The following is a 132,494-nucleotide window of genomic DNA, read 5'->3' as shown; positions in this document are numbered from 1 at the left end:
TTTAAGTGTTTGTTCTGGTAGCCTTTCTATAGTGTGACTGATTGCTTTTTCTTTTTCACTACCACAAACAAAGGATTTGTGGCTCAAATGCCTTTCTTTTGGAGAATTCTTTCTGTCTACGTTGAAGGAAAAAAATACTGTGCGTAAGGATATCCTGAAGATTTGGACATAAACATCTAACAGTAAGTTGTTGTCTTTTTTTTTACTTTAGTTATGTTATTTTGGACTGAATCTGATGACATGTAATTATTTCAAATGTGTTTGTCATTTGAGTTGAAGGTGTGAAGCCTATAATCAAGCATGAAAGCTTCTGAATTCAGGTGTATTTTAGTGAAATTATATGCATAAAGAGGGGAGGAAAAAAGCTTCTTATTTTCCTTCTTGTCATACAGTGAAAATCTGTATTGTTCTTTCATGTACTTTCTGTTCTAATTGCATAACGTTCTTAGAATAATTGAAAGTCAGTATCAGTAGATATTATATGAAAAACTCATGTGTTTAGTAAGTGGTAGCTAGAATTATTGTCTTGTAAGTGAGGTAAAAGCTTTAAGCTGTGGTACTTGGGAAGACTGAGCCTGAGAAATAAAAACTGATGTTGTTGTGTTGGAGAAGTGGTTTCTTATAAATCAGGAGGTAGTGCGAGTAGAACTATCTCACTTGTGTGGGAAGGGACCCAAGACTGGTTTTTTTGTGTGTAGTTACTTAACACTCAGTCTGCAACTCTTTTGTGTTTCACAAGCTTGTAAAGTAAATAGAGCATTTCAACAGCAGATTTACCAGCATGAGGGAGACAAGTGGTTAAAAATAGCAGTATGTTGAGGTATCTTTAAGGAGTTGTGAACTGTGGAGGTGGATGATAAAGAGTTAGCTTTAGTGAAGTAAAAGGGAGTATTGGCCTAGGCACCTAGCTTCTTTGCTTGAGAAAACAGTGGGGCTACTTTCTTCCTCCTGGATTCTTGTTTTGTATAGGGCTGGGGGGGATGAACAAGGGTTATCTTGAAGGTAGTTTCCTTTCTGTAGACAGAGTCCCTCTGAAACAATTCACTTCTACATTATCTTAAAGATAGAAATCCTATTTCTCCATAATTAGAAGAACAAAGCAAAGTGAACAATGTATATCATGAGTTAGAATTTATCCTTCACTCTTCAAGTACTTGTAAAAATCACGCCGTAAGCTCTTGAAGACCATTCTTCTGATTTATCTGGGGATGATTGCTACATCTACTGTACTGTACCCTCGTGCATGTCTGCTAGATATAACTATCCTTCCTAATAAAAAGTAACGTTCTGCTGGAAGCTTGATAGGTATCAGCAGAGCTGGCTCATCAGGGTTTGCTCATATGGAATTGAGATAAGGAAAAAGTAGGGAGGCAATCAGGTATTAGTCTTTTCTGATTAGAAAGATGGGATCTGCATCATGTGGCAAGTAAGTGATCTACAGAAAGCAGGCTGCTTTACATGCAACATACCATCTCCTTTTCAATTAGTGTCTTCTCCAAATTGGTCCTTTGTCATTGTGTTTCATGCTGTCAATTCTACTTTTCCAAACCACACCTTTCTAAAGGAGCCCCCTCTTTGAAAGTGACTATGTTGAAATAAAAACTAAACCATTAAAATGCAGTATTTTAAAGGGCTTAATTATTTTATAGTTCAAGCAAGGAGAAGTTTAGGAGGAACAAGGTATTAATTTAATATGGGTTACTCTGTGAAATTGTTAGCAATATATTTCATTTTAGTGCAATTAAAGCCTTTTGTTAAACTATTTACTTAACGTAATTATTGAAGGAAACTTACTGAATAAAAAGAACACACAAATCTATAGCTGGTGTGGGGGGAGAGGGGGAGAAATTTGCAGCATTTTCAAAGTTCCAGGAGAGTTCTCTGGAGTACTGTCTTCAAGCACCTACTCTAATGTAGAGGGCACCTTGATACCTGTTAGTAGATATTCTGAAGAGTGCTCCAGATTCTGCATTTCTGAGGCAAGGGCTTTGGATTAGCTGATGCTCTTCTTCGAAAGTCTTCTGGCACTGATAGAAGTACAACACAGTGCACAAGCAAGCCTGAAACTCTGTGTCTTAACAACACGGCCTTGTTTAGCATTCGCTTTTCTACTTCTTTTGTATTTCTGTCCACAGCAATGTGGTAAACAAGATGAAGCCTAATAATTTTGCAGACCATTCTTTGCATTTAATGTATTCTGCTGTTGTTGCAGCTTAGTGGGAATTGTATTATGGAGAACCCCTCAGAGCTGTTGATGCCCTGTAGGGAACTAAAGGACTCAGTGATTGATGGCCTGGAGTACAGGGTCACTGTTCTCTCCCTAATTGCAGACACTGAGGACAGTTATCCTTGTCCTACATAAATCAGCTCAGGCTTTTTCTTTCCAGGAAGCTTTATTTGCAGTATATAATCCCAGGTTGACACAAGCTGCTTTTTGAGCAGCTGATAGATAAAGCTAGAGAATAGAGAATAAATGTAGAATGCAGCAAATGACAAGTCCTTTGAAATACCAGGAAGAACAGTATGTTGCATGTTTGTCCAGGCACATCCTTAGAGAAACTCAATCCCAAGGCTGGAATTTACAGCTGTATGTGTGATTACATGGGCTACACTAATGATTTTTGCAGCCCCTGTCCCAGGAGGTTTGCTCAGAGCAGAGGTATGGATTGTGTGATGCAAGAATCACTGCCGAGTATGCTGCATTGTGCAGAAGAGGGTGTTGTCTGGAGAAAATCCGTAAGAGAAGGGCTGCTAGGTGATGTAAAGTACACCGCTCCCCTTAGTTGTGTCTGGGAAGTTCAGCAGGCTGTACAGTCCTGAGGGAACTGGTTGGTGTCTGGAGCAACCTGTCCTGCTGCAGTTATTCTGGGCAGGCGGTGAAACGAGAAGTGATACCTGTTTGTCCACAGGCTTCTGATTTTAAGGGGTGAAGTTCAACATAAGAAAACTGGGGTTTTACTTAGTGCCTCAAAGTCGGATATTTGAAGCTTGACAGGTGTTTGCTCCAAATGTGAGAGCAACTCAGCTAGTCTCTGTATTGCATATTCCTTGTAACGATAAAGTTCATGTAGTTGCAAATCTTTTCCCCAGGCTGATCTCTCTATATTCTTAGATTCTAGGTTGTGTTTGGAGAAGGGAATAATATGCGATTGTGCTGCGCATTCTGCAGCGGCTGCTGTGTCTCTTTCCAAGGAGCAATATATTGCTGTGCTCCCATCTCCTGACACTCAGTTGCCTGAGTGCCAGCTGTGGGCCAGATTTGAAAATTTTGAAGTTTCTTAAGTATCTGGTAGAAACCAATTTTTCTGTAACTCACCTGGTTCTTGATAACATTTCTGGAATCTGATGATTTTTTTTTTTTCCTCCTTAAGAGGAGTTTTGGAACAAGTTGGAATTCTAACAACTTAAGTGACATGAGTATGTGTGGTTCTTCATACAGTTTCTAGCTGATGATTCTGGGGTCTGTTGTATAGAGGAAGGTCTTCCTCCTCCGATTCCTGGGCAGACTGTGTAGGACCAGTTGAAGTGTGCAGCTGAACTAGTGAGCAATATCCTTGGAGGCTAGCTGTTGTATGATGCCTAAACAGGCACTGCAAAACTGTGCTTTACAGTGTGTTATAGTGGAGAGCCCTGCTCATCTGGCCTCTTCAAATGGTCCATTCACATCCTAGGTGCCATTTAACTTTTGTCTTTATTGACTGTCTATATGTTTTAGATTAACTTTAAAACTTTCTAAGTTTTTCATTTACCTCATATAATGATGTCCTGATTCAGGTTTTTTGGTTAAGATGTTAAATCAGGTGGAAGAAAGACACTGAATGAGCTAAGGGGTAAAAAAGAACAGCATGTTGCCTTGTGTGTGGAATTACAGGAGCAGGGTCTGTCTGGAAACAATAGTGATGTGGAAACATTATGTTTTACCATGTTCTATCCAGTGCCAGTATTGCCCTCTTACAGTGGATTTGTGCTTGTGTAAATCCCCCATTCTTATCCCCCTGTGTATGTTCACCAACCATACAAGCATATAACTAGGTTGTAAAATTTTCCATGGGAATGATAAACAGTTTGCAAATAAGGAGTGGGTTTTATTTTTTTCATTGGTTGTTTTTAATTCTGGTTTCAACTTTTTTTTTTTTTTTTTTTAATGGCAAGTATCTTCTCTGGCTGTTTGTTGTTACAGTGTTCTGTGAACATTTTACTAAAAACTCACTGTTACGCTCACTAAACTTTCATGGAAAGAAGAGTTTTTAGGATGTGGATAACTCCAAATTAATGAGCAGCCACAAAAAATTGAACAGTGATAACAAGTTTCAGGAAGAACGTAGGTGGTCCTCTATCCTTGTTTCGTTGCGCTCTGTTTGTTTGATTTTTATCTCATTTCTCAATGAGCTTGTTTGAATTTTTAAATCATGTTGGTACAGGACTGTTATTAAATTACTAATGAATTCTATCTTATTCAAACAAGTCAAGATGAATACTTCTTGCTCGCTGCTCTTAACTGGCCTTCCAGCAAGAGCTGAGCAGATTTTTTTTTTTTTTTTTTGTTATTGTAATAAATATCTACTCAATAATTTCAAGTTAAATGGAAGAATGATATTTAGTTTACACAACATCTAGTAGTAACTCTTATTCTAGTCTTATTTCCAAAACACTTTGGCTTTATTTTAAGCGTGATCCAAGTTCAGCTCCTGTTTGCCAGTTATTGTGGAGGAGATCCTTCCATAAGTTTTTAATTAAGCAGTTCCTATTGTTCCTTAGTGCCTGTGTTGGTCCCCTTTGTTCTTCTCAGATTTATCTACCCACTGAATTTTTCTTTACTGTTTTTGTCAGCTCTAAGGTTATTTGTTCAGTATTTACTCTAAGTTTAATCTTCCTCACTGCAGGACTGACCAAAAAGGTCAGAAGCCCTGTATATGTGTCTGTGGAAGGGGAAGAGAGGGATTTCCTCCTGGACAAAACTGGAAGTCCTTCTGGTTCTTCCCTATTCCTGGCCTGAATTTCCTGTAAGCTAAACTCTTGGCAGAAGACAATACTTGATCCATGTAACATTTCTTATTGCTTCCTTGCTACAAAATTAATGTCATCTTTCTTCTGTGGTTTGAAATAGTATTTGCAGATATATGTATATTTTTTTTTAATACGTACTATTTTAGGGTTCTAAATAAACATGCTTTTGATTTTCTTCCTTGTTCACTTTGTTGGGTCTGATCTTACCTCTGTGTTTAAATTTGGCTTTTTACTTTTCACATTCGTTGATTCTGCCATGACCAAAATAATTTTCCCAATGCATCTATAATCTTTCACTAGGGTTCCTTTAAAAGAAAAACAAAAAACCAACAACTTTATTTTTGGAAAATTGAGGCAAATTAGAGAGGGCATGTAGGAAATTTTCCTACTTCAGAAGAAGAAGATTAACTTACCACTTGAACGTTTTCCTAACTCTCTTGGCTCATCATGTCTCCAAAACAGCTTGGTATAGAACTTCCAGATGAGTTCATTGACTTAATCTGTTACTTTTGGCATCTATAAGTAGTGTTGAATAGATTCTCTTCTTGCTGATAAGCAGTTGTTGTTGAAATTACTTTGTTGTTAGAACAGTTTCTACATACATAAAAAGCTCATAAACAAAACCATGGATAGCAACAGTAACCTGACTCGAAGTTTTGCGGTACTGTGTAGAAATTCTGTAAATACTGCAGAAATGTCAAATAATGTGATTTTGTTTCACTGCGTTCTTTCTTCATTATTATTTTTCATCTGGACTGTCAACTTCTTATTGCTTAATTTGTGTTTTAAAATTGCTTAAATATCACCCTTACTCTAAGTTTTTCTGCTATGCTGTAAGCTTTTGCACACAAAACAAGCAGTCGGGAGCTGAGCGCTTGGACAAAGCTGGGTTTGGTGGCAGCAAGAGAGCTGAGGAATGCCAGGGCTGCAGGCTGTAAAACCCATCGGGCATTGTGGACAGAGAGCAAGGAGCAGAATTACCTGAGGGTCAGCAAGAAATGGAACAGTTCTTAGCACTGAAATGTTATCTTTGACTACTTTCTTTCATTTGAGGTTTCGAAGTGTAACATTTGAACTTCAGAGTTGGCCTTCCCAATTTTGAGTAATTTGAGGAGGGGCGGGGGGGGAGGAGTGTTTTTAAATGTTCCTTTCTGTTGTCATGTATGGCTTCATTATGTTGTTGATTTTTTCATGCATCAAAAAGCACAAAAATTCTTGCTTCCCTGGCCCTTGCCACTTTTCAGATTTAGGTGCTCTTAAAACAATTATGCATTAGTATTAGTGAAAATTTAATTGCAGCAAATCATTTTAGTGTTGAGATTGTGGAATGAATTAGTCTCTCTGTCTTATAGCGTGTGGGACCTCTCTTTCAATGGTAATACAAAGATAGTTTCAGAAAACTGCACCATTGTATGTTTGCAAGACGTATGTGAAGGCAGAGGGTTTAAGACTGTTGTGTCTAATAGTTCCTATTTATATTCAAGAGTGTTAAAATTCTACTCATGACTTAAATGAAAATATTCCCCTTCATAGAGCCTGACTTTGGGGAGTGAGGGGAGGATTTTCTTCCCTGGTTTCTCAGAGAGAGACACTTGTCACTAGATTGAGAGGGAGGTTTTTTCAGCAGAACAGTTTCTTTCCCCGGGCTCCTGCCTTCCTGTCTAGCTGATTTAAGTGGGTTTTAATCCTCTGACTCTTAATGATGTCCTGTAGTATTTTAATGAGTGCCTGGAGGACATTTGTAAGTGAAAAAGAGAATGTGTGTGTGTGTGAGAGAGAGAGAGAGAGAGAGAGAAAACTGTTGGGGGAAAGGCAGAGCAAAGAAATGAGTGCTGAAAAGAGACCTTAATAGGGCCACTTGTCCAGAGAAAATCAGCGAGTTAGCAATGGGTGATACTATTAGTGTTAGTAGTGAAATCATTTCAATATACCTCCCTAGTTTCCTAGAAGTAGCACAATAAATGCTGAAATGTTAAATGCTTTTCAATCCTAACCACAGCATCTGGAGATTACACTTTCTAGAAAAAGACACCAATGTTTCGCTTGCATTTGAATTACCTTTACTTGCTGTCTGTTACAGCAGCAGCGGTTAGTGTTTGATTTTTAGAAGACTTCTGCACTATGCCACTGCGAGACATGAGAGAGGTAGCTGGGACCTCATAACCATCTCCCACTGCCTTGTTTTGGGTGCAGAGATGTCTGCTGTACGGTTCTCGGAGTCTGCATTGTGCAACTCTGAACTCTGCCTGCAGTTGGCATGGTGCTTTTATTTGGAGAAAATGTTTGTGTGCCTACATATGTGTAGTAGGAGCCTTCAGTAGGGTCTCAAAGGGATTGTTGGGCTGTTACCATTAAAGTTAAGATTAAAAAGAAAAAAAAATCAAGATAAAATATGTAGTATTTGCGAAGTATCAATGAGATGAAGTGCTCCAATATCGTAATTGTAATGAAAAGTTTTTTGATTATGGCTTATGAAATATTGCATGTTTGGACTAATCTGTTGTGAATCATCAATAGAGAGATGGAAATCTGCAGTGGATCCAAGTTCTCTACTGCAAGCATATGAGTTGTTTTTTTTTTTTTTTTTTCCAGCCAAGCAGCTAAAATTGCCCCTCCAGGAGGTGGTGGCTGGGTGGATTGCTTGGTCTTGCAAATATGGTTAGTGCTGTTACCTCTGCATTGGTACCTTCAATTGCAGTAGAATTAAGATGATGATGAGCACTTTAGGAAAGTTATGTATTTGTTTTTATGTCAAGTCTGTGTGTTTTAGTATGTAAAATCAAAGTGATTTTCAAATGTCTGACTTCAGCCTTACCAACCCTTAGAACATGATACTTGGTCACAGTAATCTCAAAACAGTTTGAGTTATGGTATGGTGAAAAGATTTAAAGAGTCTTATAGGGGTTGTTTAAAACTTTAACAAAACCTGTTTAACAAAATACTGATAGTTTGAGACTTTTTTTTTTTTTAATTGAAATATTTAAATGGAACATCAGAGGCTTCAGCAGTTGCTGGAAGTCATGCATTTGTGTAATTTCTGACAAGTCAAACCACCAAACACTGGTGGTGCCTGACTTGCTATGCTCCGTGTGCGTCCTGATGAGGATGACAGGAGCACAGGCGTTGTGAAGAATGCTGGGCATTGTAATGTCCCATCTCTATCAGGGCTGCTTCCTCCTCATGCAGAGTCTATGGAGAACGTTCTTTCTCCCATGGCTTGCATTGCAGTTGTAATGGATGGGATTCTAAGCAGATACAGCTCAGTTGATTGTTGTCAAATGCGTAGACTTTTCTAAAATGTGATGTATTCTAGAAACTTGTGGGGGTTAGTTCAGAACTTCAAACAAACTAAGCATCTGCAGAGGCAATTCCTACAGCTTCTGTGTGGGCTCCTGTTGTTAGTAGAGGCACCACCTGAATATGACAAATCTTTGTGTGTTCAGCCTTGAAATGAAAGAACTTATTTCCAAGTGCTTAGTGTGGGCAGAACCAATAGTACTGTGTCAGATATTGCTGGCCATAAGCAGTGTTCCTGTTAAGCACATATTGGTATTATACAATAGAGAGTATACATTTGAATATTCTACTGCTACAAGAAGTTACAAGAAGTAGGCTTGAAGTTATCTTAAGGACTGATGGCAGGGTAGCATTAGGGCAAGGGTTGTTGGTTTAGTGCTTCAGGCAGTGATGGGCACTGGAAATAGTTTGGTTGCCTTACATGTGGTAGGTGCTAGCTGTGGCCAGAGGCTGGTTTAGTGATCTGCTGCTGGTAGGATACAAGTGAAATAACACATTTTGCTGCTTGAAGAGCTGCACAAGTTGCATGACAGCCTGTAGCTGGAGCATGGCAGAGGTGCCTGTGGACTGGCTGCTCCCGGGCTCTTGATCAGTTTGGAAGAAATACTGATACTGGGCACATCCTTGGGTTTCTTGCCCCTTAAACTGTGCTTCGTTTACTCTCTTCTAGGAAACTAAGTTCAATACAGAGTAACTTTAATTTTTCATTATGAATATGGCTCCTGCTTCAGAGAAGGCCCTGTTTCAAAATGAAAGGCGTTGTAAGGGTCAAACGTAGTTCATAGCATCATTATTCATCTCCTGTGCTAGTTCTTTCGGAAGTGCAGTCAGACACCTGATTGTTGCAAAAATATTTTTGCAAAGCAAATCTTTCTTGCGTGTGTGTGACCTAGAAATGTTAGTTTTGAATTCCAATGAAATACATAATTTTAGTAAGGCTGCAGAGGAATCTATGAAAAGCAGATAAGTTAGTATTATTTGTGCCTTTTGATTTAACAAAGCCTGTTTTCCTTTTGCAGAGGTACCTTTATTGGCCTTCTGCTCTTCTTCCTCAAACAAAAGTCTTTAGCTACACATAGCTTACCATCTTAAGTATGCTTTAAAAATGGTAATTTAAAAGCCCTGTATAGCCAAAATAGTTCTGTTCCGGAACAACTCACAGCATGGTCTTTCAAACAGAACACCCAGCTACTGAGCTGTTCTGTGTCACCTCAAAACATCTGCTGGAAAACAAGGCTATAATAGATGCATTGTTCTAAGATGCTCTTTTTCCTTTTTGTTAAGTCTTGTTAAATGGCCTGTAGTTCATTTCAGTAGAACAGGGCCCTTTTCTCTTGCAGTAGGAAAAGCTTGCTTTTGCACATTCAGTAATACCCTTGCAGGAGGAATGTCTGTACTTTCTTTTACTTCTTTTTGGAGACCAAATTAAAAGCTCATCTAATTCAAATGGTGGCTATTCCATCCTCTTAGCCATCTCTCTTCTACTACATATCTCCCTCGTTCCTTTCCATTTCCTTAGTTGTGATAACATTCCTCCTTGCTCACTGAGCAGGGACAGTGATCACGGTCTTCATCTTTTTCTGTGACTATAAAGTCTGTCACTGCCTAGGTTGTGTTGTTCTTGCTCTTTGAATCAGTGGAATGCTTATGCTGTAGCACCTTCTTCCACTCCCAACTCCCCTTCCTTCTTTCCTTAGAAACAGTGGTGAGTAAAATTAAGTATGCCTATTCCATAAGGAGGCTTTGTAGTGTGTAGAAATTTAGACGTTAAAAGTGGAAACTAAAGGTGGCTTTGAGATTGGGAGCTCATAACTTGAGAGGACCCTTTGGCGGTAGTCAGTGGAGAAAGAATCTCCTGTGGCTGTTTGCTTTTATTCATCCTTTGATCGAGATGTTTGCCTCCGAAATGGCAAAGTTTAAAGAATATCTACAAAAGCATCTGCTATGAACCAGCCCCTGAGAAAATGACTGTTACTGTAGGCAAAGTGGAAATAACATTTCTGTTGCCAGATGAACTTTTAGACAGTTAAATTCTGATCACAGTGGGGAAAGGAAAAGGGAACACCAAGTTATGAAAAACACTTTTATTTAAAAAAGCAACAAAAAAATCTATTTGAAGTTAATTGCATTCCATTTGGAGTACAGCTCATGATACCCACATGCCGTTCAGGTTTACTTTTAGCAAGTAAAATAACTGGAGGTTGTGAGAAACACGGCACAAGCATTTCTCACAAGGTCATTTGATTAGTAACAATTTTATTTTAATCCTCATCATTGTGTAAACTTTTCCCACTTCAAAACAATTGACTAACAGATATCCTAAGCTTAGGCACACTCGGACCTTTTAAGTGTCAGATACAAGAAAAGGACTTTCATAAAGAAGACAACACTCATTTAATTCTAAGTGGGATATGGAAAATCTCACTTAGAGAGTTGTAAAACCACATTTTGTGTTTGATTATGAAATATGCTTCTGTCCTAATGTCTGTGGGAATATTTATTGCATGTCTGCCATTGTGCTGCATGAAGTAAAGAAAGAAGTTGCTGGTGAGTTATAACGAATTTGGGAAGTCTATAATGAATTTGGGAAGGAACAAAAAGAACATGCAAAGCGGTAGTAAGATGCTGTGTGTGTACTTCTTGACAGTCTTTCAATCTTTTTCAAGAATTGGAGACATATGGAGCTGTATATTCTGGTGAGCGTGCCAGTCCTAAAAGATGTGAGAATCTGATTGTATACATCTCAATGCAGCTGACTGGTATCAGCTAATGTTTTCTTGTGCTTCCTGGACTGTTTTCTGTTGCAAAAAGTAATTTTTAGTTTCTAGTACACTTCTATCTGATACCTGGGCCTGATTAAGGAATTCCAGTGAATAGTAAGAACCACAGGATCATCCGAATGCCATGCAATATCTCAGAGCAGCTGTTAGCTGAACTGCCTTATCTTGGTGCTTGTAACTTTTGCTGACAAAAGATCTGCACTCTTTGGCTGGGCAGCATTTGTTTTCCCTTGGATTTGGTACCATGCATAAAGATATGAACTTATGGTAGCTGATTCTTCTTGTGAGGAATGCCAGTGTGTCTCTGATGCCATCCCTGGCTCACCAGGATGGGAATCCTAGGTGCTAGGTGGTCATTTGGCTATGGGTGACTACTGTAGGCCCACAGACCCATGTGAAGAAGAGTAAGGACTTTCCTGTGGGAGAGGCCCCCTTATGGTGGCCACTCGTGGGTGGGAACATCGTAGGAGACTGAACGCAGTGCCTCTGTCTTGCTGACAAATGGCATTACTTTGTTCTCACCTTTCATTTTATGAGGGAATTTCCTTTTTGGACTCTTTCTGTTCAGAGTAATCTTTCTGTGATCCCTTTCCTCTTTCACACTACTGCCTGAACAGTCAGTCCCTGTTGTACACCCTATTGCCTTGGGAGAGTCCTGATCCTCCCTTTTTCCTTTCATGGGACAGGCTGAAGCCCTTTTGGTTACGCATCCTTGTCTGTGGTCACCAGATTCAATATTTGACTGTTCCAGAGATTTCAGTAAACTAAATAAGCTTGCTGTGCCCTGGGCTCTGCCAGCTCTGTAAGCCCTTCCTACTTACTTGTGCCATCCCAACACCTTTTAGTCTGGGTATTCAGCTGAGATCCATGCTGTGCCCTGCTAAGGCTTGACATTCTTGAAGTCCCCAGGTCACAAACACAGCCAACGCTGTTCTACAGCGAGCAGGGAAGCTTAGGTGATAACTGAGATGCCTCTATGAAGAGCAGTCTGTGCTTTCAGCCCTTTCCACATAGTTCCACCTCCATTAGAAGCAGCAAAATAAACTGTCAAGTCTTGGAAGACACCAGACTTGGAAATGGTGACTGATGTCTTACAGAATTCTGGGTGCTGCAGTAAAAGCTGACCTGTCTTTCCATTTAGGAGCATTGTGCTCAGCCTCATCAGAAAAAGTGAAACTCTGTAGAGAGGGAGTGAATCTGGAGGATTTGGTGAAAACACTTGAACAAAAAGGAGTTATTTTAATGTGATAATTGTAAGTGAAAGCAAGGAGATTAGTAAGATTGCTTTTCAGTGAATACCCTTTGAGGTGAATTAGCTTTTTTGTTGTCATCATAGGAATACATTTAAGCAGCATCAAAATGTGAAATACTAACAACAGGATAGAGACATTTGTTCTTTATTTCTTACTGTGAGAACTTCTGGCTCTAAGTTAGCCAGAGCTGTATTTACTCTTTTAGAGCTGTTTTCTTTCTCAAAATGGGTGTTTATGAAAAATACGTAACAGAAAGCAAGCTCATTCTGTGCCAAAAGATTCCTCTTAATCTGATATATTTTTCCTTCAGGACCTTCAGATGCACGAATATTTCTGTGGGTTTGGGAAGGCAACTAGCTGTTTCCTTTGATCAGGTATTAATGTTAGCATTTGGGGGCTAAACCCTTGTCTCAGCTGGGACACTGGAACAGGTTTTTAAGGCCCTTATGGAATTTAGGGCTCGTGCCAGTGTTGATGAATGGACTTCTAAAAACTGACAGGCTTTGTAGAAAGCTTGGCTAGGATACTGTGAGCTTGGCACTGGAAGCCCAGATCCTGATCAGATAGATTTGCACGTAGGGAAGCCAGGCCAGGAGAATAACTGAATAAATTACAAATGACACGATAAAGAGGAAAAAGAATTTGGAAAACATCACGGATTTGGTGTTTGTGGGTTGATTTCCACAATTCTGGAACTATAGTTTTCATCAGGCTTTCAGTGACTGTCTGATTAACCTGGATCCTGTCCTGAAGTGCAGGGGCTGTGCTTTTGATCACTTATGTTTGGTGAATTGAGGGGGAGAGGGAAGGAAAAAAAAGACAAATTAATCCTAGCTAATAAGAGATTTTTCTCACAAAAATAATAATGAACTTGCTCTGCACAAGACTGACCTCTTCTGGGATCATGTGTCTTCATGTTGGGCCTTATGCCTGCAGAAATTCAGCTGTTCTCTTTTCTCCAAGAGAGCATGAGCTCTAAACAACATTGCTTTTTGTTGCTGTGTGCAAGGCTGGGTTTACAGACTAGATTCTTCTCGTGGGAAGAATTCAGTTTTGCAGAACCATCAGAAAGATGGTGACGTGGCAAGGGAAGGCTTCCACCACTTCCCAATAAATGATGCAGAACGATCGCGTAGCAAATCTTGGGAGCCTACAAAGTAGTGGTATTCTTCCTCTGACACTCCCTGAGGATTTCTGGTTGTTGCTCTTTCTCCTTTTCTTCTTTGTACTACTATATCTCCCTCCTATGGGAAAAGTGACTTTCAGGCTGTCAGAGATACTAAAAAAAAACAAACACACAAGTTACAGTTATTGCGTGTGTGTTGTGGTCCTAATCTTCCTATTGTCTGCTTTCCAATATCTACTCTGAGCACGAGTATTGTAACAGAAGGCCAGGCATCCAAAGATCTGTTTGCACTGGGAAGAAAGAAAATCCTCTGTATTGCATGTGGAGAGACAAAGATGCCTACTCCTAAAAGCAAAAATTATCAATTAAAAACACTTCTGAATGAGCAGAGCCCATGGCTGATGAATGATCTAGGAGAAATGTATTGATGCTCTTGATTAAGAATGGCACAGCACAGCTGGAATTCAGCAGTTTAGCTGGCAAAAGTCCTAGGAAGAATGAAGCAGAAGAGGTCCTCTTTGAGGACTGGAACATAAAGTACCAGGAATGTTTTATTTCACTAATATATAGAAAGAGTACTTTTATTTCTCTGCTTACAAAACTGCCAGTATGATATGCAGCTTTCCTAACATGCAAGCTCTACAGGAAAGAAATGCCTACCTGTAAAACATTTTGTTAATCCCACCACCTTTGGCTAATGTTTCAGCTTCTTACAGTGCTGTGGCCTGATGTGATGGGCTTTGTTTTGCATGTGTAGCAGAAAACTGACTGATAAAAGAACAAACAGAGCAAGTAGGAAGATCCTAATCATGTGGGATTTACAGATGATAGAAAAGGTTGCCCATGCTGAAGTCTGTGCTTACATACTTCTAAACCTCCAACATGCGTGATATGAAATAGTTATTTGCATTTGAAAGAGATAAAAACTGTGTATGTTGATTTATGAAGCTTCTCAAAAAACTCTAAAACATAAGATTGAATATTTGAATTTTAAAACAAATTTAAGTCTGTGTTTGAGTTGTAATAAACCTGAGTGGAGGCATCATTCATGTATAAGGTACCAGATTTGGCATTTTTTTACAAGGTGTTGCAATTGCTCTCATTGGAGATGATTCGGATTGATGTGAACATGATCACTTAGCAAAATCTTATTCTAACATAGGGAAGCATTACTGATTTGTATCAAGAATGTTATACTAATAAGGGCATTTAAACCAAGTAGTGGTCTTGAGGTTTCTCTTCTTGGACTACAATGTGCTGGTTTTCTGCAGCCAAGGACCTGGCTGCTTATTTTCTTCTTGAGGACAAAGTGTGATACTGGAGACTCAGCCTTGCCCTGCTTTTAATTAAATGCAAACATAGACCCTCTGTGAGTAGCTTTATTTTGTGCTTGCAAGAAGGAGTTATAAGGAGATGGTCTTTAAAGGTCCCTTCCAGCAAATGATTTTGTGAGTTCAGGGTCCCTTCCATCCTAAGCCATCCTGTGATCCCATGAAGAATGACCAGTCTTGAGATATGAAAACTGGAGTTGGGTTTTATTAACAAAAAACTGTGCAAATGTGTGACTTAACAGAGGCATCAGAATAGGTCTAAAATGCGCTGGCCCTCCTTGCATTTAAAGCATGACTACTGCCTGTACTATTTTACTTAAGGCTCCCAGCACTAGGCAAGTGGCTGTCTGGCCCTTACCTGGCTTTTCAGCACAAACCTTTGAGGGAACTATGAGGATGTGCAGTACATAATAGCTGGCTATAAATGGAATATGCTTACCTAATTGCCCTATGAAGAGCAACTGAGGGAACTGGGGCTGTTTAGTCTGGGGAAGAGGAGGCTGAGGGGAGACCTTATTGCTCTCTTCCAATACCTGAAAGGTGCTCACAGTAAGAGCAGGGTTGGCCTCTTCTCACTGGCGACAGGTGACAGGATGAGGGGAAATGGCCTCAAGTTGCACCAGGGGAGGCTTAGGTTGGATATCAGGAAAAACTTCTTTACTGAAAGGGTTGTTAAGCTCTGGAATAGGCTCCCCGGGGAGGTGGTTGAGTCACCATCCCTGAGTGTGTTTAAAAACCACTCAGATGCAGTGCTCAGGGACATGATTTAGTGGAGGGTTGTTAGATGTAGGGTAATATAGTTAGGTTGTGGTTGAACTTGATGATCTTGAAGGTCTTTTCCAACCTGAGCAATTCTATCATTCTATGAAATGCCAGCTTACTTTTAAGATTATTTTCTCTACAATAATTATAGTCATCTTGTACAAGCTACTTCCACAGAGGTATTTCAGGAAAAGGACTATCTAACAAAAAAAATAATAGGAAGTAATAGCTCAGGTTGTGTAAGTTGGAGATTTTAATGTTCACTGAGATCTTTTAAGATTTCTCTTTCCTTCACAAAGCTTTTTTTCTTTTGGTACATTAACAGAATGTTTGCAGTATTAAAATTGCCTTCAATTGTCTTATCTGCCTAGTGTGTGTTCATACAACAAATCTGAAGATCTGGCTATGAAGCTGGGTATCAGTTAGACCTGTCTTCAGCTGTGGTACAAAGACTGCAAACTAAGTTCCTGAGCACATAAACCAAACTAATTTATTTCCAGTTTCTGTTTACATAGCTTGCTGAAGCAACAAATCCTGTAAGCTGTGATTTAGGAGAGCTCCCTGTAGAACTGACCAGGGATCAGTGTATCACTGACTGCCACGAGTTTTGAACAAAAAGCAATCAGTGTATTTTTCTCAGAACTTGGTTGTCAGCTGCAAGGTTAAAACTGTCTATGAAGAGTACCTTCCTGGTGGCCATTTGGTGTGTCTTTCAGTTAAAAACTCTGGTCTTTCTAAAATTCCTTCTGTGCAATGCTTTGCTGAGAAGAGCACTGAACACCCATTCCCATCTTACTGGAAATGTTGGTAGTTGATGGATAGTTGGTCTAGATGATCTTGGAGGTCTTTTCCATCCTCGGTGATTCTATGATTCATGCTTCTGGAACAAACTGCCTCAGGAAGTAATAATCATAGAACAGCTTGGGTTGGAAAGGACCTTAAACTACTGAGTTCCAACCCCACTGCCACAGGCAGGGTTGCCACCTACTAGATCAGGCTGCTCAGGGCAGCAAACCTGGCTTGGAATGCTTCCATTTAACTACATTGAAGTCATTCTTCCAAATGTTTTTGACCCTGTTCTCACAAATAAACATAGCGTACATGCAGGGAATGAGAAGAATGAACTGTGACGTTCAGCCCTTGCTGACTGATCTATGGGAGAACATTCACTACAACAACTATCATTAACACCATAATAAATGTATTTATTGAGTTGGCAAACTTGGATGTATAAAGTAGTGATGTGGAGTATCTTACAAGACTCAGCTTAGATAATTAAGTAACACTGAGTTTTGATAAGGGTCTAGTTTATATAAATCTTTACTGACACATTCATTGTGATTTTTAAGGAAGAGATCAACTGTGTTTCTTGTGTAGATGTTCTGAAAAAAATTCTATGGGGAGGGGGAAAGTACTGCTTCTAAAGCAGAATTAGCATCAGATGCTGAAGAACAGTGCAAAGAAATGCTGACAAACACATACAGTACATCAGTAATTCTTAGGGTGTCACTGTTTGTTAATAAATCCGCATTAAGTGTTTCCTTGTTACTTAAGAGTACTTTAGACCTCTTATTGAAAGGCAGAAGTGATATTTTCAGAAGGAATATTTCTAGAGGCAGAGACTCAAATCTATCATGCTGTCTTCTCTCAATCCCTGTACACGCTCTCAGGATCTGTCAGTACTGGCAGATGTTAATTATATAATGAAAATCCTTGAACTGCTGCCTGTTCCTGCACCAGCTCTACCTACAGCAACTGTTATAATGTGTTTTAAACATGTGCTTATTAAACAGTTACTGAGCTGTACTATGAGTAGGGCTTGGTTTCTTCCCAAACATAACAGTCAAAGCAATTACAATAAAAAGTGCAGAAGAAAATCATTAAAGGATTTACAGTTTGAAACTGTATGACTATTTAGACAAGTAGATGAATAAAAACACATAAGCTTAACAGACAAAGCTAAACTACTGTATCAAAAACTTGTACTGAAGGTAATTTCAAATACATCTTCAGACCACCGAGTGAAGATGGTGCAGAACCAAGGACTTTGGTAAAGTTAAAGGGTGACAGCTAGAAGCTGCAGTCGTCGTGCACTAAGGCTGTTTGTCTGTGGTCCTGAAAGGCAGTTTTGTCATTTCAGTTTTGTTTAATGAAGATAGCTGGCTTTCAGGAACACAGCTCCTGAAGAAAGACTTGACCTTTTCTTCAAAATATTGCTTTGTTTACTGGAACAGAAATTGTCTATGAGATCTTGAAAATGCCATGTTGATCAGACAGCTCTGTCACAGCCACACTTAATACTGCATTTAGAAAGTAATATGACTTAATGCTCAACGAAAATATCGCACATTTTAAGGTTTATTTCAGAAATGTTGATATACACAGTACTAATTACAGATTTCTTGAGAAGATATATTAATGAAGCTGTTGTAAGTTTTAATATTGTGACAAAACAACAGATTTGAAGTTATCTGAATGCTGTAGCAGTTCTTTAATTTGTCATGGTGACATTCAGGTCATGGTGTTTCAGTCTTAATTCTGGCCAAGCTGGGAAAGCTACACATGAAAAGACAGAAATGATTAGGTTGGTAACATTATTCTTTCAGCATGTTAATATTCAGTGCATACAGTAAACGTTTTGTCCTACGAGCCTTGTGAGAAATAACCAATTAAAAGCATGCAAGTGATAGAATATTTAATGCATAACCCCACACAAGAGGTTCTAGGTTTCAAATCCTGAGATATGAATAAATTTCAGCGTTAAGTCTGGTATGTACCATCAGGGTTGGTGAAACAAGGAAATTGAGCTCATTGAAGAACTGTATGATGGTAAGCAGCATTTGTTTTTTCTCCTTCATATGTAACAGACCTTAGTGAATTTAGTTCTTCAAAATGTAGGTCTGAATAATTTAGGGAGGCAGTAAAAGCACAGGTGCTGACAGCTACTGGAGGGCTGAGCACTGTGAATAACTTGTATTTTGCAGTTTTGCTGGAGAGGGTCAGAAGTAACAGCATCACAACTTTCTTTTTAATGCTGTTTTTAAAACCAAACAAACAAACAAAAAAAAACAACTGGGGATAACCTGAAGCTCCCACAGTTCCAGTACTCCTAAACAGCAAAACTTAAACACAGATTTCAAGACTGCAGTTGAATAGCAATTTTTAATTCAGGAGAGTTGCTAGAATAGCCTGGAAAGATCCTATTTGTGGAAAAAAAGTGTCAGAACTTCAGAACTGTTTTTTCTCCCCCCCCCCCCCCGTAGGTTTTATGTTAAGCTAGTTACAAAGAACTATTCCAGCTGCATTGCCTGTTAACTCACACTGACAACACAGGCCTTCTAAAGTTAGCAACGGTGACTCCAAACCCCCTATTTAAATAAAGTGAAGAACAGTAACAAAACTGTATTATTTTTTCACATCAATTTGTTTTTACAGAGACAAAAATCCATAGAGATAGAAGTTAAAACCCAGTCACGGAAGTCACAGTTATTACAGTAACAAGTATTACAGAGTTACTGTTAGAAGTACCTACCTGCTTTATAAACTGTGTAGCATTAAAAAGTTCACTGCAGCCATAGAGGGCGTGTTTGCCTTGTTTACCCTAAGGAAAAGAAAAGATGGGAAGAAATCAAGTGTTAGGAGTAGCACAAGTGGCTTCTACTAACTGCATACTACTGCATACTATAAAGTGTATTTCTCCATTATCCTTAAGTCCTACAGCTCTGCCTGTGGTAGAGCAAGAAAGTTTCTGTTATTTCCATGTTTGAAAAAGCTTTTAGAAAAACAACTGAAACAATATTATGATGCATTTAGTTGGATACATAATGATCCTAGCCTGCAGTGAGCAGTTTGATAGTACTTGTCTGACAAGGCAGCATTGGAGAAGTGAAAAAATGGTGTAAGTAATGCATAGTTTTAGACTGAGTTTATGCCCAGCATTGGCTAATAATCCCACGGCTCCTCAAAGCTGGAGTGCAGGCTCCAGCAATCTGTCTCACTATTGAATTACTGAGTACTTTCCCTTTATAGTCAGAATGGGTTTGTTTTTTTTTGTGTGGTTTTTTTTTTTTTTTTTTTGATCATTGATGTGATTTTAAAACAACAATAAACAAACAAAGCACCTTACTAGCTCTATATGAGTGATAAATGATAAGCAGCCAGGGAACTGAGAGGACAAATACAGAAGAGGACTCACCGTCTTTTTTGTTTTCCTGATATAAAATTAAAGATTGTTTAAAAAAAGGCAAAACAGGAAGAGGAGCCTCTTCAAAATGATTTTGTTTCATAGCTGATAACAGCTGTGCTGTTTCAGCAGAGTCACAGAACTGGATTTTAACAGTGGCTGGTGGGCACGTGCTTATTTGGGAGATGGTTATCCTGCTTCATCTCCTCATCTTTATTAATTTGGAGTGGTTTGTTGCAATAAGTTGTTCTTGTCACTAAGCAAAAGCTTGAACTTGGTTCTCCCCACCTTTCAGCTACATTTAATCCTGAAGCCTGAACAGGTCTGATTTTGATCTAAACTGGAATCCTGACACTCTATTTTCCGTAATATGAATGGCAGCACTTACTGCTGCACAGTAACATAAACATAAAGAAACACTAGGCACAATTGTGAAGCGAGACTGTTGCCTTTTTAGGCTGCAAAATACATGTTCCTGTAAAATCCATCTTATAAAAACAAATTCTACTAAAAGTGTAATTTTTGAATACAAGCATATCCATGCTCCAAGGTAATTACTCAGCACACTTAGATGTATCACCCAGAAGTTTAGTGGAGCCAAGCTGAAGCTGCTTAGCCTTGTAAATAATGCGATACCAGAGCTTGTTGTTTTGTTTTTTTTTAAAGCTGTGCAGAATTTGATTTTGTTGTGCAAAACGATAATGTCTAGCTGAGGCAGGCAGTCAGGCAGCACTTATTTCCTTTCATATATTGTTAAAAACAAAAGAACAAGCAAATTTCTTTGTGCTTTGAGGTTTTGGTGACGCATTTTCAGCATGTTGTTGGCCAATGTATGTTTTTCAAGGTACAATCTTCCTAACTATGAACAGTATTTATGATGAAGTGAGATTCTAGCTCAGAACTGAAAATAACTGGGTTTAAGGGTTAAGTCTCCTACAAAAACCCCCAAAATGCCAAAGCTGAACACTGCTTCCTGTTTCAGAAAGCTTTCACAGATTTTCTGTGTTTTCAGTGGCAAACTGGTAAAAACTGATAGTGCTTAAAAAAATAAAGCAGTGAATAAAATCTTTGTATCTGCTTGTGAGGACAGACCTGTTGGGTTTTTTCTTCCTTTTTAGTCTGAAGGAAAACTGACTGAATTTTAGAATAATTAATAAGCTACATCTGGTGAGACAACAGATGCTGGAACTACACCACATACATGGAAGTGTGCCAAGCTGCACTGGCTAAGCCTGGAAGAGCCATCTGGTGAGGTGGGCAAGTCTCCTGGGAGAAGGGTGAATGGAATCAAGTTTTCAGTAACTTCTCTTTGTTTTTCAGAAGCGAGGGGCTAACCAAGCACAGGTGAAGGAGACTTCCCTCTTGCAAGGTCATAACCCACTGCTGAAATAGTCTGGAGAAATGTACAGCACATTTCAGCTTAAACTGCATGTCTAATCTCTGTCAATGTCTCTGAAATTTTTGGTCCTCCTGTCCTCTCCTTGTACCCCACAACTGTGTAACTTTCCTTTTCCTCTCTTTTTCCCAATTCTGACCAGTTCTGTTCCGAAACAGCTGCCCGCTAAAGGAGGAAAACAGCCGTGTGCAGTTCTGACTTCATGTTCTGCAAGATATACTGGAACAGGAATGTAAAACTCTCAGGTCTTGGCACATGAAAAAATACTTTTCTGTTACTAATGTTGCATATGTATTATTTTCAGGGAAAAGCCTTGATCCAGAGAGAAGCATAGCAAAGTAAAATCTAGAAGGAAGAATAGTATTTTGCTGCTCTTACCTACTTCAAAACTTCATCAAGTTTTCCTTTGCTTCCTTTCTACATCTGGGAAGTGCTTCTACCTCATTTCTGCTCCCAAAGGAATTCTAAACATGTTGGTTTGTTTTTTTTCAGCTGCTGTTTTTGGTGTACATACATTCTGTTTATGCTGGCCAGGTGGAACTAGAGACTTCAGATCTCTTTACCTCCCCCATCAATTATACAGTTGGTTCCATATTTTTTTTTCTTTGCACATCACATGATTTCTACACAGAATCACATGATCCAGCATGCTGAGGATGAGCTGCCTGTTACTTCTAAACTTCTAAACGTAGCCAAGTAAGAAGCATTAAGAGATGGATGCAAACGTGATCCTTGCTTTGATAGGTGGCAAACTGATTGCAGTCAGAAATGCAACATGAACGAAAACGCCAGAAACAATAACTAGCATTCTGAAATTATCATCCCTGTTTTCTACTGAATTCTTACATACTTTTTTCCCTGCATGGTATGCATAGTACCAATGTAACCCTGAATTTCGTAAGACTTAATTATGTCTCATAATACAGTGTCTGAAACTGTTTATATCTGAAACTATGTAACGGTTTGTATCAGTAAGTTAGAAACTACAAACAGAAGCGCACATACCTTTATGTAGTCAATAAGATTTTGATATTCAATATAGTTGCCTCCACCAACTACGAAGACTATTGCCTAAAATGCAACATGAACAGAATCAGAACATGTAATCAAATCCTTAATGTTGCAGTAGTGAAGTATATACCCACATCAGTTAATACAACAAAAACTGTCTTCGTCATGCTTCGGTCTAATAAGAACCCAGCACAGATTAACTAGCTCTCCACTCCAAGAACACGAGAGTTTTACTGGGATGCAAAATAACAAATACTTATTTTAACATATTTCTTTGTCCTACTACAAAATAGGTGAAACAGGCAGTTTCAACACGTTGCATTTTTGTGTGGAGATGGCTCCAGTTCCACAAGAGCAGCTGGAGTATTTTTGTAGATGCTTGCAAACTAATTTGAAAAACAAAATATTTCTATTTATTAAAAGAACACTTCTTCATTGTCTTTCCCCTTCCTACTTAATACTGTAACACGGTACAAAAGGCATCAGTATTTTCTGGGCTATATTTAAAACATGTTGAACAATTAATGAATAGAATAAGGAAATGTAACAGTTCCATTCTTTGAATTAACAGTTCACTATGCAGTGTTGTCTCATGTAGCCTCTATCATTTTTGCTATGGCAGATCCCTGTGACACAGAAAAGTGTTTTTTTTTTTTTTTTTTTTGCACAGGAGAAGAATTAAATCATCCGGAAAATTTGGGGACATGCACACAGTGCTGAGGCAAACTTAGTAATGAACAGGTAAGTAAGTCTTCTATTTGTAAACATTTGTGTTGAAAAATACCAAACTTTACTGGCAGTTGTAGGAAATGAAAAAGGAGCACGTGGCAGCAGGAGCTGTTCTGCTGCTTTTGTGAGTTGTTTCCTTAAATCACAGAGGTTGCTTAAAGAAGTCTCACTTAAGTTCATAGCCAGCACTATCGTTTATGACTGAAAAGAGAATTAAATTTAGAGAGCACTGTAAAGGTCTAGTATAAAAATAGGGGTGTTAAATTACTGAGTATCCAAATATGGTGTTATTACTAGAGTTATCTCCAGAAGCATTTTTGAGATATTTTTTTTCCTTCACTGTTATTTAACGCTTACACAGCTCACTGAAGATGGAGAGACATTTTCAGAATGACAGCTCACTGCAATTAATACTAGAGGTAAGCAAAATAAGGGATTCTTGCAAAGCAAGGTCTCTTCTTTATTACCAAAAAATGCTATATGCTATTTTTTTTTTTTTTTTTTTTTTTTAATACATGCACACTGACAAGTAACTTCTACATGACTCACCTCCTGGAATGGATTTTTGTTTCGTGGAACTGAGCTATAAAGAAAGAAAAACACCTACAACTTAAATCTTATTAGACATTTATGTTTATATTAGCATTCTTAGTACTAATACCCGTGTTTATGGAATTCTAAACCATGTTAGACAAAAATGTGAAGTACAATGCAGAAAGGCAAGTATTGTTCAAAGCCATTATTGAATTATTTTTCATGAAAAATAATCATTTATATGAACACATACACAAAGTGAATAGCTTTACCTTCCTCAGTTTTAAGGTTGAATCATGAGTTTTATAACAGTGCTTCTTTTATGCTCAAAACTCCAGTGCTGCTAGCTAGGAGCACAACCACAGTGAGAGACACAGGAGTAACAACTGCATCAATGTGATCAGCATCTATGTGATGCCTGCACTTCTGCTTACAGATGCTTTAGAATCCCAGAAGTGATTATCAGTTACAGCAACATCAGAATTGAAATGACAAAGAAGTTCAGGTAGTAGAGAAAAATCCTCAAAATGTTATTAAAGCAGCATGAAAAAGAGTTGCAGTGCAGCTGTGGTAATACTTCACATTCATATTCTTTGAAATTTGCTTCCCATTATTACTTAATGCTATTGGAAATTTAATTTCCATGATTCAAGAACAGATGGAAGCTGGACAGATGAAATTCTTATTTAATGCAAATAACTAAAAGCAGGGGTATACATCAACTGAGTAATAAACCTCTAAAATTAAATGAGCCAATAGCTCTCCCACAGCTGAGTTTTTAGAAGGCATGTTAAAATTACAGTCTGTTATCTACAATATTAGAAGCAAGGTTATCAGGCATGGATACTGTTCCCAGAAGCAGAAGACAGAAGCCTGTAAACTTCTAGTGCAATTCCTCTTTCATTCTTACAATTCACCAGTGAAGTGACTGCCCCTTCATGTATGAACACATGAACTTACATGTGCACCTGTCTATACAGGAGCAAACGCAGCCTGTTTTGTTTTCAAAGATCTACTGAATGATCACTAAACAGGGTTGTACTCAAATTGAAATTTTGCTGGGCTGCTCAGTGACTTTTTAATTTAACAGTGTAAAAACAGTTTCAAAGAAACCAAGCAGTATTTTAAAAAAATTCTAACATTAATTACTATTAAATACCATTACACATTCCTGTGACTGGTGTACAAATTAGCAGCACAGTCACTGGAACAAGGATTTTCTTTTTGACAGAAACATATCTGGTTGATCCAGGTTTCAGTTGTGATTTCCTTCCATATCAACCATCTTGTCTTAAAATGAACAGTTAGAGATCTTACAGATTCAGCAATAACATAAGAATTATTTCAAGTTAGCCTTTTCCCAGAGAAGGAAATGAGCAAAACTGAGAGTAGACTCACCTGTCACTGCCCCGTAGCATCTTGGGGTCAAAGTATCGGTAGTCATCTGTCTCCTATTCAAAAGAATGTTTAAATCTCAAAAGATATGGATTTAGGCTCATGAATTTCTGTATTTGTTCCATGAAATGGCAATCAGTCAAACCGCCATGATTTTGCAATTCCAGCAGATGCATCACTCCAAGTTAACTGGGGTGTGCGCACATAATATTTGTACATAACTGAACCAGGGAAGCATAAACAGAGATAAACTGTTTCTGATTCAGCTACACTTGATTATTACACAATTTCCAAGACATACTTCGGTTGGTTGCATAATAAATCCCAACAGAAAAGCAATATGTAGAAAGAAAGATTAAGTTGTCACCAGCTTTAGAAGAACATCAGGCAGTTACTTGTGACTGACTTACAAATGCTAACATTTTCCAGGTTACAGAGATCTGCTAGTGATTTAATACCATAAACCAAAACACTTCTAAGGCAATGAATACAAAATACAAGATAGATCAAAATCTGCTACTGTTACGAAACTTACCCTTTTCATTTCATGATTTATGACTGCTATTAAACCAAAATTAAGCTTGTGAGGAAGAAATGGGTTCCACAAGAATTTGAAAAGTTTGACTGTCTAAACTATAAAAGTTTTTTTTTTCTTCATGCAAAACAGTGAGGCACTTCCAATATTTTTACTGGCAACAAGCAGGGTTTTTACCAAGTCTTACAGACGAAAAACAAAGCTTCTTAATAACTGTTTCTGACAACTGCTTGGCTTTAGTCTGTTTCTATACTACAGTTTCATCCAGGTATTTTACATTATGGATGAAGCGTATGTGAGTCTGAACTGGATTTCAGCTGGGTGCTTACAAGCAAGATCTCTGCGTTCTGTGGAACAAATAATCTTCTAGTGGTAGAAAACTAGCTGTAGGATTTACTAGTGCACACAAGGTAAATCTATACGTAATATTAGAAAATACTTAATATTCATGCAGCAGTTAGACATAAAGAAAATATAATTTGATATTAAGAACCTTTGCAATTATATAAAACAAATATCCTCACATGTATCTTATTAAAGAATTTAATTTTAAATTTAATTTCACACTGACTATATAAATAAATGCATTTATACTATGGAATGGAAATTTCAGCGACAGTCACCAAGTCTGCCCCCATTCATGACCTTGGAGCCTGGTTTGTAGTGGTGGTACAGCAACTCTAAAAAGTGAGAGCTAGAAACATGTGGAAAGCACTAAATGGGACTGAGACATATTTGAGAAAACTTCAGCAGGGAATCTCTGATTCTATTTCAGGCATTAGTCCATAATTCCTTCTAATTATAAGAGTTAAATAAGATCAAAAACATTTTTTCATTATTACTTCTGAGCATCTCTCCTGTGGGCATAAAATTAAATAAATACTAAACTGACACTGGAAAAGTGGCCAACAAATAGCAACACGTTGTGTTCCTTTTCCTTCTTGAATTTATTTACTCAAAGAGTATGTGTTAGGACTCCTCCTTAAAGGCTTGCATGGTCTCCTGTGACTTGCAAGGTAGGACTTCCTGTTTTGGATCAGGTATTCTCATCTTTGACATGGTAGAGAACCAACTTAACCTAACAGACTGAAACAATCTTTCCTTTTTCAAGTGAGAAGATCAGTGTTTTCTTGAGGATCGCTGTAGCAGAAATGTAAAGTCACAGCCTGAAGCAATTACTGAGCAGCTGGTGGGAAGGCAGGGCCAACCCAGGGGAGCTCAGGTGGATGCAGTGCACCTGAGTGACCAGAATCCACCCCTTCCCAGACTTCATTTAAGAGTCAGCAGTAGAGATGAGGGCATCTCTTGCTGGAGATCCCTGTCTACCTGAGGCCTTCTAAAGGTAAGAGCTTCCTTCCTCTGTTTCTGTTGCTGTTAGATTTGATTAAGTCCTCACTTAATCAGCCTGGGACCTTGCTGCTCAGCTGTCACTTGCTGCACTTTCCATTGTATTACACTAGCAAAGTGATCTTGGCTGCCTTCTCTGACTACAAGGTGAGAGCGTCACATCAGCAAGAAGAGAATCTATGAATTGTAAACTTCTCCAGCTAAGTCCCTAAACTTGGAGCCAGAGGAAGCTAGCATTTATTTTAAAATTTTGTTTGTTTTCACCTACCAGTTTTTAACTTCTGATTTCTGTATTAAGTGTTCTGAGTGACCTCTACTGGTTGACCAGATACATTAACCCTGTACATCTTCTCAAAGTCCTACAAATAGTGACAGCAATCTACTCTGCTGCTGAAAATAACACCTATTTATTTCCACTTAACAATCATGACTCACTACCTATAAAGTACAATTTAAAAAAGCTACTTATAGATTGGTTATTTACCTCTGCTTCTATTATTTACCTGCCTCTCCATATTGCTAATATCTGAAGCAGCAAGTAGACTATGCTAAATCTACTGTATTTTGCTACTTTCCATGCGCACCTACCTATGTTTCTGTCATAACCACTGCAGGGTGGAGCCCACCCTGAAACCTGTTCGTCCTGGATAGCTCAGAAGAGCTGACAAGTGAACGGTTAACTCATACAGGCACACACTGTTAAAGATAAAGATGGACTGCTGGATACAAATGGCACTAGCAGACCAGCTCTGAATAATGCAAAAATTCAGCTAGAATTGCAAAAATCCATGTGTTCTTTGTACTACATTTATTTGTGTAGTATCATACCTCTACGTATAGATAAACTAATGTGAGATATTACCGTTTTTATATCTCATGTGATTATGAGTCATTAAAATGAGAAACAGTCATTAAGGTTGTTCTGAAAAAAATCACCTGAAAGTCATTTTTTTTTTTTTTTTTCAAAGCCATTTTTAAAGGTTGAGTGTCTGCCACATCCTATTACTATCTTATGTACAGGATGGTCATCAATGATTCATTGAAGGAATTAAAAAAAAAAAGGCTTAGACAAAAGATTTCTGGCTATTTTTAGCTGTACATTCTAGCACTCGTGTTGACTGTGCACAATCAAAGCTTTGTTAACTTTGGCAAATTTAAGATTTCACAGGAACAACGGGAAGAGTGGACTTTCCTGACAAAGCAATCAACCAAACTGGTTTCAAGTGAAAGACTGCTAAAACATTTTCCTCTAAATAGTAAAGTTTCAAAGATGAGGGAAGGAAAACTTTCTGTACTAACCCTGTTCATATCTACTTAAGTTTTAATACCGTGCTCTTAAAAGAAATCCCTTTGATTCAAGAACAATTTCAGACCATTGTTTAACCTCTACAAATTCAGGAGTAACAGAAGATCAGTATAATACAAAAGCTCAGTCTAGGCCTTTCCTCCCCCCCCCAGTAAAAAAAAGACAGTTTGAAACACCATCAAATGTCATGATTAATGTACCTTTATGCTAAATAAATTGTACGGAATAATTATGTCAATGTTTCTATTGGTGAAATAAAGCACTGCATTATTGTAAACAAAGAATAAGTATGGTATATTACCATTATAAAGCCTAAAGATTTCATTGGACATATTACCTCTTTGACAATTACCTATTTGACAATTATCTCCTACGTGAAAGCAGTTATACTCACTGGGTTTGACTTCATCTCCATAAGGTTGTCCAATATACGTGTGACTGGTAGGTTCTACAAAACATGAAATTAATGAAATACTCAATTGCTTGCTAAGCCTTATTCATAGGACAATCAACAGAACATTTGAAACACTACTTTAAAATGTTTGGCTCATGTTTTGAAGTAGCTGAACAGTACCGAAGTAGACAATGACTGTCTAATTCAGGTGATGGTACTGCAATCTTATTTTTTTAAATAATTACTTCTCAAAGCTAAAGTGCTTCCTCAGCAGTCAACACTCAACATGAGAACCCCTCCACCCCGACTTCTTTGTTTCAAGAAGCTGCCAGCTTCACTTCAGAATTCTGGAAATTCCATGGGCACCTGTTCATAATGAAGTGCCATCATGAACATATACTGCACAGCTGTATAAGCACTGCCATCTGAGAACCTTCCAACAATGGAAACACAAGAATGTTTACTTCGTAGGCTTCACAATGTTACACGATGGAAATGTTTAGCAGTGTTTAGCTTATTGATCAAGGCTCTTCTCCTAGGTGCCTTTTTAAAAAAAAAAAAAAAAGACTGGCTAAATTTCAGCTAACAGGTAGAAAGCACTATTTCTCACTTCTGCACATTCCAAGAACCTCAGCTTAGAAATTCTATATCCCTAAGCCATGCTCTATTAAATTCACATTGGAACAAACTGCCATTGTAACAGTCAATCACAACAGCATTTCTGCTGCTCACTGGGAAAGGAACTCCAGGAACTTTAAATTCTCCTGGTGCCAATGGTCTATACAATGTACTGATAGTTAATATGTCATTTATGGACATAACAGTACAGTTAGCTAACTACTGTAATTTCTAACAGTTATGTCATCAAGTCCTTTGACCGTCTTGTATTATATTATTTACTAGTTCCAGGGGAACTTCAGTTTCCAAAAGTGTGTGTGGAAGTCAGAGTAGCACTGGCAGATAGAATGGTTTGGGCTGGAAGGGACCTTTAAGATCATCCAATTCCAACCCCCCTGCTACAGGCAGGGATACCTTGTACCAGACCAGGTTGTTCAAAGCCCTATCCAGCCTGGCCTTGAATGCCTCCAAGGAGGAGGCAACCACAACATAAGATGTAACAGCAGATAGTGCAGACACAACAAATTGCCTGAGATACACGTAATAAACAGTGCTTTCTGTAAGCCAAACTAACCCTCTGCTCAGCTGAGAAAAGTCTCACATCTAGAGGTGTTTTCCAGTGGGCAATACAAATACCAAGCCAGATTAGGAAACTCAGTAACTGCACTAGCCTACAACACCTTAAGGATTTAACCTGTAATGCAAAATAATATCCTGGGATCATGTTGGCAAAAATTATTTTTTGCTGCTAGTTCTAATTCAGTTTCAATAGCAACATAATGCTTCCGAATTTTAGAAAATGTACTTCATCCAATTTTAGCAGAAGAGTGACTACCAAAACAAGTGCAATATTCTGCTGCAGTCCTTTTATTACAGCTAATAGGAAGCCTTCATGGAAGAATTTTTCTTCCTCTTTAGTAAACACATTTAAGTAGATAAGTGGAGTCTCAGTATGTTAAGACTTCTGTCAGCTGGAGGTTTCTAGGACACTACTTCATAATTATATCAGTAAAGTTCTTTTCCTGACAGACTAGATGATCTTAGGTCTTTTCCAATCTTAATGATTCTATGATTATAATCAACCACCTATGTAACTTCCAATACAAATTCACCACATCCAGGGCAAAAACTTAATTTTGCATTATGAATTACTAATCTGCAGAATAAACATGGGTCATGCTGAAAATGGCACCTCCTGTTTATTTCCCCAGAAACTACAACAGATACGAAGAGAAGAACTCTGTTAACAGAGGAAATCCTTATCTACAAAGCACTGTTCTCAACACAGTCTACATTAGCTCTGTTTTTGTCAGCCACAAACAAGAGCCTACATGCCACACTTGTAAAAATCCACTGGAGGGGACCTGCTGTTGCACTGCTGAAACTGACCACCCATGGCCTCATTGAGCTCACATCCACTGTTTGGTCTCCACAAACATCCAGCAAACAACACTGAATGACCATGGGTGCCATTTTTTCCAGACTCCTCCTCTGCCACTCTGGGCCACCATAATAGAATACAGAAGGCATTACTTTCAGAGCAGGCCTCATAGCACGACAGAAGAAACAAAAGTCATTTTCCTCAGTGTTCACAATTGCTTGACAATGCATGGTCTATAAACTTACTTGTTGCTTCAGTACCAAGTTCTTCACACCTTCCATCACAAATTGTGATCCTGTATTCATAACACGTGAAAACAGACTGAAAACCAAAACAACATTGCAAGTGAAAAAAAACCACACATTATGTATAATTTTAAGCTTAAAATTAATATCCAATTCCTATTAAAGTCAATGCAACAAAGGTACTAATTCAGTTTTTCATGGAATAAGCTATTTTTCAAACTGCATGGCAACCAAGTGTTTGGGAATACACCTAAAATTTAGCAGTTAGATTCTCAGCTATCAATAGGAGCTTTGTGTTCTACTCTCTGATCCACTCAACAGTTAAAGCCTTCAGTACTGGAAGGATTTGAATGCTCCATTTCTTTCTTTTTCCAACCTAAGAAAACAGAAAGAATTCTGATACCGACATGGGAAAAATCAGTAACTGTACTGTGACAGTCTCCTTATGACAGCACACTTCTGAACATACAGCTGGTAGCAGGGAATTTCTATGGGTTATGTACAGCCTTACCTTTTCATTCTGTGTCTTAAAATAACCAACTACACTCTCTCCAGGAGATCCTAAGAAAAGTAAGAGCATTCTTGCTTCCTGCCCTACAGATGACCCATTTTGAATACACAGGGTTGTTTTTGTTTGCTGCTATGGATTAAATAAGGCTACGCATGCTGGCTGGCTTAGTTTCTTGCTGAATTCTCTTATGAGAGCCCGTACACTTCATGTGAAGGTAACACGAATCACTATATTAAGTTACTTTCTGGATTTAGCCACATATCCCTTTTTTGGTTTCTTTTTATGCAAGTCCCAGGCACTGTTAATTTAAAAAACAAATTTTTCAAATAGGGAAATGTTTTATTCGAGGCTACATCCCTCTGTACACTTTGAGTACGATTAAAATAAACCTACACTTTCAGTACTACTAAAATAAACCAGAAGAACCCAAAGGTTTACTGACAATTAATCAAAAACATACCCCAAAGGTTTAGGCGTAGAGTTTCCATAGCTGGTTGGAGCTGAAGCCATCTTAGTGAAAGCCCTATGAAAGCAGGGGTAGAAATCAATTACTTCATCTCATGGCACATCCTGCTGTACAGTGTTCCACTCCAGTCATTTGAAAGTGAAAATACTTATGCTTCTCAAACTGTTTCTGGAAGAAACTATTTCTCATGTGCTTCCCTCTTGTCTACATCTACAATGATTAAGAAGCTGAATTAGATTTTGTATTTAATGGGAATTTATTTTTATAAGATGTACAGTAACTGATAGGCAGTGTAGCCCTTTGGCATGAACCACAAAATCTGGAGGCTGAGCAAACCCAACTTTTCACCAAATTCAATACATTTTTTCTGTCTTGGATAATTAAGAACACTGATATGCATCACACTGAGTAGGGTTCTGGCATTATTAGAGTTCCATTGTAAAGTAAGATTTTGCATGTATTACCATTACAATGACAGCAAAGATTATGCCAGAATAAATGTTTACGGATAATTTACACTGTATGATATCCACACTGAATTCTGTAAAGTTACCCCAATTACAGCCTCACATAGGAAAAAAAAGGAAATTACTCACTTCCACTGTTTTATGTAGCTCAGAGGAGCTAGATTACAACCTGCATCCATCAGTGCTTTTTTATACTGGTCCAAATCAATCTGAAATTATGAAGTGGAGAATTACAACAGGTTTAAACTACTCTTAACTCATTAACTCATGTGAAATACAAGATTACATTAACTTCACTGATACTACAACTTTGCTTTTTCAATATTTAGATAAAAAGCAATTATTAATCCCATCCTCTACCAAGTACAAAAATACAATTTAGATGTAAGCACACAGAATTTAATTCCACAAGTACAGTTAAGTTTAGTGAAAACTACTTGTAGCAAATGCATTTTAAGGAAACAGTTTACAATATCTACATCCTTCAGAAACCTGACCACATCATGGTTTATGTAAAGTGTCACAACAGCAGCCGGTGAAAATGAAGAGCATCTTACCCAACCCAAACTCATTTTTTCTACTAGTCTGAGTCAGTATAACATTTCATTGTGAAATGTTTCCATGCTATCTATATTAATTCTACATTACAATATTTCTACAGTATAATAGAAAACGTTCTTGAAATTAATCATAAGCTCTAACGAACTATTAAGAAATTGCCTCCTGAATTGTTCTGATAACAGCATTTCTGCATTGTGCATCTACTAGTCAACTAAACAAATCATCTTTGAACATACAAGGATAGAGTGAAAAGCATCATGTAAACTTTTTAAAATCTACTTATAGTGGAAAGTGTATCAAGATGAGTTTCATAGTAACTCTGAACTGAATGTTTCAAAAGACAGTCTGCCTTCTTACTAGTCATGCTTATCCTTCACGGTAGTAGCTAACGTTTGACAGATTCTTTGATAATACCAGAGAACTTATTTTAAGTTTTTGGATTACCTGGGCATATCATGCTTCTGTTCACAGCAAAGCACAAGTACCTACTTAAGGCTGATCAAACACAGAAAAGCCTACTTGGTAAAACGTGGTGTCATGAGCTGTAAAGAATGTACCTCTGAAGGTGCCTGAGATGAGCTGATATAATAGATAAGAAATAGTCGCATTTTGTCTTCGGGAGTTCCTGCTGCAGTGAAACATACAATAAAAACTGTAACTATGCAGTGTTAATTGCTCTTCCACGTATGCATACAATAACCATTACTATAAATAAATACATATATAATTCAGATCTTATCTCTCCTCACGGCTTTGTTCAGTACACACAGCAGAAGACATTCAGCAATTTTATTTAGGAATTATTAATAAGCTCACTGTTTCTGAAGGAATTACACCTGCCAGATCTGCTTATAAGAAACACTGCTCTGCACGTAAGGGTAACAAAGTAAGTTACCTCCTGGCATTACATCAACTTCAGGAACTGCAAGCATTTAACAGACAGAAGAACTGTGAAGGAGACTGATGAAAAGCATGAAAATATAAGCCATAGCTTAGGTTTTTTTCTTTTTCCAGCTCTTCAATTTGTTTATGCAGCTCTAGAGTTGGCTGTACTGAACCAGGAGAGCTGAAAAAGCACTTATGTTTGAACCTTTGGTCAGGAAAAAAAACACTGAACTTTCAACTTGTCTCTGGGAAGGATTTCACCTCCTGAATTCTTAGCACACCATTTCCTTCGAGAAAAAGATTACAGCAAATATTTGGGAAGCATTATCAATGGGAATCAAAATTCATCTCTGCCAGATCAAACAGATGATCTGACCATCCTTGTGTTCCTTAGACTATAACCAACTATGTCAGAATTCAAACAGCATCTACTTTTTTTCTAGAAGAGAACCACAAATAATAGAGAACACTTCTCAAAACAAATGTTTCAAATCTGTAATCCAGCACTTCATTAGAAAAGTTTGCTTGCTGCCTTTACATGCAGGTTACATTAAAAAAAAAAAAAAACACAAACAACAACACTGTTCCATACTCATGGGGAAGAGAAAAATGCTTCCCAGCTACAGAATATAGATCACAACAGCAGGGGGGTCACCTAATCCAATATGCAGCTTTTGTTTATAAGCACATATTTAGTCTGGCAGAAGCCTCTCCCATAGTAAGCAATGTCACAACGAACATTCATAACTTGATTCAACTGTTTCCAAAACAAAAAGTTTTAATAACCTTCAACCAATACCAGTAAGCCAGAAGATCAAAAACTGAAAAACTTTGTATCATAGGAACCAACAAACAGCTTTCACGGCAGACATTCCTCTGGAGTCTTTGGCTAAAAACGCACTCTGCATGTCCTAAAGAGACACTGTAAGAGAACCTGGTCTCTGTAACTGATTCAGACACTTGGTTTCCAACTTGCCAGTTTATAGCTTATGGCAATACCTGCTGGAACACGATAGCATTTCCCTCACTGAGCATATTTACCATGCCTGCAAAACTCCTGGGAGGTTTGTGCTCACAAAAGTGTCTTGCTTAGACATGAGCAGGTGATATTTTCTCCTACCAAAAAAAATAAATAAATTCAAAATAAATGCTTAGATTATATCATGTACACTTACATAAATCTTAGGAAAACATTTTTTTTTCCCCTCTTGGCAAAAGTAATTGAAGTGTAGTGCTGGTATAAAACACAGCTGTGATAAACAGTTGCAAGACCCAGGCTGCTTATAAAGTGCTTCCCTTTTTCTCCTAAGCCATGGTCTGTGACAGCCTGGGAGGAGGACAGGGATGATAAATATTCTGCAGGGAACTTAACTTGACAAACCTCAAATGGAACAACTTTATTTTCAGTGGGAAGCCATCAGAGCTACTGCTTTTCTAATGGAGAAAAGCAAAATCAGTAACTCTGTTTTTAGTACCACTCCAGGATACAGCAATATCCCCTGAACCGGGAAACAGCTAATTGCCATGAGTGGTAAATTGCTAACAGACAGCAAAAATGGCAGGACAAAGCAGGTAAGTGCTCAGGTCTGCTGCTGTGAAGAGCTCTGCAGGAATCACTGTCCATAAAGCAAGTGCCCCACAGATCACACAAACAAATATTCACCACTGAGTGTGCTGGAAGACTTGATGCATTAGTCCTTCAAAGTAAGTTTTCCTTGCTGGTATCTAACAGCAAATCACACAATTGGAAGCTATCTAGTTTTGCAAGACAGCATACACTGAAAAAACCATGGTACTTAAATCCTTTTGTTTCACCATTGTCTTTTATCTAGGCAAAGTATATGAAATGCTAATTATTTACCATAAACAACTGAATAACTAGCTTATAAAGAAAACTCTAGCTTAGATGTCTAATCTTTTTCTTGTGCACACCCAGGATGTTCATGGTTAAAAGGTTCCAGTGACAGCTATGTGAGGCCACTGCCTCTATGCTACAGCACTGCGAAAAGCCGAGAACACATTCTGGCTTCGGCCTTTTACAGAACAGTTCCCAGTGACTCCTGCTGATAGAGAACCCAAGTACCAGTCAGTGTGTAAAGCTTTAGTATGTAATAACCAGATGTGAATCAGCTGGGAAGCTCTGCTGCTGGGTGCTGGTAACAGATCTGCTACAGCTGTGTGAAGGCACATCAAACCCCCATGCGTCTGTCAGCCATCTGCCCAGTTTATAGCTTGATTCCCTTTTCTCCACCATCTTACCACCCATCTCCCTCCCCACCCTCCAAGCAAAGGCTACCTACCTACTGCCCCTTTATCTAAGCAAATCCAGTGAAATGCCCTGTTCCATTCTGGCTTTAATGATGCGTGGAATTCTAAAGAACCAGCGCTGTTCAGAACACACAATTCCACGCTGTATTAGTAAATGCTGGAGAAGCAAGGAAGTTAAAATCTTACAGCCTTCAGCAACACAGAATTAGAAATGGATTTTTATGGAACTGCAAAAGTCACCATTTTTTTAATATATAACTCACCCTATTAATAAACATGCTAGACCACTACTGGAATCAATGACAAGCTGTTTCCTTTACAAAGCTGCACAGCTTGCAACACACATACGCTCTTTACTGTCCACAAAGTTATAGCACGTGCTTATTGCATCTCAAAGCATGTTGATACCAAGTTCAGATCTAAAGTACTCACCATCTGGGTCAGAAATCATGTCCAGCAGAGATTTATCCAGAGTAGATTTGCTCATTATTTTTTCCTCGTATTCAAAATACACATCCAGTTTTCTAGTCTGTGTAAGAATAAACATTACAATTTATTAACTGTAACTGATTCTTCATACTGTGACAAATATTTCTTTCCTCTTCAAAAGGTTTTAGTCATCACAACTGTTTTAAAAAAAGAGTTTTTAAATAAATCGCCAGAAAAAAAAAAAAATAATGCTTGCCATTATCAACCTCAGAAAATTGACACTACTCTCACAGTAGAAGTGAAAATGCAAGTTAAGCAAAGGAGGTCCGATGTACAAATACTAGACTGGAAGAGGAGCTTTGTTTGAAACTCTACTTTTGCCGCAGCTGCAAACTTCATGCCATCACGCATAGTGTCAAATTTATGCTGAACATGAAGTCTCTCAGTCAATGAGACAATTACTCAGTGTAGACAAGCAGGAAATTCCTAAATCCACTACAGCATCATCCCAGATAAGACTGGGAGCTTTCCTTTCAAATCTGAAGGTCTGTTGGTATGAAGGAGCTATTTCAATAAAGATGGAACACTTCATAATTAGGTCACCTGGCCAACACTGGAAAAAAAAAGTCTCTAAAAATACAACGTCTTACTGTGACAGATTACGAGAGCATGCAGACCAAATTGAGAAAATCCTTTTTTAGGGAGGACACCACAGCTACTGCAAAAGCTCTATGGAATGGCCATGCAACTACTGACAGCACTCAGTGCATGTGCACAGACAGCCAGGCTTTGCACATCTGATCAGTTCCAATCTGAACACAGAAGAATGCATTCCAGCACTGATTTAGAAACCTAATGTTCCATCACAGTTTTTTTATTAAAATGTAGAATTACAGCAAACATTACAATGGCTCAGCTTACAAAGCCTCAACTTCTGGCCACTAACTAAATCCTGTTGAACACATTCAGGCTATAGGAATGCTGCTGTGCAACGACTCCAGAAGGAGACTGGTAGAGTGGATCTCCATCTCACTGCCTTGGAAGCATTTCAGCTCCACACTGTGGTCACTGGGAGACTGAAATGGTGTTAGCAGAGTAAGGCACGAGTCACCACACTTTCTCCTCAGGTTAACAGATTCTGAACATTTTCTGCCCGATGTTGTTGAGGCATGAAAAATTGTTATGGCACCTTTTAACCCAGTGCAGTGGTTGTTCTAATGGCAGCAACAGAAAAACATTGGAAGTCTCACTTGCTTCTGAATCCTACTACAATTATTCCTAAGAACACAAATAAGGAAATTAAAAATTAAAAAAAAAAACACAAAAAAACCAAAGATAAGAAGGAAAGAGAAAAGAAGAAAATTAGGATATTTCACATTTGAGTATAGTAAGAGTTAGGGATGAAAATACGACATAAAAAGTCACCAGAGTATTTTACTATTGAAAATTGTTGGCAGTCAGCTTATGCAGGCAGCCACTTGCCTTACAGTATCACACACATAAAACTCCTACTTCTCATTACTATCTACCCAACACATTGTGAAGAGCAGTTTCTTGCAGAACACCACCTCAATTCAGCCTTTGTAGAAGCTCGTACTCAGGGATATTTTAACAAGCTCTATCTCTGCAGCAGTTTCCATGAAGTGAACTCAGAATTGATCACTTGCTACTTCTAGAGGTAGAAGAATATCTTATTTTGTCACTGCGACTGGCATTACATAAAAGTTATGTGGAATGAGAAAAAAAAAAGACGTAGAGCTTCTCTCAAAGCTGTATTTGCCTTGTACTCGTATTAGGAGGGTACTCACAGCCACAGTTACACCGCTGTAAGGCACTGATCATACCTTACTCAGCTGAAAGGTAAACCAATGATAGTGGCTATGCTACACTACTGTACAGACAACAGACAGGAACTGCCAGCCTTTTTCCAGGTGTTTCATTCAGATGCAATTTGGTATCTGGCATGTCAGACATGTTCTGTGACCTGTCTCCACAAGACTGGACAACTCTAATTTGCATTATAAGCTTTCTTAACTGTCTCCAGATACAGAAAACAACTGCAAAGAAGCCACTACGTTTTTTTCCAGACTTTGCATTATATTCACTTCCTTTTGTGTTTGAAGTAAATTTAAGTTCCTCACAAGGAGTTATAATCAATGTCTTTAGCTTTAAAATATTTTTCCCTGACAAAAGGCATCCAACTAACAAAGGATTTCACAAAATCTGGAAACTTCATCTCATTAAGATAAATACATTATTGTTGAATTTGGCAGTGCCTGTATTATCTTAGCTGGTGTTTCATTTAAGACAAACTTATTCAGATGGCATGTAAAACCTCTACAACATAAAACAAATATGTTAACTCAAAATATTTGTCTACAGGTCAATTTCTAAATAAAATAATTTCAACATGAGATACTTCAAATTGTAAGAGTAGATTTACAATTCTTAACTCATTTTCATTGCAAACTGCTTAAAATTCTTCCCAACTCTGTGCTACTTTCTGACTGTTTGGGTAGGGAAAAACAGAGTAACTGCAGCAAAGAAAACTCACTGGCTGCATACAGCCACAGTACTTAGAGCGTGAACAGAAATATTACTGGCAGTTACATACTTACTCTGCAAAATTTGGGACAGTGGTTTTTGAAGCATGAACTTCGCACTCTTCACAAAAAGAAAACTGACAATCCTAAAAAACTCCCCTCCTTTATGTTTGCCCACAGTACACAACACACACACACCTACTGATATGGATCAATACAGTGAGTTCACTTAGTTTTCTCATCAGCAGGTGACTAACCAACGTTACAGAGAAAGTGCTCATTAGGGCAGTAGTTTTCTTATGCAGGTATGTGAGGAATTAGATGGACACCAAGTAAAATTTCATAGGATTACTGAAAAGCCACAAACACTACGAGTTACCTTTTGACAGATTTCCCAGATATGTCATATCAATGAGACAGTTACTTCCCAAAGAGCCAACTATTCCAAAAAGTGCTGATAAGAAGCAGATGTCCCGGTTTAGAGGAAAGTGCCATTTTTCTCACTCAATGACAAACTCTCAGACATGCCAAGAGTAAAAGCTGGGGAACGGGAGCTAAACAATCCTGTAGATTCAACAAGACAAGACAGCAAGAAAGAGGTCCTTATGGCTGCCAAGCTGGATAGCAAGGTGAAGAAAAATAAAGACGCGTTTACATTTACATTCCTTTCTGCCTCCTGCTCTTCATTTCCTAATGTAACATCTTATTCCACCCTAACACCATTCAATGACCTTTCTCATTTCCAGTTAAGGGACAGGATCTCTATTGTAATTAAAGCTCCACATTTCAGCTTCTTTATTTATTTAATATTTGTGAAAGCTTTCAACTTAGCATCTTTAAAAACAATTTGTTATGAAGCCAAAATTTATTTTCAAATAAGTTACTGAAATGCACCAAAATCTCCACCTGAGCACAGGACTCCAAAACAAGCATAAATTTCCTTCATTTTTAAGGCAGAAAAGGGGAAAAGCAGGATTAACTGAAACATCCTAGAAGGTCATCATGAGGTTCTCCTATTCTCTTTACTGAGATACTTCCTTTTAGAGAGAGGGAGAGAGAGAATATGCAGAAAAAGAAAAAAAAATAATCATATTTTAACTTCCTGGAGGGAATTTCTCAAAGATATTGACAGAAAACAACCTGAAATAACAGCCCCGCAGAAGTCAATGGAGTGAGTGAGGCTAGCCAGGTAACTGAAGTGTGATGGATGTCATCACATTTATTGATAACAGGGCTCAGAGGGAAACAATGAAGAACACGAAAGATATTCTGACTAGGACTAATCGCTTTACCTTCTAAGTACAGCAGCCAGAGAAAGCCTGATTTGAGCTCTCCTTGCAGAAGCAGTGTGCTGTATAGTAGCAATCCCCTCAGGTCTGGAATGCTTCTCTGGGTTACTCCTCAAGGTTGAGAGATGCTTACTGACTACTACTTGTTGCTGAGTGAAGTCTGAATTTTGAAAGGTACCTGACTTATGTTAAGATTTAGCAAAGTGAATTAATCACTCTTGTAATTGTAGTGAATTAATGACATCAATCTACTTTCCATAATAAATCAAATTGTGGCTGTATAATTTAAATTGTTTAGATGTTGGATACCTCCTGCAACAAATTGGCTTAGTCTGCTCCTTTCAAGAGGCAGAGGCACTCTAGAAAGCTGGGAACAGCAGCTACACAGCCATTTCCCTCTTACTGAGCTGTACACAACTATCCACAAGATAATGATAGAAAGGGCAATACAACTGAACTCAGAAAAAAACTTATTTGCTGGGCAGTAACTTAATCACCTGTGCTGAATTAGAGAAAAATGACCCAGACCACTATGACATAAACATTTAGCTGTGTACACTTTTTTGTTCCTGTGGTAAGACAGAAACGTGACCTGTTTTACAAAAGAACCATTAAAATAGTGGGATTCCATTAAAAAATATGAAATGGTTAATTTGGAAGGCCATGCAGATAACGGAATCCTTCACAGCATCAGATCTTGAAATCAAGCAAAACTGGAAAAGCGTGGTAAGAAAATTACATGGGGATTCAACAAAACCCAAACCAAACAAGGGTCAGTAATCTATCACTGCTAGTAATTTGCATAGAAATTCAATACTTAAAACTATATAAAATTCTAGCAAGATTAACATCTACCCCTCTCGCTAATGAATATTTTAGAAAAGCGTAAGTGTACGTGCCATAATTTAACATTCTTCAGTAATGTGAGCATCTGTGTGAGACAGACACGCAAAGACAGGCATTACCTGAAACACCACAGTAGCTAGAGAGAGATACCTGCAATTCTAGACTTAAATGTATCAGTTACCAGCATCTTCAGAGAAGAATCAATGCATAACGAAGACGAATTTGTTCTAAGCGCTGACAATAAATAGCCGATGGTTCACTTAGTGAAAAAAGTGATGCGTTCTTTCCATCATTTCACTAAATATTTAAATATGCCAGAAAACTGCCAGGACCCTTGAGCATGTGATTCACTTCTGGTTTCCTCTGGCTGTGTCTTAGAAAATTATCCAAGACCACATGGAAAGAAGATGTAAACTGAGCACTAAAATATGATGTAAGAGAAATTAAACTCACTTAGGCTAACTAGAGCAGGTCTCATAGCATTCTTTGCACTGATTCTCACACCTGCAAGAATAAAAACACTCATATTTGCTGTAGTAAAAACCGTAACTGACAATGCAGAGAATCTATTTTAGAGTCTGAATGTGCTTCCAGATCAAAGTGAAAGTGAAAATAACCTGAAAACAAGTGTAGTGTCTTACTAGATCCTCATGACCTGTACATGTGCCCAAAAATGTATCTTCCTCTTATCCTGGTCTGGTTTCTCTTTTAACCTCACATAAAACACACTGCAGTACTGCCTCAAAGTATCATGAGACTTTCTTTAAAAAGTACTGGCTGAGATTATGCATTTTTGTGGTGAAAGTATTTCTGAGAAATGCACACAGTAACATACCATCCTGTACTTTAAACCTGCCCACCTTGCATGGGTATTTTTTTGTCACTCTAGAGATTGAAAAGGACAGAAAAAAAAAAAAAACAGCACAAAGCAACTGGGAGGAATTTTACAATCATTTAGGGAAAATACTCTTGTGTAGGTAAGTTTCAGTGGAAAAAATTATAAAACTTGTTTCTGCACTAGCCTGAGTTTAGTTAGTTCCTCAGTGTTTGGAGAAGGAAGTGATCCTTTCTAAAGCAAAGAAACAATGATAGAGACACGCATCATCAATGTACTGAAGAAACTACACGCTCATTTGTCTCAGTCTTCTACAGCTCTGTAATAAAAAGTACAGAGCGCTCTGCAGAATAAGAAATAAGAATCATTTATGGATTAATTGATCCCTGCTCCCTGGGAGCTCTCTAGTGGCAGGCTCCTGTCAGAGAAGGGAGACTAAGGCTAGCAGAGGGCTGCTGCAGAAAGACAACTCAAGGTGACAGGAAAGTATCTCAGTGACACCTAATCAAGAACAAACAAATACATCCCAATTCAGACTTTTGCAAAGACGACACTGTTTATCAGAAATGCTGTTGTTTCTATTCCACATGCTGCTCTGAAATCTGGCTTCTGTCCTAAAAACTCATATAAGTATGGGTGTATCATTTCTGTCAAACCCTTGGGTTTGTTAAGATCAGCCTCCTTTTCTCCAAGCTTATTGCCCTCTACAACTTCCTGGGGAGGAAAAGGAGAGAAGGAAGGAGGTGCTCAGCTTTTCTCCCTGGAGACAGGATGCCTGTACATTGCTCAAAACCATGTTCAACCAAGCTCAGACTAGACACTAGGAAGAACTTACTGAATGGGCAGTCAGACTCTGGAACAGACGTCTTGAAAATCTGGTTGATGGCCCCCTGATTGTCCATGTTTAAGAGGCATTTTGATAATGCTTTTAATGGTATGCTTTAAGTTCGGATCAGTCCTAATGTAGTCTGATAGTTGGATTCAATTTTTGTAGGTGCCTTTTACCTTAAAACTATTCTGTATTTTGTTCTATATCTTAAAATTCAAAACAAATTCATTCATAGAGCTTGGTTAAGAAAAAGTTCAGCAGCAGTAATAACTGAGGATGCACCTCACACACTTGAGGAATGCTGAAGTAGTTTTCAGAACACGTTGCATTCCATCACTTTTAAATAGCATGGATAACATTTTCTAAACTACTTTCCAACGACACTTGGTGCTTGAATCACTTTCTAGAAAAAAATGCACTGTTTCTTAAAGTCTCACCTATAATTTCTCTTGGTCTACTGTGGAAGTAGGTGTATCTTCAAGATTACCTGAGTAATAACCAAAGTCTTTACCTGATACAAAACTATCTGCAAGTTCCCTGATAAAAGAGCAGCAGACAAACAAAAAAGTGAAGAAATATCTTTCCTAAGAGTACAAATAACACAGAAGACATTTAATACAGACCCTGCTGAAAAGACTAGTTTGGTAACTTGCGTCATTATTGCCACATCTCTGGATATCACTTTCATTTGGTGAACAGTATTCTTGACAAGTGCATAAAGCACATAATGAACATAACATCAGTGCTTAGACTTCAGTCATAATTGGCCATGACGTGTCCCAAAAATAAACCAAACACTTTTTCATAAACTTAATTTAGAAAGATTTCAGCCCAATAAAGGTTATGGCCATCGTAGTAAAAAAAAAAAAACAAAACAAAGAGTATAGTGGTAAATTCCAAAACAAAGAAAAGGGCATTTACCTCACTTCTCATACACAGATATGCAAAATTCATTCCTCCTTACCCTTCAACACTAGGAAATGTTATATTGTGATTTATGAAAGGGTTCATGCAGTTCAGAAAGCTCACCTTCTTTTTTTTTTTTTTTTTCACATCTCACTTCACTTGCTCAAGTATTTTTCTCCAGGTAAGGAATACAATTAACTCATAGAAAGCTGAACTCAGAGAGACATCTTACCTTTATATGCTCCAAAACAGCTGTTGCAACATTTGTATGCAGATCAATGAGCCTCTTCTTTTCCAGAAGTTCTGGAAGAGAGCTGAAAAGATTAAATACAAACTAATCTGCTGAGTTGCAGCAATTAGTTGAATTGTGCATACTTGCTACAGAAAAATTATGGAATACAGTACAGTTTAACTAAAACATTTCAAAATATAGATCTAATGAATCCCAGATACAGCAAAGTAATCCACACGCTTTTTATCTTGATTAGTAAAAAAATACCAACAACATGGGCAATTTAGTATTCCTATCGAAAGCTCATGATCAACAACAGGTATTTGCCCTTCTTACCTAAACAAGTCATATATTAAAATTACGGTTTACATAATCAACATTTAGTTCATTTTTGATACAGATTAAAGTTTCAATATCTGTCAAATCAATGCAAAAGAACATCAAATAATGTCAAAGAATCAAAGAATTATCAAATAACATGCTAACTAATGGAATGAAAAACAGATTCACGATTAGGAACATGTCTAACTCTCAGATTTTTAGTGTCATTCAAAAAGTTAGGTAACCAGGAGCAGGAAAGTAAGCTTCCCATGCAGCTTTCTTAAGAAGGAACTACAATTTTGCCAAGAGATGTCACAGTAGCTACATGATACAAAATGTAATCAGTTCCACTGTACAAAGCAAGGAGTTGCTTTGAGAAGTGGACTTCTTTAACTTTCTTCTAAGGAAGGAATGCAGAGATAGTTGATGCTTTTGTGGTGAAAGAATGCAAGCAAATCTACAATGCACTTTTGTTCTTCAGCACTGCTGCTGATGAAACATTTCAAGGGCCCGTGGCAGGGAGTTTGAAACCAGATGATCTTTGAGGTCCTTTTCAACCCAGGCCATTCTATGATTCTACGTTTAGAGCACTATCAAACACACGCGGTTGAAGCAGCATGCAGAAGACCTTGTGGAGGACGTGCTGTCTTGAATTAGAATAATGCAGCATCTATGTTTTATTAATGAGCTGAATAGTCTTTTTTAAAAAATATTTACTTAAAAGGATACTAAGAATGAAAGAATTAAAAATAGTTCCCAACCAATTAAAAAATTATGCAATATTGACTACTTACCTAACAGCTGAAGTAAGCTTAGCCGTATTGTCAGAAAGCATGCTTATTGCTCCTTCATCCTCCCCTTCTATGCCCTAGTTTTTGCACAATGGTTTGTAAAGAAAAATGAAAATAATCATGAGTATGAAGATGATACACAGAAATACAGTCAGTGCATTTTGGACCAATTTTCTCATAGTGATATTAACGTCTGGACTGTGTTTTACAATAAAGGAAATTACGTAAATTTAATGCCAATACGTGCAAGAAGTTGAACCTTCTAATGAATTATGGCACTCCTAGTCCTACATCTAAGTTCACATTACACCTAAAACTCAGCATGCACTGACATTTTTGGTTGTTGGCTAGCAGAGGGGGCTAGGAAATATGTAAGTCCTATTAGTTTTCAAATGAAAAGCATGAGGTCAGCCGTACCATTATACTTTTAAGTCTTTTGACTTCATCTTCTTGGGCTCTGTAGGATTCCAGTTCTTGTTGGACAGATTCAGCTACCTCTGGAAAAGGACTAATGTAATACTCTGCATTAGGCTCAGTTAAGATCCACAAATCATTTCAAGAACATTCTATAATCAAGGTGATGTTGAAAACGTATTTCAGAAATACCAATACATTAATATTACCAAATATGTGAAAATAATGATGTTTTACGTTTGACTTCCTAAGCAATTACTGAAAGCAGTAACTACATACACGTATGCTGATAAACGGTTTTGTGCTCCAGAACAAAAAGCAAATACAATGAATGATGGAATGAATATGGACAATGATCCTTCCATTAAAAAAAGTCTGTCCAAAGAAACTTAAAAATAGAATTATAACAACATGAAAGAATACTCAGAATTTATATTCATCTCATTATTTTTATTTATCTTAAAATTCACTAAAGGAAGTAATTTTACACGTAGAGAATTCTCCCTTTAAAATTTAAAGCCTAGCAAAACACACAGGACAAGCCATATTAATCACATTCTTTCTTTAAAAGCAATAACCTTTGAATAAATAAATAAATAACAGCAATAACAGGCAGACAGAACTTTGTAAAGGTATTTCTTATCTGAATAAGAGTGAAGACTGCATACATTCATTTTTCTTTTTGCGCTTCCTAACTAAGGACAGTTATGTCTGTACTCCAGTCCTGCTATTTGTGCAGGTAAAATCAGATTTCAATAGCTAAGTCTATTACAAAAAGTAAAAAAAAATAAAATTGAAACCTACCACACAACTCCCAAGCACACGCTCCAATTTGTGAGCCTCATCTGTAGTATTTAATCATATGTCATCACAGTCAAACAAAACTAAGGAAATCCTATCATAAGATCCGATCAAGCAAATACCACATCACTTTTGTATCTAACACAGCTTACCTGCCCTTATGCTTCTGCCAAAATTTATCAGATGCAGTTAAATCATAGGATTTCTTATTTTTTTTCTTAGGTCTAGCACCTGCTGGAGTACCTTCTGCTCCTGTTGATTCTTCCAAGTTAACTCTATTCAAATGGAAATCCTGAGGGAAAAAGAAAAGGAATGTTATGTAAATATTTGACATTTAATCATTTAATTTATCATTCAATCAGCCTTCTGTATTCAGACAATTATCTTCAAGATTTTATTTATTTATTTATTTATTTTTTAAACTGGAAAAGCTACTCACACAGCATTAAATTAAAATTTCCCAAGATGACAGTCAACAGTTTGGTAATAATGACTGTAACGCAAGACCTCCAAAATTAGTTGCACTTCTGAAAAACTCTCAAATCTTCTTCAAATGAAATGACAGGAATAATGTTTCCCATACAGAAAATAGGTTATTTGGTAATAACTAAGCTCTAAATACTCAGGTCGAAACCTTAAAGTAATGGAAATCTTCGTTGTAAACAAAAAAAGATTTCTAAGGTTGAATTCCACTTACACAATTGCAAAAAAAAAAAAATTGCAGCAAATTTAACAGAGTTGCGAGGAAGCTCCCAACAATATCTAGTCAGCAGTACCTACTGGAAGGACTATTTATGAGAACATTCTTCACACATTCTTCTCTACTACACAGATAAGCAGATCTAGGATCTACATCTTTCAGGAAGATGACAGAGTTATGTTCATATACAATATTATTATTGCTTGCTTCCCTGTGTGCTTTTTGTTCATTTTCCCCATTACTTTTGCCAATGACAGCTCTGTGCATTCTGCAGCATAACCCCTAATTTTCAACACAGAGATGAGCAAGAACCCTACATGCCAACTTTATTCTAACCCCTCTGAAGTACATTTGCAATTTCACAGGTGATCTCTTGTAAAATAATGACTAGAGGAGTTAAAATATTGACTTCATTGGAAGTGTCAAGAATTTTTTAAAATGTGTATTTTTTCCAGAAATAAAACTTGTTATTCTCATTGTAAGTGCAACTGTCAAATAAAAACCATTTAAAAATGTTTCTAGTTATCAGTTGGCACAGCTTACACTTCCAGAATTCCATTTCAAGCTATCCATGCCAGAAACAGAAGAAAAACCAAGTCGCTTCCCAAAGGAAACACATGCAGCCCAATGAGCAGAAATCTCATATTACACAGCATGAGATTAAGGTTTCAGTAAAACTAGACTATTTTTAAGGTACATTTGTTCACTACAAAGTTAAAGGAAAAAATAATCATTTAATTGAAAACTCAGCTGTAATTTTTAATGGAGATCTATGTTTTGACTCAATTTAACTCACCAGTGACCCAAGTTTCCATGTTAGGTTTGGCATTTACAAGTTTTACCAAAACAGTTCTTATTGATTCCAGTCCTCCTCATCTGACCTCCACATTCTGTCTTTAAAAAGCCTTCTATCTGTACCTCCCACTTTTCTGTAACCACTCCCAAAGGGTATTTTAGTCCGAAACGGGGATCTCTGCACACGTCTGTTTACGTGTAGAAACACCACCATTATCATCTCAAAGGACACAGAACTCCACTTTGTGGCTCAGTTAGCACTTAGTTCAACACCTCACAGAACTTGTGGGATATTTTAACCAAGAGCTTCAAACGTGAAGATAAAACGTACATAATTAACATCCTGGTAATACTTCTAGTTACAATTCATGGCCTTCTGAGAGGCTACACGGTCATTTAAAAAAATATTATGCTCCATCAGTGAAGAATCTGTCATGATTGCCTTCAATGGGAATAACTCAACTGGTTTTGAAATTAATTTTTGTTTTGCGTTGACATGGAATCACAGGCAACTTGATAATAATTTCATTAAAGAAATACGTTATCTGGTCAACTCAGTCAAAAAAGAGAAGCAGCACACAATACTTACAGGTTCTTCCAGAAACTTATGTTGAACAGATAAACATTCAATGATTCTCAGACCATTCTTGTCATGTTATTTCAGTACCTCTCCATATCTGTAAGCACTCAGTTTTCACTATATCTTTAATACCTGACCTCTTGATGGACCAAGGTCCAACCCAATGCGTTCTCAGGCCACCAGACAACTTTCTCTAGCCAGCAGCTGATGAGGAGGCACATGGAGATGGCAGGTATTTACTAGCCAGTCACTGAGCATTTGCTCTTCAATGGCTTGCAGGCAACGAGCAGAAATAAGTGTTGACTTTACGCAATAGCAATTCCCGATTCTTTCACTGACTCTCAAAAGCAAACAGAAGAAATGCGATATTTCTAATTGAAAGTCTTCCGTGTTCAACAGTTATTGGAGAAAAACAGCACAAACCACCATTTTGATATCAGCTTGTCCTACAGCACGGCAAAAAACGTTCACTTGAAAGAAATCCCACCCTTTAGGTTAATAGGAAGGGACTGCTCACAAGGCATAAAGTATATGAAATAGAATTTAAAGGCACATACAAACAAATTACTGTATGTACATAGATGCACGCGTATATTTTACACCTTCCTCTAACAGCCTCAATAATAAAAGCAAATTATTCCTCAAAGCTATATACCAAAATGATTTGCATTACTAACTGTACAATCCAAAAAAGCCTCCAGAAAGTAATTATTGTTACTCATTTTTTGCATTATTAACGATGTAAATATGTATGAAATAGACAAATCCCAAATAAACAGTATTTGTCTTCATTCAAGTGCCTCATCACTACTGGTTTTATACTCGAGGAAAAGGCTTAAAGGTGACCTTTGTTTTTAAAAAAATAAACCCATTTTACGTTTCTCACAGTAGGGTCATGTACCACTTGGCATGTTTATAGTGAGCATCCACAACATCTTGTGGAGTAAAACAGACATGTTTTTGGAAATTCAAGCTAATACTAAAATCAGTTTTAAAACTCATTACAAATATTTTTCAAAAATGAACTGAATGTACAGAATTTGCAGTTAAAAAGTGATTATGAACTACTGAGGAATAATCTAGGTGTGCTGAGTTAAGCATCTTATAATAATATCAAGATTTCAAATTTTTGACAGCTTTAGAAGTCATTGCTAAAGAAACCTTTTCAAACAATCCTCCAACCTTCCACCTACTTTCAAATAGAAGTAAAACAGATTTTGGGTTAAGAGAGAATCTGGTATTAAGTTTAATAACAAGCTGAGTGAAAAGATACTTTTGGTAACAAAATCAGATTTGTTCTTACCAGAACATCATGCACTAAAGCTTGGTATGTCCAAGTATGGTGTAGAGGAGTTGCTAAATCTATGTTTCTGTCAACAAGGACTAATAAGGGCCTTTGGAAGCTGAAAAGATGACACTTTATTAGTACTTCTTTAAATACGTTCAGAACATCCCAGTAACATCCTGAGCGATATCAGCCACCTTCTACATTGCATTTTAAGTTAAAAGCGTAACTTCCTACTGAAGAATTCCACCAGCCTTCCCCAAAGCTTCTGGGACTGATCACTGCCAGTATTTTGTAACAAGTGAAAAAATACTAAGCAGACATCAGAACACCAAAGAATAACTAGCCTTTTAACTATTAACTAACACATACTTCCTCAAGTGGATACACATCTGAGTTTCAAACAAGCATTCAATATTGTAAGAACCTGAGTGGGTCACACTCGACCTTAATCCTATTATGTACTTCAAACTTAAAATCTGCCTCTCAACTCCCTTACTTTATTTTAACTCTTTGCTTGTATATCAAGTCTGTAAAGAAAAAAATACTGCTTTCTGAAATTCTGCAACTACATCATTAACACAATTTTATGAGGGGGAAAAAAAAAAAAAAAAAAAACCAAACACCAAAATATCTTGCGTTAAGCCATATAAAAATTAACAGTGGAGACAGAAAGACAACTGGTGTCCCTAGCAAACATAAAACTTACAGTAAATGTGATGGCTACATTATTTGGACAGACAATTCCATGCTCTGGGTTAAGTATTTACATGCAGATACATAATCTCAAGAGCTTGTGCCATTTGGGAAAGCAAAATCAGGATCAGCCACCATTTAGCTGTTGGAGGTTCTCATAACTCCTTTATGTTGCAGCTTGATTTCTCTGAGGGTAATAATGCTATCCTAACAGGAAAGCACGCTACTCTCCTGAAGGAAGTTCACTGGTTACAATTTCCATAAAAATTAAGTTCCCATGAAAATAAAGGAACTAATTTCACAGCAATGCTCTCTCTCCTAAAGGCTTTCAATCCCATTTTGTTTTGTCCCACAACCTTCGTGGCTTTTTTTTTTTTTTTTTTTTTTTTTTTAAAAATCAAAGCTCTGCACAGAACGAGATAAAAATCTGTAATATCCACATAATAAAAAAATAAACTGGGTATTTTTGTTTCCAGTTAGGAGACCATAACCTCTGCCTTCAGCTACAGTTTTCCTAACAGATCTCCTCACCTTTTTAGTACAGCGTAAACTACCATAACATGCTTTTGTAAGGCAGCCAGTGAAATATTCAACTAACTGGAGCAAAGGGATGATGGAGAGGCTACTAAAAACAAATTTCAGACACATCCAAGCACCTGCAATATCTTTTCTCAACTCTCCTTTCCCCTAAAAGGATTCAAATGCACGACAGCTCTTAACTGTCTAATCATCCAACTTGCTTATGCAGCTCTCCTCTGGTAGATACAGAGATCAGCTGACATAATTACAACGGTTACTGCTCAAAAGTGAGAAAGTGGGTATTTCTTTCTTTTTAAAGACCTACAGGTTGATTAACAAATGCTCAGAAATGCAGCTGCATATAACAGCACTGCAATGTGACTATGATGAAAGGGCAAACAGAACCGCCTGCTTCTTTAAATAATTTCTGTCTCACTGTCTCAGCCATGTAAGTTTCGACCCAGTTATACTAAGAGATATGCAATCTTTGGAGTACAACTACTTTAGTACACAATTTGAACTTAATCCTTGTGGTTTTCACCATATAGTGGTGACTTACCCTAGTGAGATCTTACAGACAACTGAAATATAAACAATAAAAATATACAGTTATTACTAACACCTTACCTGAACTGGCCAGCTCCAAGAGTGTCACCTGTAAAAAGACTGTTTCTGGCATCTCTTAGATTCTCTCTGAGCTTTTTATCTAATTTCTGCATGGAGAAAAATACAAAACAGTATTTAATGGACCAATGATTTCTTAACCTATTTATTTCCTCAACATTTAAATATCATGCTGGTTCAATACTTCCTATAGGTAAGACATTTACGGTCAACTTCACATTAGATCTGCCCAAGAAATCTCTTCCCTGTTTTTTCTCCCTCCAGTTTTTATACCCAGACCCAAGAGTCTACAGAAGATATTTACTTTATACCCAGTAAAATTCCTCTTAGATAATTAGCATCCTCTCTTTAAATGTGTGAATAAAAAATACCAACACCCACAGGGAACCAGAACATTAGCAGTAAACTGGCTTGTCAGATATTGCTGTAGAAAAGCGCTTCATTAAATGAAGAATATCCCTGATATGAACACACGCAGGCTGAACGCTTGGGTTTTACCAATGTTAAGGCTTCAGTGATGAAGAAAGCTATGAGGAATACAGAATGAAGCACAGTGACCCCTAGTGAAGACACTGCTGTAGCAACTTTCAGTTCTAATTTAATTTGGTAATTTCCTTCCTATTTGACGATCAAGATTACTTTAATATAATAAAAATGTCTCACACCTATGGGGTGTCTCAATAAGACAAAGAAATTCCTATACAGACACAGGAAAACTGGTGCCAGACTGCAACTTTTTATAAAATTTATTTATAGGTTCATGATTCTAATTTTAATGCCTGTCAGAAAACCTGCAAGAACTCCAAAGCACAAATGATCCTTCAGATTTAAGTTTCTCATCAGCTGATTTCATAGTATTACGATTTCTAAATATGAGTTCCATGGAACTAAAATCGTAATGGAAGGCTGGTGTATGTCCTTCCAGGTTTATTTTCCTCACTAAGAACAGGAGACAATGCCACTAAATCTCCATGCAGCAATGAAAAAAGCAAACAAGCTGTTACGAAAAAATTTACAACAGCAACACTCTTAGAAAAATCATTTCTTACCACTGCCACCATTTCAGCTGCAGTTCCTCTTGAGCATCTGATTATAGGAATAGCTCCTAATAAGAGACAGATCAACTTCCACTAGTATTACAGTTTTAAGACTATAAGTCAGTGTACTTTGCAGAAAACAACTTTTTAGTAATAGTTTGAAAATAAAATTCTCCAGCAGTCAATCCTTATATTAAATTTTTCTCTTTAAATCTGAATCAAAAAAATACTCCATAGCAGTACATTACCTGAAGTTTAACAAAACTAACTCTCATGCATGAATTTATGAAAAAGACAACACATTCTAGAAAGACAGCCAGCATATCATGTATTGGTTAAACAAACTCTAATAGGAAAGCATTAAAACTTAGTTTCGTAAGGTCAGAACTCACTTAAAAGCAATAACAAGTAATGTAGCAAGAATCACAAAGTAATGTATCAGTAACATCTCAATACAGGAAATGTCATTTTCAAAGCACATTTTCCATGGAATTTCAGGTTTAAAAATCATTAGCTCTGCATCTCACCTATGAATAGGAAATAATTCTTTTGTATGAACATGACAACTTAAATCCCACAAGACTGCCCCAGAGAGATCCCACCCATAGGAATACCATTTTGGATCTGTTGATCACAGTGACAACTTACAGTAGATGGCATCACTATAAAAAATGCATGGGTTAAGCAACAACATAATTCATAGTAACGCAAATAAATAAAGTTTATCTTCATATTCCAAGAAGTATTTTAATTAAACCCTTGCAAGGGTTGCATGATGTTTTTCTCCTTTTTTTGAGCTTAAAAAAATCCAAACTCCTAGCACTGCTGGCCTCCAGCACAAACTAGTATTTTCCGAAAAGAAAGAATCCAAAACTTTCAGTATTCCTCACCCATTGATACCGAAGACAAAATATGTCACATCTCACATGGCATAGCCTTTATTTTCTTCAGCAGTGACGTACAGGAATAATTCTACAAAGATCAATAATCCACTCAGCAAACCATTAAGGTATCTGTCATAAGCCTACTTCTGCCTTAATTTGGCTATACAAAAATTACAAAATTTCTGTATCTCACTGACTATAGGTCTCTTCTAAAAGGAATGGACAATATGCTAAAATTTGAAAACTTACCAAGTGTAACAAAAAAACAGAAGAGGCTATCAACAATAGTGTCCATTATTGTTTCCATTTCAGTGTCTGTAATATCTGGTCTGTTAATGGCTGAAACAGGAAAAGAGTTAAATACAGGGTGAAAGAAAAAAAGTTTATACCACATCAACACTAAGAAAGTGATCCTCTTACCTAACGGCCGTCAACTACCAACAGCTTTTATAGTATTACTTTTTCCTCTCCATTTTTTTTTCTTTTTTTTTTTTTTTTTTTAAAGTTAAAAACTGAGATAAACTGATTATTGGTCACCATGGAAAGCCCAATATCACAGCCTCTCCCCATTGCCTCCTTTCAGATTATCTTTGCATTATTAAAAATCCCTCTTGCAGAATCACATTATGAAACAAGAATGGCCATCTACTTGGAAACCATTTTTCAAAGCATTCAAACAGCATCAAACAGGATGTCAGGTACATACACTTCATAGCAGTATTAGCCATTTACTCTTTCCTCTGCAGTCATAGAAAAACAGAACTCTGGCTATGAAAACCTTCTATGTAACTGAACTATGTTACCATGCTCTCTCTTTCATCACCACCAGATTTATACTGACTTTGCAGATTACACAACTGATTACAAAGTGGCAGTTTTCTGTTAGGGCTACCCTCTACAAAGAGTTCACTTCTTCACTGCCCATGCATTTCTTTTGCCTCCCTGGGTTAGACTGAGAGATGATCATCTCACAGAGAGATGATCAGCTCAGTGCTCTACTGGAAAACTAATTACTTCTGTATAGGAGATTAGATTTCTGTTCCATCAGCGTTTGGAAATAGTCCACTTCTGTACTGATTTAAACATAGTGTGAAACTGTATATTGAGCAGCAAATTTCAGCAACCCAAGAGAGAAAAAACAAATCACACAAACTGACAGGTGCAAACGTTTTCAGTCATTTCAATTCAAATTCTGTTAGCTAGTAGAAATCTCATGAGGCACGGTCAATAATCTTCATATATACACACACAAACACAATGCAAAACAATTATTGCTAAAGTTATTAACAACTGGTTTTAGTTTAAAGTAATAATAAGATCATTTTTCAAAAAAAAAAACAAAACAAAAAACAAAAAACAAAACAACAAAAAAAACCACTCTAATTCCCTGACACTGATATAAGTTCCCAGGAAGGCCAAACTCAGTACAATGGATCCAGATTCCAAGAAAGACCTTGGATACTGGACAAAAGATCCTCACTGCTAAATGTTAACTGTACAGAGACTTCTCATCTCTCTACCCAGTCACTAGTGAGTACTCTGTGCAGCCAAATAAAGGAATAATTGTGTGGCACTTGTGTAGATGTTGTGACTACAGTAACATAATGAGGAGCTACTGCTAAAATAAGTGCTGTGTTGCCTGACTCACATGCATCTTCTGCTTCCCTTGCACTGGATTTGCAGATAACACAAATGAGTCGCTATCTTTTACTGAATGAGTCAACCAAAAGAACAGAATACTCTGCAACTCCAAAGTTACTGGTTTTGATATAAGAGAGAGAAGAGGGAAGCTGCAATAAGGGCAGCAAGACAACTCACCCTGTACTAACCAGCCACCTGATCAGATAGCAATGCAGGTAGAGCGACAGTCACTCTGTGCTAGTTTAGCACATTGAATGGCTCAGAGGAGTACAAAAGTGAAAGAAGGGAGGAAAAAATGGATGACAACGACAACAAGTAGCATGTGTTGTCTACTTAGGCTACTGCAGTAACACCTACAGAGGTAAGTGATTCAGGGCATCCTCACTGTTTTTAGAGTAGGGTCCAACAGAAACCATATGATAAGACAGCAAGAACATTTCCATGAGACTGGCTTCACTTTCAACTCAACTTCACAAAGAAGTGGACAAAAGTAAATGGGTCCACATGGTCACAGAAGCCATCACCTTTTATTCTCAGTAATGTTTTTTCCAGATTCTTCCCTGTGCTACTCCAGTCCCTGATCCTAAGCACATTCCCAGCATACTCCCACATGCTTGGATGCATGTTCTCATGTGTTGACCAAGAAAAGCAGGTACTGACTGGTCACTGTTTAGACGATACATAATCAATTGATACATAATCAATACTCTATCAATTGAAGTTATCTTTCTTGCTTTGCATTACCTACAGTAACTTTCTAGCTGACCATTCGCAAAAAAACCAAAATATTTAATTAAGAACTGCATATAGACTGCAACTGAACAGTAGTGCCTAAACAAAGCAGCCACCCACTGTGCCTACCTACAAGTGTAAGTGAAAACACTTTTTTTGTACGTGTGACAGTACAGGAAAAAAACAACCTCATCCGAGGTGCAGTTTTAGTTTCCTGAATTTGTCATTTAAGAAAACAATTATTTTCAGTATTACAGTAGCTTTGCAGTAGAGATGCCTAAACTGAGATGTATGAACTGCTTACTTCATATTAAACTATACATCTGACAGATTATCCTAAAGTCTGATTGTATCAACATAAAATAAAAATCATTGTTAGATGTTAACTGTAACTTCAAAAGTAAACTTCAACTTTAAAATATCTTTTATACAAAGAAATCTTACTTACCACGATATGAAACAAGCTCTTTGTTTTGGTTACACAATACAAACATATCATCTTCTAAAGTAATAAAATTAAGATATTGATCAAACACCTAAAAATAAAGGAAGAATGGTCAGAACAGTCCAGAGTGAAGTACAGAAACACCAGTAATTTGCTGCTACTTATTTTTGGACTGGATGCACACAGTGAGTTAGTGAGATCAGAAACATTCTGCAACTACTGCATTTCCACTCTTTCAGTACAACAGTCACGCACTTGGGCTTTGGACTAAGACGAAACATAACACTAAGCTGGATTAATGAGATGGCTGCAGATACTTTTCCCCAAGTAAATCCATGTCTGTCATCAAACCTAACTAAACTTTTATTTTGCTCACATTTCAGTCAGGAAAGCTGTCTGTGGCACAGAAGCAGTTACTTAAGACTGCAATACTTGTAACAGTATTATGCTGTACAACACAGACTGGAGCATTTTCTTACCTTAGCCACTTGAGCTACAGCATTAGCACCTATGGCAGCATTGGCAATATCTTCCAGTTTGCTTCTTGAAATGGCGGAAATAAAGTTTAAATAATAAGATTCATAAAGCTGGTTTCGAAGATCCTAAAAGAAAGCCAAACCACAATCTTTTTGCCTGAGTATGTACTAACACATACATTAATTATTAAAAAATACACAACCTTTTACTATGTGATCTTCCAATTATCCATAGTCAATTTTTCTGAAGTGCTTGGCCATCTAAACATACAGCCCTGCATGAAGTGTTTTGACTACACAGCTTGATAGATTCTAACAGAGAACTGAAAAAAAAAAATAAATGAGGAAATAACATTTAAGATACCAGATAGCAGCTACTATTCCACATATTTCCAGCAACAACTATGTCTACCTTCCATCTGTTTCTCTCACAGAAAGTAAACAGCTGAGTCCAGCCCCTGCCTCAAAGCAGAGTCAAACAGGAGGTGGCTCACCACTGTGTCGAGTTTCAAACGTCTCCAACAAAGACAACTCCATGCAGTCCCTGGTCAAACCGACTGCCTGCATTTCAGCCTGTGCCTGCTGACTCTCATCTTTTTACGCCCCAGACAGAAGACATATTTACACTTTTACTTTCTGGGAAACAGCTTTACACGTAAAAATGTTGGATAATATTTCACACACAGTGGCATGTTGACATAGATAAAATGGAAGCAAAACAGATACGCACAAGAACTACACATACAGAAGTCATGCTGACACCAATGCAGAACTATCTCAAACGCCTGCTGCGTCCACTCATCTTAAATATTAAATATGCACGTTACCTGGCACATTCTGTCAATATTTTCTTCTGTTGGCATTACAAAGTAGACAGCAGGAACATCTGGAATAGGATCCCGATCTGAGTGCAAAAGCCTGAAAAGAAAATAAAAACACCATCTCCGCTGTATCCCTCTTTTCATTTATATAAAATTATAAATGCTAATTCAATTATTTACGCAGATACAAATCTAATTTTCCAGAACGTGTTCTTATGTTTAGTCAGATTTTAGCACAAACAAAACACGAAAAAATAGCAAAATTGTATCTGTATAATTTTTGATAGCTGAATGAGTCAACAGAGTTCTCTGAAGTTTATTTGAAGCTTAAGAAAAGGCTTCAGAAATCTTAAAAAACAGATGATTCTGTGGTAAAATACTGCATTCATGGTAAAATACTGCACCCGTGAACTCCATATGTGAGAAACCCTTTAAAATAACACTTAAAGCTCCTTATCACAGACAGAAGACAAAGTCTGTGTGTAAAAACACAAGCAAAAATCATGCATTGCCTCACGTAAACAGTTTGTGCCAAAATAATTTTAAAATATATAAAAGGATATGGGCATTTGTCCAGGCATTCTCAAAAATTTTTTCTAGATTTCTCATCACTTTTCTGAGCAAAGGCCTCCTCTATACAATAGGAAATCCTACTGAACACTAAATAATTCTTATTTTAGCAGTTACTCATTGAATAAGTTCCTTTTTTTTGTTTGTTCACGATTTCAGGGAAATATTAGATAAAGTCATTTAAAGAAGAAAAAAATCTCTTTTGAAGAAGTACTTACAGATGCAGAGTGATCCCCATATCTCTCAGCTCTTTCACTGACAGCAAAGGTGAGATGATATCTTGGCCAAATCTGTCATAAATGAGAACCTGAAATAGATATACATTTTTTCATTATTATTTTTTAAGCAATAAACTGTGGATACAGGAGTTTAGGCTTAAGGAACTACTGTCCTAACCTTAAGAATGATAAACATGTACCAATTTATTACTTTGTAGTAGGTTTCCATTTGTGAAAAAAAAAAAAGAAAAAAAGAAAAAACTCACTAAGAAACTATGATAAAGTGAAAAAAACCATCATTTTCTTCTGAAAAAAATGGAAGTCAAACAAGAATCTGTTGTCAGAACTTGGTCACTATAAATGCAGCATTTCTCTGACTACGTGTGGGGGGAAACAGTGGGAGAAGCACAGAGCGAGAAAGACATTAACGAAAAGAGAAAACAATATATGCTTTCAAGTAGCACTAATTTTTCACAAGTGACAAGTTATTTACTTTTTTTTAAGTTAATGAGGGCAGCTTGAACTCAGCTTGTCTTAAACTTGAGGCTCCCAACAGTTCTCTCTTTTCTGCATGCTTCTTTTTTTTTCCTAAGTGCACCCATAAGGTATCGTGCAATCTCCTGCCACACATGAGGTATAAGCACCTTTCAAAAACACTCTCTTTAGTTGCTCATTAATATATTGCCTAAAGAACCAGTCACAGCATACTTAACTGGCCAATATGTCAAATGTCTTTTTCTCAGTAACTCTGATGTTTAGCTCTGTATTCATATCACACAGGAAAAAATATTCTGTATAAGTTACATACACAAGACAACATACATGAGTTCATGAGTTAGTTTAAATTTGATAATTTGAATTATTTTTATTTTTATTTTTTTAAACACTGTAAAATTCTCCTATTCCCATTCATGCAGTCCTTACCTTCCATACCGGCTCCCCTGTGCTGTTTTTAACAGGAGGAACATTGAAATTCAGCATACGTTTCAAAGCCACTGGAAAACAGAAGTAGAGCAATACTTCATCCTCTTTGCACTTTAACAACAGACATTAAACATGCTAGCAGGATTTCATATTCTGTTTGAGAAGAAAAACTTAAAAATTAAAGGCAACAAATCACGTGTGCATTTTTCATGCAGCTTTTGATATATGGGCTATATTCTATTATATTTTGCCTTGAAACTAATTTCAGACTCTTCCTGAAAAGTGCATTTTGCAGCCTACGAGTTAATTTGCTTTATTATCATTCTGCTTCTTCCTACCTAATCAGAACACTATACACACAGTATGCCACTGTCATGGTTCTATGTTTTTTGGGTTTCAGTATTCCACATCAAAACATCATGTAGTGTACGGGGCACTTCTTTGACTGACTGACACTATTTTTCAACATTTTGAGCTCTTGTAAGAAACTGCTGCATAAGGGAGCACAAAGGCACCCCTAATTTGCAACAGGAAAATTCTGTGAACATGTATCCATTTAACTTCAATACACAAAACAAAGCCAATTTTTTCCATCTACCTCCACTTTCTAACGGCTCATAAGTAAGACCTTCCTCATTCACCCGATTAAACAATACACCCATGTGCTTTGGCTAAAAGTAAAAATCTAATTGCATCAACATAAGCTTGTGGCTATCCTCTGAAAATCCAAAAACACAACTGTCATAGACTTTTGCAAAGAGAAAAAAAACTTTCAGACATCAGGGCTACACACTCCACTTTACTCATAAATAGAAGCAGTTAATAGAATCATTTGAATTGGAGGGGACCCTCAAAGGTCACTTAGTCCAAAACCCCTACAATGAAGAAGGGACACATACAGCTCTCTATAAGGTTGCTCAGATCCCCTTCCAGTCTGACTCCGAGCATCTCCAGCATCCACTGCCTCTCTAGGCAATCCATTCCAGCACCTCACCACCCCTACAGTAAAAAACTTCTTCCTTATAGCCAATTTAAATCTCCCCTTTCTTATTTTGAAACCCTTTTTCCCCTTGTCCATGTCACAACAGAACCTGCTGAAGAGTCTGTCCCATTCTTTCTTACAGCTCCCTTTACATACTGAAAAGCCACAATCAGGATCCACCGAGCTTTCTCTTCTCCACACTGAACAGCCCCAGCTCTCTCAGCCTGTCCTCATAGGAGAGGTGTTCCACTCCTTAGACCACTTTCACCGCCCTCCACTAGACACCCTCCAACAGATCCACACCTCTCCTGTACTGACTCCACATCGAGACACAGTACTCCAGGTGAGTTCTCACCAGTGCAGAGGGAAGGAGCAGGATCACCTCAGTTGATCTACTGATCATTGCTTCTTTTGATGTAGCTGAGCTCCACTTAACTGCAAGCGAACACTGCTGGACACCCTCAAGTTCTTTCTTTTCGGGCTATGCTCAATCCTTTCATTCTCCAGTTTGTATTGGTAGCAGGGGCTGCCAGCACCAGGTGCAAGACACTGTAATTGACTGAACTCATGAGGTTCACCTGGGCTGACTACTTGAGCCTATCTAGGTAAAAATGAGTGACTTCCAACTCTCAGGCAGAAAACTGCTTGTGAGAGCACTATTGGGTAGCCAAGGCAGTGAGGAACCCCAGGGGCTCTCAAGCCCACCCTCCTCATGAAGGATCAGCTGCAAAGCCAGGTCTTGTTCCTTGGGGGACCTAGCCAGCCCTTAAAACCCTCCAAGGAAGAAGATGCCATAGCCTCCCTTGGCAACCTGCACAGCATCTGACTTGTGGTAGAACAGATTTCCCTATATCCAATTCAAACATGTCTTGTTTCAGATTATGCCCGCAGTCACCACAAAGAGCCTGGCACTCTCCTCCCAGAGTCCTTCCCACATATTCCCCCTGAAGCCCTTACTGTAGGCAGGCTGAACCCCACTTTGGGAGCCTCCCTGCCTGAGGTGAGAGCTTTAACCCTGCCTATCTCAGTGGCCCTCTGCTGACCAACCCTCCTGTATTGGTGAGCACAGACAGAACACAGACTCAGGCATGCCTCAACCTGCAGGGATCAAGTAGATGGGCGGCTGTTCCCCTTCATCTGTCTGCACTCCTGAGAACAGGGTACTGTTGCACAGGGACATGCTTGCTGCAGGCTCATGTGGATTTTGCAGGCTGCTGAGACTGGTAGTGATTGATAGGTTTCCCTAGAATCAAACCTTCTATGTTGCTTAATACTTTTTTTTTTTTTTTTAAACCATGGAGCAATCTCAGAAGCTGCTGCTTACAGACTGTTCCTGAATTCTTTATTCCCTTGCTGCCATGGCATCTTTCATTCCTTGCTCAGCTGTACAAACAATTTTGTATAAAGCTACGTGGTTATGTACTTTGGAACTACTACATTTGAAGCAACTTCCTTGTAGAGGTTACCGTTTAAGTTAAAACTCTGCTTCAGCTACCTACAAAAGAGCAACAATCAGACTACCAACATGTTGCGACCATCACAAAACCTATAGATGTGCTGGCTGCTTATCTTTTCCGTTCTTGCTCTTCCACTTCATGCTGAATACTCTGTGGGGCAAGGATTGGGTTTTTACAGTGGGGTACAGTGGTACACTCTGGTTATAGAGCAGGGCCACAGCAGAACAGAAACAGGCACATACAACGGCATACGTACTACACAAAGTGTTTTCATCCTGCTGAACACCTCTTACTTGTTTCCATCTACCTCCTTGCAAGTGACTGCCCCAATAGGAGATAATGTGTATGAACGTTGGTTGAAAGAGAGTGAGGTCAAGTGAGAGATAAAAGAATAAAGTTGCAGGGAATAAAGGCTCAATGACAAGGGGCTTTATCAAAAAGGTGTAAGTATGTGAAAAAGTACCGTAAAAGAACATGAATCAGTTCCATCAGTGGTAGATGGACACTATGGTGAGATCAGAGAACATATAATTATGGTACAGAGAAGCTGGAAAAATATTAAGTTCAAAAAGGACTTAGCAAAAAGGATGAGACTTTTAAGCAGGTGATCTTATGTATCTTATGTTAAATGAATGCACCCAGAATCCTCTAAGCAGCGGTCAAGGGGGAGGAGATGACAAGACTACAGTTCAAACTACAGACAAAAACCTGCAAAGTACGCAGGAACGCAGGCCTGATGTACTCTACGTTTTAGGGATACATTCACATGGATAGCCATCCCCTTGCACCACAGAGCAGCAGCAAGAGGGAGATGAAGGAGCCAATTATGAACTCAATAGTGCACAAGCAGGGACTGAGTAACCAACCCTTTTACCCACAGAATATCTCCCACAGGGAGCCTGAGTTGGTAATTATGAATTAATAATGAATTTCCTAAAGGTCAGTAAGCACTCCAGGACCTCAGTATCATCCTAACAGGGACAACAAAGCAGTTGTTTTATTTTTCCACCTTAAAACGACGCTTCTGGCTGACCCTTCCCACAGCCAGAGAAGCCGAACGAAGGGAAAGCACAGCCCCCTCCCACAGAGACGACCTCCGCTCCCTTTGCTCCCGGCCCGTGCAGCCCCCCCCGGGGGTGATTTCCACATCGCAGCGGCACCTGCGGCCGCGTCCCTGGACACCTGTGCTCCCCGGGCCCGGCAGGCCGGGCCCCTCGACAGGAGAGCCCCGGGCCCGTTACCGTACCCGCCGCCGCGGCGAGAGGGGTTGGGGATGGAGAAGGCCGCCGCCCGGCAGCCCAAACCGGCCGCGGATCCCCAGGTGGATCGAGGCGGCACCGTGACGCCTCTATCTCACCCGAAGGAGCCGTCAGGGAAAGGGCGGGGAGGAAAGCAGGCTCCCAGAAAAGCCCCCAGCTACACCCTGAGGCCCACCGCTCTCCTTCCCCACTGCAGGCAGAACAGCGGCCGAGCCGAGCGACAGAAAACGCGGGAGCCGCTCACCTGTCTGCTTCTCCCGGATGCTGGCCGCCATTTTGCCTCGCCGCCAGCCCGGCCGCAGCTTCCCGCCCACTGCCGCGCACGCAGTAGACCGGCGACGTGGCGGCCCAGCACAGGGGCGGGGCGGAGCCGTTTCTTTCCCGCCGTTGCCGGGCGGCTCGCGAGAGGCTCCGCGCGGCCTGCGCCCAGCAAGCGCGAGCTGCACTGGGATGCTTTGAGCCTTAAGCCCGAATTTCAGGCAAGAGGCCGCACCTGTGTTTGCCCTACCCGCATGGTGCGTGCACAAACTACAGCCGCGCAGCTGGGAGGCAATTAGGCAGCCAAGTAGAGACAGCAGCTGGCGAAGATGAATTCATCAGCAATTAAACACCTCTACGACTTAAGTTTGCGCGTCTCTCCTTTGCACGCTCTTTGCAGTCTTCTGTAGGCACTATCCGCCCAGCTGTTCTGTGCTTAGAGAAAGCATTGAGGAGGAATAGTCCCGTGCAGATAAAACTGACAAAGATAGGAGGGTTAATGTGCACGACTACGAGGGCTGCTTCAAAAGCAACGCCTCTTATTTTAGTACATTAGCCTACGATGTCAGAGATGATGCTAAGCACGGCAGGATCTGAACTTTCCCACCACTATTCCTGTCCATTTTGTTGGCACCAGAGGCTTCTGACTTGGAAGAGCAGAAGCAAAGGTGCGTCATTGCATTTCTCCCTGCAGAAAGAACTGCAGCTGCTTTTCATCACTAGCAAAAATGCACAGCTGATGATGGTGATTATGTTGAAAAATAGTGGTTTGGAGCAGAAAATTTGGTGTATCGAAGAGTGTTAATTGCACTTATCTCTTGTAGACTCCGCAGAAATGAGCAGGAGACATTACTTTGGGAGCAACCTACTCAGCATGTGTAGCAGAAGCTAATGCAACCAGAAGAAAACAGCAATAACTCTTCTAGAACTAAAACCCATAGAACAAAAGCAAAGCAAAGAGTCACATTTAATACAACATGGTAATTTAACCCTTTATTGCACTTTCAAACATATACATGTCTCCCACAACTGTGTATTTCAACACTGATGCTACACCTGTCACTTATTGCTTGAAGCTGCAACACTTCAGACACTGATTCTGCAGCTGACTGAGATGGAGTTTTACATATTTAGAAAACTCTAATTAATGGCATAATATTCTAGTAACAATGACTTTTAGACAGTTCACACAATACAAAATTAGGTTTTCTTTTTTACAAACATTATCATGATTAGTTTTCCATACACACTAAGATACTTCAATTTTTTTCTTTTTTCTTTTTTAAACAATTACTCTAGGTAAAAAAAAAAAAAAAAAAGTAAAACCTGAGCTGTAAAATGCTTTATTACACAGTAAGAATCAATACAAACTCTAAAAGCGTATTTTGTAGCCTCCAGTCTCATCCGAATGAAGTTTTTGTAAAATTTTTGATGCTATTTTTAAAACGCATATGCATAATATGACTGAATTATCATAGAATCATGGAATAGAATCATAGCATGGCTTGGGTTGGAATGGACTCTAAATACCATCCAGTGCCAACCCCCCTGCCATAGGCAAGGCTGCCACTCTCCAGAACAGGTTGCCCAAGGCTTTGAATGCCTCCAGGGATGGAGCATCCACACACTGTGCAACCTGTTCCAGTGATTCACCACTATCCAGTAAAAAATATTCTCCTAAAATTAATGACTCGAACACTCTGTCCAACATTTCAGTTTTACCTCCCAAATTTTTGAAATCTTCCAGCTGAGAACTGAACACATTAGTGGAAGTCTGAGCTTTAGACTTCAAGTATAAACTGATATAAATTCCTTCTCATTTTGCAAAATATTTCATTCACAAACTAATTTGAAATGCTAACAGCTTGTTTTAATTAAGCATCCATTGCATGAGTCACTAAGTTTCTACATCTTGGTCTTCATATATTTAAAATATTTGTGTGGTTTTGACATTATATATACTTTATTAAGAGACCATACTAAAACCACGAGTACTAAGCTAGTATTGCTTACTAGAAAAAAAAAAGATCACCCTAGAAAATAGCTTATTTGATGCACAGATTCCAGAAGAAATTTTGGGGGATGGAAGGGGAAGTTTGATACAGAAACAGAGAAGTTCTTTGGCCAGTCAAACACAAGACAGAGGTCTGTAGTAGTTCACTTACAGTCCTGACAAATCCTACACAAGACGAAACTTCTTTAAAACTGAAACCACTAATACATAGATGTTTGTTCTTCTGTTACAGAAATACTTACATTCCTAATTTCCAATGTGCCTCAGGTTAACATTTTCGTAAAATAAGGAAATAATAGTATTGCACTTCAGTGACTTACTTTACCAATTAAATTATGGTGGTCATCATAGCAAAAGCAATTGCTCCAGAAGTTTTCAAATAAGATAGACTTTTCTGTGTTTTCGTGAATTAGAAGTCAGCTTGTTCAATGGCATAATCTTAACAGAAACTTCAAGTAAATTTAAGATTGGCATTTATAGATGCATGCAGAAAAAGAACAGAAAAGGAAATTCTTCTCTGCAATAGAAATACATTAGAGATGCAATTTGAATAAAACTAGGATTTTATTGAAGTATCTAGAGAGAGCAAATCACCTACAAGGAAGGGAAGACAACCTTAGATAAGCACACCAGTATTAGAAAATGAGAATGAGAAAAAGTTCCCAATCAGAAAAATGTTTGCATGCAATATTAAAGACTATTTTGAGAATTCTATGTTTTGATATGGCGTTGTATGCTTCCTTAACATTGTATATGGTAACTCAGGATTTCTCTCACAGCTGATAGGTTAGTTCTTTACATATTAAAAAAAAAAAAAAAGTATGAACTGATGAACTCAAAACTGATAAGCCATAAAAGGAGCCCTATTTTTTAATCTTGGATGCATTTGAAGCCTGGTGTTCACATGAAATTACTATTTCTTCATCTACAGAAGGTTTTAAAACAGTTTATTTTATTTAGTTCCACTTTTTGTACTGCTTCCCCTCCTAATGCAGGTACCAACAGCAGTTAGCAACTGACTTTGAAGATTATCCATGTGCTGCTTGCAACAAGTTCAATACTTCCAGTCCGGAAAAATGCCATAACATTACAAAATATGTTAATTTCTAAGTTAGTCAAGGAAAAAAAATACTGCACTGAATACACTCATCTTTAAACTAAAATATCCTATCTATAGGGGATTCATTGTGTTAAAAGAACAAAAAGAAGAATGAACCCAACACAAGCCCTCATTAAGCAAATCAGTTTGCAACAGATTGCCTTACTTGTGCTGGTAACAGAGTATTCTGAAGCCAAGTAAGAATTTAGTGGCAATTTAGCATTCAGAAATCCAGAAAAAGTGACAAGCATGGCATACTATTAGAGAAAAAAGATCATGAAAGAATGATTAAAAAACTTGGAATGTAAGTGATCCAAATGATATTCTCCAAGAGGTCATTTCCTTCAGATTCTGTTTGAGTTTATAACATTTATGTTTCAGAACCAGGAAAGCATCAATTGTCCTGCTTTAATTTATAATATTCCTTAATTAAAACGAAAACATTTTTATGATTACTTTTAAAATAGCTGAAAAAAATGAAAAACAAAAATGCCTGACCTAACCTTTGGCATAATTTATATAGACTGAAATGCAAAAATAAGTGGCATACTTTCATGGGGCTATATAAAAGAAAAAAAAAAAGAAACGCAGATGCTGTAGCAATTTAAGAAAGGTTTAAAAATACCCACATAATGTTAAATGAACTGCATAACAAACACCCAGTCTTCAACCCTACAGTACAGTCATACCATATTTAGTGAAAGCAACTGCCACTTACACAGGTCTTCAGTTGCAGTACATTGCCACATACTTGGTGTTCACTAATACAATTTATTAATGAGAGGAAAACAGTGATGAACCAGAACTTGAAACTGGATTTAGTTGGTTTTTGTTGTTGTTGTTTTTAAACTACCTATCAATTTATAATCAACTGTAAGTATACTTTCTGGCCAAGACATTAAAAAAGAAAGCAATCCTGCAATACAGACATATCTATCTATATACATATACTGACTTACCTTTGCTAGGGATGCAATTTAAATGACCAAACTGACAGTAAAAATGTGAAATTCTGTGAAGAGGCTTGCATATATTAAAGATGAATTTTTTTTAACTTTTTTTTTCAGTTTCATAGCTCTAGCATCATTGTGTTACTACATAGAGATTTCATTACTAATTGTTTATGGCTTAATGTTATTTATACAAATACTGCAGAATTAAAACTTTTTACACAGTCGCTAAAAATGCATCTAAAATTGAAAAGGAAGAAGTGTTTAGAATAAAAGCTAGAGAAGCATCAGGCACTAATAACAGGCCTGATGGTAGACTACCTGCAATTCAAATAACTTCAGTGCATATTCATTTGAAAATACTGACTTCCGTGGAAGAAAATTCAACATCTTCTTCTAATAAGCAAATTTTTTGTATTTCATTTTGAAGGATCACTTATAGTTGCACGTTGGAGACCTACTTCAAGCTTCTAATAATATGTATAGTCACAATAGTAAAAGCTACCATACAGTAGCAGAATCAATAAGGTTGCAAATGCCAAAGATTTTGTTCAACAGCAGAAACTCAAGTTCAACCACATTTTCTTCTTGCTGCTTATTATTTTGCCTTGATCTTCTCTAAATTGTGGTCACATTTTAATGCATTGAACGCAACAGCCTAAAGCCTAACTTCCATAGGTTTATAAGAATCAAAGCATAAATGAATCAACATGAAAGCAGTTAACTGAAAATAGTAACACAGAACTGAAGCACTCAGTTTTACTCGAGACAAAGCTCTACAGCAGTTACCTTTAAAAAAAAAAAACAACTGCTTTGACTGAAAGGTGTGTGTATACAATCCATTTACTTTTAGGAAATTGCTAAAATGCTCCAGAATTTGGTAACATCCCATGTATGTCTAGAACAAAAATACCCATTCTAAATAAGACTGCTGGCTGGAAAAGCCAATTTCTAATTAAGGAGATGATTGAAAAACAACAACACCCAAACCAACTGACTTGCATCTGAAAACAGTTTTCCATTTTACAAGATTAGTACTTCTCTCAGCATATCTTTGGAGGACAAATGGTAAAAGACAGCATACCATCAAAACATAAAGGCATCTTGCCAGCAGACACTCCCACAGAAAGCTGAAGTTTCCAATGATTGGTTTAGTAGCAAAAATATTTATTCTCTCTCGCCTCTTAATGTGTTTCTGATAGTGAATTCCATTTTATTTTTAAAACTCTCATATGTCCTTGTTATTGGGAGTTCTAAGCAATTTAAGAGTCTGTTTCCAATGGGATAATGTACAGGCAGAAATTTAATAGTAGGTTCAGGATCAAAACCAATAGGCGGTATAGAAGAACAACCAGTTACGAAGAATAAAATATCCTGTAATGTCACCACAGACTCACCACCTAAAAAAACAAAAGCCAAGACAACATTTAGATTATATCAGTCATTGTTTTTTACTCTTAAGCCATATCCCTCCATGTGCTAGAAAGGAAAAAATGAAATCAGAGAACCTCAGATTAATATGCTGGGTGTATATTCAATATTATGGCCAAAGAGGAAAGACTGTAGCAAAACAAAAAAAAACAGCCAAACAAAAAACAACTACATAAACACAAAACCAAAACAAAGTCTGCTTGCATTAGTTTGAGAAATCTTAGGACAACAGAAGAGTTTTTTAGTTGTTACTGGCTTTTTGATAGTTCGCAGCAGAACCAGGTGGTTAAGTTTTCTTTTATAAACTGATCTCAAGTTTTACTATAGGTGGCAAATGTTTTCAGAAATTAGAATTGGTTAGGAAGAGGTGGTGAGGGAGAAAAATTAGGAAATGACAGTCAACTGGAAACTTTCCATGTCTTACTGCAGTAAACTAAAAAAAAAAAAACAAAAAAAAACAAAAAAAACCCACCAAACCCTATGTTTATCAGCAATTAAATGCCCAGGAATGGGTAATAAAGGCCAGAGGGAGGGGTGGGGGAAGGGAAGGGGTTACTCACTTTCCACGTCTTGCAAATAACCCATCCAAAAATCAGCACCTCCAATTTCGTTTACATCTGGTGAGCGATGGATTGTAAAGAGATCACAGAGAGCTTCTGCAGAAAGGTTTTCAGGTTTGTGGCAAAATACGCTAGAAAAAGCATCCGGATGCATTTCCATTTTCTCTAGCACACCAAGAGTTTTCAAACCTTGCCTAAAACTAAGAGAGGGAGAGAATGGAAAAACAAACAAACAAGCATCAGAAAGCCAGCAAGTAACTAACTGTGCTCTTACCATCCCTAAGTTTAATTTATTAAAAATACAAACCCTCACATTCAAAGTTTTTTTTTCCCATAGGTCTCAGAGATTCACTTGATTAAAATCTGTCAAAAGATAACACCACAAACCTCGATGTACTTTTCAAGAATTAGCATCCAGTGCCTTTTTACTGAATGGATGAGTAATTTAGATTTAAGGCCAGAGGCCAAATAAAAAAAAAATAGTCAACAGTAGCAAGTGTCCTCTTCTAGCTGAATTCACATAGGAATATGAATACAAGCAATGTTTACACTGTAAACCAGCCAGTTTGTACTTGTGCACGTTATCACCACTGTACTGGCACACAGACTCCCCAGTTGGAATAAGAATGAACCATACTGAAATTCTAAACATGTTTAAGCACTTCTAAAATTTGAAGTCTCTACATTTGAGTATTTTTGAATTACAACTGAATACAGGCTACAGATCTTGTAAACCTTTGCACTACAGCTGTCAACCTCCCCTTTTCATAATATTAAAAAAAAAGGACACTAACTTAGTAGAACAAAGTAGGTTATCAAATATTTGCAACAAAAATTAAACAGATGTAACTGTTTCAGTCTTTCAGTTAAACTAACAAACTAGTCTGTTTTATTCACTTAAATGGAAAATATTCACAAACTTGTGAAATTTAGTTTTAGTAACATACATTAGTTTTAGCAAGAAAAATAAAGCAAGCTTGAAAATTCACAAACAAAACAAACCTTTCCAAAGGTGAAATAATTCTCTTGATTACATGATGGATCAATAAGTCATTCACAAGCATATCCTTATCACGCAAAGCTGTTATAGGTCTTAAACATCCAGCAGCAGCAAGGAAGTCATGGCAGTCATGCACGGTTGACTGTAGGCTGGACAGAGTCTCTGAATATTTTATCTGCATTAAAGATAAAAGTAGGAATTTGTTTACTTCATGCTTATATATGTAACATACACACATTTTTATGAGGGGAAGGTGAGCGAGAATGAACATTTAAATTCGAACTGAAGTTGTATTTTATAAGCTCCTCTTTGTATCCGAATATAGACTTACATAGGAATTCTCCAGTAAATGTAGCTTTATTTACCTTATTTATTGTCTGTGCTACACCAGCATCAGCAACATCATCCAAGTTTGGCTTCACATTCTCTGGACCATAGACAAGACAATCAAACAATACTTTGGAAAAGAAACCAGGAGATGGGCCACCATGAACTAGAGAAACTGCAATCATTTTGCCAGCTTCAAAATACAGGTTCTCTTTTAGAGCTGCAAATGAAACAAATATACTTTATCATCTACATCTAAAATAATTTATGATTTTTTTTTAAATAAATAACTTAATTCACTTTTACTACAGGAAATGTAGCACTAAGTTTATCGTCTGCTGTTGCTTGAAATAGTAGAAGTGGTAATTTTTATTTAAGAGTACCACAGTTCTTTTACTGCAACTTCTCCAGCTAGTGTTGAGATTGGAGATCTAACTATCATTTCCACTTTGTATCCAACGCACATTTAATTCTGAAGCACAAGAACTCAAGATGGCTTTGGATCTTTAGAGATAAGTGTTCTAGAAATTTCAATGAAACAAAAATAAGTAATACCAATAGTGAATCAGAAAGGAAGAAGTTCACTTATAGAGAACAAGACCCAAGAACTTTGAAGTCTATTAACATGCTATATTTTTCTCCTGACAGTTATTAACATTTCACACTCACCAAGCATTCTTTTATTTTAAAAACAAACAGTAGTGAATTTAAACATTTACAATTCCAACCTCTCCAGCTTTTAGAAGCAAAAAAAAAAAAAAAAAAACCAAAAAAAAAAAAAAAAACAAACAAAAATCTCTTTTTTATTTAAAAAAAAAAAAAAAAAAAACCAAAAAAAAAAAAAAAACCCACAAAAATTGCTTCTGTCCTTTCAGGGCTATAATGAACTAACAATCATACAGGTTGAACATTAAAAAACCTTTGAAGTGACACAGCTCTTCATTCTGGAAAAAGCATTTAATTACCTTGAGGGTCAAGCGACAAGTTCTTTGCAGAAGAGCCCTCAAACAATGATGAATTCTGAATATGAAGCATTAGTAGCTGGAAGAAAAGATGTTTTGAGCCAGTAAAAGAATCTGCTTTTATACTGTTTTTGCAGTTTGTGAACTTCACTTCAATGGTGTTTGTAGGTCTGAAGTTACGTTGTCTAAATCCTTTTAAAGCACTCTTCCAGACATTTTCTGTATTAATGTTAAGTCTTGTAGTTTTTGTATTAATTTGATGCTTTAACTCCTTCAGTACATTAGAAGCTTCCTTTCTTTGCACTCTTAAATGCCTACAAAAAATTGCATATGTTTTCAGATAAATCTACAATTCCTGAAGAACAAGTTTTACAAACAGCAACATAAAATCTTTTTAAGAAAAACTCTAAACACTTCAGCACATTTAGGTATTACCAAATTATGCCAGTAAAACATTTGGAGTAGATTCTTAAAATTTTAGCTCTGGAGTGGTAAATTACTTTAAACTATAACTAAGAACTAGGGGAAAAAAAAAGGTAGAAACAATTACATTGGCATAACACAACTGGTTTTCTGATTTCACTTACACCAGTGAGGTGTCAAACAATTCTTACATCACTGTTCTGTGTTTGAACAATGCAGAACAAGTGAGAAATTGAAGAGTGTACCATGTTTGTGTTAAAGTTAGAATACTGTGAACTATTAGCTGATATACATCTCTGTCACTATGATCAAATATGCATTTGAGTGGAGGAGGAAAAAATGTTTCAACTCCCATTAAAACAATTACTGCAGCAGCCACATTTTAAATTGCTACCAAAACTACTTAAAGTGCACTGTAAGTAACTAGCTCTTTCATGAGAACTTGTGGCACATACAGATAGAATTCACAAATACTAATGCTACAAATAATTTTGTATCCTTGAACTGAATATTCTGTTAAAACATGTTATCTTACCTATGATTTTAGCAAACTGACAAGCTACCCTTTATGGTATAAACATAAAAACATTGACAATTCAGGATGTTTAATTTGAAGGAAACAGAACTCTTTTTACTCCTTAGTCTTTTTCATGAATGGCTTGCCATTTTTCCTTAAGAGCAAATATGTATTTTTGAGTTTTGATCACCTTGATATCTTACTTAAAAATACACAGATTCTTCCTTACCTTTCCCCTAGTATGTGAAAACAGTGGACAGCATTATAAAATTAAGTCTTCTATTCTTTCAGTGACTATAGATAAACATACACCCACATACACTTAGCCACTATACATACATAAAAATACATGCACACACATCATATTGTGCACAAAATATGTATAAAGACATGTGCTAGATTGCTTTTTGATGTACAAGAAAAGAAGAAAGTACTTTTTCCTTAGGGAGCGGTTCCTGTTTGACATCAGTGGAGATAAAGACATTGCCACTCTATTGGATGTTGGAAGTTCTAGGAGTGAGCAGGGTGACAAGTGGTTCTGGCACATTATCTTTGGTGATCTATAAGCAAAAAGATACTTTAAGAGCTACAACCAAAGAACACATAATCACTTCTTATTTGAAGGTAGCAATATACTTTCCCACTGTTTCAGTACCAAAAACTCATTTGTTGGCTCATTCAGAGGAAGTCCACCAGAGCCTGAATTACAGTTTTACAAAGAATAATTCAGCGTTTTATTATGAGGCGGTTTTAAGATCAGTTTTTAGTTGCATCCTACATAAGACATGCAAGTCCTGATTCTACAGTCTTTGGAAACTTTTATTACTGCAGAAGAACACAAGATTTATAAATCATGTCTAGTAAAGTCTAGTAAACTAGACTTCTAGCACACTTAACACTGAAATATACTGGTAAAGAACCTTAGCTTTAACTTTTGCCATTTGTACATTCAAAGTGATCTCAATTTTAAAGATTCCTTTTACAAACGTCTAATTCAGTCAAATTAAGAACTGGTTTACATGCCATCCAACGTGAATTACTGTAGCAAATTTACAGAGTTCACAGCTTACTCAAAACTGGAGTCACAAAACTTTCTATTCAAACTTGAGCAGTTTGCAAATTAGCATAGGAAGTCTCTCCTACAAAATAAGCCATCACCTCCTTACGTTTAAATACTATTTTACATTACAATCTCTTTTCTGCTATAAGATTACACACTGGAGAAGACGGTTGTGTTGAGATCCAGGTGACTGCCGAGGGAGCTTTGGAGATGGTTCTTCCAGCAAACAAGCTGTCCCATCCACCTTTTCTGAGGGAGCCAAAGAATGCTTTTTCCCTTTGCTGTATTTCCCTGCATGGTGAAATATACGAAGTTAATCAATTTTCTAGCTGTAAAATGTGCACATATATCAAATATTACCATTAGCAAGTCGCCATCATATTCATAACATTACCTTTTGCAAAGATGCTTCTGCATTCCACACAGTCCCAGTTTTGCTCCCATGATTTAATGGATGAACAGGCCAAGTGAGTTCCACGGGAACCACAAGACTGACAACGCTTTATTTCCCACTTACTAAAATTAAAAACTTATTTTAGAATTATACAGAAGAATGAGACTAGTAAAAACCAGGAACACTGAACAGTAAAATTAAACAGTAAATGTAATCGAGGCAGTAAATTCACAAGGCATAATTCAGCAATCTGGTAAGACTGTAAATTAGAAAGGGAACTTCTTCAGACAATATGTACTCAGCTCCCAGGTGCAAATAAAAAAAACCAGTTAGCCATGTTCTAGCTTTCTGTATTAAATACATGAGCAGATGTGCTCCCCAGCCCTGCATTGAAAGTTAATAGCTTGCTGCCAGTATTTTATCCTCTTGTTGACAGTCAGCATTCTCAATGAGGACTCAATGAGGACCCCTTGTTTATCTTTCCAAAATGTTGAGTTCTGTATCAGTTGAGTAATGTAATTGATTATTTTTACATATTCTGTAAGACTCTTCACTACTGACAGTATTTAAGTTACTGCTAGAATTTTGTCTAAACTTATTCACATTTACTTGAACATACTATAATGGAACAATGTGACTGATACTAGCTCAAGCACTGGAGGCCAAAAGGTACAACTCTTGAAGACTATGTAAATTCTGACATGTACATGTACCAAGAATTAACCATGTACACGTACCAAGAATGAACCAAGTGAAGCTTGACCAAATCTTTATGAAGTAAACTTAAAATACCTACAGGGAAAAACCTGCCACAAAATGTCTTTACAGAGGCACTGTGTGACATTTGCATATACCCATCCCAATAAGAACATGTATGTTACAGAAACACGCAAAGCAATTAAAAAGAACCACAGAAAATGAACTTAATCAAAAGTTAAGCAAGTGGTAGAACCAAAAAAAAACCTTTTACAATATTGCTCAAGCTTCCATAAGCTATCACCAGTATTCTAACCATCTGCATGCAAAGGGACAGCAACATGTCCTATGTGGGTTAGAACCATCCCCCTTTTGTAAAAGAAGCAGAATCATCAGCAGAAAGATTTATCTGTTCAAAATCCCATTTGTAACATAGCAACTTCAATTCAAATGCTTGGTTGATACTTGAGAAATAGATTTTATACATAGATTTTACGCTAGCTAATTTTCACCCAGTTAGTACTTTAACAAGTTTCTTGTAAAGGCATTAAGCTAAGTAAATCAAGCTGCAAATGATAGAATTAACATTTAGTTTAGGCATGTGCTATTCCATTTTTGCAGATATACAAATTCCACTACAGCTGTTTTATGAAATGAGAACAGGGATAATTGAGAATAGACAGGACTGTTTTTTATAAGCTGATGAAGTTTGAGAAAACTGGTATTTAAATATTGCTATTACCAGGAATAAATTTTATATATAAATATTGAGCTGAAATTAAAACCCAGTGCTGAAAAATACTACAGCTTTCTTCTTTAATTTTTAAATTAGAAGTCCATCCCTAATTATCTTCCTGCAAAAACTACCATACCTATCAGGTTTGTTATAGTCTCTTCCATTCTTGCAGAGACATCTTCTAATGTCACAGTGTTGATAACACTGCAGAAGGTCTTGATAAGCATTGTCCTCAAGTTCCCAAGATGCATCCCTATAAGCAAGGCAGAGAACCTGTTACTACAACTTTGTTTCTGATTATTTAAGTGGATTACTTCATCTTTTGGAAAATGTGTATGTAATAAGCACGTGAAAATGTTCCAATTAGATAACATTTTAGGCAACAACTAAGCAAATTGAGGAGGCAAAATAAAACCTAGGATGAAAAAGAAATAATTGCTGTCAAGATACTAACTACCTAAAAGCCTCTAAGTCTATAAGTGTTCACTTGATTTGTATTACTGTTACCACATCACTATCTAGCCCAGAAAATCCGATAATTTTTTTTTTCTGTTCAATTTCTTTAATCACCTCTTTGGATTCTCACAGTAGAAACATACTACTGTTATTTTCCAATATCCAGAGAAACCCTGAAGTAGGAATAACAAAAATACTATTGTAAAATACAAACTGATACACTGTTACTGTGTCATGTTTCTTTGAAGTATTTTTTTATTTTTGCATGACCTTGGCGTGTATTTGCTCTGTTGCCTATTACTCTTTGTCATGGCAGACACAGGTGCTTGTTTTGGCAATTTACTCAAAATACTGTTAAGAAAAATGGGTCAGTATTTTCCAAGCCATTATGAGACACTTCATCACATATTCTGATTCTTCGTCCTCTCCAAAATCTGGAGCTCCTGTTTCCAGAGAGAATTAGCAGCAGCCTCAAAAGATACCAGTAGTTAAAGAATAATTCTTTCAATAATGAAACACGATCACTTTATCTTTATCTGAGCCCCAGCAAATTGTAGAAACTTATGAAAAACAGCCCAGAATTTTAGTACCCTTAGCAGTCCCTGGGGAAAAGCTGTATGGCTAAGTAATCAATGGACTGTAACAATGTTTGGGCAACAACTCAGATAATTTAAGAACTTAGATGAGAAAATACATTTGTTATCAACCTACATTAATGTCAAATTATCATATTTAAGAATTGTTTTGATCTTTTAGATAGGTCCCTGGTTTAATCACAACATTGAACATGACTTTCCAGAACTTCCAGCTCAATGTCTAACTAGTCTAACTTTCGACAATTTTGCTGCATAACTAAAAGGAAACGTGCTACTTCCTACCAAAATAATTCTACCATGGAAGGTAGATTTGAAGTTCCACATATTCATTGATGCAAACTGTATAGAACAGCAATAAAAAAATAAATAAAGTTTCTACTAGTCAAAGTAAGCTTGTATAAAGCATTATTGATTATTTACCAAGTTACTTACTTCTCTGGAATGTGTATGCCCATTCTCAACATTTCTTTCTGAAATTTGTCCTTGTTATTACATACTGCACACCTAAAGAAAAATATCCCAGCACTCAAAGCTTGATACTGTGATGGGGAAAAAAAAAAGGAGAACAACAGAAAACCAAACCAATTATTGAATTATTACCAATCTCTGAACGACAATAGATGTTGTCTTGACACCTCTACCATATTTCTTGCATCATTAATCCACACTGTCCTGACACAGATTTTGCTCCAATGACAGTCATGATGTCACTTAACCTTGAAGCAAATGCTATTTCATCCTCCTTTAACGGACAACTGAGCTACTCTGGTGGCCTTCTATGATGGAATGACAGCACTGGTAGACAAAGGAAGGGCAACTGATGTCCTATACCTGGCCTTATGCAAAGCCTTTGACATAGCTCTACACCTCATCTCTAAATCAGAGAGGGATGAATTTGAAGGGATGACTATTCAATGGATTAAAAAAATTAAAATTGGCAGCATGGTCACAGCCAGAGAGTGGTGGCCAACAGCTCTGTGTGCAGGCGGAAATCAGCAATGAGTAGCGCCTCCCAGGGGTCCGCGTTGGAACCTGTCCTCTTCAACATGTTTATCAATGACCGAGGCAGAGGGTTGAGTGCCCGCTCAGTACGTTTGCTGATGACAGTAAACTGAGTGGTGCAGTTGATAGAACAGAAGGGACACCATCCAGGGGAACTTGGACAGGGTTTTAAAGTGGGCCCACAGGAACCTTATGAGGTTCAACAGGGACAAATGCAAGGTATCCAGGATTGCCCTGACCTGATATGTATTACAGACTACTAGAAAATTCCTTGAGAGCAGCCCTGCACATAAGGACTTGGAGTTGGATCCCGCTGGACAAAAAGCTGGACGTGAGCCAGCAGCATGTGCCTGTGCACTATCCCCAAATAATTTTATGTGATTTTAAGCAGCTGTTTGATTATTTTTAAAAATCAGACTGTGATTTCCACGGATGGAAGGAAAAAATAACATAAGAACCTGTATTACCTGCAAGCATTCTCGATGAAACCAAGTATTTTTACAACAAGGACTTCTCAACACACTGTACAGTGGAAGATGTTCAACCAAATCCAGGCATATTGTACACTGCGAAGGTTCTCTAGATTCTTTATCCGAAAAGATTTGAACTGGTTTATGTTCCCAACAGTAAGATCTACAAATGATAACACAAGGTTCCCTCACCAAAAATATATTTCAAGAGCTTTCTTCATAAAAATGAACTTGCTGTTCATTTTGTTCAATCACACCTGTTATTCATAGATAAATACACTATTAGGCAAGATGAAAGGCAAAGATAAATTGTTTAAGGCATCAAGGCAATAGAATACAGTGGAAGAGGCACATTGCCAACTTATACCTGCTATATTGTGAGGATGACATATTCTTGTCTGTCAGTATTTCTTTTGGTCCAAATATTATTGTTCCTGTCTAACATCAGTGCATGCAGCACAGGAAATAAGCAGAAGAAATTGGAAATCAAGGTGCAGTTAGAAAATTATGACCTATTTACTACAACAAAAACACAGTGGGACAAAAATTGCACAACTGGTGCACAATAACTGAGGACCACAAGCTTTTCAGAAGAGACAGGCAAGGCAAAAAGGGCAGAGGAGTTGCCGCCTACGTTAAGAAATGGACAGATTATGAAGAGGTGCCTCTAAAAAATAGCCACAATCAGACTGAAAACTTATGGGTTAAGTTATTGGACCAAAACAATAAAAATCATCTGATGGGCAGGGAATACTATGGGCTACCTGATCAAGGAGAGCCAGTTGATGAGGCCTTCTTGCATCAGCTTCAAGAAGCATCTCACTCACATGATCTCATTCTGATGAGAGATTTCTACCACTCAGATGTCTGCTGGGAAGGCAACAGGGTAGGCTGCAAGCAATCCAGAAGACTCCTGGAGTCTGCTGAGGATAAATTCCCAGAACAGAAAGCTACTGGACAGACCAATCTGCAGTGAGATGCTACTGGACCTTGTACTGGCCAGCACAGAGGGGCTCATTAAAGAGGTTAAGATTGAAGGCAGTCTGGGACATAGTGACCATGCCCTGGTTGACTTTGTGATCTAGAGGAATTTGGGCCTGGCAAAGAGCAGAATCAGGACCCTGAACTTTGGAAGAGCAAACTTTCGGCAGTTAAAGGAATTACTGAATGAGGTCCCTGGGAGGCTTATTTTAGAGATAAAAGAGCAGAGCAAAACTAGTAGCTAGAGACGCCTTTCTGAAAGCACAACAGCTCTCTTCCTGTCTACCAGCATAAGAAATCAAGCAGAGAAGATAGGAAACTGGCATGGCTGAATGAGGACCTGCTGGTTAAACTGAGGGAAAAGTGGGACATGTACAAGCAGTGGAATCAGAGATGTTCAGCCTGGGAAGATGCTCAGCCCAGGAAGGCCTACTGCATCCCACGCTGTGTTAAAAAGAGGTATGACACTTTAAGGTCTCTTCCAACTCAAACCATTCTTTGATCAGAACCTCCTTTTTTCCCCCCCATGTTTCCATACTGTCATGACTATAAAGGATCCATTTTGATTTCATACAATGGCTCTACAATTTCTAGTTAGGGTGATAAATTCTATAACTTAGCTCATGCTCAAAGTAAGAAAATAGAGAAGATACACAGCTCTAGAATAAATCTTTCTGAAAATGCATTATTTTTACATGTGCTTGACTTCATGGTAAAGTTTGAGATATTCATTTAAAAGTTAAATGCCTCCCAGATTGCCATCCTCCTGCTAACTCTGTTTTCGATAGGCAGCATGAAAACATAATCAAACACACTTAAGACTAGTTTGACTACAAACAAGCTGTTGCAAAGATGATAGCAAAAGAACATACAACCTAACTTAGACATTTGACACAAAATTCATTTCTTCCCAATCAATCAGTAACAAGCAGACCTAGAACTTCCATTCGGAAACACAATGGAATGGCTTATATCAAACAAGCATGACAAACCAAGGGAAGGAATTAGAGGAAAAAGCTATTTTCACACACAGGAGGCAGACATACAAAAAACCCCCCAAACCACACCCCAACCATTTTACTTCTTTTAGAGTGCTGAAAATTTACCTTATATGTACCGTTAATGCAATGTACTTGCTTGCTTTTTGTGTTTTCCACAAATTAAGATTTTTTTAATTAACAATTTATAGTTCTTACAGCCTCCTCAAAGGTCACAAATGAAAAAAACAAATGAACTCTTGTCTAAATAGAACTGAGAACAACGAAAAAACCGTAAGCCAACACAAAATCCCCAAATTTACCTGAAGTCTTCCATGAACTGAAAAACACATTCCTTTTGTAACCCACAAGGAAAATGGTAACTTCGCTTACATTTGGGAGCCACACATCCAATTGAAGCACCCTTTTTCCTGCAGATATTACACACCTGGGAAGAATATGTTTTAGAAAGAAAAACATTAAATATCTGAAGCATAATTATTTTCCTGTGTTCTATGCATATTTCAAAGAGAAGACACTTATTTCATATAATTTGATTAGGTTTTGTTTTGCATGTATGTTGATTGTAACCTGCAAGCTGAAATGCAAATTATTCTATTGGTAGTTAATTTAGCTGCATCTATAGAATTACAGATCAGTTTGAGACTCCTAAAGGATTATGTGTATGCGCATTGCTCTTTTTAGTTCATCTACAACACACACAAGAAATAAAAACATTAGCAATTCTACAGGATGTCTCATCTCTTCAGCTCCCAGGAACCCAATACCCTTGTTACTGACGTGTAAAATTCAGATGCTTGAATGGGTTCAGAGCATTGGCTGTTGACAAAAATAAACCCCACAGATGACACCACATATATGCTTAATGAAAAGTTACTCTTTCTCTCCTTGTAAAGAGATCATTCTTACCAGTCTTGCAGCTCTGTTAACTTCTTTCCTAATATCTTCGATCAAAAATCCATCTATACCTTCATCTTCTTCCCCCCTCTGCCAAATGCCACTTGACATCAACTACAAAAACAGATTAATTATTAAAACCATTCATCTATCTAAAGACTTCAAATTATCTACACTGTATTGTCAAGCAGAAGAGACAAATTTAGTCAAACAAAGCTCGCACGTAAGTATTTGACAGAGTAGAATGGCTTCTTTCTGTCTCCCAATTCACTGCTATTGGTCTGCCATGACCAACTCACATTTCCAAGCACCTGATGCTGATGATATAGCACAAAGACAAGTAACCTAATCCCAGCTATATACATACGTGATTATAAAAATAATTCAAAGCATCTATGCTTTAGAAGGTACTCATCTGATCTGAAACAACAGATTTCAGTAGCCAGTAGAGCCCAAGATGGAGTCTTATTTCCCACTCAAAATACAGGATCTACTCAGATAACTGTCAAACAGTTACTTTCATTAAACAAGGTTTCAGAAGAAATAAAATTAAATTAATTCAGTTACTGTGAATGACAATTTTGTTGGGAAGATAATTAGCACAGTAAGAAGTATCTGTGCTGAAGTGCAACCTCAAAGGAGAAGTAATACACTTTAAAGGAGAAATAAATAAGAAGAGAATCTGGTATTATGGCAAGTCAGGACAGTTTGACGATAATTTAGAGTAAATAGTTATCTCATAAGGCAGTTACACTGCAGACTTCAAATAAGTAGATGGTTTCATAACTTGAGACTGGCAAAAATAAGGGAGGCATCATATCAAGTTATAGTTTCCACAGAAGAAAAAAAATCTCTCTCTCTATAGTTTCATTTTCTAACTACACATTTTTAATCAATACTTTTAGTCTAATAAATGTTAAGTTTCATAGCAAAAACAATTAAGGATGTATTTCCAAACCTGAGGCACTTGGCAATGAAAAATTAATATGTACCACTAATTGACCTCTTTCTAAAACTCATTCCTTATAGTACTCATAATAAACTTTTTTTTTTTTTTAAGGAAAACAAACATGATTTTACTAAGTTGTCGGAATGAAAATCTACAAGGTAACTACAAGAAGCTCCTTATAAAAAAATAACTTACAAATCAGTCATTTGATGCTATAACACCTTCATAATACTCAGTGTTGCAAGCATGCACTTTCCTAGCTGTTCTGCTCCATCAGGATGCTTCTTCTGCCATTTCATTGGGCTGTATGTGACACAAGGTTATCACAAACAGACCTAAACTTCTTTCCAACTGATTAAAACTGATTGAAGAAAAATTGTCTTTACATAACTTCAGAAAACTTCCACTCTGCCTTATCTTTTAAGGATTTAACATCCAAACTACTAATCATCTAAAAAACTTGAAGTTTAGAGTTTGAAAGGTAGCATAAATAGAACTTGAATCTTGGAAAATGATAAATGTGGTAAATATTTGTCGTTTATATCCATAACTTTGTGCAACTCAAACTTTTACTGAATGGATACTATAGCTGCGAATAATGAGTAGGCTTCATCTTACCAAACTGAAAACAAGGACTCTAAGTGACAGCATCATCCTATGTACAGTCAAGAGATTAGCTCACACCCAACCGCAAACTAGCGATAAACATGAATAAAGATGAAAACTTTACCCCACTTATTCCACAAAGGGTGAAATTTGCACATTTTGACACTATGTTTATTTTTACAGAAGTGAATATGTAGGTGCAATCTGTTCTCTCTCTCTTAAATGTACCTTCTTTGTTATGACAGGTTGGAGAATGAACTAAGTAATCAAATGAAATGTAGCACTTAACAAGTACAAGCCTTCAAGGCTACAATGCCTTCAGTTCAAGTTTTACAACAAACCATTTAGACAAGTTACAGCTATTTAATACTTGTTGTACTTACTATTCTTCAGCTAACATAATAATACTACCACTACATACTTACCAAACAGTAATTATGAAGAGTGAGATTATGTTCTACATAGGTCCTTTTTTCTCCATACTTTTCAGGGCAGTTATCTGTCCGTCCACAGAGAACACAAGCTAAAACACAGAATCATGTTTAGGATCAGTGAGTCCTGGAATCGACATCAATCAGTTATAAAGCAGTAACTCACCACTTTTAATCACATGCATCCTCAAGCAGCTTACAGGATAAAGGACAGTAGATACTGAAGGGGAACTCAGAAACAGCAATTTGTGACCAAAGGATGGTCAGAGAGGGAAGGAAGGCCTGACTCCACGAAGGGTTAAACCGGCTAGAAGCAAAAATACCAGAGACAGAATAACTCTGTGTTAAAGAAACTTCCCTTGGTGAGAAGGTAAGAACACTCAGGGCACTGTCTGGTAGCCTTTGCATTCCAAGATTACTACCGGGCCACATCTGGGCAGCAGAACTGAGGGGGTGAACACTCAGCTAAGGCATCTGATGCTGAAGCAAGTGTATAGAGAGAAAAGGCATCTTTGCAGGCTCCTTGTAGGACTGCTTACAGCGGCAGGGATCCGTCTGCTGCATCACTCATTAAATTTGATTTTTATATTTAAATACAAACATGTTTATTTGTCTCAAGTCGTTGAGTAACAACTACACATTAATATCCTTGTCTAAAGAAATACTGAATTCCACAGTAAACAAAGAAGTAAGTCTACTATTTATTCCTTCCTTACTTCCTAGTATGAAAATACTCCACTGGTTCCAACTGCCTGCTGATTTGGGACAGGGCTATCACCAATGCAAACTCAGAAGATTTTGCTCACAACCAAAAAGTTCCTCCATAAAGCCTGCAGAAAATTATTAAGCAGCAAACAATGTGCAAATCTGTGAAATATATGACCTCTAATTTTTTTTAGTATAATACACAAAGACGTCACCATATTAGAATTCATGAAGACTTCTTTGTATTTCTATGTGACAATCTTCATGAAGAGAGTTAGCAGTATGCAGACTGTCAAGTTACAAGCAATATTTTAAAAATATATTAGTTTCAAAACATTTAAAAACTGCAGACATCAATGTCAACTAAAGCCTTGAGAATTTCCCCATTTCTGAAGTTCCAAGCCCATCAGCATACTCAAGCATGCATAGGCAGGGAATATCTTCCCTTCAACTCTTAACAGATATATAAAATAGATTTTCAATATACTAACATCAGGAGCAGTCAAAATAAAGTGATTTATAATTGATATATTATATGAAGACTAAAGATTTACATAACTATTTGATTAAAGCCTTACTTACGCGGGCTTTGAATGTCAAAATTATTCTCACTCATTCTAGTGAGTTCTTCAAGCTGTTTATCATGAAAAAGAAATGAAGAGTTAAATACACATCTAATGCATTAAGAATCAACATGATGTACTACTGTTATAGTTCATCCCAAATTCAAAAAAATCCCAAAGCTCAGTAAAGTTTTTAAAATGAAAACAAGAACAAAAGAACCAGTTTTAGAATTCAGCTGTTATTGTGAGAGATGAGGGTTCAAAAAGAAGGATGCAGAATAAATACACCCATACCAACGAACATATTTTGGTTATTTTCTCAAAACACCAGAAACATATTTTATTTTGAAAATAAGCAGCTGCTGAATTGGAATTTTATACATATACATAAATGTACATTCATAGTTATTTTCAACATCAACAATAATGAAGTAATGATCCAAGGAGAACTAAAGCAGTGGCAGTGACTCCTGCTCAAATAAGAGATAGTATTAACACGAGTAATTTAGGAGAAGAATACTGGGAAAGATGGTGACTGCGACTGAGGAGGTAGTTTTCCACTGTTCCCAAGATCTTATTCAAAGAAATCCTGATTAAAGACTAGAAAAAGAGAAATGCGAGAAATCAGAAACAGACAGGCAGACAGGGGAATCAGCACAGGCCAGGACTACATATTTTACATTTTGAAGTAGAGTAATCCATTTGGAAACACTGACCTGACTTAAGCTGCGTTTCTTCCAAAACATACTCTTAAAAACCAGATCTCCAGGAAACATTAACACAGGTAGGTAGGGAGTTGGCCTACCCTACCCCACATTCCACACTTCCTGGACTACATGGAACAGCTCATGAAGAAAGTAAAGGTAACGTGTTTCTTCATGGCAGCCCTAAGAACATTGCTCTTCCTCTAGTGCAAAGTCAAAGCCTTTCAGGTACTCAGCTGTAAACAGACAGCTTGCCTTTTCTCAGGAACTGCGGAATGCTTTGTGTGAGATTTGCAGGGCAAGCAAGGCAGGACAGCTGTCCCCAGGTCCACACTTGACCTCACTGGAGGGTGCACAACCTCCTGAATACGTGCCAAGGGAGCAAGGAGGCAGATGATAAATTCCATCTGCAAATTGGAAGTCTGACAAACTGAGCTATCAGAGCTTTGTTATTTACAGTTTTGTTTAAACGGTCCTTGTACAAACTTTTGCAAATACAGTACTGCAGCCACGTGGTTGAAGTTGCAGGTAAGGCATGGCATCAACGAAAGAGAAAGAAAAAAAAATGGACGGCAGAAGTCTTGGGTCTGACTTCTGTTCTATGCCACAGCCATTAAAGATAAACAAAATACTTCCACAGGAGATGTTTGCCAAAGAATGGTCTAAAATGAAAATAAACATTGATGTGATCAACATAGGCTATGGTAAGTGCCAACAGCCACGTGAACATATGGTTTCACCTTTCCCCAGGAAAAAAAAACAAAACAACTTCCCCTTTTCTAAATTATGAAAAAAATAAAGATACCGAATTAGGTACAGAGGGAGCAGAAAACACAGCTTACACATTTGCCCCGTTCTTAGCTTACTGCCAGTTCTCACAATTCCGAACCTACCACAGGGTAACACCGTAAAGAAACCCTTCACATAAAACCACACAAGACCGGTTTTACACCTTTTGTATTGCACAGAGCCACACCAAGCGGAGAAAGCACGTTTGGCTGGAAACAAGCAAAGCTCCTTCCTCCTCCCCTTTGTGCCGGTTCCAGCAAAATCAACCAACAAAGTCCTTATTCCTCCCCGCATTCCTCGCACTCCCTCAGGGAGTTGAATCCTGCAATTTTGACTGCAAGTCAAAGGAGATGCAAAGTCGAACACCAGAGCTCCATAAATAGAGCTCACGCGTGAGTTCCCCAGGATCAAAGCAATCTCGTATTAGTCTATCGGCAGGACAGGAGCACATTATCACCCACTGTTTACAAGAATGGAAATGTAAATACAACATTTATTCTGCCAAAGCGGACTAAAAAAGCCTCTGAATGACAGCAGTTAAGTTCCAGAACTTAATGGTTCTATGGTTCTCCAGAACGCCAAGTATTTTTAACTTTTTTTTTTTTTTTTTTTTAAATTAATGACGAAGAGGGAAACAAACAGGCACTGCTCCGTGAGAGTGGATTTCAGGTACCCAATTAGTACGGAGTACGAACAAAGCCGCACGGAACCTTCCCAGCTACCCTCGTCCCGTGCCCTCCGTATTTATACACGACAGAGCCCCGCATCAACTCGCAGTTCGTACCACAGCACAGACCCACCGCACGTCGAGGAAAAGTAATGCTCTGCGTCTCACGGGAACTCAGCCCGGCCCGACTCGCCTCCCTCCAGGTCTCAGACAGCTGAGGCCGCACCGCGGGTCCTGGCAGCAGCAGCACGGCAGTTCCCGCGGGCTGCCCGCTCCCCGTACTCAGGCGGCGGCCGCCCGAGGCAGAGGGACGGCACCGCGCCTCTGCGCTTCGCTCGCGGGGAAGCAGAGGCTCTACAGGCGGCGCGCTTTAAATCGCCCTAACGCCCCGCTCTGCTCTCGCCTCGTCTCTCTACCCCCGGCAGCATCGGGAGACCGGCGGTAGCGAGGCAAAAGCCTCAGCCCACCAAACATGTTACTCACCCCGAGGGCGGCGCAGCCAACAGCGAGGTCCGGCAGCAGCGGCCCCACGCCGCAACCGCCTGCGTTAACTGACAGACAATTCAAACCCCAACATCCGCCGACGCACCGGAAGTCTGGAGTCCGCCCCTCGCTCCGCCCCTCGCTCCGCCCCCCATCCCATCCATTCCACCGGCTCTCGGCCGCCTTCGTTGGGTCGGCAGGAGGAGATTCGAGATCTCGGAAATCGGCGTTTGGCTGGGACTGCCACAGGAGGGCCAGCGGCGGAGCTCCGCAGCCCCGCGCTCCGCCCTCCGCCCTCCGCCCACTCTCGGGGGCCACACCACGCAGCGGGCATTGGGCGTGCTCGGCGTCCGCCTCTTTCCGTCTCTGCGATTGTGGGTCCGGTTGGGGTGATCGGGGCTGCCGGTGTGGGAACTGTGGGATGTTGGGCTTCTGGGAGGGTCTGAGAATCGTGCTGGTTATCCGGACTGAGCACCAGTGGAGCTGGTTTGGTTTCTGAGGACTGAGGGAAAAGGGGTACTGCCACCCAAGACCACTTGGCCTGTTCTTATCGGTGAGCTTTATGTTCGATTTCATAATTATTATTTTTTTTCCTGTCCTGGCAAAGCGCAGGTTCGCTACAGACTTTACGTGCAAGCCGTGCAGGCTGTAGAAACAGGCAGTCTCTACCAGAAAGCCTATTCTGGAGTAGATTTACAGAATCATGGAATCGTTTGAGTTGAATCTCAGCCATCTCGTCCAACTGCCCTGCAATGAACAGGGACACCTACAGCTCCATCAGGTGCTCAGAGCCCTCCATCCTGACCCTGAGCGTCTCCAGGGACAGGGTGTCCACCACCTCTGGGAAAGCTGTTCCAGCACTTCACCACTTCTTTTGTAAAAAAAACCATCTTCCTTATATCCAGGCTAAATTTCCTCTCTTTCATTTTGAGACCATTTCCCCTTGTCCTATCACAGAAGACACTGCTAAAAAGTCTGTCGCTATATCGTTTAGTCTTAAGGAAATGGGATTAGTTTGTTTGTTTTTCCCTGAGAAATTCACTTCAAGAAGAAAATACTATTCTATGTATCCCACCTATAAGACTGGAGTGCTGATTTGTTTTTTCTATACTTGATGGGAAGCTCGCATAGACAATTATATTTGTGATAGTAAAATGGGATTTTTCAAATAATAAAGTTTTGTATTTAGTTTTTACATAAATTCTTTGTTGTTTCAATGCTGCTGTCATGGAACAGACACACACACTGTTGACCGCAGTCCCACCTTATCCCACCATCCAAAACGGTCTCTGCAAATTCATATTCTCCCCGGTAACTTACCTGTCAGACGTGGAGTCTGTGCAGTACTTGGCCTCAGACCTAAGCTGTCTCCACTCACCATGTCCCCTATCCTCTTCATAAGCTTCCCTGGCTTGAAATTTGCTAGCCACACACAAATAAAGAACTTAATAAAGAGTGTAATAAGAGAGGCTGAAGTGATTGAGCAGAAAACTTGGCAAGATGGCTGCTGACCAGCCACTTGTTTTCGTGCAGTTGGTCCCCATTGTCCCACTTCCTCTCAGTTGTCCTCAATGTACCTACATCATACTTTCCCTAGCCTTTTCCCAAAATATATATAATGCATTTTTCAGAATCACACAAGCACCCTAATATATCCCATAAAAGTCTGCTTTGTTTTTGTTTTTACTCCTATTAGTCTTGTGAAAATCAATGTTTTCACTTACCAGTCAGAAAGTTGAAGTTCTGAAGAAGTTCTGGTTGAACTCTGCAATGCTCTGAGTGGTTCCTTCAATGGCCAATCAATGGCCTGAGATTTCTGGTCTTTGATATTATCTCCATTTCTCCTTTAGGGCTTGTATATCTGAGGGTTAGCATACTTCTGTCTGTTGTCCAAAGCTTTTGTTTTGCATAGATTTTAATTAGATATATCCAGAATAACTGATTATTGCACATATCCTTGAAGTGGATAAATCTGAAAAATAACAATGGCATCTGTCAGTGTGAAACAGAACAAAGACTAGAGGCTGTTTTGCTAAAAAAAAAATAAAGAGGTGATTTTTAACAAATTGTGTCAGTTTTCCTAAATACTCAGCATGGTGGGTATTCCACTGTATCCAGTAATCTCATATCCTCCTGCTATATGAAGAGTCCAGAACAAATTCTATCCTTCTCTGTGAATTTGATCCTACTGTAATTCTTCCTGTACTCTCTCTGGCACCCTGACTATTTAAAAGGAAGTGAGAAAGTGGCATATTGCCAGTGGAAATGGTGAGCTTTTATTTTGTCTTTTGAGAGCCAGGAGTTAAGCCCCAGCTTCCCACACTCAGGATAAATGTCCTAAATAGTGATCTACTGTGTGAAGAAAGGATGTTGTTATGTTTCCCCCATATTTTGTAATGGATACATTCTTTTGTTGTATGCTGATAATCTTCAAGTACAGAATATTCAATTTTGAGTCAGCTGACATGTTCTGTTTATTTATTTATTTTTTATTAAGTACTCCTACCCAGAGTTCTTCCTTCCAAGTGATGAATAGACATTTAAATGTGTTTTTTTTTTCTTTTATTTTCTATTCTTTTTTTGTTGTTATTTTTAAATCATGGAGCTGCAAACATTTTTCTATATTGATATAAACTTCTGACAAATAAACTCCTCTGAGCATTTGAAGTATGGAGGCTGTCTAGAACTCCAACCCATGTATGGAGATGCACAGACATGGCCTTGCTTGTTAAGTTTTTAGAGAGATGCACACATGCACAGGTATTAATAAAAATAAAATAATATCTAATCAGTTTCTTATTTTTTGAATTGGCTTTATGATAAAAGCGGCCAACTTTTTTTTTACTATGGACTCTCTTAGTTCCTTTGCTTTCATGTAGCCCTTTGAAAAGTATTAGCTCACTATTTACCACCAAACACAAGATTCTGTTTTTGTTCTGTTTTGTTTGTTTTTTCCTCTAGTTCTTCTGTTATATTTTTCTGGTCCTTGTTTGAATGTTTTGATCTAAAATCAGGTCTGACTGTTCTCAGTATCTTTCAAAACTCAAACATACCACCTCTTGGCAGCAGGAATTTCCTCACAAAACAGCAATTTCAGGTCTCCTGGTACTGGGCTGCTCAGATAATAAGCAGGTATGTGAGCTGCAGCAGTTAGGAGTGATACTTCTCCTGCTGTGAGACCATGTGGTTCACCCAGCTGAACTCAAATACTGTCTGCGTTGCTGTGATCATTCTGAGTAAGGAGTTTAATGTGTCTACATAAATGCAATACTACTCTGTTCCATTCCTTGACCTTTGAAACAGGACATAAACTGAATTGCTTATAATTTTTCTTCCCTGAGCTAGAAGTTTAAATCTCGAACACCGTGACCCATAGCTAGTGCTCTGCTAAGGGCAAAACAGATGTATTTAGTAGACAAACCCTGGGAGAGTAGCTGCAATATTGAGGTGAAAGTGATTATATGCATTTTATCTTTTATCCCTTTATGAAGCTGAGAAAGAACTTGTGCTGCACTACCTCTACATGTAACGACCAAAAAGTTGTGGTTAATTAAAGAAGCTTAAGTTTCTCCTTTATCATCTTGTAAATTGAAGGCAGGAAAACTTCCACTTATTATCTCCCATTCCAACTGAGCAAACACTAGCCTGTGGCTATAAATGTTCTGTTTTGCTTGAATAGTTTATGTTTTGTTTTGTGTTTGAGTTATATTTAATGTCAGTTAAATTGCTTTGCAGAAAGTGTTTTGTAGAGTTCTTTATTGCAGATGGTGGGTAATGATGGTCATTCTTTGTGAAGTATTTGACTAAAATGCAAACAACCAGAAACAATATCTTTTCAGTAGTGGGATGCATCTTGTTTTTTAAAGGACAGAAAAACATTGCCTCAGCTTAGAGAAAAATTATTTTTTTACATGGTTTATTGAAAATTCAAGCATGTAATTTATTTTTTTTTTTTCTAAAGGGAAATGATTTTGTTTTAGAGACCTCTAAGATACTCCAATATAATACTATTTATTTCCCTCTACAGGTTTAAAGGAAAAATATAGTTAGGAAAATGAGATGGGGCTTTGCTCCTGCTTTGTTTTTGAAGGTCAAAGTGTTTCAGTATTTTTTAGGTCTTTAAAACAGTTTAAAGTTTATTGAGATGTTCATTTTTGATTACAGGTATTCATATAATTTTGGTGATAGGTAGCCTGGATTATAGAATTCCTAAGTAACCTCAGACAAGTATCGTATCTACATAGAAAGTAGAACATGAAACATTTTCTTTGAGCATTTAAATCAAGTGCTTATTTTAAAAGAGGTTAGGGGATGTTCCTTTAAAGGGATTATATTTTTTGTTAAGTTTACTGTAGTAGTAGTAGACAAGTAGTAGACTGTAGTAGAAGTAAACAAGCTACTGAAGTCTAGTGAACAAATGAAAGTTCAGTTAGGCAGACTGTAATCAAATAACTCATAAAGTAAAAACTAAGCAAGTCACAAAACTGATTGTGTGAGTACTCTAGTTCACTTTAGTACCTCTTGAATCAGGTTATCTTCAACTATCCAAGAACACTCAGATGAGGGAGTAGTCAGTGGATGCAGAAGAAATAATTCTCAAGCACCTGAAAGTCAAAAAGAAGATTACCTTAGGTGATGGCTAGCTTTATTTGAAGAAAGTTTTTGTTCTTTCAGTTACTTGAATAGCATGTTATTTATTGTAAAAGCTCATGGAGAACCCTACTGGAGATATGATTGTTAAACAAACAAACAAACACGTGAACTCTGGACTTGTTATTCTTTTGCTAATCTTTAATGAGAATGTTATAAAGAGCTTCAGATATTGGAAACACTGGGAACACATCTATGAATTGTCACTGGCGGTTAACGATCACAGTTTACTTCAAATGCCTTTGACAAAATATCCACTTAATCATATTTTCCTTTAATATTGATGCTGTGAGCACTGTTCACTATGAATACAGGTGAGACACTCAACGTTTTTACGGATAGAAGGTCAAAGCTTCACTCATCAAAAAGGAAGCTGGCCTGATGAAGGGTCAACAAAAAAAAATTAAATTAAAAAGTAATTTGGTTTTAATTGTGAAAATACAGATGCTAATTTTGTCTGCTCAGACAACTGTAGATCACTGTTCTTTGTTTTCATGAGAACCAAACAAGAAAAATGGAAACAAGGTTCCATTCCCCTGTGAAAAGGTTGTTGTACTCTTCGGGAAGAGTATTTAAGTGTTCTGTGCGCCACACAAATGCCTGTAAATTACATATAAATGAAGATCTCATTTCTAGGATGCAGATCATACTACAGTGTTGTTGATTGTGAACATTTCATCTCTTTTCAAAAGATTTAGATGCTAATATACAAATTTCAGGAAGAAGGATTTGTTCTGGAGTTATACAAAAGCAGAAGAAAGTTGGTGATGGCCCCAGTGAACTCTCTGCTAAGTAAAAGGCAGAAAGGTCTCAGGGAGTTATTATTATTATTATTATTTTGGTCACAATAAAAAATCTGAGAGGAAAAGGCCAATGTGGTGTTGCATTAAGTTTATGGATAAATACAAGGAAAAGACGAGTTAACAACAGTTAAGGCTCAATTATTCACTGATGGCATATGGGTAATTTTTGTGTTTGTTGTTACTAGTTTTTGTATGTAGCTGCAGGAAATTTGTCCTAAAACCTCTTTAGTATTTCTGCCTGAGCACGGAGATGCTTAGATAACCTTAAATCTTGATTGTTTAAATGATTATGAGCTCTGCTGGCCTGAGGTGAGCATTCTGTGTTTAGTTTGCTATCTTCTCATTCTACAGAGGAAGATCATCTTTGAAGAACAGAAATAAGTTTGGCTGAGTGTTATCTCACTGCAGAAATTTAGAGCTAAAGCTCACTAACACAATCTATCACTGTCTAGACTTTTCTCATTTTGCAAATTGCCCAAGATCTGAAACTTTGCTAGGCAAATGATTAAAAATAGCAGGAGATGACTTGCTGAGTATATACTTTTCTTGGTTCACTATCAAGAGAATACACCACTTACTCTTTTCGAATACGCAGTTACAAATAAATAAATCTGTTATAAAATTGATAGTTCTAAAACCCAAGGCTTGGAAAGTTACTCCTATTAAGAGCTATTTTCTTCCATTTAAATTTTTTTCACTCTCTAAAGTAGAAGTGTAATAGGAGAATAAGGAGGAGAAGGTTCTAATATATAGCTGTAAGACCACAATATTAGAACTGTGCAGGGGGAGCAGCTCAGGAGTGAAATTTAAAAAGCAAATAGAAAAGTTCAGAACTGGTCTTTTTAATACATTTTGTAAACCCGTGTTTCTTAGAACTCTGCTGCATAACTTGTGGAAAACAATACAGTATTCATTTATTTGAAATTCTGCATTTACTGTGCTGATCTACAGCTTATTTGGGAACTCAGAAAAGAGATGCAGCTGCAACTTGTGTTTATATCAAAATACATATAAAACTAATCGTACCAAATGATAAGTCAGATAGAAGAGAGGATATTTCAAATGGCTGATCTCCTGCAGTTGGCTCATGTAAGAAAGTCTGAAGTCATTCTGTATCTCCACTTGAAAATTCAAAAAGATGGACTTTTCTTCCATCTTTAGCTGGTAATGTCTGAGAGATTGTAATCATGAAATTCCAGCATTTTTTTTTTACTGTTTGGCTACCAAGTTTCTCCCTGTTGTCTGGAGAATTATCCTTAAATATGCTTTTCATCCACAAGTATGATAAGTACATCATGTAGAAAGCCACTTTGTCTGGGAATAAATGCATTTAGCACATGGAATAGGTTGGGAGAAAGACTGTCAGTAGTCAAGAATTCCTTCAATCCTGTGAATTTTCATTAGTATTCTTGTCAATTGAAAATAAATTTGAGAGGGCTTGGCAGTACAAATTCTGTGAATCAGTTGTGACTGACCAACAGAGTGAACTTCTTATTGACGCGTACTATTAATCCTAAAGAAGAGCAGTCTGCTTGTTAAAATGACTCACCCAAAATAACCTTTGGATAATTTTACCAGTGAATGCTTTCAGTGTTTTAATTTTAGATTATCCAAGAGTGTAAGGTCCGAAAGCACAACTTACTATAGTTCTAATCCTTTTGATCAGTGGCCTAGTTACACTATGGCTGTGCAGATTATGGCTGAGATGGTAGTGACGGATGAAGCTAGAGGTGAGTCTTTGCCATCCTGTTTGTGAAATGATGCTTATTGGTAATAGTAAATAATAGGATTTTTGTGGTTATGGACTACTCCACAATTTATTGCTGGCTATTAAGTTAATAACTGGGATTTTTTTTCCTGTATTTGATTATACATAGAATACAACTGAATTTTTGACCTTTTTTTTTTCTCATCTTGGAAAAACTGGAGATGAATATTGGGCCTACTTCCTGAGATTCATTATGTTGCCTGAACAGTAGAAAATAGGAACAAAATAGAAATTAAAATTAAACCATTTTTATGCTCACATTTCTCCAATGACCCAAAACTTCACCATATTAAAATCACTTCTGTCTCTTGCTGCTTTGCTTTTGATCATAGTAGTTTTCACTTACCTGTCATGGATCCTGTATAAACATGCAGCAGTCTGGCACATACCGCTTTCAAGTGTCTAAAACTTCACAAGAATGAGTACTTTTTTTGTTGTTGTATAAACAAGAATATCCAAAATGACTTCATCTGGATTAAAGGCTTCTGGAAAATGACAGTTATTGCTCTGGGGACTTGACCTGTTTATTTTCCTTAGAACAAGGTAGATCACTGAGGAATGGCAGTGTAAACTTCTTCCTGCCATGCTGTCACTTTGATTCCATTGTACACTAGTAGGGAGTGAATAAGCAGATTTTAAGTTTAATGAGTGTTTATATTGTCTCAATAGAATGCAAACACATTGTAACAGCTAAGGTGGTGGTTGTAGTGATTATGGCTCACTCCTCTAAATTGTAACAATTATGGCCTTAGTGTGGCATTCCAGTCACCATCAGTTTGTCCCTTAACTGAGCCAAAGATACCAAAGGAGAAGGAGCCACTCTCATGTGGGGAGAATACCGACCTGAGCAGCTGGGGAGACCAGGGCTCTTTCTACATTCTAGCACTTGTCCAAATCATCTAATTTTCCCCTGCCTCAGCTTCCTGAGCTATCCTGTATGAGGAGTGATGCTGACTTTCTTTACAAGATATTTTGAGGACCATTTTCTTGGAAGATATGTGGGCATTGCCGCCAAATGAGTTTCCCTAAGTAAAATCTAATAACTCTTAAGAATAGGTTTTTAAACTACTTTACTTCAATACGGGGGGGAAAAAAAAAAAAAAAAAAAGCTTTTCATTAATCAACCAAGAGAATTGCTATTTTTTCCCCTTGTTTCTTGAAGTGTAATGAATTAGAATCAAAGCTTGGGGCATTCTTCCCTGTGGAACCATAGTCGTAAGTAAAAATTTCAGAAAATCACCACTAGATGGAGTTAATGATTTTCTAAATTACTCTTCTAGCTCTGTATATAATGGAATTGTAAAATGATTATGATCACTGAGTTGTTAAGTGGAATATGGTAATTTAAGTAGCTCACCTGTATCTTGTTATAATTGCATTATCTGTTCTTCTTCAGGCTTTACAATTCTATGATTTTTTTCACCTCATCTAAAATATTTTTTTAATAATTGATGCATAATAACAATATTTTAATAGATTTCTTTATCAGATTTGCAACATCCTTTATCAATACTCAAATTTCCTCTAGACTATCCTTACGATTCTCTTCAAGTCTGTCATTGTAAAGGGTAAGTTCAATTCTAATAGTTTCATGCTTTTTTAGTAATTATAAAGGGATAAATAAGGTGAATTACCATACCTGTAATTTTTATTTCATGCTTAAGATACACTGTTCTGAAAAACAACTCAGAAAACAACAATTATGAAATCTCATTTGTCAGGAAGTAATCTCTGCTAAATATACCAGCACAGAGATGCTTGTGTCAGGATCTGCAGACTTTATCTTTTGATTATTTTCATTTCAAGTGTCATCATAAGGGAAATTCTAATTTTTTTTTCTTAATACATTACTTAGAATAGTCTAGCTCATTCTTTTCATAGCCAAAAATTGCATCCATTTTTGTACCATTAAATATAACTTGTTTTTACCGGATAATATTTTAGATGTGGCAGCCCCCTTGCCATGGACTGTTACTGACATGCCACTTCTGAAGTCGTGCAGAATATACAACCACTCTCAATTTATCAATTTTCAGAGATTTTTACTCTTCAGGCAGATGCATTATGGCTATATTTTGTAGCAAACAAAAAAAGGGAGGCAATATTTTCCTTCAACAACATTGCTTTTCTGGGATTAGAAGTACCAGACAGACTTTCTGTGATTTGTTGAAGAAACCCACTTCATTTTTGGCAAAACAAACATGTGGCAGTACTTCAAAGGGGAACTCTTTTACTGTGTAATGAATATAATCACTAGTTCACAACTCTAGATCTTTTCTAATGTGGCTCTAATATTATTTTGTTTCTTCTTTTAATACAAAAAAAAAAAAAAAGTAATCTTAATCTTAATGTTTCTGTTACAGGACATATTAGTTAATGCTTTCAGGCTATTTTACTCTGCTTATTAGATATTATAATTCATACTAAGAAATGAGTTATTAATGGTGCTGAAAATCCAATTTCAGAAATGCATACTACATAGTGAAAATCAAACAGAGAAACATACGTTATCTAAATATTTTAGGAAAAAAAATGAGAAAAGTATAGCTCTAAAATCTATTGTTGTCTCTAACTATAAAAAATAATAACTATTTAAAGATGCAAGATAATATTTGTCTTATTTTTAAGTATTCCCATGAAAAAGAGATACTGAAAATAACTGAAGAGATTTGTATGAATCCCTTACTCCCTTGTTTTTCTTCATCTTGTTTTTACTGCCAAATATAACCAAACCTGATAGAAGAAAGAAAAACAGACATTTTGAGTCCAAAGTCTGTGTTTGGTTCTGTATCTATAATCTGAGCTCTTATGTCTTTGTAATATGAATGTAGAACAGAAGCAGTCATAATCAAGCCTATCTATAGACAAATTTCTCTATTCAGGTTTCTGAGAGCCAGAGTGAGAATTTCTCTAAATTCTGCTAATTACTTTTGGTCAAGCATTGTTCAAGCAGAATTATTTTGTGTACTGAATTCATATTCTTTTAATCAACTACTACTGCAGGGTGATAGGTTTAAAAGTACACAGTACAATTACTCCCATACATAATGATGTAGCTAAGACTTTAATAGTTTGTGGTGTCTTCTCACATCTAAACAAATAAATGGGTTTATGCAACAATTGTGTTGAAAATGTTCACATACTTACAAATGAAACGGAATAAGCAATTTATATATAAGCTCTTTTAATTCTGTAAAGTTTACTAAGATTATTTTTAAACCACGTGTAGTCTCAGAGTCTGTTATATTGTGATACCGTCATTTCTTGGAATAGTTTGTTTCACTATCCAATTAATTTCGGAGTTATACCATATGGATTTGACATGTATGCATTCGTAGCTGTTATCAAGAACTTTAATGGCTTATTAACCCTCTCCTATGAATAAAGCCTTTTCCTCTGTAAAACTAGAAGAATGTGGCAGAATAGAAAAAAGAGTTTTTACACCTCCTCTTGTCAGTCTGAATGATTCACTAGTCATGGTAGGCTGTATTCTCTATGTCAATAAAATTAAATAATCAGTACCTGTAAGTTAAATCACTTCTCACACCCACTAGTAAAAATATGACAATAAAGCTATTCCCATTATAGTTTTCATTTTTTCATTGAACACAATTACATATAGTTTAGAGTACAGCTATAAGACATAAAAAGATACCTAAAACTTTTTCTCTGTAAGTGATAAGTTAAACAAAAGGAAAGATGTTTCTGCAGAAGTACAGTTTGTTATTTTTACAGGGACAAGACACTGAGGCACAATAAAGTATCTTTTGTTTATTTAATTATAGTCCCTATAAATGTCAATAAGATACTAGAAAAATAGTACTTTTGACTTGTGAATTAACTGCATGATGCAGTAGTTTTAAAATGGATATAGATTTTTAATGTGAAGTGTTGGTTTAACACTTGCTCTATTTCAGTAGAATAAAGGTACTTATTATGAGTTGCATGGCTAGATTTTTCAAGTACCTGTATTGGGTCTTGACAGCTCAATGGATCTCCTAATTTACGCATCTGTAATTCTGGAACTCTTTAAGAGAAAGATTTTAAGCCTTCTTTAGGGAAATAATTATGGCATTTAGACTTTCTGTCTTTTTATCCAATTTAGAAGTAGCATAAATGTCTAATTAAAAGGCAGATGACATTCAGTCTTAATAAGGATGCATACCAAAGTTATTCAAGCAGTGAAAGCATTATATAAAGAAGAGGTTAGGGCAGTGCAAAAGAAATTTTGAAGAATTATTTAGGAATATATCTAAAGAAAGAATTATTAGGAATATATCTAAACAGGTTAATTTTGTTGGTTTGCAGTGAAAATGGCTGCAGAGTTTATATACTAAAGTTTGTAAATAATTTAGCATTTGTCCATGAAAGATATGCAATTTACCTTTATTTTAGAACATAATTCAATATCATTTTAGAATGCATGATAGATCTTTAGTATCATAGAAAAGGAGATGATCACATTGGAGATGGACAGTAGGCAAGCCAACTAGCCTGAATCCATAATGCCTTTTGAGATACTTTTAAGGACCGAGTCATACACGTGTACATAGGTCTTCTAACTCTTAAGCTCTTTCAACATGCCCTCAATTCCCAAGCTTCTGTGACTTCGCACGCAAGAACAGGTATGTTGAAGAGAGGCCTCTGTTCCTCTGCAAACATGTGTATGGTGCTTTGTAGCAGGTCAGTGCATGGATGGTGAGAAGGAATGGACAGAAAGGACAATGCTGAGAATTTCTGTTCACGTCTATCACAAAAGAAATCTGGTGGTGCTTCGCTAATCTCCTTGCTGTATTTTTCATCTATGCTTCCAGGCTCATGAGGCAGTTGCATGTGGTTCACAGGAGTCCCATGCCATCTGGACATGGTGCTAGATAACTTCATCTAGGTTCCCTTCCCCATCAGGTTGTACTTGATGATGTTTAGAGGTCCTTTCCTACTTGAGCTGTTCTATGCTTTTTTGATCTGTGCGCTGACATTTCAAATTAGGATAAAATGTGTTGTCGTGAGCATACTTGTAGGAAATAGGGTGCATAGCCTGATAGACTGCAGGGAAGAGTAATACTATGACTGAAATCTTCGTCAGGTTTTTTGTTTTCTTCTAGTGCGTGGAGACAAACATGCTTTTCCCAAAATTAATGCTAGTGGCTAAGCTACCCTTTGAGACATCCTGGGAGAAGGAAGTGAGAAGAGATCTGCTCAATGCAGCTACTGAATTTCATGAATGCAATTTTATTACAAACTGCACAAATGGCAGTGAGTATCTTTCTCTTCCTGTAGGCAGATCTCTGTAATTCCCCAGTTTTCTGGGCTGGCTTAAATTGTACTTTGTACTTGGACAGTTTTTTAAACAATAATTGTGTTTTCTTCAATATTAAGTATGAGCCATGTTTACATTGATACATGCTCTTATCAATAATTGTTTCCTTACTCATACAACTTATTGAGAACTCTGTAATATTTAAATTAACTATTTCCTTTCTGATACAGAAAATATACTGTGAATAATTCTGCCATGCAATTTGTGTTTGTAATACATTTTTTCAAAATAATTCCTATTCATTTATGGTTCAGATACTTCCCCCAGCGCATTCCAAAACTCAAGGTATGTCCTTATACATTTGAGCCATATTCTGTATATATCTCTTTTTGCCTTTTGGTTATTCAGTAGTTAATATAAGCAGAAAAATACAAATTAAGTTTTTAGCTAGAGTGCTGACTGACTAGTTTTCCACGAGAAAGGAATCAGTGGTATTACATATGGTTTTAAGATCCATAGCACTGGTGATATTTACGAACACAGAGTAGGTGTTCATAATTGAGTATGTTTGCGTGCATTTAAAGTGGCATTTTATTGAAGAATCTGAGGTGGGTTGTCATGGAGATTAAAAGCTTTGAAATACTATTTGTTGGTTGTAGTTGTGTTTGCTGGGCTTAAGGATATTTGTTCCATTTGTTCCATTTGAAACTTTCATTGTAAGAACAGTTACACTTTTGTCTTTATTGCAAAGGCTATTCTAGCAGGCTTAGTAAATAGGGACGTGGTAAGCACATCCAACTTAAAGGAAATAAATGCTGTAGTTTATTTTGGATTAACATTTCAATTTTAGTTTCCAAACTGTAAAGATGCTTTTTTTTTCTTTTTTTTTTTTCATGGTAGTGTTTCAGGATATTTAGAAGATGTCAGAAAATTGTCAACTTCCCAAACTTTCTGAAACCCTACCACAAAAAAAAAAAAAAAAAAAAAAAAAAAAAATTCTGAACATCAGCAAATGAAAATATTTGATTTAGATGAAAATGATAAAGAAATGAAAAGCATCATGTATGTTTAGCTAGAGGTTGTTTTTACAGTATTATGTACATTTTCAATTTTCTTTGTATGAAAAGCGAAATCATTTCAGGTGCTTTTTTCTTAAATAATTAGAATAAAAACTTATTGACAAGTTTACCTTCAAAGAGCATTGTTTTCTGTATGAGATCATTGATGTTTTGTAGTTAGTATGGTTGTTTTTCTAACCAATAAATCAATGAAAGTGCTGCAACAAATGCTACATATGTACACAACATCACACACTCTTTGAATGAGTAATACAGTTTTCATAACAGACTTGAAGTGATGATTATTAACTAGAATTATATATATTTATATTTAAACTGACAGCACAGAATTCTTTTGAGTCTTGACAGATATGTGGAATATTTAAATGGAGTAATTGTAGTTACCAGACCTCCTGGGATTAACCTGCTGGAAAGAAAGTGACATTTTGCAAAGAGAAAAATGAATTTATAGTGTGGGAAAAAAAAACTGAAAATGAGGTTATGGCTTGCCTGTTTATAACCATTCAGGAGGAAAATATGCTTACGTGGAGTCACTAATATGATGTAGTGATATACTTCACTTACACTTAATTATGGAGGTGCTTAAAAATATTATATTGGGCTTTGTTTCCCAAAATAGAATAAGTGATACTGAAAATATGAGTTGTTTTGTTTTGGTAGGTTCATGTTCAGAGTCGATTTTTTTCTATCTTTTTCTTTTTTTTTTTTTTTTTTTTTTGTGAGATATAACTCTACTGAGTCAATGTGCTCCATGCCAACACAGAAAGAATATATCCCACAGGGAACAATAGCAAATTCTCTCTGGCACAAACAACTTTTTGATAAATCTCATCCTTTCACTTATTCTCTCAGTTTTTCTATTAGTTTCTTCAATGGCAAACACCACTTTCTGATACTTTCCCAAAATGGAGTTGCGTAAACTTTCAGAATCACCAAATAATTTAGGTTGGAAGAGATCTCCTGAGGTTATCTGGTCCCACTCAAAGCTACACTGAATTAAATAGGTCACTTGTCTGAGTCTTGAGTGGTGGTGATGCCACAACTTCAAATCTTTTCCTTTGTTTGAGCATGATATAAATATTTTTCCTAACACCTAAATGGAATTTTCCATGTTGCAGTTTGTGCCCACCACCTCTCATTATATTATTGAGCACCCTGAGAAGATTCTGACTCTATTCTTCCATACTCGTCTATTAGGCAGCTGAAAACAGAAATAAGACCTCCCCTTTGCTTATTCTTTCCAAGACTGTCTGAACCTGCTTCTTTCAGCCTCATTTTGTACATCATATGGCCTGTAATGATTAGAAAAATTCAGGATTGAGTGGAAAGATGTTTCACATGAAATCAGTATCTGTGTAGGAGAGAGTTCCTTTAGCAGTCTGTAGACTCTCCAGCATCAAATCTATGTCTAATGCAACAAGATAGTACCACCCGTAAGCTAGCAGGTTTTACAGGATGTTAGCTCTCATAGATCATTTCTCAAAAATCTCGTGAAGAGTATTACTTTCTGGAAAGTAAATCTTTTCAATCACTTCTGCACATTGGGCAGAGACTTGCATAGCTGCTAATGCCCTTGTGCTTATATGATCTGGAAAGCGTGTTTTCAGCTCTCCATCATGACCATTCTCACAGTGGACTTGTTCATTCAGTAGTAGTTTCTTGCTGACTTGTAAAGGTAGGCAGGGTAGTAAAGGCAGAGAAGGTGATGGCAATCCTCCACCCAAGTGGGCTTACTGAAAAAGGAGGGCTGATGCAGCATGGCTTTGGACAGACCTGTTATGTTCACTCTGCATCTGAAAGTTATTTATTTGTCATTGTTCTTCCTCTTAAAGCATAGTGGATTTTCACACCTAGAGCTCCTGTCAGCCGTGGGGAAAAAGGTGAAAGAGACAGCTGAGGAGACCTCCCAGGTCAGTGCTGACAACCTGAATACGGTAACTCTTTTGTCTCTGCCGTGGAATTTCTGGAATAGCATTGTTCTACCATTTTGTCCCTGATAAGAAACAGGCTCTCTTGTCCCATCTGGAAGATAAGGCAGAGCTTTAGAAAGCTAATGCAATGGTAGTTTAATTGAGGCCTCTTTCTCTTTTATTTTTCTCCCATCTGGAAATGTCAGTTACTACACCTGAAATATGCCCAGTTACATGGAAAGGTGTCACTGCCAGACACTGTGGTGTTGGGCCTGTGGAGACTGTTATTATGTCCTAAATAACAAACTAATCTGGAAAGATGCAACCATGATATTTTTGAAGAACTCTTTCAGAACTCTAGAGTCAATGGAAATAATAAAAACATAGATCTGTAAAAAAAGTAAAGCTGGAAAAGGCTCTCTGTAAATTGCTGTCATTTTGACTGTTGTTTTCCAACCTCCAGTTAAACCTGATTTCAAACAGCGATGATTGGATGACTTTATAAATATCCTAACAGACACTGCTGTGTCATAATTCAATCTTTTGCTCCTGTAACTGAAGCATATTATATCCTGTCCTTTCAATCATGAGAACAGAAAGTCACATCTCCACTGTAGTAGTCTTCTTAAATGAAACAACTCCTTGTAGTCATGGCAGGTGTTCTAAGTTTCTGATGATTCTTTCCAACTTCCTATAGAAGAAAACAAAATTCACTGTGCTTTGATGTGGACTCCTTAATGCTACAGACAGTATTTCAAGTAAAACCTTTCCAAAGTTTAGGAGAAGGGAAGAAATACTCAATGCATCTTATGGCTCATACCTCTGTTTACGCATCCTGGCATGATGTTTGCCTTTTATGCAGCCAGATGATTTGTTCATAGGTATTATATTTGTGATTTACTGTGTTACAAATAACCCAGTTTGTCTATTGTTTATATGATACTTAATCTTCAATTTGTACTGCGAATCCTGCTTGCCATATCTTGCAGTAACATATGCTGAGGTAGCTAGGTTTTGTAAATAGTCTATACAGTCTTATTCTTCTGATGATTTCAGGAGTTTGGAGCATTTTATTCTATGCTTCTTAGAAGCTTTATTTCTTCTGCAGAAAAATAGTTACTATCTCATGTAGGCCAAAAGGAAAACTAAGATATAAGAAACTATGAAATACAGTTCAGGAGAAACTACATTGATGAGTATCAAGTTGACCTCAACTCATGATCTGCAGCATAAAAAATACATGGTGTATGAAAACACTACCTTCCTATGTTATAGAAGTTTCTGTTCATTATAACTTTATATACAATAATATATTTTTTTATTAATTTACTATTTATGTCATAGTTCCTTACCATCCTCCAATCAGCCAGGAGACAGTAAACTAAGTTATTTTCATTTCTTAAATGCCATAGATATATAAATTTATAGCATATGAGTAATATTATGTGAAACTCACATGTGATCCTCCTTCTCTTTTAGCCATTTAGGAACTAAAACCTGAAGTTACTACCATTGTTCTTCGTGTAACTGTGATTATTAATTAACTTTAACTGTTATTAGAAGGAATTGAAATGCTGTCACCAATCCCTTTCAAACAGCAAAAATATCTTGTATTTCCCACAGCACAGTCATTTCAACCTTTACTGCAAATCAAACATGCCCAGAAAGAGAACCTGTTGTGTTCTTTTGTGACCTTTTCTGCTGACATAGGGAGCAAAAGGGGATTTCTGAGAATGTTCCTATACTGTTAATTCCTGCAACAAAACATACAATGTTTTAATTGAGAAGAAACATTCATTTGCAAAACAGTTTGGCCAGATATTTCTTGAAGGTAATTTCATGCACTTCCAATTATGGAATGATTCCTCTTTTCTTCATAAAAAGCTGTAATAAATAATTAAATAAATACCAAGTCCCCTTTAAAATATTTGATTCTCTTATCTGTTAGCATTTATCTTCATGAGGGTAGTGGCAGCACCTTGTGGTTGCGCATTAAGCTAAGTGTATAATGTGTGATTCGTTCTCTTTCTTAGCTTCTCCTCAAGGCGGAGAATTAAATATGCAGTCCTATATCCCATTTTGGTAGAGTTTTCTGTTTTAATTTTTGGAGATTTGTTCAGAATGTGCCTTAATGGTAGAAAGTTGTTAGAATGAAGGACGCAAGGGACAAAGAATTACAGAACAGAACATTATTATGTATCCTAGTAACTATTCTTCTAATCCCGTCTCAGTTTATACAGCCACAAAAGGGCATAAGAAGGAATAAAGACCTATTTTCCTTATCTCAAGAAACTGCTTGAGATTCTACAAAGCAGTGTTGGCACTGAGATTCTTAGCTCTTGGAAGCCATGCTGGACAGTGGTGTCTTCTCACTGACATGTAGAACAATATGTTGTGCAATCGCACTTGCAAACTGTCCTAGGGGTTTTCTTTCTGAGAGCTAAACATTAGGGTCAAGTCATGTTGGAAAAGGGACTGCAATATTCTTTGCCGTTCAAGGGAAATGGTGCTACCTACCAAACAATAGGTGACTGGTTGTATAAACCCTTTGTTTAAGGCCACTTTGCACAGATACTATTTTTTCATTGCTGATAAGAAGTCGGGCAAGTATGAGTCAGTGGGTTGAAGACTGCAGATTCTGCAAAATGCCTGTCTGCCCAGGACCTGTTTTTAAAGATTTTGCTAAGATTTCTTTCATCTTCTGCATTTTGTCTTTTTTCATATTTTTGTCTTTTGGATTGTCACTGTGAAAGTAAGGTAATCTAACTAGATAGAATCTTTAGGTAAAGCTTAATATATGTCTGTTCTTCTCCAGTTTAATCTTACATGTTTTGCTGAATACTGGGAGAATAAAAAGAGAAGGAAGAGAGGGAAATATTTGCCTAATATGAGAGAGAGAGTTACAAAATGAGCATTCAACTTGAAGAGAATGTCAGGGAACAACAGTACCTTATACTGTACTCTAAAAAATTGTAAAAAGTACAAAGGTTCATAACATATTGTAAAGAAAATTCTTTAGAAACTGCTCTGTTATCTTGGAGGTAACAGACACACCATATGCTGTGTCTGGCAGTTGCTATGGCAACTACTTTTAAAATTTAGCATGGGGAAACTGTTGCCTAAAATCTCTATGACTTGGGGCCAAATTTTCATGATGCTGAGCACCACGGAAGAGTAAGAACGACATAAAGGAAACCTTAAAATATCTTCCCTGCTTGTTTTTGAAATTTTATATTGGAACACTTATTCTTGCTTTTTGCAGGAGATTGCCAGTCCTGGATTCCTGAGAGCATTCAAAAGGGGATTAATGGGTATGGTGCTTTGGCTTCTTCTGACAGGAGTACAATTACCGTATCTTAAGTTTAATACTGTGCAAACTACTTACAGTGAAATGTAGGAAAACCTGAATTGTTCATTGAGGAATTCTGTGCATAAATTGTGATATTTATCTAGATGCAATCTTTTTGTCATTGTTTTTTGTTCTATGAAGTTCTCACATAAAAGTCAAAGAATAGTAAAATTATTGAAGGAAATAGATGTGAAGATAACACATCTTAATAGTCTGCCAGTATATTTTCTATGGACAAAGTTTCAGTCTTTGAACTACGATAGCACCGTTCCACCAGCTTTCTGCATAGTGCACTTCTGGATGAAGAGGCTGACAGTAACAGATAAATACAAAAATTAATGCAAATACAATTGAAAAGATTTTGTCTATCTTCCCCAAAGAAAGACTATTAGGCCACAGAACAATAAATGCTGTTAAAATAAGCCCAGCACCTCAGTAACTAGATTTCTGTGGCCAAACTGCGTCATCATTTCTACCTTATCCTCATACCTTTTATCCTCAGCACCTCATAGAAAAGTCTGCAAATGTAGGGCATAATTTAGCTAAAATACAGTATAATGTACTGTAGATCTTAGCAAAACTGTCGATACAAATTGCATAATGTAGCCTGGAAGCATTTTTTAATGGACTGAAACAATGTAACTGAATTGTATGGATTCTGTCCATAGACTTCATTAGACATTCTTTCAGGCTCTGCTCATGATGTTGACCTTTTACTGATCCATATCAGATTAATCATTACTAAAAATATATCATGTTTTGAGCATACATCACATAACACCAAATTTTTAAAACTGGATCTTTTTAAAAAGATAAAAAACACATAAAAACCAAGCAAACAAGACACAACTTAGATAATGTTAGATCCTTGAAAGAAAGCTTAATTAGTCTCAAAGGGATTTATTTCATGCTATTAGGTCACACAGTGTTAAGTACTTTCTTTAAGTTCCCTCTCCAAAATATTGAATCCTGAAAGTTATTATACTGTGATTTTCTCCATCACAAGCTGTCACAAAATTCTAAGTGTGTTTATTCAACAGGAAGAGTTTAAACCTATGTAGACTCAGTGCTCTTGGAGTGGATTGATTTTTTTACTCTGTAAAAAAAAGCCTATCTTTAAATGCACCCTCTGCACGAATGTGGATCATTTTCCTGTCTTCCTCCCTTGTCTGCCACTTATTGATGACACCTTAACTTCCTGCAATTATTTAATTTATTTATTTATTTTAATGAACAGAAGCAGTGGAGAAGGTTAAACTGGCTTGCAAATAACGTGATATTGGCTATGAAAATGGGACATACATTTATTACCTGATAAATTCTTAGTACATAAGGATCAGAAATGAATAGCAGAGGTTGGCAGAAAGTGTGGAAAACCTTTTCTTTTTCTGTTACAAATTCTCCTTAAGATTTGGGCATACAGTTGTAAAAGGGCCAGAACTTCACTGAAGGAGACCAGATTTAATGTGGCAGAGCCAGCTGTTAAAATCACAGCTGGTTTCTGGACTTACTCATAAAAAAGCTTCTTAGCACATTTTGTTCTCTGCTGCTGCTTCATCTGAAGGGATACTGTGGTTGGCTCCTTCTCCTCATTTCCCTGCCCATGCAAATTTGGATCTGGAAGTTCCTGCTATTTCTGGGAGAAATATATTCCTTGCTGACTGCTTGTTCTTAATCCTGACCTTCATCTCTCTCCCTGTACTGTGGGAACTTCTCTACAGTAACGCCCAGAATTTCTGGAGAAGTTTACCCTGCAGTTCATTTTTGAAGGAGTTACACATGATTTTGCCACAGATCTGGCAATTCTATAAACTGCATCTAAGTATTTGCAAATGCCAACCCACCGCTGAGTATACATTAAGGCACTGATGTTCACAGTATAGCTGATAGCTAGTGGAAATGAATTAATCTGTATTGACACATTTGGAAGTTTCACATCTTTTTCCACTTAACATGCTAACGTGATAATTGCTAGACTGATGATTTTTCCAGTGACACGTCTCCTTTTGTCAATATTTAGACCTGTGTATAGAAAGCTTATCTATCACACCTGGCTAATTTTCACTTAATTTAAAAATAAATGGTACATGTTTAGTTTGCAAGGTTAGCAGAACAAAAAGAGGTTTTTATAAACATCTTTCTTGAAACATTCTTTGAAGGATAGGAACAGATAACGACAAAAGGATACAAACTCTGGCTGAAATGATGCTAGATTCCACAAAACAGTCAATTATTTTAATGCCCAGATAAATTGAATATTGAGGTTGAAACTTCATTTCATTTACCTTTTAATGCAAATGAAAGCAAAGATAGTGCCAAATAAAAAAAAAAACAATAAATAACAATAAAATCTAAACGATTCATTCTTTTGTAATGTTAGTGATTAGATGAGATTTTGTCAGGGAATTAACATAGACAGTAGTATTTAGGGTACTTGAAAGAACTGAAAAACTGTATTAGCCTTAGTTTTGTTCAGTTTCAGTGCTATCTGTAGGACTGAAGGTCCACAAGAATGAGAATGACCCGGCAGACCTGTAAGAATAGGTATCACAACCTTGAAATGAATAATTTAACCACTACTTAAAATGCCTAAATAATTTTTTGCATTAAATACAACATTTAATCTACAATGCAACTCTCGTTCCTGCCATAGTTTTTCACATTTGTTTTGGTTTTGTATGTTTTGGGGTAAAAAGCTTATTCTCTTCTAAGATGAATTGTGTTCCTGTTACCTAAAGCCTTTATTCTATAATAGTACTTAGAAAATTTTTCTTTATTGTAATAAACACTGGTATACTACTCTGAAGACAGAAAATTCAGTCATGGTCAGCTTTTACTTATTCTAAATGGTTGTTAAACTTTGCATGTAATACAAGGGTTTCACAGGATTTTCAGTATTACATCTATCATGTATCATAAAGTTTTGAGGTCATTGATTTAGTTAAGATTTTTTTTCCCCATCTTTATCTTCAGATAATGAGAAGCCACTTTTAGATTCTGCTTTTGTATCACATTCTGGATAGCTAATAATCTACAAATATGCCACTGCAAATTGGCAACGTGCGTCTATACATGAAAGACGCATAATTTGCACTTTCTTCTACCAGATCATTATTATACCTAGTCCTTCTTTATGATTATTTCCAATATTACAAACCTAAAACCTGAAAAAAACTTTTTGTATTATGTATTTTTATGAAATCCAAGAGTCTTTCTTTGCATGATCAATCATTATGACAGCCTTGCTGTCCAACTACATGCTTGCTGATATACTTTCAACTTGATTTGAAGTCCTTAGTGCAACTTGTGCTGAAATTGACTGCTTTCACTGACATTGCATATTTGATACTGGGCTTCTTTGCTGAAGACCTCTTCACTGATTTGTATCTAATTCTGTGTGTCTTTGAAACTCTGAGCATTGCCATTTGGCTATACTCATATCCCATCTTAATTCCCATTTATTATGTTTTATTTAACATGTATCATTTCAGATATTACCTCTCAGCAAATTGTTTTAATTCAAAGAGTTGCATTTGTAAATGAAAAGTCTCAGACATCTTGTCTTTGATCAGACAGCAGGTATTCTGTATGTCACTATTTTTTCTTATGCAGCTCCATATACGAGGGCTGCTCTGAAAGTAATGCCTACTATTTTATTATGTTGGCCCAAAACATAGGGGTGGATGGTAGTGATATGCCAGTAGAGGTTGAACTTCCCCACCAATATTCTGGAGGCATTACTTTTGGAGCGACCGACATACTTCAACGTTATTATGCAGGCCTTAAAAAACAGAAATGTCATTAAGTGGAAAGAAAACATTCTTTTGCAGTCAACAGTATTGAAATGTGCTGAATTGTACTGAATTATTCTGTCTTGCTAATCTTGCAGAGGACTTTGCAAGTCTTTTTGATACTGCTGAAAGGTTGTACGCAGCTTTACTACACCCTGCAAACACAGCTGAGTATCTGATTTCCTGAGCATTAGTATGCTTTTTTTTTTTTCAGAAAAATCTGGAAATATTGCCTTCATTTCTTTCAATTCTTTGCCTGTTTCCCACCCAGACTGAGAGATTCAGATGGCTTATTTTTTGACAAAAAAGATCAGATTCTCCTGATGCCATATATTAGAAGTGCTCGAATCTCTGCAGAATGTCAGTTACTTAAAAGGTCAGGGTTAGAACTGACTTGTACCCTTTCACAAGACTGTACCCATAAACTTCTAGAAGCAATAAAACCAAACTGCGGCCCACACAATCAGCTTTCAGATTTTGTCACAACCCTGTGATGCAAGGTTCATTTCTGTGTGTTTTATGTGCTATAATTATTTGCATAAGTGAGAATTTGAGGATTTGTTGCAATAAATATATAAATTCCTAGGTTTCATGTTTCTCACATAAATTTAACATATGGTTTAGATTTTCAAAGAGTTCTAAAAATGAAAATTAAACAAAAGTCTATATTTTAAAATTATTGCAATTTTGATCCCAAGTCCAAGTGTGGGGAACATTTGATGATGCTTGAAGCTTGTAGTTGATGCTGTGAAGCAGGGTATAGTTTAGCCAAATCCATGCCACTTTTGGAATTACCAAATTTCTTCATGGGTTTGTTTTTCTGTAGGTGTATTTGCACAGAAAGAGAACATTAGGACTCTGGTAGAGAAATACATAAAAACAGCAGAAACTTGCTTTGCCTTAAGACTGGACAATGTTATAATCACCCTCTACAGCTTTAGAAAACAAAACTCTTGGTTTTGCATTTAAATCTGTTTGGCAATATGCACTATGTCTCCCAGCCACTTGGCTATTTGTAGAATTTGCTGTATTCAGGGGGCTTGAAATACTTTAAAACAAATTGAGCTGAATGGGGATCTTAAACCATTTCCTGATTGCTGTGTCTTCTAGCCCCTAATGTGCCTTTCTAGGTCTTAGTTATTTCCTTTTCATAAAAAAATAATTGCTCTTAAAAATGTCTGGTTGGATTTCTTTTGTAAAGAGAGCTGAACTGAGGAGCTCTAGGCAGATTAACTGGACTGCTTCGTTTAGCAGGCTCTCTGAGCTTTGAAGAATGCTTCAAAAGTATGGAATAAAGCTCTTTTTCTTCCTATTTTTACATGGGCTAACAACTTCCCAGTCTTTTAATTTGCTGTCCTGTTGCATTAGAGTTCATTATCTTTGTGTTACAGTTTAGTGATTCTGTCTGAGTTTCTATCCTTTCTCTCTTCTGAGTCCTTGATGAAAATGGCAATACAAGTAACACAGCAGAAGCTTGTATACAGACAGAAGATATAATGAGAATAGCACTTCTCGTGGGAATTAAATGCTGCATCGCAGGGTTTCATTTGCAAATATCTGCAATGGAAAAGCATATTTAGAAGTGCATTCAGATTCACTGTTTGGAGTCCCTTCTGTACTATGTTTGCACTGATCACATTATAAAATAAGGGATGCAGTTTGAAGCTGGTTGAGGATTAGATATGTAAATTCAGAGGAAATAAAGTCTGAACATTGTTTTAAGGTACAATAAGGACAAGAGTGACTTTAAATCTACAACAGAATTCAAAAGCAATTTGCAAATATTGTTTATCAATATATTTATTTTAGAACTGAGGAATTTAAACAGCAAAAAATTCAAGTGACTTGAAGTTGTCAAATGTTTTTTGTCCAGATAATAGCAAATTCCTGTATTCCTCTGGGAGATCAGAAGATTTGAAACAAGATGATCATACTGGCTTTGAATTGGCTTTTGATTATGTTATGAGAAGTCCAGATGAAGGTTTTTTTGCAACATAATAAAAGATGGAGAGAATATATGTGGATAGTTTATACATGAAACTGCTGTTAATTCAGTGACATGGCTAGCTATTGTCATAATTAAATGTATTCAGAGAGTTACTAACTGGAAAGAAAAAAAAAAAGATTATGTGGAAAAAATTACAGTGGCTCTTGTGTGAGATGAGTTCCCCGTGACCTTCAAAGGATTTTCAATCAAATCCTTTCCTTATTTAATATGAAACTTTGGAAAAGCTTAAAATGTCAATGTAGGTGTTTTTTCTTTTGATGACAAAGAATGCAAAACTTCCAGAAAGGTAATCTTGACTTTCAAAGAGATCTTGTCAGTACTGTTGATGTCAGTATCAAAAGAAGTTAATAATTATCTGAAGAAAACACGTTTCTCTTAGTTACTTTTTTATCATACAAAATTTCTCAGGTTAATCACAGAAGCAGATCTGCAGGGGTATGTACTGTACACCTTCACTTTTGCAGCACGCTGTCTAAATGCTACCAAGATTCATAGAGGCAATTATAGCATTATGCCTTCTCTGGCATGACTAAACTTACATTTGATAGGCTGCAAAAAGAAAAACCTAGTAGTTATCTTAAACGTATATTTCTTGTTCTGTGTAATTATACCAAAGTAATAGGCTGCTTTTTTGATATCTGTATGTCACATGCTTGGCCATGTTGTATATCATTTAAAGGACACTATAGCAGGTTTTGGAAGTGAGCGAGAAACCTATAGAAAATTGTGAGTGAATTTCAATTCTATATGATTAGTTTTTGCTTGAGAGAAATAAATCTCAGCATTGCTGTAAAATGTCATGGGCATTTATTTCAGCTAGAATGGGCTCTTTTTTGTGGAGTACTGGTACTGATTTTGATCTGTATTCCACTTCTGAAAGCTCTGAACTCTTGAAGCTTCTTGAGGACTTCCCAACAAGAGTTTACTTTCTAAATGAATTGCCATCAAGATCATTCGGAAAATCTAGATGATGAAAGAACTAAAAATGCCTTACTGCAAATGAAGCAGTGATCATTCTTTCTTTTCTGTGAGGAAGAAATGAAATTCTAATACAGTAGGTCCCTTTGGATGCTCTTTAAAATTTCCTTCAGAATGCAATAGGATAGTTCTGCCTACACACTACTTTGGTTGGAATTGTTCATGATGATGGAGACAATGACATCTTCAATTCTGCTCAACAGGAATTATCAGCGGAATAGAGCACAGCAACATTTATTCATTTATTTATTATGTTCCATTTTACAGAAATTTTTAGGGTTTTAAAGCTTAAAAAGGCACATCTTTTGCCTATTATGTTTCTTTCAAAGCTACATCCATGAGAAGTAAAAGGAGCTTGAAAATGCTATAAATTCAAAATTTTTCACATACTAATTTTCCCTTCTTTGGATTTTTCATAAAGACAAATTAGCACATTTCTGTGCCTTAGTTTCCTCAGCTGGAAAAGGAGGGGAAAAAAGATGCTGTGCTAACTCCCACGTATATTTGGTGGATAAATGCATTTTAAGAGCTTGTATAGAAATCTTTACATGAGGATATTTACAATAGCGATTGCTTTATTTTGCCTGGGCTCTCATCAAAAGAACACAGGGTTAATTCTGGAAGCTAATTCTTGGAGCTATGCTGTTGTATGAATCTAACCTTGGTATTATTCAGTGCTATGTTCTAAGAAACACCACAGTTTTTTTTTTTTTCAAATAGTACTGCACAGTAATTACAATTGCCATAGAGGCAGGAGCTAAGCAATTAAATTCCCCATAGGTGTCGCATGTAATTGTTCCTAGCGAATCAGAAGATTAAACAGGGCAACAATGCACAGCACAAGATAGCCTAAACTTAGTTTTTCCTGCAGAACTGCAAATAGTAGCAAATCAAAAGGCTGTTCTCCTCAATTACCACTGTATGAGGCATCAAGCTAAAAGCAGGCTCACTCTGTAATGTTTTCTATACAACTACAGTATGTACATACAATGCAAGCCTTTATGCACTACCTAATAGACAATATTATACACACAATTATTGCTAACTTTCATTTTATAGGGAGAAATCACTGGTGAGCCTAGGAAATTGGTCTCTTGGCTTCCCCAGCAAGAAATATGTTGACTAAACTAAGGGAACAGTTTTACTTCCTGAGGCCAGTAGAGACTATTTATACTTAAACACATTTCTTCACAACTTACAGTATGTTGTATTAGGTGAGAGTCTCTGCACTGGATGGATGGCAGCCTCTGTGAGGTTTGCAAGCTGGAGCTTGTGGAGCACTTCAACAAGTTTACACATTTCCTCTCTCTCTTTATTGGGAAATCAGCTACCCTGCTGATCAGGAGCCCAACTGGGACTTGAACTGAAGTCATCAGAAGTCAAAAAGCTGGAACAATAAAAATGATGTAGGCTATGGGAAGAAATTGCCATTCTTCATTGTAATGTAGTGGTTTCATCAGTAAATATACATACATATTTTGCTCTGAGCCAAAATAAGTATTGGTGCAAGACAAAATATCTGTCATCTGCTTTTGCCAGGATTTTATAATTTCAAGTCATTATTTCTTTAATCAGCTTTTCAAGAGCTGTAAGGCAGCAAGCTATCCCAGTAATGAGTTTCTTCCTATTGTAGGTTAACTGCTTGTTGAGAGTTCCATTCAGCTGGAGAAACCGTCTTGCTCTCTGACATGTTTTTACTGATTATCAGGGTTACTGGGTGCACTGTGCACTGAATTATAATTGGCAGCTACATATTTTTAGTGAGAAAAATGGGAAGTGCTTCTCATGAAATCCTTGGGAATTCAAGCGCTGTCTATGAAGCAAAACTGATTCATAAGATGTAATGATTCACACATCAGAAGAAATTTATAAATCAACTTTCCTATTTATGAAATGCTCACCTGAGGCATAAACAAAGGAAGTGAAGTTGCAAAAATCCTCTGAACATACAATTATTCATGTTATTATAGCGAGTATTGTTTTAATTACTGTACAAAGTCACCAGCTGACTAATGTTAAAAATGGATTTTAACTTTCAGCATATTAACTTGCTTTATCTACAAGATCTACTCAATTGCACTAAAAAATAACTATGAAATTGCATTTTATAAGTCTTTCTCTTAGGAATATTAATACAGTAAAAAATGCTTAGCTGGATCTTTCATTAATAAACTGCAAAGTTGAGAAGCAAGAGTGAGAAAAATGACTGTCAGTAAATTATCTGAAAGATAGGAAGTGGGGCAAGCCTATGTAGTTTAATGCCAGTAACCACAAAAATGCACAATTTCAAATTCTATAATGACAGAAAGGAATACATTAGAGTACATCAAACTTTTATTAATTATAGTCCAATGGGCAATCTCACTCATCTAGAAAGTATAGGTGCTGTCTTTGCAGCCATAGTTATGAAATCTATTAATTCAACTTCTTGAAAAGACAGGAATTATAGTGTGAGCCCTCAAACCATCACAGTCAAGCCAGCTGGGGGGAAAAATGAATTCTCTAAAGCAGCAGATATTTGCTGCCAGTTAATTAAAAGGTAATGTCCATAATCCACATTTTCATTAGTAAAAGGCATGTAAAAGGATAAAGAGAATCATTATGGAAAAGCGAATCATCAAGAAATTCGGTAGCCAAGGTAACACCAGTTTTTTGTGGAAATGAGATACATACTTTTTGCAAATATTTTATTAGTGATGACCACTCTACGCAAAACACAGCCTTCATTAAATGTATGAGCAAAGAAGTTGCATCTGTATTTATTCCACAAGAAATGTTTTAAACACTGCGGAATGAGCCAGCCTAAAGATGAAATGTGATGTAGATTTTTTTCCTTTCTGATTTGCATGAGATGATAAGCCACTGTTAATCTACGAATATAATAGAAAGAGAAGAAATGAAAAATATACTGATAAAGATACTGCAGTGGAACTCTCTCAATGACTCAACATTTCAGTCTATTTTCCTCCAAATATAGCTTGATTTGTAGTTGTTTCTATAGTTATTAATAGTGCTAATTTTACTAAGCTGCTGAAAGTTCTGATTTACATCTTGTACAATTAAGTGATGAGTTAAATTCAACCACATATTAGTCTCAATTACTCTAATGCAAAATTGAAGGTGATCTCAATGAGTTTTTGACATTGAACATACAGAAACCCTTCTGAAAATCAAAATTTTGTATTGTGTCTTGAGAAAAGTGGACCTCAAAAGGCATAACTTCACTCAAACTTTCACTTTGAAGGCTGATGGTATGACTAAATCCTGTTTCCAGTGAAACTATAATTAATTCTGGATTTACACTATCGTACATTTTAGAAATGTAGCCTGTAACCATCTGATAAAAAAAGGTAATCCTGCAAATACAGAAAGAGTATTTTAGGATGAGAAATAGTCCAACTTGTATGCTGAATAGCTATGTGGGAATTTGCTGCAGTAATTACCCTCCTATCATTAGTGACAAGTAATTGCTATAGCAACCCCACTGCCACCTGTCTCACACACTCTCTCTCTCTCTTTCAAACACACACTCGCACTCTCTCTCTCTGCATATTCATAGTATTGAAACAAAAGCAGAAAAGCTAGTAGCTTAATGTTATTTATTGAATCACTGTTTTTTCTAATCAACAAAATATAACCTCCTCCTCCCTTGCCAACTCCTCATAGATATTTATTAAAAATAAAATGCTTGTGTTGTAGAAAATAGGGCTGTTCAACCAAAGTATCTGGATTCAGCATTAATTCTCTGAGGGAGAGAAAAGAGAACTCTCACAGCTTGAGTTCTTTTTTACTTTATTGCTTACAGTGGGCTTGAGACTGATTTCACAGGTATGGATGTGAAGTCTAATAAAGACAACCATATAATATATGTAAAACTGCTTTAGTATTCACAGCCAGGGCCACTGAAATTTGTTCTTTTTCTTTTAGACTCATCTAAAAGACCACGTAAATCTGTTTTTTGCAGCGTTCTGTCAGCGCCAGGCATCACATGCTTGCACTTACAACTTGTACCAAACAATTTAGTCTCTTAAGCAGTGGGTGGGGACTGAAGAAGAGATAGCAAGGTTTCCCCATAGCATCATCTCACCCTGGTTCCAGTTCTCTGTTTTGCTGCTGCCTTTGGCAATATCAATGGAACCTGATTTTGAAACCTTTAAATAATCTACACAATACCTGTTTGAGAATACTGGATATTTTCTGTACCCTATATTAGGTGAGTGAAAGAAGAGGTGAGGACTGCTCTGATCCTTTTCTTCCACAGCACCCAAAACCTCAGTCTTGCACCCTCAGTTACAAGCACTCTCCATAGCGTGATGCTTCTGTTACATCAGCACTGGACGTAAATGGGCTAAGAGCTTTATCTCCACTAGATGTCCCCAGCATACCAATAAACAGAGTTTAGATGTACAAAATTTACAGATCTCTGTCTAACCCTATCACTCAGCATGTACAAATGTGAAGATGAGATAAAACAGCATTTTAAACATGAAAGAACTGTAAGGAAATGAAAGAACAGCATGCCTTGACATAAGCCATTTGCATCCCACATGCTTCTTCCACATCTTGTGATCAAAGGAGATTATTCATATTTCATTCTTAATATACATGTTTTGTTTTGTTTTGTTTCTAATTGAGGACATATATTTTCTCATTTTGATCACTCATTTTGTTGTTAACACTGCTGAAGAAGAGAAGAGAATGGAAATCTCTACGAAATTACAGTGGCGTTCTTTTTTTTTTTTTTTTTTTTTTTTTTGATGAACAAATCATATGAAATACTATTTCAGATAAGATCTTGATTTGACAAGTAAATCTATGCTATTTATTTGTGGAAATGAACGTTACAATTTTCAGATTTTTGCAAAATAGAAAATAGATTTTAAAAATATCGGATCAATGTAGTAGTCTTAATTTTAAGATTACGTTACAAACCTTTAAGAAAGGCACTGTGAGGCGTGTGCCTCCTAACTCCATAGACCCAACCTAGCAGATATTTGCTAGCAATCAGAATGTTTTGTCTGTTTTGTTTAGAAACAAACAAGAGGAAAACTGTTTGCAGTCATCTTAGCTTTTAGAGTGGAATGGTTGGCTCGTCTTGTGAAGTATAGGCAGCTTTCAAGAAGGAAATCCATGTACTATCCCTTATACTATTTGTCTCATCTATATCTGATTAAATTATTCATTCTTCCTATCTCAAGACAATATGGCCTGTCAAAATACAGGGTTTGCAAGGAGAAAGTAGTATTCACTTTGCAGACACTTGCAGTTGTTCTGTGCTAGATCTTTAAGTGGTATACATTAATCATAGAAATCTGTCAGTAAATTAAGTCCTTTATTTTGTCACCTGTGAGTCTTGAATTATTTCACATATTTGAGAATTACATGGCTACTTACATCGTAATTTAAAAAATTTTACCCTTTAAAAGTTGGGAATAATTTAGAGATAAATAAACAACAACAGAAAAGAAAACATGAAACTTAACATGCGGCCTCAAAAACTTATGAGTTAGAGTTACAAGGCTAAAATTTTAGTAATGTAAATTATTACATGGCATGCTGATGTCCTGTAGGAATTTTTTCTTCTCATCAGAGTATCGATAATGTCATCAAGATTTAAAAAATATGTTACTGAAATTCACCCCCTTTTTTAATATATTATGTGATATATTTATCAGTTTTACACATTCTGTTCACTGAATATCAATACAAAGAGGTAAAAATATTAAATGTGTTGAAAATCACGTGTCATAAAAACAGAATCTTAACATTAGAATACTTTAAAATAAAGCTCAGATTATATCACATTGCTATCAGAGCAACCTTGTCTTCTTTACTCTAGGGTATGTTTCATCAGTCTACAGACAGGAAATAGATAGGTTTTCTACTTATTTTGCTCTACTCTCCTTCCAATCATCTCCCAGATTTCCACCAATGATAAATCAGAACCTAATCCCAATAGATGCACATTGTTTTAAAATCATTTGATGTTCATTTCACCCTTGCAGCTATCTATTAACTTAAGATGAAAAGGAGATAAAGAGTGTGTTTAAATATCCATCAAAAATAATACTGTGGTATGAATGAGTTGTAAGAGATATATAGCACCCTACCACTGCATTCTTCACATTGTCAGTACATTCAGCCATTGCTCAGTGCTATGACACACTAAGAGCTTCTTGTGACACTGCTACATGATAAGTTGAGACTGTTTAATTTTTAATGAAAAATATCTGTCTTCTTATGGATTCAGACTCATATCTGGAGTCCCTCAGAAAAACAAATTCCAGAGATTTTCCTGAAACTTACTTGAACAATTCATTCCATTATTTCTGTGCTCAGCTCAGTAACGAAGATGCATTTATAAAATTTACCTCTAGAGCATCAGTGCACAACTAAGGACAAAAATATGTGACAGCGAGCATTAAAACCCAGTAACTGGTCAAGAGTCAAGTGTGTAATAGCACTTGAACTTGTTATTTTTCCCCCTCCAACTTAAAAGCCTGACCTCTTCCTGATCGCACAACTCCTCCCAGAAGAAGTGGCAGGAGTTTCCTAGGGTTTATTCTAGGAGATAGTACTCTCATATCATCAATCGATTCTTGCAAGAAAACTGACATCGGTGGTTCCTTATTTGTTGACAGAAGAAGTATTTGCAGCTTTTAAGTCCATGAGCAGAAAGGGTGGTTATTTCTCTAACGTAATAGAAATAACAGAAGAAAATATCCAGCTCACACCTGACTGAGGGTTCTGCAGACCTAAGGATCATTCTATTAAAGTCAAAGCCCATTAGCAGTGTGTAAACAACATCTTAGACACTGACTGTTCATGTTGAATATATTTTTAAATGTTTTCAGTTTTCATTCAAGGCAGAAATGTCAACACTTTTGCCAGACAGTAAAGGGCAGACATTAAAGGGTGCTACAATCTTGAGGCTGCCATCTGGTATGTTTGAGTGCCAGTCCTGATGGAAAGGAGAGGTGATACTTAAGAAGGATGCAAAACGATAGGCAGTGGGAGGGATTGAAGGGGGAGAAGCTTTGTCAGGAATTTCTGTTGCTCTTTCACATTAACTTTTCACTAAAATCTTGCACATAGATGATAATTTTTTATTTTTTTGTTGTTCGGGAGATCAAAATTGCTGACCTCTCAAAATCTGCTTGTTATCTTATGAAATCTCAGTGCCTTATACATGTGATTCAAATACAAATAAAGGATTCATGGCATTTATAACATCTTCTACAGAAGGCATATTGATGGAGATTCATGAGTCACAAACAAATTGCACATGTGAAAGCAAACTGTATTGGAACACATTGCACTTCCATCCAGAGGCTGCTTTATGGAGCTAAATACTATGGCTTACTATGGCATTCGTATGGAGGAAAACCATATTTTAAATGGTAGTGGACTGTATTCTCTGACACAAATGGATGAAGAAAGTTCTTTCCTTTTCCTCTGTTGCCAAAATACAGGAGAAATACCACCATCCCAGCAGCATGGAAAAGGTTTGAGAATCCTGGAGAATGCAGATTGTGTTCTTTCCTCACCACTGTACTTGTGCTTATAGCATATTCCAAAGTCATGCTCAGGTAAGCAGGGATTGGGAAGTCAGAATGTATTTTATCTTTTCTGTTAAAGATCAGTGGTTGTATTTCCCTTTATGGCCAATTACTTTCATCCTTAAAACATCAAATCTATGTTTGCATCCAGAGAGATTTGGTGAGCTTCTGGAGTTTTAGCTGTGATGACAGATACTTGCAATAATTTTGCCCAAAACTTGGAAATTATTTGCCAGATACTAACCATTCATTCCAATAATGAAAGCAAATGGATACCTAAAGGATAACCACTTTCTTGAAAGAGTTGTCCCTTACGATATGGTAAATCAAAATTCAGAATAAATTGTGCTTCAGTGGATTGAGATACTTAACTGCGTAACTAGTATATTTACTGTTATAGCTGAAAGAAAAGACAATAAATATGGAAAGCATTAGACCAAGAAGTGAGCTGTATAAATCAGATCAAAATCAACAGGCAACTTAGTGCTGCAAACTTAACCATTACAGACAGAGATTTCCATTTGAGTTTTACCTCAAAAACTGAGTTTAAATATCTCTCAAGATGGGTCATTTGGAAAATGATGCAAAATTGACTGGTAAGTTAGTTACAATCTGCAGATTGTTTCCATCTCTTTGCAGACTGATCATATTTTTAAAGTGAGAATCTGGGGTGTTGTGTTCAGGGGTTCTCAGGGAAACATTCTGGCACGGGGAGAAGGAAGCTGCCCAGGAATTTAAAGAAAAAAAAGGCCACTCTTCATCTCACTTTCACTGCTAAAATAGAAAACTGGGACAGTTTGTAGTAAGGACAAGTTGGGATAAATTTTCATCACTGTATCACCTCTTCTATGTCTCCATTCTCAATCTCATTCATTCACATCTAGCTGAAGTCTTGCCCTCTTGTGTCAACACGCATGCAAACAATGTCAGTTTTGACAACACAAATGTTCTTTACTCAGAGTCTCCTGTAATTTTCCAGTGATTAGCTTAAGGATCTCTAACAGAAATTAAGCTCTCACTTCAGAAATACATCCCCATTTCACAATATAATTTTTTCTTCCTCTTTTTCAATCGTTTTGCTCTCAGGACCAACACTTCCATCACTTGTCACTTTGAGGCTCAGCATACTGTTTTTCTCTGTCCTTTCCTACATCTCCTCCCATGATCAAAGCCTTTCCTTTGGCTTCTAAACTTATTTTCCTTTATTATTAAGTCCATAACTCACCATACCTCTACATCTTACACATGCACACCCACTGTCCTTTACTTACTCTTGCTGACTAAAAAGTCTGAACATATGGCTATAAAGGCAATAATGATTTTTCTGTACAGGGAGTTTACCTGCATGAGTTACAGATTTTATTTTTCTCCCCAACTCTCTACTAAACTGCTGTAATATGTTTCACAGATTTCACAGAGTTGATGATTCTGAGATTCACAGAAAGAAGAATATACACTTTATTACCAAATTTTAATATATTCTCAAGGAAGAGATGGTAAGCAGTAATGAAAAAATTATCTTCCAGAAAACTGACTAGAGTGGTAATAGAATAGGAATGCCAAGTTTTCTCCAGCTGCAACTTGGAAAATGTATTAAACTTGAGAAGAAAGTAACTGGCAACCCACCACAGAAACACGATCAATTTATAAGTGGTCATATACAATAAATGCTCAAAAGTTTTTCAGGAAGAACATGAAATTTAACAAAACATGATATTTGACATAATGTTCAACAAAACTACAGAAAACTTTGATTAATTCTCAGAACACCAACACGATCTCTTCAGTGCAGTACAATCTGTTCAGTCACCAACACTGGAAAACCTGAATGGCTTGGAATTCAGCAGAAATAAAAATCCACTGACTTTAAAAGGTTTTACATCTCCACAGGCTCAGCACCCAGAGTAGAAAATGCAGACATTAAAATTTAAATTTAAACAATAGATGAAGAGCTGCAAAATCAGGGGTTTGAAATCTCAATCAAAATCATGGTAACTTTTATCCTACAAGTTTGTAATCTGCTCCTTTTAATATTTGGTATTAGTTTACAGGTTTTCTTATTTGGAAAGTGCTTCATTTAATTTGCATTCAATTTAATATAGTAGTTGTCCTAAAAGTAGGTTGCAGGTTGATAAATGCTGATAAATATTTATCCCAACTGTGTTATTGTGGTTTAAACATTTAGCAGGAAGAACTTTTAGGAAATTCAAGAAGGAAATAAAATGTAGAAATAAATATAAGCTAATCCAAATACAGACATGTTAGTATGAGGAAATTGTGGAGTCTCCACTTGTACGCATAATCAACACATGGCTGGATACAGCCCTGGAAAACCTACTCTAGCTTGAGCAAGGAGTAGGACTTGATGTTCCTTTCCACATCAACTAGTCTGAGATTCAGTGATCCTCCTGTGCTAATTCTTTCTACATCATTGCTGACCTGAACAGGAAATCTTTGATGTGTTCCTTATTATCTTGATCTCAACATATGTTTGCAAGTTACTGAAAATGATGAAGACACTGCATTTCTAGCAGAAACAGGCAAAGATATTAACTTCTCAGACATACAATGAAAGGATTGTCTCTCTGTGCCCATCTGAAATTTCATTTAATCAGCTAAGGTTTACAGTCAGTTTAAAATTACAATAATCAATTCCCTTATTGGCTTTTTGCAAGTGAAAATAATATTGCAAGCACTGATGACATTTTTGATTTTTCATTACACATAAATACTTTGGTGGAATAGAAGCTATCTGAACCTGGGCCCAATGACTATACCTATGTAAAGCTATATCAAAACACAGAAAAAAATATATATTAAAACCATGTGGTGATTAAAAAGTCAAGAAGTTGTAAAATAATTTTGTCAGTATTAAGGAAGACTATACAAGAAATCAAAGCTTTGAAAGAAATTAAACTGGTCAAATATTCATGAGTAGCTACGGAACAATGATTTCACTAATTTGAAAGAGTTTGGGCCTGATTTTTCAGAGCACTTAAAATAACAAGCATAGATCCAACTCATTTCAGTCACAGCTGTGATCATTTGGCAGTTCTATGTATCTGCCAAAGATGACTCAAATAGGTACCCAGAAATGTGGCCATTTTTAGCTGCCATTAGCAGCCATATGGCAAAATTTTGGTTTGAGCGACTCCATTACCATCACATTAGAATTTTGTGGTAGATTCAGTTCACACTGTCACAATTCAGTCACTCATCTTTCACCTACCAGCTCCATGCTCCTACAGACTTTCCCAGTTGCACGATGGATAAATCAGTTTTCTTTTTGATAATTTATTCTCTTTCATAGTTTATCCTTGATATACTCCCAGAACAGAGTGTAATGTATTTAATTAGGCAAAATGTGAAGAAATTCTACCATGAACAGGTAAATAGGGACTATAACCTAAAACTTACACATCGTGGCTGAACTGACTGCTGAATCAATCTCATTGTGTTTCCTAGGGTTGGTTTTTTTTTTTTTCCCTAAGTTTTTAGTTAAGAAAATTATCAACCTTGTATATTATCACCAGCACAGAAATTCAATTGACGCTATAGCCATTGTCACAGCATGCTTTGCAGATATTTTTTTCATAGCAGAATAATTCTGGAGCAATTAAAAAGGAAATAGTATACTTATGTCAGTGGATTGCTACCCCGTATCTAATGAGCCTGTGGTCTTAGCAGACTTGTACGCAGCTTGTCACTGACATTTTGGTGTTGAGCTGGTCTCAATAAAAACAAGTGCATCATACCACTCGAGCCTACTAGCTGATGGGCGGAGATGAAGCATGCTAAGCGCTCACAGTGCCCTGCACTGTGAAGCTGATATGTGCCTAGTGTTCAGGAAATTATATTGCCCAATTCTAAAAAGCTCTTCCTAAGATCTAGAACGTGATATTAATTAGTACAACATAAATTGTAACACCTAGAGCAGACAGGTCCAATCTGTGGCCCAGCAGAGCTTGCAGTGTTGCCTGCTCCCCGCCCCACAGCATCATGGCGGCAGCTCTCCCCTACTGAGTGTCCTGGCGGAGCCCTGGGCGCATAGCCATCGCTCAGGAACATCCGAAAAGTGGCCTGCAGCTGGCACTGTAAGGAATCAGGACTCGGGGAGAGCACAGAGCAGTGCCAACTCAAATTATGACAAGTAATGTATGCATTTTGAAACTCTGGCTAAATAAAATCCTGTAAACCGAGAAAAATATGCAGCATGGCTTTCTGGTTTGTTAAAGGAATTTGAATAGGGTTCAAGATGGCTGAAAAAATCATTAGGTTTTTTGTATATTTCCAACTCCATTTTCATTGGACATACTTACACAACCTGCAGATTTTCAGATGGAACTGAAAGGAAAAATTGATTGTTACTCTTTACTAGAGTTTTGTAAGATCTGTCTTACCAGAGAAATATATCCCTCGCTTCAGAATCATGCCTTATTTACGTCATCACTTTTTGTACTACACACATTTATGAACAACTACTTTCAAGGATTTTGAAAATAGATCCTTCCTCCTTACTTTTCCTTCTTCAAGGAAGAGTAAAATTTCATCAAAAATCTCTGAGCATTGATAGCTCACCAAGAATTGCAGCCACTTCTGTTGAATTGGAATGATCTATTAGTTTCAGAAAAACAAGATCAAATATTCCACCAGTTTTATGGTGTTTTTTGTTTGTTTGTTTTTCTCTCTCTTTTTTAATACGTTAGTACAAAATATTTAAAAAAAAAAAAAAGGAATTTTTTGCTTAGATACATTAACCATATCATCTATTTTGTATGTAGCCCAAGACAATTCCTCTTCACTCAGCATGGCCCAGGAAAGCCAATAAGTTGGACACATGATCCACAGGCTCATAATCTGATTGTATCTATCCGGACAAATTTTAGGTTTCTGCTCCAAAGCATATAAGAGCTAATAATTTCACATTACATGCTGTGAGATTTTTATAATGTTAACAAATATTTTAAAAGTACTTATCATCCAACTTCTGACGTGAGAATTTCAGTTAAGATTTTAAAAATTTAGCAAATTTAAATGCAAATCAAAATTGAATATTAAAAGGGCAGCCGTAAGTCTATGTATCTCCTAAAATTACTGTATTTTATGTGTGGGAGCCCATGTGAAAATGATCATATAAAATTACTACTTTTTTTGTTAGTCTACTTCTTATTCACTTTTTTAATGTGTGTGTATGTATGTGACTCCATATTGTCAAGGAACTACTCTTGCATAAGTAATTCCAACAAAATATTAAAGGAAAGATTGAGAAACTTAATCTTAGCTTTCTATATGGAATAGACATGTATTCTCAAGCAGAAAAACATGACTTTCTCAAATGATGAGTAAACCAAAAATTGGTGAAGAAGTTTGGTATTGTTGTCTTTCATTATATTAATAATATTTTATAATTTATGGTAGTGATGCGTAACCTTTCATGCATGTTTACAAAGTAATGATATAGTTGTTCATGCTTAAATGATAATTAAATGTGTTGATGTTTACAATTATATGTAATAACATAAAGATGGTCTGAACATTTGCCAATGTATCCTCTATCTGGATCTTTTAAAAATAATATACAGTAGCAACTAATTAGGTGACTAATTTTTATGGAAATTTACAAATGGTCTGTACAGTATGCACACAAGCAGATATACATAAACACATTAACATTCTTACCTTTCTAAACACAATTAGTCGGATAAAGTTAGTGCCTTACTTCTGTATAAGGCATACCATTCTTACAGAACACCTGACTAGATTTAAATAATATAATGTAAATAACTGTGAAATACTTTATAGTATATTTTAAATTATTTGACCTTACAAAAAATTTTCTTAGCACTGTGATTTGTATGTACATCTTAGACTAGTAGCATGAATCAATCAACTCCTGTAGAGGAATAACAAAAAAGGTCATTTATATGTCTGACATAGAATTTACATAAGAATAGATGTTTTTTTGTATTTCAGAAAAGGTGTTTCTTTTTCTCTCAGACAGAAAACTTTGAAAGATTTTTTCTTGTAGTGACATTACAAAGAATAAAATGCTCTAAGTACTGTTGCTTCAGAAAAATGTACAACACAGTCTTTAACCATCGCAATTAATCACAATTTCATTACAGAAAAGGGATAAATCATAGGCTATTTAAATATCTACAAATGAATACTAATACATTTCCCTTTTCAAATGCTCTTTGTGCAAAAGCTTGGTTTAAGTTTTTGAGGGTTGGAGACTAACGTGGCTGCTGCACATTTCTGAACAAACAAACAGTTTATTAAAACTGACCTGTAGGAAACTTGAACACAGCAGGAACTTAATAACCTTTGTTCATTGCAGCTTTGCAGAACCTAGAAAAGGGGACAGTGCGTAAGTACTGCTTAACACATTTGATATGTTACAGTTGTAAAACTGTAACCATGAGCAGCTAATCTAATTTAAAAAAAATCAGAAGTGATTATTAAGCTTCAAGGGAGCTGTGAACAAGTGTTAGTGATTGAAGAATATGTGGGACTTCCATTCAAACAGTCAAATTAAGTGATCAGCCCCTATTTAGGAGCCTCTGCAATATATTTTATGCCCCAGGGAATCTAAATCCAACCAAGAGCCATGGCCTGTGGTTGTTCTGCCTACATTTGCAACAGCTTGAGGTATGCCATCTCACATGGCTTAGGGAAATTGCTGCCAGCAAAAACCAAATAATTCCCTCCCTCTTGCCCTCAAGAATAGCTGGAAAGTGTAATCTCTCATTATCAAACCTTCTGCTTTATTCTGTCCTGTTATAGCTCAGTGTCATTGGCCTTGTTCACAGTCATCTCATCTTATTTTTTTAACGTGACAGAACTGCATTCAGCAATCATGAGCTTGACAGATACATATCCATAAAAGAAAAAATACAAAGGGTAAATATGTAAGGATTTCATTCAAGTTTAATACAAAGATAGATGCATTTTTGCCCACGTATGTTCACACATCTCATCTGAGCAGAGAAAATATTAATTGCGATGTGACTTTGTATATTCTTCTTTAGAGTAATAAAGGTGGCATCTTTCTTGAAATTTCCTTGTATTTAGTAGTCATTCTCTTAATACTAATAATTTCTTCAAACATATTCTTTACACTAGCTTCAAATTTAGTCAGTTAGATCAGACCTTGAATTTCAGCTCTATCAGGAACATTGTATCTGTAGCTAAGTCTACTGTAAACTAATAAATGAGTAACTATTTTCTACTGTCGTAAACCAACCCAAAAGCATTATTTTATTGTTCATTGTTCATACAGAAAATCTAGCATATATTTACCCAGATAAGGACTTCCATATGTAATTATTCAACCTTATTCAAATTACTTCACCTATATCTAATTAGACCAGGACTGTCCTGGTGCACCAATCTCACTACATCTCAGTTATCTGAAAACATTAGGCTTCACACCTTTTCTTCTTCTGTTATATAATCCTGAAAACACTGGAATGATACAGGAAAAGTAAGTTCATAATGTTAGTACTGAACTGGAAAGGATGAAACAGAAGAGTGAAGCTTCTACAGAAAATCTGAGAAACATTCGGGAAATATTATATATTTACAAATGCTAAGAAATACGCTCAGTTTACGGCTATCAGAATTGAGTGATGTTATTCAGTGCTGAGCTTTCACAATTACTTAAACTGACAAAGCAAGTCTACTAAAAGTTGAAAGCCCTACGACTGCAAAATGTCTTCAGCAGATCTCTTCCTTCTTGATCTGTAGGAATATTCTATGTTAGTCTAATAAGTAAGAAAAAGATCTTTCTTTCTGTGTAGCAAGGGAAAAGAGAGAGGATATATTACAATATCATAAAGCAGCTGTGTTACAAAAGACAACCAAAATACTGAAGTTGAAAAAATCTAGAAAAAATACTGTGCTCTATGCTTCTTAGCCACTCACTTTTCTGAGAGCATTCATATATCCATACCCTAATGGTTCTACATAAGACAATGTACAGTTGTTGGTTTTGTTTTTGTTTTTTTTTGTTTGTTTTTTTTTTTTCTGGATAGGTAGAGTGTCATGTAACTATTAAGAATAATGATGAGAAAAGAACAGGAGAGAAAAAAGATATACCTGAATTTAAATACCTCAAAATATATTCTGAAAGTTGACAAGAAGCTCAGTTCACTTACAAAAACTTAGTGTTTTTTTCTTTGAAGTGAGACACAAATTTTCAAGAAGATATCAGATGAAAAAGAAATGGTAAAAGATTTACAAACATGGTGTTATCTGATCCCTTGAACACAGTGCTCTCCACCAAACATATTTTGGAACCCATCAATGCTAGTTGCTTCCACCTTCATCTCTTTTGAGCAAACTCATTTAATAACAACTAGGGTCAAACCTCTCCCTTTCTCTCTACATCCCATAAGCCCTGACTGATTTTGAATAAGCCCAGCTTATTTTCTCTCCAAAATCAGTATCTAGAAGCTGTTTAAGATGAAGTGAGTAAATGGAATGCCTGGGTTAGACTGTCTTCCACATTCCAATTATTGCATATTGATTCATTTCTACTATGCATATCTGTTCTTTCTGCAGGACAAAGGCCACCTGGTGTACTCTTTGTTTTCTGGAATAATTTTAATGGACACTTACATATTCCAAGTTAACTTACTGGACTTATTTGACTCCTCATTAGTTTTACTGCATTTAATCAGATCAGAGAAAATGATAAATGAAAGAAACTTTTAATACAGTAATCAATTTTATTATTCTTCTATTAAATATAATTACTTATTAATCTGTCCTTATTGACACGTAACTGATGCCCATTTACACAGTGGTAAAGCTTTCTGAAAAGTATAAATTTACCTTGCTGTGTTTTAAGTGCCAAATCATACTTCAAGATTCATTAAGGATTATGATATGTTTTCTATTAAAAGGAAAGCATCTTTAAAGCCAAAAATTAGTCGTTTTGTGAAGCAGGATTATTAAATCATTTCAACTTCTCTGTGCTGATTTCAGCAATAAGCAAAAGGAAACTTCTGTAGGAAACAGATTAGTAGTTGCTATCGAATGTTTGTTCCAGATCCTGAGTTTTATTTTTATTTTTTCTTTTTAAAATTGCACACACACAGACCAGTATCATGAGGAATTGCCACCAATGCAGACAGTGTGATTAATACTCTGTGCCCATTATGGCATTTACTAATCATCATATTAACTAGGGCTGTTTAAACTTTCCCTATTATGCCAGTCATTTCAAAGCTGCTATTGTGGAAAGTTAGATATCTTATATTTAAATCAAAAGCCATTTGCCCAACACATTCACTTTTCTCAGCAACTGTGTAGAAACTTGTAGTGACATTTCACCAGAAGTAAGATTTAGTTCAGAAAAAAAGTTGGTCTCTGATTAACAGTCATTTTGAGGAAGAACATATTGATAGTTTAATATTAGGTTATATTTAATATTGAGGTTATACCTGACAAAGCTGAAGTTTGATGGTCCCTATAGCCTTTGACCATGCAAATATACCTCAGTGAAGATATGTACTATTTAGAAATGAGGTCTAGATTACTCACCTCTTCTGTCAATTTTTTTTTCCTTGCTAAGAGGAATTTGGTTTCTATTCTGCTATTTGAATTCATCACATACTTGCATAGCAAAGTAGATGACCTTTATGGATTACCAGACTACAAACAAGATTCTACTACAAACAAAATTTGCCTGGTGTAATACGTCATTATGATGTATCCTTGCAATGTTGTTACATAGTGCTATATTTTGCAATGACATCTGCTTCTATTCTCAAACATCTGTGTTTCTCTATGTGGAGTTTAAGATCTATTAGGAACCAAACTTTGGAATGTGAGAACATGGCTATATGAACAACCAATCCTGTAGACATAGATTCCAAGGACTCCTGTAAATCCATTATGTAATTCAGATTTTATACTAAGGTTTTCTACTTGAAGTTGTGTGTGATTTTAGAGATTTAAACATTTTTTAATCTTACAGTTTTTGTATGCATCTTCCTATGCAGATGTTTTGCAGTGCAAAGGAGAATCTGAAGAGCTCAATCCTCCACTTTTACTGACTTTGATGTAATTTTTAAATAAACCAAAATTTAAAATGAACCACAATATTTCCTTGATGATTTTGTTAAAATGGATTCTTTGAATTCACAAAAATAATGTGTTGATTTTTTTTTTTTTACTTCAGTTTTTATTGTGAGTCATATTTAGGAGGAAATCTGGTCAGTATTAATAAGTCTATTTATTTAATTTTATCATTTAAGTGGTTATTATAAGTACTTCATCAGATATTAAGAACTCTTGAGTATTTCTTTTTAGAGGACTGTGGAAAGTAAATAACGTCTAGAAGAAAATACAGGAAACTTCTGTGTTTCAAGTGATTAGAATCACACAAGCTAGGCTTTAGCTACAGATATCTGCTTGATACTGGAGATAAGACCAATATTGGGAACACAAAAAATGACTTTATAATACTGGTTATCATTAGCTCATCAGAACACCCATGACTGATGGTTTCTGGATAAAGGTATATAGTGAGGAATTTTTATTTTTTTTTTCATTTGCCCCATATTTTAAAGAAAATATCATAGAGTGACACTACAAACATCACATAATTCTTTGTTAAGCATTGTAGATTAATTTACAAAAGCACATTGCAAAAACCACTATATATTTTGTTGAATGACTCAAGTTTAAGAGGATGGACGTTGCCCAAAAGGGGCCTGCCACGGGTCAAAGCTGAGCCACTGAGTGATACCAGTTGTACCTCAATGAGAGCAGATTTAGGAAAGCAAAAAAAATACTGTGCAGCAGCAGTTGGGAGAGAGAAAATGTGACAGAAAGAATCCCACAGACACCAAGGTCAGTAAAGAAGGAGGATTTAAGCGCTAGGGCTGAAGCCCACAATGGAGAATATCACAGCCCATGGAGAACCCTCCACAGGAGCAGCCTCAGGTTGGAGCAACAGCCATGAGAGGAACCTACAGGTGGGTAAGAAGGTCTCAGGGAGCTGCCACACCTGGGAACACATGCAGAACAGTACCCTCCCAAAGGGTGTCCCCATGGTATGGACCCGTCTTGGTGCAATGTTTGAAAAGCCACAGCCTTTCAGTTCAGTCCAGTTCTGGGACATCATCCCATAGGAGGAACTTCACATGTGGTAGGGGACAGGAGTTACCATGAAGAGGTGGCAGAAACAAAGTGTTATGAACTGACCACAGCCCCCTTTCCTTGTTCCCCTGCATCACTCAGGGGGAGAAGGTAGAGGAGGGTGAATAGGGAGAAAGTGTTTTTAGTTTGCTTTTAGTTCCTTTTTGCTCTAGTCTGCTAGTAAATGGGCAATAAATTCTATTAATCTCTCTACGTTCAGTTTTTTTTTGCCCTGAAAGATTGAGTTCCATAGAGTGCAAATCTATGTGAATATGGTTGTTCTGATTCCATATGTGAACCAGATCTTGCAAATCAAAATAGATGCCTCTGCTGTCACAGCACAGATATTCAGCAAGCCATATAACTGTCCCAAAGGTATTTTGATGCCAAACAATCTATCAGCTGTATTTTTGATTTATTTATCACGATATTTTTATCTGCACTATTATTTGTTTTTAATGCAACACATCTTTAAGATCAGTTTAGCCAACATTAAATCTTCTCTACCTATGCCAATTTAAAAAAAGTATCTGCTAGTATTTAACTATTAGATGTATCTTATATCATCACTCAAGTGGAACAGGGAAGCTGGAAGCTAAATTTAGACCTAAAGTAAATACATTCACTCTGTTATTTTCATTGACATGCACTGAAGATATCTTCTGGTGACTGAAAACCATCTGCTTTGATTAGATCAAAACAACACTGAAAGGAAACTTTCTGTAAATGAAAGATCAGTATAAGGACAAAGGACAGTATCACAGTGTATAAAGGTAAGACATAAAACAGGAAACATAGGCACAGAAAAAGGATTAGGAAGGAATTCAGATAGGAAGTTCAGCCAGCTTTGATAGAGACAGGGGTAGAAGCGGGCAAGGAAGGAAAGATAGAAACAAAAATGCTGGGATAGATTTTTTTCAGGGTAACAAGTAGTAGAAAGTTATCCTTACCATGAAACTCATTGGAATTAGAAGTTTGGGAACTTCAGAGGTGCTTCATCCCTTGGGAAAAAGTAAGTATTACTGCACATGATGGTTATTCATTCAAAGAGTAGGAATGGAGAATTTTCTTTTCCTACCACCTACACCAGATATTGTAGCTAGATTTTGGTTAGGGAACATGGGTTTGGGTGTTCAGATGATGCTGGTCCTCTTACTGAGGTTGTAATCCCCTTATGTGGAAATTTGAATACACGGTAACTTTTCTTTGTTGTACCAGTCTTGTCACAGGTACTCAGTAAGTGATGGTTACTGATTTCAGTGACTATTATAATGTAGATTTCCTCCTTTTTCACAGTGTTATTACTATTTTTAAATCAAGCAACTTAAACCTGTTCCAGATGGGTTCTGGTTTCCATGAAGACTAAATTACAATTTGCTTTTTTTGAAACCAGTCAGTAATGATGGTGTCCTAGGCAAATGATGAATAGCTGTTTTGCCTTGGTTCTTAAAAATTTTGCTTTCATATTTCATAGTGTGCTGAACAGAAGAACTGTGCAGGAATTGGACTGAAACTGGCATTTTCTGCAAAGCCATTCTGTATTCAGAGAAAAGCATTATCCCAACAACTATACTGTTCCTAGTTGATTTCATTATCCACATATTAAAAAGAATCATACCTGTTTTCCATCTATTTTACCCTCAGATATCAAGTGTGGGCTAAACTTACATAGAACTACAAATAAGCATTTCTAAGACTTTGCTAAATATTTTCTTTTCTAAGCAATTTTCTCTTTAACCTTTATTCTTACTGTTTCCTATTTTTGCTCTTCCATATTTGAATGACAGAAAGTTGC

The 132,494-nt window shown here is 36.8% G+C and overlaps 2 protein-coding genes across 4 annotated transcripts; both read right to left on the bottom strand.

Annotated features, from left to right (window-relative positions):
- Positions 1-17,896: 17,896 nt before the first annotated feature.
- On the bottom strand, positions 17,897-62,994 carry SCFD1 (sec1 family domain containing 1). The gene is made up of 25 exons (XM_042813656.1): positions 62,914-62,994; positions 58,972-59,042; positions 58,048-58,136; positions 57,266-57,356; positions 56,442-56,564; positions 55,966-56,053; positions 53,394-53,483; positions 52,273-52,328; positions 51,227-51,312; positions 49,403-49,502; positions 46,177-46,316; positions 45,227-45,317; positions 44,813-44,886; positions 43,698-43,779; positions 36,221-36,317; positions 33,193-33,263; positions 32,204-32,283; positions 31,602-31,664; positions 30,631-30,706; positions 28,387-28,440; positions 24,808-24,860; positions 23,425-23,458; positions 22,141-22,206; positions 19,089-19,157; positions 17,897-18,112 (listed from the first exon to the last, which is right to left on the bottom strand). Exons 1-25 carry the CDS (start codon positions 62,942-62,944, stop codon positions 18,089-18,091), a joined length of 1,899 nt encoding a protein of 632 aa, XP_042669590.1. The 5' UTR covers positions 62,945-62,994; the 3' UTR covers positions 17,897-18,088.
- An 899-nt stretch (positions 62,995-63,893) lies between these two features.
- G2E3 (G2/M-phase specific E3 ubiquitin protein ligase) lies at positions 63,894-86,483 on the bottom strand. Of its 3 annotated transcripts, XM_042814412.1 has the most exons (16): positions 86,394-86,483; positions 83,770-83,821; positions 82,477-82,574; positions 80,509-80,610; positions 79,902-80,026; positions 77,618-77,783; positions 76,581-76,687; positions 75,233-75,349; positions 73,665-73,786; positions 73,429-73,561; positions 72,645-72,770; positions 71,274-71,584; positions 70,347-70,528; positions 69,984-70,156; positions 68,982-69,181; positions 63,894-68,390 (listed from the first exon to the last, which is right to left on the bottom strand). In XM_042814412.1, the coding sequence occupies exons 2-16, from the start codon at positions 83,801-83,803 to the stop codon at positions 68,158-68,160; spliced, it is 2,229 nt and encodes a 742-aa protein (XP_042670346.1). In that variant the 5' UTR covers positions 83,804-83,821; positions 86,394-86,483; the 3' UTR covers positions 63,894-68,157. The 3 variants fall into 3 exon arrangements, with proteins under 3 accessions (XP_042670346.1, XP_042670347.1, XP_042670344.1); XM_042814413.1 differs by lacking the exon at positions 83,770-83,821 and having other exon boundaries at positions 86,394-86,434; XM_042814410.1 differs by lacking the exons at positions 79,902-80,026; positions 80,509-80,610; positions 82,477-82,574; positions 83,770-83,821; positions 86,394-86,483 and adding an exon at positions 78,385-79,061.
- Between the last annotated feature and the right edge of the window lie 46,011 nt (positions 86,484-132,494).

Source organism: Centrocercus urophasianus, unplaced genomic scaffold (genome assembly GCF_019232065.1).
Source record: "Centrocercus urophasianus isolate 14NV4802_14NV808 unplaced genomic scaffold, USGS_Curo_1.0 seq_14, whole genome shotgun sequence".
Lineage (NCBI taxonomy): Eukaryota > Metazoa > Chordata > Aves > Galliformes > Phasianidae > Centrocercus > Centrocercus urophasianus.
Note: the sequence above shows the minus strand (reverse complement) of the source record. Positions and strands in the feature narration are given on the sequence as shown.

Coding starts and splice junctions, on each gene's coding strand:
- SCFD1 (XM_042813656.1), bottom strand. CDS start 62,944: ATGGCGGCCAGCATCCGGGAGAAGCAGACAG. Junction 58,137..58,971: donor CAGGGGAGCCGGTATGGAAG/GTAAGGACTGCA, acceptor TATCTATTTCAG/GTTCTCATTTATGACAGATT. Junction 33,264..36,220: donor CATGATTTCTGACCCAGATG/GTGAGTACTTTA, acceptor GTTTCACTGCAG/CAGGAACTCCCGAAGACAAA.
- G2E3 (XM_042814412.1), bottom strand. CDS start 83,803: ATGAGTGAGAATAATTTTGACATTCAAAGCCCGC. Junction 71,585..72,644: donor AACCGCTCCCTAAGGAAAAA/GTACTTTCTTCT, acceptor AATTTTTTGTAG/GCATTTAAGAGTGCAAAGAA. Junction 68,391..68,981: donor TTATTTGCAAGACGTGGAAA/GTGAGTAACCCC, acceptor TTGTTTTTTTAG/GTGGTGAGTCTGTGGTGACA.